The sequence below is a fragment of the Dicentrarchus labrax genome, unplaced genomic scaffold, assembly GCF_905237075.1.
Source record: "Dicentrarchus labrax unplaced genomic scaffold, dlabrax2021, whole genome shotgun sequence".
NCBI classification, from domain to species: domain Eukaryota; kingdom Metazoa; phylum Chordata; class Actinopteri; family Moronidae; genus Dicentrarchus; species Dicentrarchus labrax.
Genome location: NW_026136717.1, coordinates 13,276,697 through 13,420,875, shown reverse-complemented (window position 1 = coordinate 13,420,875; position 144,179 = coordinate 13,276,697).

Here is a 144,179-nt window from a genome sequence, read left to right as displayed (position 1 = left end):
AATTAAGCTGATTAAAAAGCGTCTGCAGTCGAAAAGCACCTCCCCCCTGCGAAGTCTTAATATTATACACAGTTTGAATTAAATTAAAAGAATATGTGCTCTATTATACTGGCAATATTTTTTTTTTGGCCGTGTTAAAGTAGGCGCCTGGTAAGAACATTTCATTTGCCTTATGTAATTGCATTAGGTTTTAAACGTCAACTGCATAGGTTGTTGATTAAAAAAACTAAAATCGTGGCAGTTAATTATCTATTATTTAACAATCCTTGAAGATTAATAGTTCTCTGAATCAAATGAAATGTGCTGCCCTGACATCCACACACGTATGTATGATATTAGGTAAAATAATGCACACAATATACTAGGCCTATAACGTAATGTAAATTGGGGTCTTGTGTGGTTAAATTTGGTAAAAAAAAAGGCTATTCAAGCATCAATCTTAAGCTTGATTTAATTAACATTAATAATTGTAAGTTATTTCACTAAACAATAAAATTATTTGCTTAGCATTTACTAAATCTACCACCTTTGAGTGTGTCACTTTAACAACCACATGACTTTAAAACTTAGTCTTGGCATAAATTAGACACAATCTCAGGGAGCTGAGTCTCAGTGGAAATGTTTTCTGCCACGCAGTTCATATTTCATAGCACACCCGCTAGCATTAATTGCATTCGCATACCCAGATATTCAGATGCAAACTGCTTTTAATACAAATTACTTCAGACAGCAAGTAATGACTTTTCCCTCTTTCTCAACAGTTGCAGCCTCGCACATCTTTCATATTAAGGGCTCATGAGAATACACCCACGGCCTTCTAATCAGAGCTCGTTCCCCACGTCTTTCACTCACACTGGTGTTTCTCCAAATGTCACTCGTCTCCATACAGGTTGAGGTCGCGTCAAGGTTCATCCCCATTTTCCATCTAAAAGATTATCTGTGAAATTAAATCCAGATCCTTATCAATATTCCTAAACTATAAACATCATTGCAGATTGACCACCTTAAGACAGCACATATCAATAATTGAGCAGCCATAGGAGGTGCAGACCCATACAGCCTGTCTATGGTCCCTTTTCCCTCTTTTTTTTATTTGATCTCCATCAACCTAAAAACCCCTTTAGAGGAGCATCAAGCGCCACTCTGGCACGGACATGCTCTCTCCTTTTCACCCACAGGTTAGTCCGGCTATTTGATATTCTATTGGAGTGTGGCAGTGGCCTGGCCTTCCTCACCTGGCTCCCCCTTTGTTCTCCTCCTCCAAACTAGCCGTGTCTATTAAGGTCAGTTGAGCGAGTAGTTCAGACCCCCTTTTCTCATTGCTCATTTAGCCCAAATGAATTAAGAGGGGGAAAAAACTGAATCTAAGCTGCTTTACCTTATACCCAAGTGCATGAACTAAAAAAAGCAGAAAGATAAAATAAATGTATCTCCTCCTGAAGACTAATGGGTGATCTAAATAAAGTTTTAATTGGTACAGAAACCACCTGGAGTACAAGTATTTACATTTTTTAACAGTCTGAGAACTTATTTCCATGATAGGATAACTTTTTGACGATAAACAAATGAGTGACAAATTACAGGAACATAACAAATGCAAGAGCTTCTATATAGGACACAAGGGATCACAGAGTGATTTGATGACTATACAAATTATGTGAATCATTCACAGTCACCAGTCACAAGTGAATACTTATGGGAGATTTTGAAGTTCTACTGTTCTTCACCACCATCATCAAAACATAAAATGAGGGAAAAACTGTCTGGAAGAATGATTTATGTTTCCTTTACTTTGTCTCTTGTCTGTATGTGAAAATGTGCTGCAGCAACTTCGCAGCGGCTGAAAATCTTGTTTTTGCTGAGCTCTAGTGGTTTAACTGCTCACCTTGCTGCAGCTGTAGAGGTGGACTGTGCCAGTACACAGTGACATCACTGTTGGTTGTGGTTACAGGTGCAACAGACAGGGCAAGGAAACATTGTTTTTTTAGCCTGATATTAAGTTATTCTTCAAATATTCAGTCATAGTCAGCAGGTGAGTACTTCTTGCAGGTTGAGCAGCGTCTAGAAACTAAGAAAAACTTTCATTCGAATGCGTTTAAAGCAATGATCATATAGAAGTTGTTTCCAAGTTTTTGTAATTCAGTCATTTAAATGTTGCAATAAAACAAACAAACACAACAGTGATACATAACCTAGATGTCTAAAAACCTTGGGATCCACAGATTGGTATCGGGGCTCATACCGAGATTATTAAGCGGATCAGGTATTAGCCGGAGTCATTATATTTTCCTTATGTCCGTCTTGGGAATTTCTTCAAACTTGGCACAAATGTCCTCTTAAACTTGAGGCTGAACTAATTAGATTTTGGTGGTCAAAGGTCACTGTGACTCGCAAAACACGTTTTTGGCCATAACTCACGATGACGATATTTCACAATTTAATTAAATTGAATTGGTGACTTTCGAAGTTCGCTGTGACCTCAAAACAACCTTGACAAACACGTTTTTTGGTCGCAACTGAAGAGTTGATGCGGTAATTGTGACAAAGATTTCACGCAGATGTTTAATAGCATACAATGAGTAGTGATGCCATTTTTTTACCCAACAGGTCAAAGGTCAACTCTTGGAAAAACACTTTTTTTGGATCTTATACAACACCAAAACTCAGACACAGAAATATTATGACTATATTTTACATTTGGCCGGACACTGGATTATTGACACTGTTGATTCAAAGCTCAAAGGTCATTGCAACCTCAAAATAGCTTTTTAGCCATAATTTAAGAAACGAAGAAGAAAAAGAATGCAAATTAAACCCAAGACCATGCTTAAGACATTTATATAACTCTGAAAGAAAATCAGTCCGAGACAAGATATGTCAGAAGCAAATGTGACTTTTATTCTGTGCTTCCTGTTTACAGAGAAGTCCCCTGTGATTTTCTACTTACTTTAAGTTGACAGGTTAATGCCTCTTTATGTTTCTTCAATTTCTAAATCCCAAAAATGTGCTCGCAAAAGAGGCCCACAGAACTATAGCATAACGAGTTGATCATGAATTTTTACTCTATTAAGTCCTTTTAAGATTCTCCTAGCTCTGCGAAATGTCTTACATGAAAGACTGTGATGCAGCGGGAGGTCCGTTTTCCTGATGGCAGGGAGTGTTTAAAGAGGGAGAGGTCACTGGCAGTGCAGCGCCAGCCTTTCCTTCTTAATGACGCCTCAAAGTGAGAGCCCATCATTCCCCCTAATTATTGTTGATTGCATTCATTATGTCATGTCCTGATATCTTGGAGGCGCTGTTGGTGGTTTCAGCTAAATGGCAGCTACGGGTTAGCTTGTTTCTCAGAGCTAATTGGACGTCAGCTTTGAGAGGCAAACAGAGAAAGAAGAAAGTCTCTCTCCTCAGCAGACTGTCCATTGTCAAATGTATTTTTTATGAGCTGGCAGACCCCTCATGGAGCAGACTAAGGCCCAGGGTTGTGATGCTAGCGAGATGTCAAGCACCTCTTCCCAGAAAACCCCCAAGCTCTATTTTAATGAAATTAACAAGCCTTTCCTAAAGAGTCTTATTAAAAGAATCTGCTGCATTGACATCTGACACAGCAGTGGACCACATCCCTTAAATAAAGTTTGTAAGGAGCAGCAGGAACTTCATGGCAAACTTAATGGAAATTAAGAGAAGAAACGGACATCTTCATTATTATAGCATCCACTGTACAGCAGGTTATGCTCTTCCAGAGCATCTCCATTTATTACTCTCCAACTGTATGAAAAGAATAAGAATAAAACAGGCATTGGATGTATCTAAAGGCACCAAAGGGAAATATTTTGTCTGCGGGTTACATTTCCCCTGAAAAGAGAAAGAGAAAAGATTAGAAAAGCACTCCGGGAGCAATTCTAAATCTCACAGATCAGCAGTGAGGGGACAGCCAAGCTGGCAACAGAGATATGGAGGCACAATGGTGAATCACTCCCACGTGTCCCCCAACAATGCAAGAGAGGGCCAGTGACTCAGAAACTGATTCACCTATATGCCTACTTGGTACATATGTGCTCCCACACTCCACCACCATCCTTCAAAAGCACTTTGAACACATGTGGCCTATATGCAATATGTTAGCTTAGCTGGCTGTTCTCCAAATCTAGTAAAAAAAAAACATAGAAAGATAATCACTGTTCACTGCATTTACTGATGAGTGGAATGTCTGCGAATATTACACGTCTGAGTACTCAATTACACCTCACTACTGTTCCTTATGTCCTGTTTAAAAGTGTGTGATATTTCATTATCATTCACAGAGCTCACTTTCTTAAGGTGAGGCAGAGAAATTCTTGCCTATTTTTCCTGCTTTGGTTTCCCTCATCAGCTTACTTCTCCAATGAAATCTCCTCTCTGTCCCCTTAATGCAGCTTTTTGCTTGTGTCTGCACGTAAAAGAGCTCAGGGCTCTTCTCTGCATTACCGAGATTGAAGAGAGACTGAGAGGGAAAGAGAGGCAGAGGGGGGAAGAAGTGATCCATTTCTCAGCTGCTTCTCTATCAGCAAACCCACACAAACCCTTCTGACGTGTGTATGCACTTTCCCACTAACCGAGCACGCTGCCATAAATTGCGTGACAAAATGCCTTATAACAGATTTTGTATGTCCTCTAGTATGTATGAAGGATGCATGCAACTTGGGAGAACTGCATGTGTAAACCCCAGATTTGTCTTACAAAGCTATGAATGAATGAATGAATGAATGAATGAATGAATGAATGAATTAGAAGAGCACACAGCACCACAGCAAGCAAATACTTCTCAGCAGCTAAGCTATAGCCACATTTAAGCATATGATGTAGCTTAGTTAAATAGAACGTCATTAGCAGAGCTTATAAAGAGATATTCTTTCTTTAAAGGCATATTAGACATGTTGGAAATGTGCTTATTTGCTTTCTTGCAGACAGTAAGAGATTTACAGTCTCATGTCTGTAAGAAAAGGAGGCCATTAGCTTAGCTTAGCATAAACACTGGAAGGAGGAGTGCCTCTAAAGTTCACTAATTACTCCGTTACTACACATTTCATCCATACACACACTGTGTGTGAAAGCAGAGACAAGCTTTCCTCACCAATGGAAAACCTCCAAAAACATTTTTAATATTTAATTCATGTATTTTGGGGAGAATCTGGTTAAAATAAATTAAAAAATTAATTGATTCCCTTAAGTGCGATTATGTAACATTTGCTAATGATTACAGTTTAACAGTTGATGCTAAAACATTGTATAGCACAGCGCAATTATATAAGAGACGCAAATACACCATAAGCTACGGTAAGTGTGGTTTAAATACAGCTATAAATGTTGACAAAACATCCACAATAACGAGCTGAACGTGTCTTATTTTCTTGCATACAATTTCAAAACAAAGAACCACATAATCGCTCCTTTTCTTGCAATATGAGCAGTCTCTTCTAGACTTGAAAACTTATGATGGTAAAAACATCTCTATATTCTCTACAACCTATAGTGTACTGAAGAGGTACAACTGCTTTTCTACCAGCTTAAAAAATAATGCTCCAAAACCCAAACCTGTGTGAGTCACTCCCAGTAGCATTAAATATTGACTGAGTTGAATGCTCACAGTTTCACTGTATTCTAAACTCGATGGCTCTTCCCACGGGTGACAAGAGCCAGACTGGTCATACACACACACACACACACACACACACACACACACACACACACACACACACACACACACACACACACACACACACACACACACATATACACACACAAACCTCAGGCTCTTTTCAAACACACATGCACACAACAACACAGATGGATTCAAGCACCTATACAAACTAACATACATGCTGCATCCCGACACACACCTCATCAGCGACACCTGAGCAGCGAAGAAATTGCTGCCAAAAATGAGCGACACTGAAAACTGCCCAGTGTTAGAAAAACCAACAGACAAATGCAGCACACTGTTCCGGTGCGCTCACAGTATCTCACTGTGTTATATATACTCTGCCACTGGACTGTGTGATACTCAGTGAGGGGGCCAATTTGAGGGAGATGGGTACTGACGATGGCACTCGTAGCCACATGGCACCTGTCAGTGCCTGTGCTGACATGTGGGACTGAGGTGCACCTCCTCCCGGGCCAAACCCTCGGATAGAGAGAGAGATATATGGCAGGTAGCCTCTAAAAGTCTGCCACTTGGCAACACTGCATCATTAACAGGCCCTGCTGAAGGCCTGAGCTTGGCCCGCTTCCAGGAGAAGAGAGGGAGCGAGAGTTCAGCAGCTCTGTTCCCCCCCCCCCCATGTCCCTCCATATATCCTCCTCTAGAGTACTATGCAAAGTCAGCACTATCCAACCATCTACCTTTAACACATCAAATGCGTGCCCGCCAGCCTCTTTTTCAAACTGAGTTAAAAAAAAAAGAACAACAGGAGAAGTGAAGAGAAGGTGGCAGAGTGTAACCATTAGGATAGCCACCTGGTGGCTGATGCTGCTGCTCTCATTTGTCCCCATTCTCTCCCCATATTTCTCCAATTGCACAGACACAAGCCAAAAACTCAAGTTCAATTCCCCATCCTGAGTTTAGATCAAGTGGCTTGCTCCTAATACAATCCAGTTTACTGTAAAATACCAATTACCGGTAAAAAAAAAAATCAATTTAAAGTTAAAGTTGCATTATTAGAGCAGTAAGTGGTGTCTTTATGAGAATGCAAGCTTAGCAGAACTTAACAAGCGAGGCAGCTAAGCGAAGGACATCAAAGTGGCCTACCTCGAGGAGTAGCGCAAGTGGGCAAAAATCACTTATCATAATTGTCATCCCCCCACACCCCCACCCAAGGCCCCGATTCACAAGAAAGGAAAAGCAGCAGTCTTGATTTTAAACCACATTGAAATGCTGCATCCATGAGATTGCAGTCAATTAAGGGTCCTCAGCAAAAAATAGACGAATGAAAAGCGGTTAGCTGTGTGATGGTGCACGTGATCATCAAAAAGGTGAACTTGTTGCCTTGATGAGATGCAGCCAACAGGGAGATACAAATAGGAAGGGACATAAAGAGAGGGGGGAAGGTGTTTGTGGTGCTGGGGGTCATCTCATGAACCGTGGCCTTTACCGCCACAGATTTATGGCATCTTTACATTCACAGCTGGAGGGAAAAGATGCGTTGGGTGGGTTTGATGTGTTTTATGAGCCGCGCAGGCCGCCCAGTCAGTAACCATTATAGGAATGTTAGAGAGTAATCCATGAAGTGGACACCTCCCATAAATGATTTCCTGACAACATAGCTGGTTGCTCTTCAGCCATGCTTGTGACATGCTAGAAACCTCATACATTTCAATATTAGTCTCAGCTTGTGAATAAAAGTGAGCGTACTAGCTGTGCTTGCTTTTGACCTTCTAGTGTACAGTTATCAACTATGAAGGGGGCCTCCAGGGAACATTTCTACTGGCCACAGGGAAAAAAATTGAGTTGCAGTGGTCATCTGAAATGTTCACTCTACTCTTTCTTTCCTCAAGGCTGCTCCATCAACTCATCTTATAGGCGGCATTGGAGTTCAAAGTGCGTGTGTTGTTTCTCAAGGGGAGACTTTACTCTCCAGCCTCAAAGGCAAGCAAAGTGCATAAGAGTTATTAGAAGAGGGAGCAACAATAAGCTCATCAGCCAAAGGCTGTTGCCTGTGAAATAGACATCAGAGGTTATTCCGGCTGAGAGGATGTTTTTAATACTAAATGAGGTGGTATTTGAATGTGCGCATACAATGGACATACATGTTTAATGATTTAGGAGGGATATAGGTTATAAGTCGGAAACGTTTCAGTTCATCTATATTGAGTCCTCAGCATTAATCATTAAAGACCAGAATGTGCTAAAAGGGACTTTCCACATTCCTTCAGCTCTATGGAGGTGTGTTTGTAGGAAAATAAAAAAAGAAGGTAAAAAGATGTGTTTCAGTCATCAGATAGTCCAGGTAGACAGGGTATACTTGTCTTTGCATGACCTGTGGTGGACCCAATGGGAAACTAGCATCTTAACCAGCACAAAGCTCTACCTCTGCATTGTTTCTGTAGATATTTTTCTTAAATTCACACCATTTATTTTGTCACAAATAAGCAACAGAATGGCTGAAGCAGCAACATAACTTTGTCCCCATTGTCTGCAGTGATGATGCAGCAAAGAGAAAAGAACATATTGTTAGTGGCTTCGGGACAAAGTCGAGATGAAGTTGCTTAACCTCATACTCTGATGTATGAGGTTTATGGTTGTGCAAATTCTACTGCATAGTGTACATGACTCAAACATCCTCTATGAAACATCCACTCCACTGGCACACTTCTCTGGAATACAGAGTAACCTGTAGCTCATTTCTACAAAAAGCAAGTAAAGTATAGAGTCAGTGAGCCAATCAGTAGTTCAGTAGTATAGTAAAACTCCAAAGCCAGTTGGGAGAAGAGCAAAGACATCTTTTCCATTGGGAAAAGCCAGTCAGTGTTGATCTTTGCTTATTTTTCAATGAAGGAATACTGCCAGCAATTCCTCAAAGGACGCTCATTGGTCTGGTCCTACTGTGGTCGGACACAAGCGCAAAGCTGGAGGCCTGGCAAGATATATTCTTTGTGATCTCACGAGTCCAGCTGCCTCACAAGGTTATCAAGGACTAGGATTAAATAATAAATAGAGGTTTTCCTTACTGTAGATGAAAGAAAGCTGAATGTTAGTCTGAGTAATTAAAAAATATGTCTTCTGCTGCCTGTGACAATGTAATGTAACAATGTACCTATAATGTACCCATTAGGTGGTAGAAATTCATTCATAGTATGTTTTATACAACTGTTGATCTCACCTAGAATATTTTCAACTATATAGGAACCAGTCGGAACCCATTTTTCTGCGTCAACCCCAAATATGAATCTGTCTTGTGTGACATTGACACTAACTCATAACTTTTGATAAAAACAAACCCTTACAATGTTTTACTGGCTAGACGTTAAAGGGTTCTTACACTTTGTATGCCTGCCACTAATGTGAGTGATATAACAAGCTACAACAGTGCAACAATCTTCACACCCCGTGCCTGTTATTTCACATTGCGTTACAGAAAACATGCCCAAAAGTGCTAGCCTCAGCAAAAACTTGGCGTTTCACTCCCGCCCCTCGTTTAAGTTTGGCTGCTGTGCTTGGCTTCTTCCCTCGACTGTCCACAGGCATTGATCACAGCGTATTTTGGTCTTGCTAACACAGCTTCGGCCATGTGTTAAGGCTAACAAGGTGAAAAAATGATAATAAGCAAACCCAAAGAAGTGCTCTTTTGCTCTTCTCCGACCTTACTGCACTGTTAGTATTCCTTCAATCCAAATCATCCCATACATTACTCCTGCTGGAATAGACGGGCACTAAGTGGAAGGGATGTTGGTTATCTATGACCCTGCACTGCCTGACCCTGCACTGGAAAGCTCTTGAAAGGCTTTTGAGTCTTTTTATGTGTGTACTTAATAACATGAATCATCACAGGCTGAGGGCAGAGGTAGAAATAGCAAACACAAAAATGGCAGGTGAACAACCATATTCAGTTCTGCAGCATATGGTAACCAGCGTCCACACTTGTCTTTTTCTCTTGTATTTGTTACTTGAAACTCTCTATGAAGGGCTTTTGGCATGTCAGCAAAAGCTGTTGGAAAAGCAAATAGTCATTATCTCCTACCCGGGCAACTTTGAGCAGCTTGTTGCCTAGCATGAGACCGTCTGTTGATGATGTAAGCCTATGTACTTCACAAGCACCTTCAAAAACATATTATTTTATCACTTGATGTCAAGCTTGATGTCTCAGTTTTAGTACTCAGAATAAAGTTGTATCTGAAAAAATCATCTACAAGGACACTCTGGGACATGACCAAATAATAAAAAAATAATTTCCTCAAGCAATAAGATAAGATATGAGTTTATAATGCTACAGTATAACAATCTTGAAATCATGTGTATCTTTGTATCACAGTGATGTAAAGTAAGTACATTTATTCAACTACTACTGTCATTTCATTTCATTTCTACTCCACAGTTACTCAGTAGTTACTTTACAAACAAGTAAAACAAAGTATGTAATAAACAACCAACATTTGTGTATGTGAATGACTACTGTAAGTCCCTTACCCTTGTCATTTTTTTTTAGATGTCTATGAGTTGCTAGCAGTTCCACCAAAGAGTGATTTTCCCTCTTAACTTCTCAGGTAATTTTCATTTAACACTAGCCGGTGTAACCTTTGCTGAACACTGTCACAATGACAGGATAAAGGTATGTGCTCAAAGTTAGAAGTAGCACAAAGTGACAACATCAAATGTCAGTTACACATTAGCTACCAAGGTTACATTTTTCAAACAAAGGGAATACAATTTCTATAGCTGAACTATTTTTCCTTCTTTCCTACTCCAATAATGATTTCAAAACTCAATTTATCTTGCAACCCCTTGGAAGGGGCCCAACCCCTAGGTTGGGAACCACTGAACCACTTAACAACTTAACAGTGTATAAAGTTAAACTAGTTCCACCTTCACCAGCTACACCAGCAAAATATGCTGATGCATGGGTATCATCAATTGTATAATATGATATAGAATAATAGGGGGGGAATTTTCTCCAGAACAAGTACTTTTGATACTTAAATTACATTTTGTTTCTGTACGTTTGGGTTAGGAGGGGCTGCATCTCAATTTTTCATACTACATCCTTGCAGCATGTCAGAAAAACAAAATAGGATGCCTTTGTACCGACTGCCATCAGGGCAAATTGCACTGATTAGTGACTCTATTTACTCTTAGTTTTAATTACACTAATATCAAGAGGGAGAATTTTTTAGGATGGGAATAAACAAAGGTTGTAAACGCACAAAATTGCATCATTAAAATGTCATATTCCACAGAGTAAAACTGGGATCTAATTCATTTAATCAGAAAATTACTCTGATTGAATAGATAGAGAAGGGAGGAAAGGAAAAAATAACTTTGAACTAAAGGTCACATATCAACAGATCAAAACTCAAGGGCCTTTTTCAGTGATTGGGCCATTTGTAATGGATTTTGAAAAAAACTGGCCTATATCTATGGGGTGCCGTATATCTCGCCTGGTTGCACTGTCACATGACATTCGAAGGCCTGAAAGTGACAAATATTTACAAGTTTAATTTAAGACAGCATCATGCCCTCCATGACAGGGAAATTTTGAGGAATAGGTTCTATGCTTGCATGGACACTGGGGACATGACAATCCATGATTAGAAATTGATTTTTTCTTTAACCCCAGGTTCAATTATCAGGGTTTATGTTTGATGGGACCATAATGGTGCCTATCTGCAAATACAGCCTGTCGCGCCTCATGCCATTTTGTTTTCTTTTCCATCAGGTTTGATCGAGCTGTAATTGATTCACTAATTGCCTTTAATTATAAAGCAAATGACTTCTTTCTACCATGCAAGTTGGGTTATCTGTTTTGGTGGCTATCAAAGGAGAAGTTAATAAGCTGGATGATAGGGTTAATAATTGCAATCAGCGCTGTAATTCTCATTAGATCCAAATACGCATAAAGAAATTAAATTACTTCATGAGCATATATAATTGCTTTGTATAAGATCTTCTGCACTATTGATAACAATTACATGAAATTGTTTTGCAGAATAAAACCTAAATCAATAATTTATTGCCTTAAATGTCACCAGGGACATTTTTATTTCTTGAAGTAAAGAATATTTTTGCTTTTCTCTCTTTCCCTTTGTTTGTTCAGTGGTAGAGGTTACGTGGGAGCAGCTGCCACTAAGCTATTTGCAGCTTATTGAGGGAAATGAATCACAGGACAGACATTTTCCAGCACACTATTTCTAAAACAAAAGTTCCCCACTTATCGGGCGGCCGAGGAAAAAGCATGCTGAGATTTCTGCTGCTGCTGCGGTTGCTGTTGAGTTAAACACACCGCTTGCTTTGCCACCCCTGATAAATAAAACATTGAAGTGCTTCGGGAGAAAGGGGGCTGCCTCCCTGCCTACATCACACTTTCCCTGAATGCACTATGGACACTGTGTCTCTGCTTTGACACCACACAAACATAGTCACACACACTGGTTTTTACCCTTCGGCACTCTCACTAGCCCTCCACCCCACTTTCACATTCCTCCACATTCACTCAATATTCATGCTTATACTGAAACATTCGCTTGTAATCTCCCCAGAGTGTGCACAGCCTTACAGGACACCCAGCACAAGAACTGGAGTCACTATGCACATGCATTTACATGCATGCCTGTGCACACAAATACAAAGCTGAGATTGAAAACAGAGATAATTTTTCTGCATTAGTCCCTCGTTTTAATGTTTGATTAATCCTCTCAAACATTTATTGGTTTTCTTCTGGATAATATCATTAATAGATGTTTGAGGTACAAAGCATAAAAAAAAAAACGGGAGAGACTGTTGCACTTCCTAACCCATGGACTAAAACGTGACCATTTCTAAACACCTAATACGCCACTCTGTCAGCAGCAGCAGGCTCTTAGACTCACAACCGTGTTCTATACAGAAAAGTCGCTGAGTGCTTTCTGCACAGTCAAACATCATACATTCATAGATAAGAACCGCATGCATAATTGAAACCACACACTGAATGGCATGACACGAGAGAGAAAAAATATATATCAATGCGGCAATGTCTGGGCACCTCCTTTTACTGCCTCAAAAATAAACAAGAGAATGAACAAAATGGAGGCCCAGAAAAGTCCTATGAAAATTTAATGGATGGATATTATTTAGCTGCGCCTGACTGAATGGCTGTTGTCAGGTTCAAAATATGTTTTTCTTTTTTTCTTAGGGTGAAGACCACATTGTAGCATGTGAGCTGAATACAACTGAAGGGTTTCTGCTGTAGGGATTTGTTCAAGAGTCAAACACTGTAATGGTGATGAACTACAGATGTAAGACAGAGAGCCAAAAGTCAACTGTCTGGTGAAATACAAAATGCTGAAAGATAATTTTGACAAGTCAATATGCTATGAAAGCTGGTGTGAGGAAAATGACTATTGTGAAGGTTGTGTTTGAGGGAGTTTTTGCCTATGCTTATTTTACAGCCAATATAAAGAGCATGTAGGCTATTTGGAAGTCAGTGTATGCTTCTCTATGATTACCATTACCTGACAGTATCTGAACTGTTGTGATGTGATGAACTGAGCAAACCCTTCAATTACTTGCCAATTGTAGAGATTGACACATATGGCAGCAAAGTTATCATGGGTACTATCACACACAAGGAAACATCAAACCTTTCCCGAGCAATGCATTTTATGTTACTCCTAAATAAATTGTTCAAGATTCTGGAAAATATGCTTAATCACTTTCTTGCTGAGAGGTAGAAGAGAAGATTGTTACCAATCTTATGTTTTGCAGTAAATATGTAGCTGGAGCCAGGAGCTGGTTATCTTAACTTAGCTTAGCATAAAGACTACAAACAAGTGGAAACAAATAGCCTTTCAGAATTAGCACCTCTAAACCCACTAATTAACACATTGCACCTTAGTTGTTTAACCCAGAAGTGTTACAACCACAATTCACAGTTTTATGGGTTGTTACCTGCCGGACTATTTCTTGGGCGGGATGAACAACTTAGTCTCCCCTGGTTGCCTGGCAACTGCTCCAGCACTTTGTTTTTTGTACAAATGAAACCAACAAGACATAGGGTGTTAATTAGTGAGCTTTAGAGGTGCTGGTAGGTGGATTTTATTTTATTTGGACAGAGCCAAGCTAGCTGTTTTTCAGGCTTTATGCTATGTTAAGCTAACCAGCCACATATTCACTCAGATGGGAGCATTGCATCACCCTTACCATATAACTCTTGGCATGAAAACACATTAGCATCCCAAAATGTGTTACCATTCCAAGTTTGCAATTGCCAATGACTTCAGTTGGAAGTCACAAAAGTGTCAGATACTACAGTCAGTAATAGCTGACACCAGTGATACAAAAATAATCTTGAAACTATCAAGCCAAAATTAATATGAGGCATTGAAATTCTCAGATAGAATAATTGATTGACACTCAAGAAATCTTTTGCGGCATCAGTAGTGAAGTTCAGCTTGCCCCTGATCTGCTCTGACAGCTTCTCTGTTTGTTCCTTTGCAATATTAATGAAAATGTAATTGCTGTGGTGAATTCACGTCCACAAGCAAACAGTATTCTAGAGATTGTATAATCCTCTTTATATTTGCCACCACTTTCTTTTTGTTCTGCCACTTCCACGGATTTGTCTCTCCTCAGTGGCAGGTTGTTTGCACCTTAAGATGGCTGCCATCTGTTCAGTAACCACTGAGGACATCCTCCTGCTTACCAACATAGCTGACAGGATATAATGATGGATTACATTATTAAAGAATATAAAGAGAGAATATTTCACTCTTCACCTTTTTCAAACAGTATGGTAATGCTTATTTCAACTGTTCTAGCAGATTTTATTCTTTTGTGCTTTGGAGTGAACGCTAAAGCTCAGTTTTTGAGAGCAGTTCATCACTGATCAAACAATAATGAAAACAGATTGCATGATTATAAGTGAACTTTGCTTAAGAACAAAGCCATTATCTAGCCCTAAAGCTGCACTAATAAATACATTACTATTACTTTACTGAAATATGAAAGGAATCACTGGTAGGGGTGAACCCACAGCTCCCTTCAGATCTATGGTGCATTTTAGTATCTTTTAGCACACTGTTTTGGCTTTATAGCCTATGTGCTGTTTTGGTTCAAGCTCACCAATTTCATCTTTTTCTCCCTTCTCTAACAGACTGGCTGTCAGCCAAAAAGCTCTGACAAACCCACAGTACTGTGGCCCAAAACATCTATTAATAAGCGTTTAAGATGTAAATGTAATGTAATGCAAATGTACCAATACTGTAGCTACCAAGTGAAGTCTGTGTCATTGGTTTCAAGTCTCAAATCTAAATGTACATACAAAACAAGTCAGCCCAGAATAAATAAGAGTCAAGTTTGGGTTAGTATCTCAAACAAAACAATATATCAATCTATGCATAAAATATGCATCCATTCATTTGGTTCCTCCTGTGTTTTATTGATGGCTCTGCTGTGCTGATTGAGGAGGAAAGGCATCTGGAGCCTATGTATAAGGCTAATTGATGGCCAGAGTTGCTCCATTTTGCAGCTGGGGTAAAATAAACCACCAGCCCTTGACAGTAATGCATGTTAAATGCTGTGCAGGGTGAGTATTGCGTTCAGTGTAATACCATCATAAATATAACCGATGAAAATGATTACATACAAGAGTGAGCGAATGGTGACTTTAGAATGCAGAGCTTAAAAAATAGAAATGACATAACGCAAGAGAGAAAAATAGTAGTCTGAAAATGAGTCAGCTGCCAGAAAATGCTGTCCCTTCTCTTTTTCTATTTCTCAACTTTACCTTGCTGAGGATGTATTGTGAGGAAGCACGGCTAATCCACTGAGAGGATGTCTTGGACTATTCCGGGACAAAAAAGGCTGCTTCAGCAAATAGCAAAGTACAGGAGCAATGACAAGCCCTCCCTCCCTCGCACTTTACATACAAATAGCTGTCAAAATAAAATTGCCTATTTTGAATAAGAATATGCCTGGGACGAAAACACAAATATATGAAAGGACAAAGCAGCCCACTGGAACAGACAGAGAAAGCATGAAATAAGATATTAATCTGCTCTAAATTGAAAGACATTGTGTTATGACTTTGCAAATAAAGTAAACTCATGTCACTTTCATCACTTTTTTAATATAAATGTTATTATTAGTTTTGATATTCTGTTGGGTGCCTCCCATCCCGGAACATAATGCTATTTTTCACTGAGAGAGGTTACCTTGGGGTCTTGAAAGAGGTCAACAGAAGGTTGGCCTTTTGAAAAAGCAAGATAAACATGACTACTTTTTGCTATAAAAGACCATGGTAGTCTGATGATATCAAGTGCTCATAAGGTAATTATGTTTACTATTGTAAACACATAAAAAAAAACCTTTTATAAAGGTCAGAACATTCGCATCTGATTTTATAGAGAGCTTTGTTGTCAGCGTTTGTAGAAAGATCCTAACTGTATCAAACATACTTTACACATTACATGAAGTCCAATACAACAACCTAGCCATAACATCTATCTTTACGAAGCTCATTATCATTAGTTAGAATGTTATAAATGTGTAAATTGAATTATGTTTGTTATTGAGGTCATAGCATTGTACAACATTATATTGAGAGGTGTTTCTCCTTTTTTATGTTTCCCATTTACTGTACATAGGGGGCACATTACAGGCATCATACAAGTAGACTTCATGGCAGACCAGCTATATTGGATTTTAATTGTGTTGAGTTAGTAGTTTGTTCACAAAATGATAAAGTATACTATAATACGGCATGATAACTACTACTATAACATCTGTGGCACGTTTTTTCATTTTTAGTAAAAGTATTTAATTTGAAATTGAGTTGCAGTTTAATTAACATTCATCTTTACACTCTTATTACATAATGCAAAAGTAGTTTGCTCTAACTTCTTGTATTCTACTTGCTAACATAGAGTGCTGATAAACATGCATTGTGTGTGCTTTATAGTAATATTGTGTAGTATTAAGTACAGCATAGATTGTTCATCTTAAGGTATAGGTGTGGAAAAATATATTACAAAAAAGTTCGGAGACATAAATTGCAGTGATACTGCGGTCCAACAAAGATGGAATCAGAGCTGTGATCCCATTTGTGGCCATCAGTATAAATCTAGAAGCTAAATTTGATCAGAGCAAAGCCCAGGAGGTCAAAGGTCAAATTGCTGTAGAACCTCTATAAGCTGTCACTTAATTTGGTTTTTGAAGTGTCATAATCACTGACCATTAGATTGTTAACGTCATCACATAATCTGAGATATATGAGGCGAGAATGACCAAGGCATTATGTTTGTGATATTCATTTTGATTTTAAGCAACAGCCATATAGATAGGATAATCAAGAAAAATGAGACAATTATCCATCAAGGGCATTACACAAGGCAGGAGCCAATTTATCCCTGACGAGAAGGCTCTGAATGGGCTTGATAAATCATCAAGAGAGGGGATATCATTTGGCCTCACAGTGAAAAAACTGTAGCGCAAGCATATTTCAAACCATTAAGGGCTAAAGTTAGCTCTCACCCCCCCTCCCGCCAATCTATCAAAGGGTGTGCAGTCTTTAGTGTGAGCCTAACAGCGGGCTCGGCTGTGTGCCTGTGAGGTGCCCTAAAGAACAAATGTTTCATTTTCATTAGTTACCAGGTAGTGTGTGCCTCGGGGCCAGGACAGGCTTTCTCAATGTCTGAGTGTAAATCTCTCCTGGGAAGATAAGGGATGGAGAAAAGTTTTCAACCACTTTTCAGTTTGAATACGGCTGGAAGTGTCACAGGAGAAATACTGAATATCATAAGAGGATCTTCATCTCACTTTAAGTTCTTTTCTTGCATTAGTATTGCTAATATGGCATGGCTTCCTTCTGCAATGATTATCACCCTGTCTCTTAGTTTATATATAGTATATGTGATGGTAAATATGAACTAATGACCATCCTTAGGTTCAATGACCTTGTGTTTCTTTGAACAGCTTGTTAACTTGCTCACATCTATTTTCATCCATCCTGTTCACTCTACGCTTGTGAAGTACAGATAATAATTTTAATTAAATCACATATTGCCAAAATCAGCAATTTGCACCTGTTGTGCGTGTTGTTGCATTATTAGCAACTTGAAAGTTGAAGAAAATAAACACTTCAGCTATGTGTCATGTGAAAAGCCTAGCTGGCCATTTCATTCCATCAGCTAAAACAACTTTAAGTTAAGGTGTGCAGGTATTTTTTCACATTTTGGGGTACGATTTGGGGATTCTGATGATGAGTAGAGCTCAAATGATTAGCTGCTTGATTGAGTATTTGATCAACAGAAAATTATTTGTCAGTAAGAGCCCTTCAATGTATTTACATTGATTAATTACCTCTCCACTATATACAGCAGTTTTCATTGTTTGTGGTTGAGTCCGCCATTCACATGCTGGATTCAAACTGCCTTCACATGCATGAAGGATTGAGGGAAATTATGCATGCATGTAATGCAGTGGTACAGCTTGTCATTTTATCTCATTGATATCAGCTTCACTGTTTACTGCTGCTGATGCTTCGCATCAAAAGCATTCATTCAACTAGACAACATAACATGACATGTAGCAGATGTTGCCAAATCAACCAGGACTAAAATCTTTTTTTAAGCAAAACATGCAAAAAAAGCACACAAAGCAAGCTTCACATTATATCAACGAAACGATTAATTGACAATTAATAACTGGCAGACTAAAGGGGAACTCCAACAATTTTAGACATCAAATGCTGTTTACAGGTCAGTTGGAGATGAAGACTAATGCTGTGTCTCAATTTGAATACTTCCATACTTACACTAACTATTTTGAGTACATAAGTGCGTTCACACTGGCGCGGCAAATGTTGCAATCGTCATTTCCGGTAAGTGTGAAACAGCCGTGGGGTGAGGATGTATTAGCCGCTACTACAGTAGCATAACATACCTGAATCTCCAACCGAAATGTTGACAGTTGAGTTATTGAGCATTGTGGGTTATGTAGGCGCCTGATTTTGACAAGGAAGAGAAATGTGTAGATTTAAAGAGCTGGTATGTCTGTTTTGCTGACAATGTTACAGGAGTGCAGTATCAGTGGAGTACTCCTTTAATCGTCAATAAAAAAAAATTTGTTGCAACCCTACTCTGAAGTTGAAGATGAATCAATATGCAGAAAAACCTCTCCTTTGATTAGGGGCACTTTGTTTTCTGTCATCATATCGCAAGACTGGGTTACTGGTAGACAGGACAGGCACCAGGAAGTATAAGCAATTAAACTGGAATATTCACATCTGACACATCGATGCTATTTAATTCTGTATTTGAGAAATGTATTTAATTGCCAAAAGATTTATTCATTACACAGCTTATTAGCTTGTCTACTTTCATGTAACACAAGTAAAGTAAGTAAGTAAGTACTTACACCTTGGTTGGCTATGTAATCCCAAGTCAATCACCCCTGACCGGTTTCCTCTCACTCCTCTTCAGTCTTTTATCTGAACCTGTCCGCAGGGCACCCGTCACCACATGCTCTTGCTTCAGGGCAAAATTTAGATGAAACAAATGGAAGGAATTTAGACAAATGCACAGATGAGACAAACAACTCCTAACTGCCTGAGGGCTCGGTATTTTTTTTTTTTTTTTTGTTACTGTAATTCCCTTCCAAGAAGTAATAACTTTATCTCAGGGAGGCTTATGAAGAAGAGAACCTCTGATGGTGGATTCTGACAGGTCTGGTAGAACGGGGCTTTATGTGTCCCTTTCATTTTCACAGTGCTTGTCCTTGCAAGTGCCACTTGATTTGTTGTCCTGCAAATGTGCCATGTGGGCGGCATTCAGGCAGATCCCCAGTATCTGCCTGAGTGTCAATCTTCCCCTGAGATTTCTTGGAACTATTCGAGGCTATTGTGAATTCAACACCCTGAAGGTTCACAGAATTCTATTCATTCAAGATATGTAGGCCACCACAGTTGTATGTTTACTTTGAATAGAATATATGATATCATATGATAATATGATAACCTCTCTGGCCATTAGTTATTTTATTATATTGTAAATTTAAAAGCTTTATACATTTTCATGAAAACACATAAAATAAACAGAAGGTAGCATTCACACAATAAAAGCATCATGCTGAGAAGCTTATACTTATGTATTTGTTTATGAAATTGCCGGTTTTGGTCAAGCTGAACAATCAGAATGGCCTCTGGTGTCAAAGCAAGCCTGTACTTAAGCCTGTTGACAAATTACAATATAGCAAAACTATTGATTGGGTTTTCTAACAAACAAGTGAACCTGAAATGACAGGTGTGAGTAGACAATTTACGAAATCCAAATCAAGTGACAGCTCTGCAATCATGCCACTCTTGACTCAGTCATGCATTAGAGGGCTCCAGTGGCACATGAAAATGAAAAATCTCAAAGAGCAAAAAACTATATTGTCATCTAATTGTTGCACTCTATAAACTGATATATAACTCAGTGAAGCTCACTGCCATATTGACACACTTTCAATGATTATTGGATGTCTGTTATTGGACTTTCTAAACACTCTTGTGATATTGGAAATGGATAAAGTCAACACAATGCAAAGAAAGCAGGTTTTACACAGGAGGAGCAATTTATACATCCTTTGCCAAGTTCTTGTTAAGTTTGCCATGGAAACATCACAAATTTGTAAATTACACAAAATTATAACTCTTAAAGGCCCTCAAAACCATTTTTCCTTGATCAGCTTTTTTCTAAGAGTGAGAACATGGCTCTGCTTGAACACAAAGTTAAAACAGTTTTGGTTATTTCAGGAGACATTTCTGTATTTGTGTTTTCTTCTTACTGATTTTAAGTGGGCTCTGTTGGAAAACACTTGTTTCTGTGCACCAATCAGGATTTAGCATAATTTGAATCAACATCTTAGGACAGTTGTGGGGTTTGCTGACTTAAGGCATTAATATTTTCTTTATCCATATTATCTGGCCTTGATGAAAATGTTATGTATTCTTTGTAATATGCACAAATTACAGTGTGCAGATTAGTCAGCTCATGTCTTACAAATGTTGTCCAGTACATGCATGCATAGTTTCCTGTGAATCCCTTGGGCATGTGCAAGCCATGTGAGAATGGCGGACCCTGTCACTAACAATTCAAACTGCCATGTAGAGAGGTAACTAATGAGTGCAAATACATTTATTGACTACAACAGAATTACAATCCATGAAATTGGGTTTGATATGATGAAAATATTAAGGATTAAAACTTAAAAGTTGACAATAATTTCAGTCTAAGTGCATTTATTCAACTTCTTTCATCCAATATGCCCACTTCTTTTTTCTACTTAAATATTCCACTGAAGCTATCCGAACTTAATACTGTGGATGAAAGTGCATGTTTCAGAGCTAAAAAGTTACTTAATGCTTGATAAATTTGTATCTATAATATGATGTATAATATGATTTGACTGGTCAAGCAGCATGGAACTAGCATGAATGGACCCCATAGAGCTTCCCTGGCTTATCTCATGCATCTGTAAGAGAGCTGTGTGTGAATCCTCCCTCATCTTCTCTTGTAGTTATTATACATTTGCTCAGATGTTATGACTTGTAGGCGAGACTCTTTCACACAGTTATGCAAATGTGCAAATTTTTAGTTGGAAACATGGATAATATATATAAGATTAAGAGCTTTTTATGCAGAGTGAGATCAATCTGAAACCTCAGCATGAGATGAAATTACACAAATCCACAGCAATTAAGTCACTAAGCCTCACTCGTCTAGGATCTAATTAGGTATGCTAAGAATTACAATTTTTGACCAATGTTTTCAAGCACACTTGTGAACACAGACACATTTCTGTACACCCTTGCATGTGTGTGTGCACAGCAGTGTGAAAAGCCTCTGAGTTGTAGTGGTCATTTTCTCCTTGATAGGAGCCAAAGAGAACAGCTGTCAATGAGACTGACCCAAATGATAGATAGCCTACTCTGCAGGGGCCAGCAAGGCCATTTGAACACGGGGACATTCACTTAGGAAACCCCCCCAGTTCTCCTGTAGAATTTATATCCTCCATCCTCTCCCAAATCAAAAGCCGTCTGTGTCAGTGTCATTTTCGCTACAAGCCTATAGCAGGAACCGCAAGAGGTGCAAAGCAACTTCTCTCTCGAAAACAAATAAGCAGCACAGCACAACAGAACCTCCCTATGGGGAAGCCTTGAAATGGATTATCTGTCTTTAAACACCCACACTCCTTCCTCTATTTCTCTCTTCTCTTCTCGACATCTCCTGTTCTGTGATCCAAATTATAAATCTCAACTGGAGGGTGAAAGATAAAAGTTCCCACAGGAAAACGGCTTTTATGTAAAGAAGAGAGAGCAGTATGTGGTTGTAGATGCAATAGGGGAAGACACAGAGCTGACTGTTTAACTACTAAACCACACTCCAGTTTTCCCCTCACACATAGAATTAAAGTAAATACTCAGGTTTGGCTCTCCTTTAGTGCACATTTACGTATTATTACCTTTAGTCAACTGTCTCTTCCCTTGCACAGTTACAAAGACAGCTGCCTCCACTGGCAATAGGTAATCTAAAGGGATACCCATAATTGTAGCAAGTTGCAATTGACTGACAAATGTGGCCTAACATACTGTAGATCCTTCAGTTTAAACCTGCTGCACAGCTGTCTGACTATATAGTACATTCAAAATGCCATCAGAGCCACCATGTGTTACTTTCTATCTGTATAATGGTAGATTTCATGGTGAATACTGACCCACTTTTTCTTTGTGCTTCTTTATTCTTGGAAAATACACACTAGGAAACCGCACTTCCGACTCTACCTATTATTGGCTCCTCATAATGGATGAATTTCGGGGAACATTTCTCCACAGGCACAGATTGGCTTCCATGGCAACAGGCGAAGACTCACATGCACCAAAGCCTGGCCTTGTTAACCTCAGTGCTGCACCTGACAAGGAAACACATTACTACAGTCATAACATGATGTCCACACTTATGTTTTACTCACTACATTAAATTATTCTACTGTGAAAGACACTTTCCAATTCTTGTCCAAATACTAGGAATACTTATTTTTTTTGGAACTTCAATTCTTTTCACTTTTTGTATGAGGGAATAAAACCTATAATAATACCACAGCGATTGTATATATTTTTCCATTTTAAAAAAAGGATATAACTGCTTTTGACCTACTCCATTTTCCTACCCCCTTTATAACATTAAGCAATTGGAGGGAGCATTGTGCTGCTGAGTTGGGTCCAGTTTTGGTGATGGCAATCCTGTACCCTCAGCACCCATGTGTTACGGCACGATTTGAATCACAGCATGGACTAACGTATGAAATCACGTATGGATTGTCACAGATGGTACGAAGGAACGGCTATCAAGGTCGGCCCCCCCAAATGGTTAACTTCCCATGTGGCCTGTGGAATTAAAGTATTTTTAGTGCTTTCCCACACAAATATTGCACCAAGCAAATTACAGTACCGACATTGCCAGTTGGAACAAGAAATTCACTCCCACCGGAGATTGTAGGCGGCGCTCTCGGTGCAAAACATGCATGTTTTACTTTGTATCTCTGTGCATGTGACAAATAAAGAACCTTAAACATTATTATTTACATTTCTTTATAAGCAAATATGCAAATCAAAAGCATACATCAAGGATTTGTATATACTGTATATTGTTCGCAGTTTGGTTGGGTTTACGAAAAGACTTTGTTTAAATGAACTATGTTACATTACATGCACCAGTCCTGGACACTAATCGTTTGACACCAGTCACAGACTTAAGGCACATGATGCAAGCCACAGATGATGACACAAATCATATGAAGCATGTAACGTAACTTATGTAACTTAAAATCACTAATTTACTTTTAATTTCGCATGGGACATGAACCCCAGCCTCCTGAGTGAAAGTCCTGTGTTTGCTTGAGCCTTTCATCCATTCCACCACTTCCAGGTGTGGACTTTTTTGCTCTTTGTACTACATGATGGGTTTACATTGAAGTCTGGTGTGTCTCACACAGATGCTAAAGGGTACCCTGTTCTTTGTATGCAGTGCTGAGGGGTGTGCCCAAGTGTCAGTATTTGACGACCTAGGCATGAGAGCGGTCAGGGAACATAGGACACTGGGAACATAGATATGCTCCCGTTAAAGCTTGTCTGATCAATTGATGTTTTTTCCCAGCCTTGACAAGAAGATAATGATCCTTATTCAAAACCTGTTTCTCTTTCACCACATTTTTAGTGCCTCATACCCAGCCTTGGCCAGCGACACCAGTTGTTTTATTTTCCTCTCATAGTGTCACTTCTCTTGTTTAAAAATCTGTTTATGCTTGTGTGTTTCCTTCCCGACCTCTATTAACACTTGGCAAGAACACCTTCACTATTCATAACGCCTGTCTGAAATAGTGACTAAAAAAAAAAAAAAAAAAATTTTTTTTTTTTTTTGCACCAGCTAAAAAAATTTTTTTTTTTATAAAAAAAAAAAAAATTAAAAAAAAAAAAAAAAAAAAAAAAATTTAAAAAGGGTTAAAAAAAAATTTTAAAAAGGGAGTTTTTTTTCATTTTTTTTTCCCCCCAAAAAAATTCTTTTTTCGGGGAAAAAAAGAAAAAAACCCCAGATGACCTAGCTTAATTGGCTTCATTGGACACCAGTGTAGATTTTGTATACACTTAGACATGAGTGATTTAATGTTGATAAGACCACAGGAATGACTCCATATTGAAATGTCTTATTTGAATGCCAACCTGCAGTGCAATTAGGAAACAAATATATGTTCTGAGAACATTTCAGAAATGTCATGATTGATTAATGTACTCTGATTTTATATCTGAATTTTCAGAGTTTCTATCAAGCTTAGTCCTTAAATCAGATAAAGTAATTATTGTAGGTGATTTTAATATTCATGTGGATGTTGACAATGACAGCCTTAGTAATGCATTTATATCATTAATAGACTCAATTGGCTTCTGTCAGAGTGTAAATAAACCAACTCATTGTTTTAATCACACTCTTGACCTTGTTTTATCATATGGCATTGATATTGAACATTTAATAGTCTTCCCACATAATCCTTTCCTATCTGACCATTATTTAGTAACTTTGAATTCATACTATTAGATTATAAGCCATTAGGCAAAACTTCCCACAGCAGATGTCTATCTGACAGTGCTGTAGCTAAATTTAAGGAGGAGATTCCTTCAGTGTTTAATTCAATGCCATGTCTGAATTTAACAGAGTCCTATAACAACTTTAGTCCCTCTGAAATTGATAATCTTGTCGATAGTGCTACAGGCTCACTACGATCAACATTAGACTCTATCGCTCCTATAAAAAAATTATTAAAACATAGAGACTAGCACCTGGTATAACCACCAAACCCGCCAGTTAAAGCAAATAGCTAGGAAATCTGAAAGGAAATGGCGCTCTTCCAAATTATCAGAATATCGCCAAATTGGCAAGATGATCTTAAGATTTATAGAAAGGCCCTCCGTAATGCCAAGGAGCCTATTACTCAGCACTAATAGAAAAAAAAGAACAACCCTAGGTTCCTCTTCAGCACTGTAGCCAGGCTGACAGAGAGTCACAGCCTATCGAGCCACATATCCCCATAAACTTAAGTAGCAATGACTTCATGAGCTTCTTCTATAATAAAATTATTACTATTAGAAAAAAATTAATCACCAACTGCCATCAACAGTTATCAGTGGCTCTCCAAGTTCAGGGACTTCGTCAATGTAAACTTAGATGTATATTTAGACTGTTTTCTGCTATCGATCTTCATCAGTTAACTTCAATCATTTCTTCATCGAAGCCATCAACCTGTCTGTTAGACCCGATCCCAACTAGGCTGCTTAAAAAGTTGTTCCCTTAATTGGCACTTACTGGATATGATTAATCTTTCTTTATTATCAGGATAGTACCACAGTCCTTTAAAGTAGCTGTAATTAAACCCCTTCTTAAAAAGTCTACTCTGACCCAGGGGTTTTAGCCAACTATAGACCGATTTCTAACCTCCCGTTCCTCCTAAGATTCTGGAGAAAGTAGTCGCCAAAGAGTTGTGTGACTTTCTACATAACAATAGTTTATTTGAGGATTTTCAGTCAGGATTTAGAGTTCATCATAGCACAGAGACAGCTCTGGTTAAAGTTAATAAGACCTCGACTGCTTCTGACAATGGACTTGTCTCTGTACTTGTATTATTAGATCTTAGTGCTGCATTTGACACCATTGACCATGATATTCTTTACAGAGACTTGAGCATCAAATTGGCATTAAAGGAACTGCCCTAACCTGGTTTAAATCATACTTATCAGATCGTACTCAGTTTGTACATGTTAACGATGAATCCCCCATAAATACTAAAGTTAGTCATGGAGTTCCACAAGGTTCTGTACTTGGACCAATACTATTTACTTTATATATGCTCCCTTTAGGCAACATTATTAGGAATCACTCCATTAACTTCACTGTTATGCAGATGATACGCAGTTATATCTATCAATCAAACCCAATGAAATTAATCAATTATCTAAATTACAAACATGTCTTAAGGACATAAAATCCTGGATGACCTGCAATTTTCTGATGTTAAACTCAGAAAAAACGAAATTCTTGTTCTTGGCCCCAAAAACCTTAGAGACCATTGTCTAAAGATATAGTCACTCTAGATGGCATTAACTTGGCCTCTAGCACCACTGTCAGGAATCTTGGAGTTCTCTTTGATCAGGATTTGTCATTTAACTCCCACATAAAGCAGACCTCTAGGACTGCCTTCTTCATTACGTAATATTAGAAAAATAGACACATACTATCACAGACAGAGCAGAAAAACTAATCCATGCATTTGTTACTTCAAGGCTGGATTACTGCAACCTTTATTATCAGGTTGCCCCAATAAGTCCATTAAAACGCTCCAATTAATTCAGAACGCTGCAGCACGAGTACTGACAGGAACTAGAAAAAGAGATCACATCTCTCCTGTACTAGCTACTCTGCATTGGCACCCTATAAAATGTAGAATTGAATTTAAAATACTCCCCTCACCTATAAAGCTCTTCATGGTCAGGCCCTTCATATCTTAAAGAGCCATAGTAACCTATTACCCCACTAGAACACTACGTTCTCTGAATGCTGGGCTACTTGTGGTTCCTATAGTCTCTAAAAGTAGAACAGGAGCCAGAGCCTCAGTTACCAAGCTCCTCTCCTGTGGAACCGGCTCCAGTTGTGGTTCGGGAGGCAGACACCCTCACCACTTTCAAGAGTAGGCTTAAGACATTCCTCTTGATAAAGCTTATAGTTAGGCTGGATCAGGTGAGTCCTGAACCATCCCTTAGTTATGCTGCTATAGGCCTAGACTATCGGGGATTTCCCATGGTGCACTGACTACTCTCTTCCTCTCTCTTTCTGCACTCATTCATGTCCCTTTAATGCATGTTACTAACTCCACTTCTTCCCCGGAGTTCTTGTGCTTTCTCGTCTCGCAGGTTCTCATGGATCCTGGTGGAGCCTCCTGCCATGGTCCTGCTTGACTGCCATTGCCAATACTGTTGTTGCTGTGCACCTGTCTGTCTGTCTGTCGCTCTCTCTCTCTCTCTCTCTCTCTCTCCCACCCCAACTGGTCGAGACAGACACCACCCACCTAGAGCCGGAGGATCTGTCCTAGGTTTCTGCCTTTTAACAGGCAGTTTTTTTTTTCCCTTGTCGCCAAGTGCTTGCTCATGGTGGTACTGTTGGGTCTCTGTAATTAATGTTAAAGAGTTCGGTCTAGACCTGCTCTATTTGAAAAGTGTCCTGAGATAACTTCTGTTATGAATTGGCGCTATACAAATAAAATTGAATTGAATTGAATTGAATTGAATTAATCCTATTGATGTTTTAAAAATGAAAACATCACACGCTGTTCGAGACATAAAACAGCAGTTACAAGACATTTGATCATGTGTTTTATGTTTGTTGCATACCAAGAACATGTATAATAAAGATGTTATTTATAACCTTCATAATATTACTTGGATGTAGTCTGTGGGCTCAGGAGTCCAGGGCCATCCCATTATGTTTATTCTATGCCAGCATAAACCTCTCCTCCTCATGCTTTCGTAACTCTGTGGGAGTTGATTAATGAAGCAGATTTCCAGCTATCAAGCTGGGTGCAAACTGTTCAATTATGCATCTTGGAATCTCCTTATTTCATGTTTTAGTAGCTTCGCTAGCTCTGTGGGACTGATGTGTGTGGGAGGCCTAGCCAGAGACAAGCCTCAGTAGCATGAGCTATATTTGTCTGAGTGATGACCTTTGCCATGGCGACAAATTAAAGTGGAGTGATTGGTGCAGTACTGTCAATTTGCTCTTTCATGAGGTCTTTGCTGGGGTTGTCACAGCGATCCTGGCAGGACTCAATTCACATTCTGAGTTAATCAAAATGCATGACTGGGGCAGGCAAGGAGGCAGCAGGCTCATGCTGTAAACAGTAAAGAAGCCGTTTACAACCTGACGCAGACATCTGTCCTCATCAGGCACAGCTGCTCTGAGACTGCCTTATGATTGTTTGGTTGCGTTTGCAGACACTCGTGCCACTTCCATATTTTATATTGGAGTATGCAATTTGTTATACAGCAGTCTCTTTAGCTGGTATAATTCTTGGTGGATAAAAAGCCTTGGGTGATGTGCTGCCGGGTTTTGACAAAACAAAACATTCACATCTCAGCAGGTGAAAGTTAAGATTATTATACCACTTGTAAGCACTGAAATTTCAAGTTTTTGTTCAACACTACTCTTAAATCTTCTCGATTCAAACTTCAAACAAAATAACCATGAGGAGCCTCAAAGACCTGTTTCTGTTTAGTCAGTCTAGCTATTTGGCTCTGACATGAGGGGCCTTCATCTGTAAAAAATGTGATGTCTAAACCTGCTGAGATGAAATGTAATACATCTCTTAACCAAATAATGTTACATCTGAATTGGAGATGCATTTCATGACAGGAAGCTTGGAGAGTTTAGGTAGTGTATCTCTATTTTAAGTCACATGGTTAAGGCTTTAGGGTTGTCAAAATTGTCTGGTTGGTCAATTAGCTAGTCCAGTACTTTAGTTCAGGCTGAAATATCACGACAAATACTGAATGGATTAACATGTAATTTGGTTAAGATATTAAAGAAAATGACTGATAAAAGCATTTAATCAATTGTTGGATTATCATTTTAAACACAACATCTTGGTCATTGCAGCTAATATACATTGGTAAAACAAGGATCTTTAAACTATGACATTTATGTATTTTACTTCTTTATAGAAAGCATTAGCTTTGTTATAACATGCAGACATGCAAACACAGACTTGCTCATAAAATTAAACTCCTGGCAAATGTACAAATGAATAATTAAGGAATTACTGCGCTTTGGCAGCTACTGTGAATTGTTGGTGGAACAACAATAAGACAGTTTCTACCCATAATAAAAAAAAACTTTACAAAGGGTAAAGGGAAAACTCTACAATGAAAACAAATCCATCTAGTTATTTAATCACATACTCAGTCATTAGATTTCAAAATTTACAAAACCATATCATATATGCATGTCTGAACAATAACAGCATGTTACTACATACAAGCACTTAGTCAAAATCTAAATGCATCAAATATATATTGTTGCCTTGCTGACTTATGTGACATATATTAATATATATATATATACATATGCAGCCCTAAATTATATCCTTTCTTAATGAAGGTTAGAATATTTAGCTTTTGTTGGAAATATTTTAAAGAGATTGAACTTTCAACGATCATTTTGGAGGATATAGTTTCTGTTGCAGTATATTGCATTGAATTGCAATATACTGTGAAGTACCAGACAAAATATTTGGATACTTAATTGATAAATTGGCAAATGAGTGCAGATTAAATCACATGTTGACAAAAACAAAAAAAGATAAGATATAGATCATTTTGCAGTGCACAACAACCACTTTTCTGTGTTTGTGGTTGGTGATGATTCCCCTGTGAGCAATGTAACAGGTGGGTGGATGGACAAAACAAAAGATCAAATCAATAGTTTCAGCCACCGCTTAATTGCACAGTGGGAGCCAAAGGTTTTTTATTACGGGCTCCGGTCAAACTTTTAATATACCTCGAGCCTCTGGAGTATGGTGTTCACACCTGGCTTTGTCTAAGAAACAAAGGCTTTCCCTCCACTTTTTATACACTCTGTCTTCCAGTCAACCTTAGCAACTTGCCGTTTTCAGGAGAATAGTTCACAAACAGGAGAGAATGTAATGAAGTCACAGTATCTGAATTAAGCCGCTTATGAGATTAGGGTATTCAACCCACCTTCTCTGGTGTGGAAATTATTAGAAAACAAAAGGTTTACCAAGCAGAGAGATTTAAACTGAACTGGAGATTTTCCTCCTCACTTCAAACTTAATGCCATTGAAATGTGTGTGCTGCAAATTAGTAATGCAGTCTCACTTTTAATCAAATGTGGGACTCGGGGAAAAGGAATGCACCTCTGAAATTACTTGAGGTTGAGTCTCCCCCCTGTAAGCTTGACATTTTAGTGTTATGGTTATATGCGATTTTGAGCCTTGGATAATTTGACAAAAACAATCAATAATGAGAATATCATGGTTTTGAGGATGCTTAGTGAGGCAATGCCAATTTCCAAGTGAAGCACAAGAATGTAATGTGCTCCAAATATGACACAAATGATCCTGGATCTATGATCAAAGATTACACCCAGTGAATGCACCATCATAAGTCTCATACAACTCACACAGCTATCATGATGAGGAATTTGAAGCGTGACCCATCAATTTTATTAATCAGGCTTCCGCTGACATATTAATATACTCTCATTAGCTTAACAAAACAGTCAAAGGGCAAGCTTTGGAGATGTACCTGAGCTTGATAAAATACATCTCTGTTTGTGTAAGCAGCTTGTTCCTTCAGACGGATACATGTATTCAGATTGTTACATGTCTGAAGAGTTATATGTAAATAATGCATGAGTGTAAAGCACGAGTGGTGGAATGTGTGATAAACCATGCAGCATCTCAAAAACCTGTGTCCTGGGATTTTTTTTCTCCCTGCAAAACATTCAGAGTGTAACAAGAGCAGTGCCAAAAATATAATTCATCCCAGCAGTTTTGCTCCCGAGGACAACCCTACAATGAGTCTACAGCCGCGCTAGATTCTCGATCTATGAACCTGGATTTGGTGGTGCTTTGAGCCAAATGCTAAACACAAAATACAGTTACCAATGGTATCACCAAAGTTATTCTAATTTATGCTGCGGAGGACATGAATGTCTGTTCTTTTATGTGAAATGTCAACCACTGGATGGATTTACATTAAATGGGGTACAAATGTCAATGTGGCACTAGATGGAAAGTAAGGGGGCGGGGGGGTTAACAAGGATTCATCCTCTGGGCACCATGAATATCTGTACCAAATTCCATGGCAATCCACCCGCTCGTATGGCTGAAAAAACCTTTAAGTGAAGATTTATACAGCAAAATGACAACTTGGAAGCTACAAGGCTTTCCACTAGCTAGATGTAAATAACCTTGACTGGTTGGGTGAATCATACAAAGGAAGAATTTGATGTAAACAGCTTGACACCATGGATCTATCCTGGGGAAAAAAAGTCATCCTGAAGCAACAGAAGCAATAGAAGTCAGAATATTATATGCTGCATTTAAATTAACAATAACTCATCCCACGTCTGTCTATCATATTAATTGAATTTTGATTATGAATCCGAGTCCCCATTAATTATTAGTAAGGAATTACTATTATCATCTTCAGAATTTTGTATGGTTAGCTACTTTTCTTCTCTCAGCTTGAGAGAAGCTCCAGCTCCATCCTAACTTTAAATTGCTAGATTAACTACTATTTACTTTCTTGAGGCTCTTCATACATTAGAAATACCATTAGGCACCCTATGAAGTAGTTACTGAATCCCTCCAAGTGATATTTTGCTAGTGGTGTGTAGCCTGACAGATAGCTTACAGGTTCCCCCAAAAAACACCCAGGTCTCAGGAGGCACAGGTCTGTCGATTTTTGATGTTTTTGGAGCATTTAACCTTTAGTTAATGTTTAGCATGATGTTAACATGAAATCGCATTGACGTGCTAATGCAATTAGTGTCATAACGTTTTTTAAGTATGTATTTCCAAAGCCAGATAATGACTCACCTTGATGAAGTTCTCAATGAGTATTTCCACCATTGCAGATTATAGAATCACTTAAAGTAGATTAAGTATTTAAGGTAAGTCAGTCAAATAATATTAGTTTGTTCTCAGACATTGAGGATTGAAAGGTACAAACTCTCCCTCAAAGCAGCACAACAGAGATCATCATTGTAGTACACAGTATTAATATGTTACGGGCATTTTGTGCAAAAGGAAAGTAAAAATATTACTTTCCCCTTTAGCTTTGCAAGCTGAAACAAGCTCACTTGTAACTGCTCTCATCTAGCCCACACACTCTACCAAGAGAAATATCTTTTTAAGTTTTGAAAAAAAAAAAAAACACATAAAGCTATTGCTCCATATAAACTTGCTTTACATAACTTCTGTTTGGTGTCTGATTTGGATTTGTTTCATGCCAGCCGCTTGCTGGATAATGTTAGATCCAGAGGTCCTCACTGTCCAGCCTCTTTCCCCTTCAGCAAACAGATGTGTGGGCAAGCCACAAACAAGCTCCCGAAGCTTTGTGCGGTCCATAAATAACCTGTTTGTCTTAATCCATCAAGTTTGTGGATGTAGAAACCGGTAGCCTTTGTAGCATGTGGGGGCTGAGCATTAGCTGGATGTCTGCAGTATCATGATGTATAAGCTTGTTCTTTGAACAGGGGTCTGGTCCACTACAGGGCTATTATGCCAGGCTAGTGCCACCAATCCATCACGCTTAAGCACTGTACAGCCTATTTCACTTGGCAGCAAGCCACCGTCACCCTCTGTTCGCCTATTTCCATACTCAAATCTATGGATGTGACTTATTCATAAGGTTGAGATGTTTGGAGAAATGGTCAGGAGCTCACAGGATACATAGGATTTTTAACATGACAGTGGGAGAAGCTCTTTCCTGCATTCATATTTGCACACAAGGGTATGTACAATGGTGGAAGAAGTACTATTACAGCAATGCAAAAATACTAAATCAAAAGGTTTGAATTATAAAGCACACTGGAAAATATCCCCTGTGCCTGATATATTATTATATGATTTTTAATACTGATGCATCAATGCATAAAGGTTGTAGGTGGTCGAGGTGAAACTAGTTTTATCTACTGTGTACTCTTAGGTAGTATAGTTCAGTTATTTCTAACAGTATGGAATGGAAATAAAGTAAAAGTATCTCAATATTATACTAATTGAGTGAATTGAGTGCATTTCCTAGTAAAAGCACTGAAAACTAGACACATATTTCAACTAAATATGGCACAAAAAAGGGCACATCTGGCTCCAAGCAGCACCAAAACTGCTCGAAGGTGTGTTTTTTGGCCCACTTTTGGTTACGGAGACACAAGACAAAAAACAGACGACATGCTGCCCTCGTCCCAAAAAAGTCCCCCTTAGCAGTCATTTTACACTCTGAGCAGGAGTGTTATTTTTCCACTTTCTAATTATATCCTTTTATCAGGCCACCCTGTGATTGGTTTTAGGTGATAAGCAGGGAGTCAGAATGAAAAAAACAAGCAATCGTAATGTTGAGAATTAGAGGGAGAAAACTGCTTTTTTGTTATCTCACCAGGGAGTAAAATGGGAAGCAGAAGTCGATTTTGAAATGTTGCGTGAGCATTGCTGCAAGGTGACAAGGTGTGGCATGGCAATCAGCTACTTGCTTTGTCTTCCAGGAACTTGTATTTTTCATTAATCTTTGCAAATATTTTCAGTGCAGTGTTTTTTTTTTCATCTGGTGGAACTTTGTTGAAACAGAGGTTGTCTACTTTTAAAAAACTCCTTTTTTTTTGCCATGAAAAGACTTTTCATGGCAATCGCTTCGCTGATTATCCCGCTGAAAGATCAAGAAGAGCAGGTTTCAGAGGGGTGTCTCTGTGTTAGCAACCACTCCCACGGGGCCACATTTATGCATAACTGCTCTTTTTGTGGAAATTTGGTGGGGCTAGGTGGAAGGATGTGAGCACAGGTGCATTATTCAAGCAATTCCCTTACACTTAGACATCACTCAGGGTCACATTAGCATTGCTAATAAGTGATGGTTTAAAGGGATGTTGCAAGCCCTCTATGTCTTAATGATTCAAGGGAAAATGTTAAAAAGTAGGTTCTTTCTCAACTTTTACTTTAACATAACTTTTACATTGTCTGCGTGGTGCATGTGGCATCAGTTTTTTTTATAAAATATATAAAGAAGGCAGGAAAATTCTAATTATAAAGTATATTGTGTTCAGTGTAATCTTCATAAACAACGTGGCATAGTGGGGAAAGAGCGATGGAGAAAGAATAAGAGAGGGATGGCTCTCTCAGAGGCCTGCTGAAACTCTGGAGCCCTTACAGTCTATTTGTTTTCAAATCTTCTCAAAAAGAAACTCCAGATGCTCAGTCTGAGAACAGAATGAAACTAAAAACAGCAGACGCTTGGTTTCTTTTCTTTTTTTTTCTTCCTGCTCTGAAATAGTTGCAAATGGCTTTTCGGTGCCAAGTCACATTGTTAGAATGCTGATGGATGCCAACTGCTTTGGAAATTGGCGAGGAAATAGCTAAGACAAACATCTGAAGCAGTGTCTGTAACAGGGGTGTTTGTATATCAAAGATGCACCATATAAGTATAATGAGAATGAAATAGATATTAAAATGTAATCCCTCAACTTGTATTCATACAGGTTTGTTGTTGCATGGCTGCTATCCACTTTGTACTGTTTTACCTTGTTATCCAGACTCAGAAACTAGCAGAGTGTGGAGAGACACACACACACACACACATACTGCCTGCAGGTTTCCTATATAAAATCCAATAAATTCACTTTTTCAGACATTATATATGGTCTCACAGGGTGTTCTCCTGCATTCTCATATAACCCTATTAAAATTGTATCTTCTAAATCCAACTATAGCAGCTGATGCACAAGCCAGTAGTCTTATATTAATCAGCTTGGGTTACGGTTTGCTATTGCAACTGATCCATGGCAGTCAGGAGTGTTCAGCTGTCTTTGGTACAACTGTGACCTAGACTACAGTCTTTGTCAGAACTAAAGCACACATTTGTAAATGAAGCAACATAGATACATACAACACGTTCTCATTCCCAACGCGTCAAACTGCAGCTTGGTCAGTGGCCCTATGCTTCAAGAAGTGTAGGTACCCTTCTAGTGTCACTTTTGGACACGCAGGGATGTTTGATTGATATGAGACCGTGGCACTGTCAAGTAAGCAACAACACATTTACCCACGTCCGAGTTGGACTGAATTAGGAAAATAAGTAAGCAACGTCTGGTTACACTTTCAAAATAAAGCCAGAAGAGAAACGTTTCATATTTTATGAACAATTGTAATACTACCACTAAAGACACTTGTGGTTTCTTCCTATTTCATAAATACAAATCATGTTGCAACATTATTAGGACAAAAATGTTAAGTTAGTTAGTTATGTTACTTGCACAATTAGACATCGGCACTGTCAAATCAGCAACAACACATATAGCTCCTCCAGTTACAGGCATGAGGCAAGAGGTCTTGATTAAAATACAGGGCTTTATTGCTGGTCAACCCGTGAGAACTAGGTTAAAGAAAGAAAAAATAAATTAATAAAAATAATGCTTTAAGCATGTCTCATATATCTTGTGCTATAACCAAGCATATATACAGCTAGACGCTTTACAGTTAGGGTAACCTCATTGCTGCTTATCACAAAGAGTACATGAGTTAACTTATGTAATTATGACAACAACAGTGGAAACGGCATACTCTTTCGCGGCCAAGTTTTCAAAGTTTTTGAACTTTTGAAGGTTTTTTAGTGCTCGGGTGAAACATTCGGGCGGAACAAATAATTAACATACAGCTAGACAGAATTATTTATTTGTCTAGCTGTAAACATACAGTTAGACCGGATTCATTATTTGTTCCGCCCGAGTGTGTCACCCGTTTTGCCTGTAGGGCCACTGACCAAGCTGCAGTTTTTGACGCGTTGGGAATGAGAACATGTTGCATAGCATAGCATGGATGCATATTAAAAAATGTTTTCCCCTGCTTTTATTGTGAAGTTCTGAAGTCACTTTAGACCTAGCATTGCACTCCTATGACCTTACATGTAAGTGACAAAAACACCCAAGGCAGTAAAATGACCGTTGTGCAGTGTACAGTCATATAAAACAGTGCTGAGTCTTAAACATAGTGATTTCACAAAATGAGTGTGTTGGATAAATTTTGGTCACTTTTCTTGGACTGTTTAGTGTGTCTAGTGCTAAGAGGGGAAAATACTTGTGAACTAATTCATCATTGATTGTACTTAATATTAATACAAAAACAACACAGATTTCTGCCCTGAAGCAACATCTCAATTGTTGTTACATTTTTTCATGTTGTTAATTGTGGTGTCCTGGTATGTGCCTTGTGAAGAACCTGTCAAAAAATTCAAACAATGAATCAAATAACAGTTAAATTGACCGAAAACATCCAATTACATTAATAAACATGGAAGAAGTGGCATTATTAGTGTAATTAAAAACATATCACATGTCTAAATTAGCTCATGGAAATTACATGACTCGTGTAATTGCGCTATTGTCATAACTATTCTGCTCTATTATTGCCACTACCTTTGTTTTATCTTCAACCAAATGCATCAGCACATACAACCTAACATGAATCCCTAAAGAAAAAGAAGCCTGTCTTGCACACGCCACTGACCTATTGTAAACTAAATATGTAGCTCTCTTCTAACATAATGGTAGGCGTTAGTAAACCAGCAACAAAAGACCTTTTGAAACACTCTAAAGAACAAGTCTGTTTAACATTTAATTGTAGAAAAGAAAATGTACAGTGAATGTTTGGAACATTTTAGTCTGAAAATAACTGAGGGAAAATGAGGGCTATTACAGCACCATGAAAGGAAAAAAAAAAAAAACCTAGTATGAATGCCCAAGGACAGGTTATGGTGTCCCTGCTATCTGGTAGATTGATAGCTGTAAAATCCTGGATCTTTTTACCACACAATCATCGTGGGACCTCGTTTACACAAACAAATCTGAAAACAGCATCTGAGAATATACTAATGGCTCATGCTTGCAGGGCCCACACAGGTCAAATCGATGGGATGCTTTGGCTTTGAATATTCTTCTAATGTATTGCCAAGGGTTTTCCCATGTCACCCAATTTACAAGTTGGGAGATTTGTATATACGCCGATAAGCCAGAGCTCAAACTTTAGATTTTCTTGCTCTTGCTCATCCTAAACTGTTACTGTTTAGAACATTGAAAGCTAATAAAATATATTTTTTTCATGTGGGGCAAATACCAGCTGACATATTATTGACAAATCTGTTGGCATGTTCGCTGTATTTGAATCCTAGATTGGCAGCCGTGCACAATCTGTACATACCCAGAACTCATATTCCCATACCTGTGAGCTCAAATATATTTAAACAGATGTCTCTGGAGACTTAAACTGTGTAATTTGCATGTATTAGGCTCCAACGGAGCTTCTGCCTTTCACTTTGAATTCCACTATAACTACTTACTACAGTGTCAACAGTCAAAGTTGATCATAGTACAGTTATTAAAGCTAGTACAAGTAGAATTTGAAAGGTAAGAAAGATTGGAGAGGTGATGAGAATAAAACTGCAGAATGGAAATGTATTAAACATATTTTCTTTCATAGAAGCCTCACAATATATTCTGGAGTGGTCATTTGACCATTGCAAAAAGCAGTCTTTAAACTGCAGTCAGTAATCTATGTGAGAGAGAATTTATTTCTCAGACATCAGTATGAACCTTTCCTACGCCTGACTAAACAAACATCACTCGCTGAGCTATCATTAATCTTTGCTTTTGATTTTCACACCGGAAAAACATTGGGGTGTTTCTTTTTAACTATCAGTCAAAATCGCATAATGAAAAAATGCGAGGTGAAAGATAGGCTACGCAGTTGCAGAATCGTGTGTCATTTTAACACCTACAGTGGTTTAAATAATTGATAGCAAGGTTTTTCCGGTGGTGATTTTAAAAAATATGACTTCATTAAAAATATATTGAAGCTGCTGTAGGTGACTTTTCACCGCTAGGGAGCAGAGGGAGTCCAAAACAAACTCAGAGCAGCACCCCTTGATATATCATTTATCAAGTTTATGGCTCACATGTTACCAGACAACTGCCTTACCCATTTAGCAGAAACAGAACAACACAGGACAACTCCTGAGAAAAATATCTGGATCTTTGGCTTGTTAAATATATGATGGTGTTCACCAGCTACTTATTTTATTTATGGTTGGGCAGGTAGCACACAGACAGCTTCTACTGTAACTCTGTATCAGTTTTATATGGGGGACAGGGGACTGTGAGACCCATTGTGACCCCGCTGTATGCATGGAATGAACTGAAAGATCAATACAGACTGTTGATTCTCAGTGGGATCAATAGTACAATTATGCATTAAATCATAGCAAGTAATTGTGAAAGGAGCTCTTGGGTTTGCTTGATGGACAGAAGTCTACCACAGGACTATGACAATTAGCTGCAGGAGTTTGTTGCTTGTTTCCGTTCTTCAAAAAAGTATAATTCTTTAAAATATACTCATTCTACCTCCAGAATCTATGAATACTGGATGCAAATTTTGTTCATTTCTAAAGTATTCCTGCTGAACCCAAGATGTCTCCTACTTTGTTGTAAAGTCCATTCTAAGTATATGTGTACTGGTGGCTTAAAAAAAAAAGTTTTATAATTGAACAAATTCCCAAAAAAGTGAGCACAGAGAAACTTGTTTCAGCAGATTTAAGCTTTTAATTAACTTTATACTATCTATACTACTATCTATAAAGCCATTGGTGGGATGCTACATCCATGTTTGTGACCTTCTTTGGCTTGAAATAAACAGAATAAGAACTAGTCAGATAGCATTATTAGCTATTGTGACTGAACCGAGACAAGAGCACCATCTACAGCACTCAAACTTCATCAGCGGTAAAGGAAAAATAATTAATCAGATTAATCCCTCAGAGTAATGTGTTAAAAAGGAGGGCACTGCTTTCCAGAAATAAAAGATGGTCCAAGATGAAAAGTGTAGAAAGACACGGAGGCTGCTCTTTTTTTTTTTTTTTTTTTTACCGAAGTAGTAGGTCTTATTATTGTTTATTAGTCACTCAATGTCCAAGAATTCTCCAAATGAAACAACAAAATGCACTGTTTTCTGAATGCCCATATTGGCAGAAAAACATGATTTGTGTGTGCCTTTCAAATCCCCGACTGATAAACTGTACTGTTTTATGATGTGATGACGATGTGTTTCATAAAAATCAGTGAATAAAGTTATAAAGTGATTTTGCACATTAATAAGTGTGGCCCGGTCATAGATATGCCTTCTCTCTCAAACCTACATATGAAAGAAACACTTAAACATCAATTTTGATTTCCCAGGGACTTTTTCCCTACATGGATTGTGTCACTCTATCCTAACATCAGCAGACTTCCTCATCTGCTCCCGTAATTCCTACAGCCACTAGAGGGCCTAAACATTAGGAGGCAGTCTCAAATGTTTGGAAATTCACATTGGTCCAGAACTGGCATTAAGTTAACTAATCTTTTAAAGACAGTGTCAGTGTTTCTCTATTGTAAAACATCAGGTTGGCATTTTAGAGCTGATTAGATTAATTTGCTTGAGTTGGTGGTTTAGAAGACTAAAAGTATTTTCTTGTTGTTACTAACAAACCCTAACCCTAACATATGTGTGTTTTAACTGAATGCATGAATGTACACTGATTTATAAAATCTTTGTTATATTTACAGAGGCAGCAGCTCTGTTGACACTGTTGCTAGTTATTTGTTATTGAGAGTTTAGGAGCTGCTGTCAATCCACTGACATTAGTATAGAATTAAATACACGGTAGATGGATTTTTAATGCGGTGCTAAAAACTAAAAGTGTTGACAGTATAATAAAAAGCATGAATCTGACACATTATCACACTTATAATTAATATAATTAAATGTGTTTGTTAGAGTGCTTCACTCTCAACAGTCAATTATTTTGAAGTTACTCCTTACATATGCAGCAAATGTAAATACAGGCTTCCATAAAGCTGGGCTTTAAATATTACATGCATTGCTATCATTAAAAAATGTATCAGTAGTAAGTAAGTGGTTTTGACTGTTCCTGCCATCAGTGTTGCCCACCCCCAGTCCTTCCTGCAAGAGGAAAAATTGCTGATGAAATATTCATAGAAATGTTAAGGATTCAACTTATGAAGTAATTTTCTATACTTCATTTCGAGTGTGTCTTGAATTTCTAGATGCTTTGAAGTGAGTGCTTTTTCTATTTGTATGTGTTGAGAGAGTGACGGAGTGCACACATGCACACATGGTACTTGAGGGTCTCTCAACAGCCCCATTCGCTCCTTGGTGTCACTCATTTCCCTTGCTCTGCGAGTTTCCTCATCCCTCGTGGACCCTCGAGGATCCAAAAAACCTGTGGTTTATGTACACTTCATATCTCAGCTGCAATCGTCTGAGGGGGACCTGGACTGTTATCCCAGCAGAGAACAACACATCATTTTCTCCTGTCAAGCCTTCTGTTAGGCCTCATCACAGAGAGCAAGCACTCAGGATCCATGATATTATTAGTCTCCCAGGGAAGCTTGTTCATTCAATTTTCCCCACAACATTGCACAGTAGCAAGGTCCTTCAGCGTAGAGCAAAAAAAGTGAGAAATAGGAGATAGTGGCGAGGCACAGCTTGTGTTAAGCTGGTCTCCGTGTTGAGAGGTATATCTTGGAAAACAAGGTGATCAAATATCCAGCAAACTGTATGGAATGTTTCCCCCACCACCCATTCTTTACAGAGTCTCATATCTAGCGATTTCTAAGGGTTTGGTTATGGGATACTTGTACTTTCAGTGGTTGGCTGGAACCACTGTGTGATCAATGGAAGCCCTCAAGTCTTGCATACAATGCTGTGACACTGTCAGGGAGATTTTCCAGGTTGATACAAATATTTGCACCTCAATAGAAGCAGGAAATGCTGCTTGCAAACAACTTCAATGAAAAGCGACTGGATTTTTATTTTTTTTATTTTTTAAAAACATACACTGGGTCCAATCTGAGGCATCTGGAACGTTGAGAAAAAAGGGGCCTCTGCTGTATTTTCAACAGGGCTGCACAGTTCAATCCCACTCTCACTTTCAAAGCCCAAGGCTTAATCCCCTCACCGGTGAAGGCGTTTGTTTGAGGATCGCCCTCACTGCTGGCGCCCGCCTCTCCGTCCTTGCTATGCCCTCCAAAGGCGTACTGGCAGATCTACACTCAGGATTCCTCTTTAAAAAAGCCTTCTCTCCCAAGCCTACATTTCCCCTCACCCCCATCTTCTAATTTATTCCTCTTGAACACTTGGAATATGGTTTTGTTTTGTTGACGGTTGGCAAGTGGCATCCCATGAAACATCTTGCAATTTGCACTGAAAGTCCACTGAGGTAACTATGGTCTAAATGTCAGCAGTCAGCACAAACAAAGAATTATATCAACTTAGTTTGCCCACTTTATTAATAAAAAGTGGTAATATAGTTTACAGTGTTTTTTCAAAGATGCAGAACCATGGAAATGATATTGCTATTTTACATTATGGGGGGCGGTAAATAGGTTTGCTTTGATGAACTTTTGGCCTTTACAAAAAACTCTATGCTATTATTAAAGGCCACAGTCCAATAAGGAATGATGGTACAGTCACAACGGTGAGAGATTATTCGTTAGAAGCTAAATGGAAGTAAATTATATTGACCTTTAACTGTTAAGAAGCAACAGAGGGGATCAGGAAAATGGAAAAATGTTGACGTATTTATGGTTTCTCTTCATACAGAATAACCCATCTGACCCTATTGAAATAATATTGTGACAAGTTAATCATAGAATAATTAAGGTTTAAAAACATAGTAAATTCAGTGGTATAGTCTGTCATAAGGTCTAAAAGATCACAGTGCCATGATTAACAATTCATAGGTAGCCTAAAACTATACTATTCCTTTAAAAGCACTAGAGAGAGAGATTTCTTATTTAATTCTTCCTTGTTTCATTTCAGCTGTGATCATACTATGAGTGATGTGAATGATTTTTGTTTTTTCAGGTATGTTTTCAGTATTTTACGCTATTAAAGCTGTCGTAGTGATTTGCTAACATGCTTGCAGTGACAAGTTCTGTCAAGTGTAGCAAAGTGAGTGCTACACTGCATTTTTTGCCTTCTGTAGACTGACAGGTACATGTTTACTGATTTTTTGACTGCATATTAGCCCACATTTTATGCATTTTGGTGTGTTTTTTTAAAAAAATACTCTGAGCCATATCTTGGTACTTGCCAGAAACAGTTGAGAATGATGTCTCAGTAATACTGTGTTGTATATCAAATAGAGAATGTACTCTCCACTAAGATCCACATACTGTATGTGTATTTGTAAATGTATATGTTTTTCAGGGGCTATAGCACATAGTTAGGGTATATTGCAGACTCGTGCTGGTATGTTGAATTCCTGTTTCCTTGATCACAAGGCACTTGTTTCAGGGGCATCATCGGTGACCTCATTACTAGCGCTTGGACAAGTGTGGGCAGTTATAAATCTCATCTGAGCTGTCCACCAATCCCAACTGGCGGATGCGATTGTTATCCTTTGAGAAATTTCCCTGATGCCTAACGAGGCATTTAAGCTGCTGCGGTCGCCTTGGAAAGAAAGTAGGGCTCAGAAAGAGGAATAATGTCCTCATTCAAATTTGACACACTTGAAGTAAAATGCTGACCATTTTGAAGTCAAAAAAGTGGAAAGTGGGCGAGGGAGACACAGTCTTACAAATGATTTTCACTCCTCTTCAGCAGTTTCGGACCAAAAGAGTATTAGACAGGGGACTTTTCTATTAGATTTAAGCCTAGCTTCTCACCAGCTTGCCGAGAGAAATCCCCCAATGGTCTGCGGAATCAAGGAAAATAATCTCAATCCTTGCATCATTTTTCATCACATTCCACTGCTAAGAGCAGTCATCCATTCTCTTTTTATTTTTTTTAAACCATGCATATGAAATAAGAAACAATCCAAATGTAAATTAAACTATCAGCATGTACATCTCTCCTCATGACTTATTATGATTCAAAAGACACAAATTTCAAACTGCAAACGCAGCTTTTTTTTGAATACTTTTGCTTTTCTATATTTAGTTGACCACTTTCTCAAGTTTTTGAAAATAAGCAGTAAAGGCAAAGTAAACATTTTTTGTGTGTCGACAGCCCAGATAATATGAGTTTCTAATTCTTGGAAATCTTGGCTGAATCACGCACATACACACACACACATACTCACACACACACACACACACTATAGGGGATAGAGCAGGAGAGGAAGGAGGAGAGCTGCCAGTGATTGATCGCTGAGCTGTCGAGCGGAGCTGCGGAAGGGGGATTGGAAAAGCTCAGATTTGAGAATATGCCAATAACTCATTTCCAAAGAAATAAACATCAGTTGCATTTACAGCAAATCAGAGATGCACCCAAAAGGAAAACATGTTCATTTTTATCTACAAATGCCTGACAACTCCTACATTGCACAAGGCAATCAAGTCATAAAATAACTATTTCTGGCTTGATATCAGGATAATACAAATGTAATGATTCTAATAGGCCATATATGGCTCCTGTATAGCAACACTGAACAGTAATAGTAGCTTGTACTTACAAGAGTGATTTCGACTTGGCAGCTTCATGTGACAATAAGGGAAGCCTCTGGGGTTGTAATATTTATTTATATTCAAGCAGGAAGCACTCTCCTGCGGGTATACATTATTTTTTTGACACCTGAGGGCTTTCAGCAGAAACATGTAAATACCAGGACCTCTTTCCTCCGGGACAGGAAGCTGCAACAGATATGGCTAACGTGGTACTCTAGTAAGTATAGTGCCAACATATTTAGAAAGTAGAAAGTTTAGATGTTTACATTTAGAGAAATAATTTGATATTTTGAGGAAATACATTTATTTGCTATCTTACTGAGGGTTGTTGTAGATGAGAACAGATAGCACTCATGTCTGTACGGTAAATAAATGGCCAGCAGCCAGTAATACAAATTTCTTTAAGGGAAAGTTTGTTATTTTGGGAATTTTGTTTTTTGAATTTGAAATTACTTGCTAGCCAAAAGCAAGGTGATCTATGCCATACTTTTGTCTGTATGGAATATAGAAGTTACAGCTAGCAGCAGGTTGGCTTAGCTCAAAGACTAGAAACAGCTAGAGGAAACAACAATCTCTCTCAAAGCTCTCAAAATTCACCTAACAGGACCTCTAAAACTTACTTCTTTTTGTTTGTTTCAGCCACACAAAAAACAGAAGTATTAAAACAACGATTTTGTGGGGTATGATGTGCCAGTCTATTTTTTGTAGACTGGGTAGAGTGGGCGCCTAACCTCCTTGAAAGCATAAATGGTCATTTTAAAAAAACAAAAAGTATAAATTAGTGAAGGAAAGATTTGCTGGTATGGGAATTGTGTTTCTTTTGGACGGAGCCAGAGTAGCTGTTTCCCCCGTTTCCAGTCTTGATGCTAAGCTAAGCTGACAGGCGGTTGGCTGTAAATTCATATTTGCCATTTGGAGATGAGAGTCAATCTTTTCATCTAACTCTCAGCCAAAAAAAAAAAAATAAATAAAAACCTCCTTCTTCCTTTCTTACTATTCCTTTATTTTCTGGGTTGGTATTCATGCAGTTTAACCTTAAAAAAAAAAAAAAAAAAAATTTTTTTTATTTAAATTTTTTTTTATTAGTGTTTTTTAGAAAAAAAAAAAATTTTTAAAAAAAAAATTTTTATTAAATTAAAAAAAAAAAATTTAAAATAATAAAAAAAGGGTTGAGGGGGGGAGAAAATTTTTTATTTTTATTTATTTTTTTTAAAAAAAAAAAAAAAAAAAAAAAGGTTAAAAAAAGGGGGGTTTATTTTATAAAAAAAAAAAAAAAAAATAAAAAAAAAAAAAAAAAAAAAAATTTATTTTTATTTTTATAAATAATTAAAAAAAAAAAAAAATAAAAAAAAAAAAAAAATTTTTTTTTTTAAAAATTTTTTTTTTTTTTTTTTTTTTTAAAAATTAATTTTTATTGTAGGGGAAAGTCCCAAAATTTGCCCCAAAAAAAGGACACCAGGGACCGAGCAGGCGCACGCCCCCCGTCTCACGAACAACAGGCCGCGACACCAAAGGCACACCTGAGGTCCTCGAGCATCAGAGGGCGAGTCACCAGCGGGCCCCTGCCAGAGGCCCTGGAGTTCGAGTGTTGTGTTTACCAGGATGAGAGAGGATGCTAGCTGTGCCTTGCAGTCCCGCTTGTAGAGGAGCCATGCATGACCACAGCGAGGAGAGGTGTGCCAGAAGATGTACATGTACCAGTACCAGCGACGGGATTTGATGGGGAACTATATTGGCTGTAAATAGTCCAACAAATCCATACCTCCCATGTACTTGTTGTAGGCACCAACAATGAAGGCCTTTCAACTCAATGTAGGTTCTGGTGGCTTTGTCCCAGCGTGAATCTCTGCACAGGTTCAGTTCAAGCAAGGATGTGTGACGGCCCTGTTGTCATACCATTGACAGCACAGATGTTGTGATTCCCCTCCACTCTGACGTCATAGCTTCATCTCCCCTTTTTCTTCAAGCTCTTCTCGTCTTCAAGGTTACAGTAGGGTAGGCGCACCTGCCTGGCTGTTCCCACGTAATGAATTCCCGATCAAGGAGTTTCACTAATAATGGAACACAGGTGAAGTAGTTGTCTGCACACATTTTGTAGTTCTGACCTTCTGGATGTGTGGAAGCAAGCTCATCACAACATCCCTACAATCCAAGTTCAGATTGGCTCGCATTCCGTGACATTGCCTTGGTAGACGCACACATCATGCCAGAGATTCCAGTTCTCACCCACACTTTGAATCCCCATGGGTTTGGCTTGCCTTGCATATATTGCTTGATGCTGCTGAATTTCCCCTTGATAGGATACTTTCATACTGCCTGACAGCTTGTTATGCTCTCTACTTATCATGCTAAAAGAAATATGCATCCCAATCACCAGCCATTTAGTCAAACAATACTGCCTGACATAACAATACTGCGTTTTGTGCTCTCTAATTATCATACTAAAGGAAAACATGCATACCCCCACTTATATCCACACCCCACATCAGGAACATTTTCACCTTCCCAGAACTGTATTGTCTGTTGATATCCTCTTTGTGGACAAAGTCATGGAATTTAGGTCAGTCTGGCAAATTAACTACATTTTTTAGAGATAAAACTTTTAAATCAGTCAAATTTGACCAGAACACAACACAAGGTTAGAATGTATACTGTCCATGTAAAAGAAAATACTTGTTAGAGGCAGTGGTGTAGTGGAGGGAATGCAACCTGTTTGGGCCCACTGCAACAAGCCTGCTATTTTGACTACCACACTCACCCAGTGTTGTAGAATCAACAAATATATAACAAGCTCTAAATGAAATTTGATGAATCTATTCCACAATAACTACATATGTACATGCTCTGGACATTGTAATAACAACCAAAAAAATGTAAAAGACATTTTACTTACTAGAATCTGATGAATTTAGTCCAATGAAACAAAGAGATGTTGTCCAAAGAAACCTTGAGAAGTTGAGTGAGTTCATGGCCATAAGGCGGGACTTATAAACAAATGTACCATCCAATAGCATTGTGAGACTGAACAATAGGACCCAATGACTATGTAAATGTGAAAACATAAGATAAAATATAACAGATTGTTTTTAGAATGGCTAAAGGCAACGTTGTAATTTTACAACAAGGGGTGTTACAGGGTTAACTGTAACAACGTGAGATACATGCCAAAGCTTTGAAAGTTGGTAACTGGGTTTCCTATTCCCTATTTTATTTATCCCTATATTTTCCTTCTTTTCTTTTCTGATGATCCCACTGACTTTTGGGCTGTTTGTCTTTCCGCAATCTGAGAATCAGAGCTAGTGCTCAGTGAAGCAGCTCAGTGTCTGCCCAGTATCAGAGGCAACCATGTGGCTCTGAGAAACCTTTTCTCACACAACAACAGTTTTGTTTATGCTTGGGTAGAGACTTGACACCATACTGTAAAATGGGATTATGCAATCATACAGGTAGTGAGGAATGTTTTGCCATCTGCTAACCTCTGCTGCAAACAAATCAAACTCTTTTGGACAGTAAATGACAAAAGTTCTAATTGCTGTTTGAGCAAACTGAATTTTGTACCAAGAAAACAATTCTCTTTTTACTCTACAGAATATATTAGGTTGATCTTTTTAAGTGTTTATATGACACTGTCTTTGAAAAAGGTTTTTGACAACCCTTGTTCAAGGCCATTTTGGCAGAAAGTTTCTGTTGCGCCACTGTTGCCTTCCCATGATGACACATTATAAAGTGCAGCTTCATTAGAATTTGCACAGAGAAGCAGAAACCAACCAGGACTTCTACACTGTAATACTACCTGCCTCAGGTTTTTAATATCTGTTAATTTTTGGTAATTTGAAGAAACATAACATGACATAAAGTAGGACCTAGTGAATTTTGTACTTCAGTGGTACAAACTCCCAAACAAATTAAAAGTAAATACCAATAATCAACTTACATACTGTGAACCTGGGCTTTTTGGGTCCCAGGGACATGTGGGGCTTTAACTTTATGGTTAACCAGTGATGTATGTAAAACTATAGTTACAGACCCTGGTATTGTGTAAGGGGAAATGACCCAGTATTTCACTGTGACAAGCAATCTGAATGGGCAAACATGGGTTGAAATTAGGATTTTTAAAGCCCCATTGATACAGCAAAACTGTTACTAGTACTTGAGAGAAAAATCTGATTGACAATTGTCAAGATAATAACATTTTGGTTGATAGTGCTTTTTTAAAAAAAACAAACACTTAAACACAACTGAAACTTTCTGGCAATGATTTTGTACATTTGGTTTGGTTTAAATTTAGAAAATTTGGTCCATAAAGATGTATTTTACTATTGTGAAAACATTCACATCCTTGGGTAATCTGTTAGCCCGTAGCCACACTCAGCAGTGATGTCACTATGTACTAACACACCCTTCTACATCACTGAAGGTCATCAGAGTTTGAGCCTCTGTTGAATTGGATATTAAGAGTTTTAATTCAGTAATTGAAGAGATATGCACTGGGGCTGGGTATTGAAGAAAATTATATTTCAGAAGTCAACATAAATAACCACAACACATATTCTTCTAACACATTTACTTAAGAAAAATAAATATTTCTGCAAATGCAAGGGTATCATTATGATGAGTCAGTATCAGCCAATATTTACCATCACAGGGATTGTATGTGACAGAGGTATTACAAAGCTGAAACCTGGCAACAAGACAGAGACAAACAAATTCTGTTTACGACTTTGCAAGAGGTCATATTTACAGCAAGCAAATAACACTGATAATATTTACGTCGTGGAAATGTGTGCCATATTTACAGTAACTGTAGATGAAACATCTGCTGTGGCACTGAGATTGTGTTTGTCTCTCGCAGTGAAAGACTCCCATAGAGCAGGAAGTCTGCTCCTGGCTGCATGTGAGCCATCGCTATAGTGAAAAACAGAGATATGTATTACAGTATGATAATTCTCTTCCACAGCATTTTATATTCAGTAAGACACAGGCTAGGATAACACAATAATACTGACATTAGTCAGTTTACATTCTGAATTTATTTAATTATATGAAAGTGGAAATAGATTGCATTTGACTTGAAAGTTCTGAGTTCTGAGCCTTAATTCCTCAGAGGAAATAAATATCTGTATTTTTATCCGTTTCATTTCTCTTTAAAGGCCCTTTCCATTTCCCTGTGGAGGAAGAACAAAACTTGTCAAATATGATTTGTTGATGTGTTCCTTCATTTCATCCTTTAAACCTTCACAGCTTATATATCTTCGAGCCTTCAGACAGGTTTATCTGAATTGACAACATGGCGAGGGTTTCCAAATATAAAGACCTTTCATAGTCTGTAAACACACATGACAATGCAACTTGTTGAGTGTTGGCATGTATGCCTTCACAAGATGATTACTCAAGTAATTTCCTGGCTTTGATTATGTTTGGAGTTCAACAGAGTACATAACAAGTGCATGGGGTAATGGAAATGTCAGGATCACCAAGCAATGAAGGGCACAGATACTGTATATTTGATTCAGACCAGTTTACTCAGATGGCTTTGTTACTGTATCTCCTTCACTCCCACACAACATCGCTGCATAAACCCGATAGTCCTCTGAGTCAGAGTTGATGTAAACAACAAGAGAGCTTCATGTCCAGCCAGAGACTAGCAGGAGAATGGATATCAACCCAGCGACATGTGATTAGCATAGACAGCACAGAGGGATTAGGCTATGATCTGTGGCGTCTCAGAAAAGGCAAAGCAAAAATGTGTTGCCGTAATTCACAAGCATCTCAAGCCCTCAGATTTGTTTTTCATGTGATTCCAACCAGCAAATCCCGATCAGACAGTTATCCTGATAGGAGAAAAACATCCCGGCTTCACATTTAAATATCTGCGGTCCCAACTTTTATCAATGACAGACAGACAACGGCATGTCAGGCAAGCATCATTTGGTATTATGTTCTCCTCCGCTCCATATCTGTGAAGGCTCTGTCGCCAAACAAACAACAGGTCTCTCAATTTCTTTCACATTTTTTTTTTTGGACTGCTTTTTTTATATATATATTTTAATTTCATGTTGCTGCCCTCTGACAGGAAGTCATTTTTTAGGAGGGAGATGTAGTGTCTATATGCCTGAGTGTATTTTTAAAGGCGCAGGAAAGGCTGACATTATACCTGCTCCTGCTGCGCTAGCTGAAGGGGAATCCCCAGTGGCACCTTGTCGAGCAGCCATGTCAATTGTTTGTTTGCATACTGAATAGCTCCGGGCGCTATGTTTTTCTAGCTCAGAGAATAAGCAGCTGATCATTACCCGTGGACCATCAGGAAATCTGTATGCCAACCAGGAAAATTCACTGGGATCGACAATCATGTAACTGTCATTAAAGGTAAAGAAATACATCTGCTGAATATAGAAATGAGATGGCACAGAAAGGATGAAATTAAAAGGACACACAGAGCGCCACATCCTTCAAATGACACATATGAAGGTGAACTAGGGAAAGAAGGGACACTACATCTTATAGAGAGTTTATTGTAACCACAATACTAGAGAAAACAGGTTACTGAGCTTACTTAGAAATACTATTGGCCTTGATCTCAACTGAAAAAAAGGTGGCTACAAAGATGAAAAGCAAGTTGTCATAGAGCTTTCACTTTATTGTTGCTGCTGATAAGGTCAAAGATTGTGAAACCTCAACATGAAAGTAATTCCTGTCCTTTAATATGATAATAATCTGTTTTCAATTAGTGTTTACCCTGAAGCTTAAGAGCTATAACTTTCCAAAAGGGTTGAAAAGGATGATAAGTGTGAGTTGTAAAGTGAATATTAGCTTGGAAAGTTAGCAGTGAGGACTTGGTAGCAAATGCGAGTCATCAATCGCTACTTTTCCCTTTCTGCTTCTAATTGAAAGGGCTTTTGAAAATTGGTGATAGTGTGAAAAAAGACAGACCAGATATGCAGCGGACAAATGTAGTGACAGACTTTCCACATTAGCCCTGTCTTGTGCTTGAGAGAAGTCTGAATTGAGCTCTTTGTGAATTTAATCAAAACTTTAATATGACCCTTCTCCATTTTATGCCGAACCAAGGAAGACAAATATTAATATCTGTCCAACTACTCCACATTTTCTTGTAGTAAACAGTCTCAGTTCATACTACACAATAAGACGTGTCATAATAGTGCCTCCAACAAGGTCTTTATTTGCATTGGGTTACAAATACTGACCTCTATTTTCTTATTTGCACTTGCAGTAAATTGAATCTCATGGGTTGCCTGACTGCATCTAGGCCACTCGTAGTGACTTTGAGGAACAGCAGAGTGCATTTGATTGATTCCCTCGTGACAAGAAATATTAGCCTGCTATGACATTGGTAGCAAAACTGGGCCTTAGTATGTTAACTAAATATACATACTTACAAATAAACCGGCTACATACTGACACTTATGAAATATCTAACAAAATTCTGTTACGTTCAAGCACATGCTAAGACCCAGATAAAACTGTAAGCTCCCATAAATTGTGTCACGTGTGTATGATACATGACAACCTGTCTTTCCTTTTGTAGCAGCATGTTGTAAATATACCCCGTGGATGCTGTAAGTAAACCAATTTACATGTCTTGCACAGCTCTTGCATTTTTTGCACAGCAGGGAGAGTGCTATATGGTTGGTCCACTGGGCTGCAAGCTACCTTCTCCCTTGGGATAAATCCTAGTGCATCTCGTCTCAAAACGCTACTTAGATAGGCCCTGTGGGACGTGAGCCTCAGAGGGGCCCTGTCTGCAGGAGGAAACACCCGCTTCTCTTTTTGCTTGGCTGCATTTGAGTGGGAAGCAAAATGACAACCTGGATCCAATGTTACTCTTACAGGATATGTTTTTTTTATGACCAAATTTGAATGTTTGTAAGTATAATATGAGTTCAGTTTGGTTTAGCTTTGAGTTTTGGCATGAAAAATAGTTTGATGTGATATATTTAATTTTGTTTTATCCTAAAACAACCTCCAAAGAGCACATCAAATGTAGATTTTTGCCTATGTTATGATGATGAATAATAAGAGTTAATTCACTCAGGTGGTAGCAGGTGGTTAGCTTAGCTTAAAGACACAAAAAGGAAAAATAGCAAGACATCTCTTTCCTTCTGTGTCCAGCCTTTATGCTAAGCTAAGCAAAGCTAACTGACTGCTGGCTCCGGCTACATATTAACCACACTTGAGAGTGGTATCAGTCTTCTCATCTTACTCCTGGCATGAAAGCAAATAAAACTAATTTCCAAAATGTCAAACTATTCCTTTAATTGTTTCTCAAGGGCACTCCAATTTTGCATATCCCAAAAATACATTAGTGATCAAATAGATAATTAAACATGCAATAACTGCTTTTTTTTGGTCACTTAGGAGCAACAAGCTGTGAACACAACATTGGCATATTGCCTTTCAAGTTGACACTTGCTAGCCAGAACTTGTCTATTTGAGTCCAAGACACATGGAGAGACAAACATAAGCACCCATTTGCCCAATTAACTCTCCTTTTAGCTCCATTTTCTGTCTCCAAAATACTACATATATTCAACAGCTAGTTGCTAGCTTTGTCCCATCCCCGATTTGCTGCTGGGTGGGCAGGTAGCATCCATTTTTTTTTTGCTTTCTTTGCCAGTAGAGACACCTTAAAGCTCAGAGTGATAATTCTCCGTGGGCTCATCAGTATAAGCGACCCCTCTTCCAGACACATAGTCATTTGATCAATTGCTATTATAAAAATATTGATCACAGCCACTTTAATGTTATAAACACTTAACAAATACTTTTAAAATTGGATGTTAGGATAGTGCATAAAATATTAACAATAAATAAAATAACGTGGCTTTCAAAGTTCCCCTGCTCCTCCCTTTTAATGTAGCTCTTTTCTCCTTTTAATGCCGACAACGTAGTTGCAATTATTCAAAGCATCAACTTTCTCCCCTTGCCTACTGATGCTCAGCACTCCTCTCTGCAGTTCAGTTGCTTGATACCTCCCAAGATAATTTGATGGGAAATTTATTTCATTTACACATCATACCACACTGGCTGTAATTAATTGTTCTGCTGTTCGGCGTACAATAGTTCACTGACTCTTTTGTGTGACTACAGGCTTGTTACCGTTCCGTGATATGTGGCGCCATGCTGAAACTGGTAACAGATGCTGCTGTCACCTAAAATGTCCACCTACATGACTCCAAAACAAAGAATCCCTTGAATTAATAAACAGCAGACTGTATTAACACATTCTATTCTTCCTGACAGGGAGCCTCTTCAGTGAAATATTTGATTTTTCCTCTGATTATATAAGGGCGGTTAGTGCATAATATAGCAGTTTCATGTGTTTAGCATTTGGCATTTCTTGGAATATTGGCCCATATATATTAAGCCATAATGCAGTAAAACCTGATCTCAAATGGGCATATTCTCAAAGAGCATTTTATCTTTTTCATCTACTAGAAACACATACAATACAAACCCCCAGAAAACTCTGCTCCAGATCTCAATTATTTTCAGTCGGGGCGTAACACTTTTCTTTTGCCACTGCATTTAATAAGTTACATTTTTATTCATATCTTGCACCGCACTGTAGCTGCACTGTAATTTTCATTCAACCATTAGTTTTTTTTTTTATTGTAGCTTAGCTTATTTTATATTTCATTTTATTTTGTGTTACTTTAAAAAAGAAAATCACATTCACATACCCACATCTTTTTATATTGCCTTGTTTTTCATATTTTTCTTAATGCCTTACTGTCTTATGTAAAGCACTTTGCCTTGCCACTGAAAAGTGCTATACAAATAAATGTACTTCATCCTCAAGAATAATCTCATTTTCTAGAAGAACTATTGGAATTATAATAACTTTAACAATTATTCATGTTTCAACATATTAAGATTTTAGGTTTAGCTGAGAAGTGTAATATTTAATACATTTTGTGAATTTTGCATTTTAAAAAATGCCTAAAAAGCCTAGTCATGAATCTTAAACATAGAAAATGCTGAAGGTCTTTATTCAGCCGCAATGCATAACTGAATGATTGGACACTACGAGCTTCATGTAGGTCAACTGTGTTGCTGAAGCTGTGGATGTGTTGCTATGTTCTATGTTACATGTAGGTTATAAAATGTTTCTTCTTCTTTTAACCGGCCAACAATAATTTTAGGTGTGTCATGTGGGGGGAAAAAAATATTTTTTGCCAAGCAGCTAATCCAACTAATCCATTAATTGAGTGATGCACTTTAATAAGGTTGGAGCACTCGTAAGAGACCAATTAAAGAAAAGAATGGTCAAAATCAAACCAGCAGAGCCAGAGATATTCTGATGTTTTGTCTGGATCAAACCACAAAAATGTTTGATCCTACATGTCCCATAATGCCCCATGATAGTATTTTTCAATTTTAAAAAACAAACAGGACTCTTAGCGACAAGTAAACTGAATTTCATGTGTAAAACATACATGTTAACACATAGCATACGTGTGAAGCGTTATTCTAAGGGTTGGAAGTTGTTTGCTACAGGCGACGCCTGAAGCCGACAGGGTCTTCACCTTGAATGCAGTGTTTGGTAGGTGGTAACACATCACAATTTGCAGCTATAATGAATCTAATTCCTTCGCCCTTCATACTCCACAGCTCCCTTTAGTTGAGTCTCTGAATACTTTACCAGTTTATTGACTGATGCAGCTTTGCCAGAGAAATTCACTTCCTCCTGCTGATAAACATGCCCTACAACTGTTCTTCTTCTTTATGGAATCAGCTGAAGGATGCCTAATAGCAAGCCCTAAGCCTTCCTGTAGTTGGTGCAACTGTCAGTGTGCCAGTCGGTGTTGGGATTGTTACGAAACAAAATTGAATTAAACTATCCATTGCTTGTGATTTATTTAGTTTTTTTATTTTTTATTTTGTGTTGTACACTTATTTCTTGGTGGCACAATTGGGTTTCTTGAGACTTTCAGCCTTTGAGGAACCATACAATTTGGTCGGATGTTTCCTCATCTTTGATTCGAATAAAAAGTAAAGAAATTGCATTCGGATTATTTATTATTTTCAGTACAAAGCACATGTTTACAGTTGTCTTTAAACTGCTTTTATGCAAGCTAGTGCTATGCATTACAATATAAGTTGAACAAGACATGGCTGCCATGATATTGCATGGACGACAGAAATATGTACCATATGGACCAAGAAATATAAATAAAGAAATAAATAAATAAAAAGTAAAGCTGGCAAGATAAGCGCTATGATTCAGAGGTGATGAAAAAGCAAACAAAGCAAACCCAACAAACAGCCTTTGAAACAGTGGAAGATAGCTGAAGTTAGCTCAGTGAGAAGACATGAAAAGATGAAATCACAGTTAGTATCATGTGTTCAAAAGTTGTATCAAGAAGAAGAATTCAGTATACAAAAGAAAGATTAGGCTATGAATAAAAATACACTGATTGGAAGAGACAACAATTGCCTCATAAAAACACTGTTGTTATAGCAATTCAGTCTGTAGCAGAATTACAGTTTCTAAAACCGAAAAGATTTTTCCAGGTAACAAAAACTAGATTCCTTCTTTTCTCTGCTCTCCCCTCTTGTATTTCACTTCATAACTCATCACTGTATTGTGCGGTTTGTCTGAACTTAAGACATCATGAGAACAAAAGTTGCAGCGCCCTTGGGCAGACACGTAAAGGGACTTTGTCACTGCCAGCGCTGAGCTGCAGATTCATTGTTCATTGAAGCAAATCTGACAAAAAGAGTGGAGGTCAAGAGAAAGACAAGCTGATGTGGGAATGGAGCATTATATAAGGTCTGTTAAAAACTTAATATGACTGAAGTGACACAAATTATTAAGAGGGCCATCTCACCAACGTAGGCAAAGTTCACAACAGGGTTTTGGTCCCCTGCCATTATGGACTGTCATCGGAGCAAGGATGACGAGAAGGGACGTTTCTAATTAGCCCTTGTCAGCCAAATGACATTCTAATCACGTGTTTCTGGTAATTACTTCACTTTTACGATCTCTCTTCTCATCTTAGCCTACGATAGCGCTTGCCACTAAAACAAATCTCTGTAAATGTATTGGAGCTTACTGGCTAAAGTGGTAGAAGGAGAGGATGTTAAAAAAAATGGAGGGAAAAGCTGCCTCGATCCTCCACTTTCAAGCCCTGAGGCGCCCTAATGTGAAAAAAAAATCTTCTCATTTTATCATCTCCAGTGCATAAAATTGAGAGGTGTGTGGTGTATTTACGTGGGCTAACAGAGTCTTGACACTGGCAAGTCTGTACTTATCTGTTTGCACACCTTTTAGGTGGCTTTGGTTGATAGCCCTGCCTTCCTGAACTTCTACCAACTGAGCTGGTTATATGTGAAATTAAAAAGGGAAATTATTAAACAGCCGGCTGAAGCTAAACACGGTTCCTGGACACAGGGCCTGGAGAGTGATTCATTTTCATCCCGCCTTTGCCTGCAAAATTGATTCAAGCATTTACGTGTGTTCACATATTTCAGAGAGAGTATCTATATATTTAGCAGGTAGGGGAAAAGAGGGGCGCTTAAATAGAGAGAACGAGACGGGGAGGTTGGTTGAACCAAATAGAAATGTACATTATGAAAGGCCGACCGAAGTCAGTTAATAAAATTGAGAGGAAATTACTTGTTTTTCCCAGCTAATGATTCATAACTTTTTCTCACTTTGAGAGACACTTTATCTGGCTGCTCTGGAGGGTTAGATAACTTGCACTTGTGGCAGAGAATATTCTGTATGCTTGTCTTCGTATAAAAAAGCCCTTGAATTTCCATTCTGCTTCTGCGCAGACCTGCTGTGCCCTGTGCCGGAAAACAACTCCCCAACAGTCTCTAAAACCTCTCCCTGCGGGGAATCATTAGTTGAGACACATGTGACATCATTTGAATCTGTGACCTTGCAAGCCTTACGGGACCACTGGATCGGTAGACACATCATTGAATAATACACAGCTCTTTTGCTGTGTGAAGCACAAGGGACAGCGAGGGGGAAGCGGCAGAGCATTATGCTAAAATATGTACCATTTCCACTGTGGTCCGCTGGGCCTCGGCGACTGTTGTTTGTGCCGCGATGGCTGTCTTGGCTTCTTGGTTCGCTCCATCTCCAACTCAGGCCTCATTATGTGTGACAGTGCTCTGAGAAAGCAGGTAGAGGGTGGAATGAAAGGAAAGGGAGGGAGGAGGCTCACTGTACAGAGATAGGCCTTCTCCTCCTCCTGATATCATGGATGAATCAATTGATGCTGTTTTGTGCACTTTTTCTGCTGACCCAGCAAGAAAGGGGCGGGGGGGATATTCGGCCAGTTGCCTATGGCATGGCAGCTAGAGTTTGAGTTTAGCTCACTCTGTCACTATTATACCTCACATCCCCATGCTTCTTGCTACTGCAAGCACACTCGCACAGGAACATTTGTGCATACACACACATTCACATGCACTGTCCCCGTCCTCTAAAATGCATTTGTCGCCTGTGGTGTTATGGCATTGGACTGTCTGCTAGATATTAGGGTTGTGGGGGTAAATCTAGATGATGGATGATTTCTGTTGGGCTGTCAAAACCAGCGCTTGATAAAAGAACAACACAGGACAGACGCACAAGACAAACGGATGGTGGAGGGAAAGCAAAGCTCACATCAATATCTGCTCTTGCCGAATTCATACCACCGGAGCAATTTGAAGCGGTACCTATATGTGGCATCATGAGGCTTCCACTTATATCACAGTGTCAGATGCCTTAAAACCAGCCAATACATTAAGCACACAACTCACAGCTGCACTTGCAAGGTAAACATTATTATAGGTCCTCAATCAAAGGTTTTTCCCTGCATGCTGTGTCAACTCACCAGGCGTCTTCAGCTGACTGCGGGCAGAACAAACGCGCTGCTGTCTTGTCTGTAAGAGGAATAAATATTGATATGCTCCAGTGGCCTAGTATGTTAATTAAATACATGCTTATTGAAATTCAATGACAGCTGGAATTTCACGGTGAGCAGGGGATCTTGCTTCTCCCCAAGAGTGTAAAACATAATTGGTTGACAGCAAAAAGTAACACACAATTAGTTAGGGAGGTTTAATTAATATTATTCAGGCAATGTCCTCAGTTTAGATGCGTCCTACAGCGTGCTGCCTGTCTGTTGTACAGATGCAGCAGATGTGGCGCTGGGAGCTTAAGGCGATTGGTTGACACGTACAAAAGGGGTCCGTGGTTGGAGCTGTAACCCTCAGTGGAAACAGATGAAAAAAAAACAAACAAAAAAAAACATTACCCTATGGCATACTCGGAAATATCTATGCTTAAAAATGTCATGTAGAGTTTTTCTCTAATCACTCTGGTGGCGCCTCTCTCTTCTTCTTTAGTTCTGTAGAAATTGTTATCAGCAATTACTGTGTGTAAAATAGTTTGACATGAAAAGTATAAAAATGTGCTAATTTTTGATATATTGTTTAGATATTATGATTATTTTGTTTGGCTGTTCACAGTGGCGTTTAAATGACCTCACATGAATTCTGAGACTTTAGACTGAGGTTGCATGGTAAAAAAAACAAACCTGTATCTGACTCAAATCAGAATTGTGATTGGTGTCATGAACTCTGAACTGTGTAATGTTCACCATGTTCACTGTCTTGGTTTAGCATGCTAACATTTACTACTTAGCACTAAACACAAAGTGCTGCTGGGGCTGATGGGTATGTCTTGCAGGTGTATAGCCACCAAACTATTGGACAAATTACAGTTTTGACCTGTGGGTGGTGCTAGCATAACGATTCATCAGAGTATCTTTTTTGGCAAACCAATAACTGGTGAGCCATTTAACTTGAAACTAAAGATGTTTGGAGATGGCACTAGGGGGAAAGTCAGATGATCACAAGACAGTAGGATTCATCCTAGAGACACAGTGTGCCTCTATGATCTTTTTGCTCTTCCACGACTACACACTACTCCTTGTCACGCTGATCATGAGGGTGGCACTATAGAGCATATAGGCTACAATATCGTGTAGAATTGAGACATTTATAGTACATAGTGTAGGCAATGTTATAGATCCAAGACAAGACAGGAAAAAAACGGCACGAATGAGAGAAAAGGTGCAATTACAAATCAGTCTGCTACTTCAGCACCAAGGACAGCACCATGGATTTATCAATAGACAGCTCAGTTAGGTTACTGATATTTTAGAGCCAGAGTCATAGATTCTAAATTGCACAAACCTCAATCAGATAAAGGATCAATAAGTCAGGCAGACTAGACTAACATTATTCAACCAAAAAACAACCCCTCTGCCCCTGCACTCACTTTGCTAATATCGAGGATGGAGAGAGAGGATGCTAGGTTAACATGGGGACTGCATTTTTATTCATTTTGCTCACAAGGGGGATCGCATCCCCCCCTCAAATTGCCTAACATGAATTTATGTACAAATGCTAAGCAAATGCAATGCTACAAACTACACAGTACCGTATACAGTGATACTGGGAAATATGCAAAAAATACTGACTAAACAGCCAGTGATAAGGAGTGACCAACATCTCTGATAAGCTAACATTATACACACACACACACACACACACACACACACACACACACACACACACAATAGGTCTCAATAGAAAGAAATGGCTATGCTGATGAGACTGGATATTTGGCACAGGTGTCACAAAAGCTTCAGTTCAAGAACATTTTCATTAGTGCAGCTACTACTTCAACATTTATCCCACAGTCAGCCAGTTGAAGAACCTAAAACCCATACACTTAATTCATGTTCACCTCCTCCTCTCACCACGGCTGTCTTCTCTTTCTTCCCACAGTGGCGTTGACACCTGGAGTCCTTTGTGAGTCATGTATCACACTCACTTAAATGGCCTCGCACGGCTTACGGACAACAATCCGCTTTGTTTTGGGCTATTGTGCGAAACATTAAAAAGCAATTTGCTGGCAGACCTATCGAGCAGACCTGCAATCGGTCCCCCAACATCACTCCCCTGGTGGATTGTTATTGTCATTGAGTGGTTGGGGGTGAGACCTCTGACAGTAGGCGGTTGGGAAATTTCAGACTTTATTGAGCTGGGCTTCACAAAAGGCAAATGAAAGGGAGCTTGAAGTGAGGATTACTGGGATAATGTAGATAAATATAGTGTGCGAACACCACAGGCACTGAGTATTTATTAATGTACACAATCACATATAAGACAAAGGGCTATAAACAATGAAAAGACCTGTCAGACAATTATGAGTTAAATGGTGTTATTGCTCTGCATTTCCAGTGTCCTATCAGATGTTGGGCTTTACTTGGTCAAACCTGCCAAATCAAGACTAAAGACCTGAGCCCATTTCAGTATGATCAGGATAATGGAGTCAGGTCTGTATCTGGAAGCCAAAACCCCAGTCTTAATGACTGTGGACACAATAGTGATTGGTGCAAAGTCTTAACATCCAACACTTGAGATTCAGCACCAAACAACATCGTATTCACAGTTACATACAGACAGGCAGCAAAACAGAAGTCAGGCATTTCATCCTCACATTCACACCTACTGTATAGGGCAATTTACACTTCGATTCCCTATTTCAAATGTTGTGTTTTACAGAGCTCATATGAATATGGTACACACTAAAAAACTACTTGGTTAAAAAAAGGACCTGATGTAGAACAGAAGCAATACGGAGTTGTCAATTACCAATTGGTTGTTTTATCCCAGAGTTATTTACATATTACTATATATTATTGTTGCTTTACTGGATCTAAACAACTTTAGTGTTGGGTGGTTTTCTACACATGGGTACTGAAGTAATTTTTGGGTGAGTTTGAGTGTGTATAGTAGGGCTGGGTATTGTTAAGAATCTTACGATTCGATTCGATTTTGATTCTTTAGGTCACAATTCGATTTGATTTCGATTCAATGCTGATTTAAATGCTTCGACATCGATTCAGTAATAAGTAGAATTACACAAATAATTAATTAGAGTACCTGTTGATAATTTTAAAAGCTTCGGGACGGCGACTTCTGTCATGTGTTTGCGTGTTGGTATGGCGTATCATGGTTCGAGTGTGTATACCATCTTCTTAAAACCCCCGTTTTCCACGACACTGTACAGTCGTAGGACCTTACATATGAAGACGGCCACAGACTCTGTTATCTTCTGTACGCGGGCAGAGTTTGGCGGCAGTTTGCAAAGGAAGGATCTGTCGAGTTGAGTCTGTTTTGAATCCACAGGTTTAGCCGCGGGTTGCTGCAGAGCATCTGCATGGTGTCGGCTTAAGTGGTTGCGCAAATTTGTTGTGTGATTGCAGTATTTTAGTACTGCCTGGCACAGCTTACACACACTCACTTTTGTCTATTTCCTGTGTTCCGGGTTTACACTGGAATCCAAAATGACTCCAAACGTCTGCTTTTAACGTTGAAGGCGCTGGTTTAACACTGCTGCTACCTGCTTCGGTTGCCATGTTGTTGTTGTGTGGTCGAGTGCGGCCTCTGTCCGTACAACGCAAATCACACAAAGGTGTTGCTCACCGCGCCCCCACTGGCCAGGGGCTTAAATCGATTCAGAGGATTTAATGAATCGATATTGAATTGGGAAAAAATATATTGCAATGCATTGATGAATCGATATTTTACCCACCCCTAGTGTATAGGGTACAATAAAGCTTTGAATTGAATTTACATCCAGCAAATAATCATACAGTACATATACAGCAACGTATCAACACATACTGTATTCCAGTCTCCCACCCACTCCTCAGGCTTCCAAGGACACACTCCAACAGCATCCCAGTCCAAAGGGAATTCAGCACATCCTGTGTGGGTTGACCCAATACAATATCAGATTCTGCTTTTGGCCCGCCTCAGCTGCTTTCAACACACACATCTCCACTCATTGTTTATTTCCCCATACGAAAGAGATCAAACAAACATGACCTGCACTCTGTCATGCCTTCATATCACACCTACACCCCACATATTAAATCAAACAAAATGTGAAATGGGACATTTCAGTTGCTGGACTTTAAACCACTCATCTCTACTACTGGAGTAACAAATAGCAGATTAGTGGAATGCTGGATGACTGCGCCGTGCATATTTGTGTTTGAAGGAATGTGCTCAACAGGGTTTATTTAGATTTAGGCTCTCTCTTCATTAATTGGGCCTTGTTGCAGATGAATGCTCACCCTAGGCAGGCGCAATGATCTTCCAATGACAATATTCATTCTTCTGTCCAGGCACTGATGAATGATCTAGAATGTCTCCTACATGGATTAGCTGCAGCATATGGAACAATAGCAGCAAAACCTTTAAGAAATCTCCCACTATAACATGTTCTGGATTGGTGACAATAAACTTCCCGCTTACCTTTCCCCAAACAGCAGTTGTCTTTGCGACTGTAACTGCAAGCAAGGCTGTCAAGCTTTGAATTTCTCCAGATGTTGCAGCATCAATAACAGGCTGTATTGAGAGGGGTATTCTATTAATAAAGAGTTTGCAGGGTGGTTTAACCTTTTCAAAACAAAAAATGCAAGAGCAGAACTGTTATGAATTTGTCTTAATCTGCTCTAACATGAGCTGCGAAATAACTGTGACATCGTGACGTCATCCATTGGTTTGTGGAGTACTGTGAAGTCTTAAATTTGGCATTATAGCTGTTGCATGTTGTATTTTTGGCGCCAGCAGTGAAGACATACTGCAACATATTTTGTTTGATCTGAGTTTTGTTAGCCTCTTTTTTTAAGTAGGAAAACTGACTAACCTTTTTGTATTACAGATAAACAGTACACTAAAATATGTTTCTGAAAAGATTTGATGCAGGAATTAGGCAATACAGTAACAGAATCTTGATTCATATTCGATCAGCACTGCCTATTTGACTGGTTGACTCACTGACAATGACTTGTAAATCACATGGTAGCCAAACCCTGAAGCAAATCTTGCTTTATCATCTATTTCACTCTAAAGTGGATCATAATTTACAAAATGAACATCATGCTCTATGGAAGAAGACTTGAAAGTAGTGATTGAGACCATGAACTCATTAGTTAAATGTTTATATTGATAAGTAACGTAATTTTTCCATAAGGCTCAACACTATGGGCTTTTTTTGCATCCCATGGAGCTACCCCCTACTAGCCATGAGAGAGAATGCAGGTTTAAGACACTTCCGCTTCATTTCACACACCCGGAAGCTCTGTCTACTAATTATATACTGTCAGTGATTTAACCCAGAGTTTCCTTTAAGACCCATGGAGATTAAATTCTTTGTCTTGCTATGCAGGTCCTTACTTGGATCATCAACTGGTGAAGATTCTGATGTTTTGCCTGAGACATGAGGCTTTAGTCTCTCATATACTCTTCTACATTGCTCATGTTATAATACAACTAGGCTTAAAACATGAAATGGAGCCATAGAGCTAACATTAGCTTAAATCTCTAGCTAGCTACAGCTGATCAAATCAGCAATGACAACCAAAAGGTTGCTGGAAAGGAATGAGAAGCCATTGTTTGAAAGATTACTAGAAATCACCAGTGGTGAATTTGCCCGCCATTATATTTGTAAACTTCACAGTTATGATCCTGATGGCACTTGGCATGCCTGCAGTCTCGCTGTTAAGCAAGAAACCTTTCCAAAATGAATTCAATTGTCACATGCTGTAGTCACATATGAAGAAAATAGTCTAATCTGCCAGATATAAAGGCCTTGCTGTTATAATCATCATGTCAGAAGCATTTTTTTCTTCTCTAATAAAATACAACCATGTGAGATCCGTGACCAATGATTTGATGTCTTCATATTATGATTAATTTCACATCTGGTCACAGGAGTGATTATATTATTGATGTAGTCACTGTCAATTTGCTATGGATATAATAGTAACAGTGGTTCTTGGCAAATGATTACATTATTAGCCATAGAAGGAACAATGAAAGTGTTTGCAAAGACTGCCTGATCATTTGTTGGTACATGTGTGATTTCCTGTGTCAAACTTAATCTTTATGTTCTTTTTTCCCCTCCACTGGACTGCATTATGGATTATTTACAGCATTCTTGTCTTGTACTATTATTACACTAATTTAAAGAGGGAACCAGGGAGATGATATAGTTGAAGGGGAATAAATTGATGAAAACACTAATACACTGTTGTTATTTTAACACAAAATGTCACCAATAGTTAGATACATATAATTGATCTGAACCCTTCTTATTGGTTTAGAAACCTCAAAAGCAGTGCCTTTATACCTTGTATTATTTAGAAAACCCGCTTTATCAGAATTGCTGTAACAACAAAAGATGCAACATAATTTTTCCAACTGTTTTAAGTTAGCAGAAGACAGAGACGATGTTGCTACAGGCAAGGACCCCACAGCTCAGACTACAGCAATTACCACACATTTTCTCTAGCTTGGCACTTTATGCCTTGGACAGAGTCATCACAGAGCCAAGACAGAATAAATTAAGACAAACTTTGAGCCTTGCTTTTCCCAGCACAGATGATAATTTTCCAGGCAATTAAGATGAGCTGCGCTTTAGAAGGTAGGGTCAGTGCATGCTCATAGGAAACTAGTGTGATAAAACCAGCACAGCGCTGTTGTGGGCAATGTAAAATGCTGCTTGTCAGCTGTCCTACAAGCTTGGGTAATTGACCCAGCTTTGAGACAGATCACTGATATCAAAGAGTCATTAAGTTCGTTAAAATTAGCTTCCCTAATGAAATGTTTCCTAAATGCTGCATTTAAAAAAAAGGATCTGATATATCAAAGCCACTGTTACTGTGAGGCATATTTTTTTGTCTAACCAAGCCAAGTGGTCAATTTAACAAGAATATTGTTAAAGTGCTACATTGAAAGCATCTACTTATAATCACACTGCCAATTATGGTTAAAGTGTAGTGACATGAGCTATACCAGTAGAGCTGTGTATTAGAATTCTCCTACTTGGCAATACTTTAAAGTGTGACTATGTTAAAAAAGAAATAAGACATTATTTCTCTTACAAATAAAAAGTCAAATGTATAGCCAATAAAACACATCATTGAGGTTTTGTTGCTACCTTACTTGGTCTGATGCCGAATCTAGCAAGCTAAAGGTGCCTAATGTTGGCAAACTATAAAGTTGCTGTGTGACTGGCATTACTGAGTCAGTTTTCCTGACTTTATGACTCTTCTCTACTTCTGTTACTGTTGCACTATACAGCATATATCACACATATGTCACAGATTAACTAAAGTTGATATCATTAAAGCAAATGACTCAAGAAAATGTTTGGAAATGTCTACCCATAACTGCCACCTGGGGCCATAGTGGCCTTTGTTTACAGGGTCTCGCTTGAAACACTGTTACTGTACAGTAACTGCACAAATAATCTATTTTCTTGCAATACTAACAGACGTAACCTCACACCATGTTATGAAAATCTGTTTAAAGTTAAATAAAGCTTTAGGGAGATATGCACTAAGCACAGGAAGCATTACCACTGCAGCTGGAGAGTCTGCTTTAGCTGGTTAATTGGTAGCACACAGGCTGTGCTGCGAACATTAAATAGGTTTGATGTAGGTGGGTAACAGTGTCATTATTATCATCATTAATTAGGTTCACAGCTTTCAAACTGGACCCTTTTAATATGTTGTTTCCCATCATTTATAATCATGCTCCAGTTTAAAAAAAAACTAAGCACTCAACAGCAGCTTCTCACTAGGCTTCAATAGAGTTTGGTGGGGCAATATTTAGGCTTTCAAACTAGAAAAATAACATTTTTAAAAATGGGAAAGTCATAGTGTTGTCAAGCAAGTCTATTGCATATACTAGTAAAAATAATAGCTTTCTATGAGGTGTATTTGACTATGTTGCTAAACAAAACCTAACAACCATAATGAGTTTAGTGAGTTTAATGTTTTTAAAAGCAGATTTATCCTGGTTTATGAAGGTCTAAACAACTGCTTAATGTCTAACATGGTGGTCAATTTCTCACAACTAAAGCTTTTCTAATTAAAGAAACATTTTATGAGGGTTGAAAAACGTGAACCCATTTTTTTGATAACTTCTCCACATCTGTCTCCAAACTGATGGACCATGCTCCGTTAGAAATTGAACATGGATGACTCAAAACATTAAACAGTGTCCATTGTCAGCCTCATTTGTGCACTTGAAAGATGGTTCCTTTGTAACAGAAATGGATCAGAAATAAATGGAACATTCATTTCATGTGTGGATGTGATGCATGAAACAAAGAACCCGCCAATATGTATCAAAGGAAACATAAAAGTGTAACAACCTTTGCTGGAGCTGGCTCCTGCAAACAGTCACCATCTGTGTGAAGGAATCCTGTATTGGCAAACTCCGGAGCAACAGCAGAGCCTACATAGCTGTCTCTTACCCACAGTCCAGAAATCACACTTTGTAAGTTTACCGTCTTGTGTTTAATAAAGATTGTGCAGCCCCCCCACGGGTGTATGTGTGTGTACATTCCTGCTGAGCCGAGGCAGAGCTTTGTAAGAAACAAAACAACAGGGAAATGCATTTTGGCATCAGTTACAGTGACAACAGACAATGATTTACAGGGTTTTTTACTAATAGATAAATGTCACACTAATCACATTATATTAAACAATTTCTGAACTTGAAGTTTGACTTTTGGATGAGTTGCAGTAGTCAAAGAAATATTTAGTTAGACCCATAGGGATGTGTTGTTTTTAGCCCCCAGCAGCAGGGGTCTAGGAATGGCAATGTTGGTCTGTCGATCTGTTGGCTGGTTGGTCCACTGCTTTTGTCCAGCCTGAAATATCTCAAAAAACTACTGGATGGATTGCCATTGCATTTTGTGTAGCCATTCATGGTCTCCAAAGTAAGAAGGCCACTGACTATGGTGACCTCCTTTTCCTCTACTGTCATCTGGTTGATAATTTTGATTTTGACTAAAATTTCTCGACTGTTGAATGGATTGCACCATTCAATGGGTTACAGACATTCATGTCCTTACAGACTGAATTGTAATAACTTTGGTGATCTCCTTGTCCAATAGTTTTTTATCAAATACCTGCACAATTGATCACATTCTAATCACCTTGTAATTTAGCAAATGCTAACCTAGTACACTAAGATGCTGAACGTCGTAAACATACCATCTAAACATCAGCATGTTAGCATGGTGACTTTAGCATTTAGCTCAAAGCAGGACTGTGCATAAGTTCACTCTCACATAGCCACTACCATGGCTGTAGTCTTGTTTCTATGGCGGTAAAAGCTTGAATAAGACCACATTTCAGTTATGAGTTATTCATATCATGCATGCTTTACAAAGATCTCTAAAATTATGTAATCTTTAAAGTAAAGTTAAAAATCACCTAAATTGGAGTTGCATATGATAGCAATAGCAATAACCTCTCTTACTTAATCAAAAGGTTTTTGTGAGCCCTAACATGAATACCACCAGGGCACCTTGGTTTTACTTTAGTTATCAAAGGGCCTCTGCACCAAAACACAAAGCCCATTCATTAAACTCATGCACATATTTTAAAAATCTAAGCAATCTTTGAATTTGTCCTCTCAGTGATGTCATCTGGAGGACACCGTTATTGTTAAATACAACAAAATAAAAAGAGAGGGAGACAGAAACTGCTGAGCGTAAATTAGCTTTGATGGTGTGAAAATACAATTTCCAAAATTGTTGGCACTTTTTCATATTTAACAGCGCTTTTCAATATTTCAAATCAAAACTAAAATCTATACAACGGAAGTGTTGAGCATTGTCCTTTGTGGCCCAGATGAATAAAATTTCAATAATATTCTCCCAAAACTATCAACAGTCTGTACTCTTTTCAGTATTCCTGAAGGTTATCGAGAGTTCAGAAGCACACAGATTCAAATTAAAACCTCCTACACAGACTTTCATTTTGCACAGGAGCATGCTGAGATGTTCCAATTTGGCAGTGTCACTTTTGAACGAGACACCCAAGGATGGGCTCATACATATATCGCGCATACAGCACAGAGTTTTCTAAACATAGCGTTGTTAAGTCGAAAACAAACTGTAAAATGTTGCTTTCTCCTTGGGGAGTTCCTGATATAATAGACTATTGTTTTCTACAGTACAGATTATCCCAGATGAGAAAAGACAGCTGCATGCTACCATTATCTTAGAATCTGCACCCCCTTTGGCTTGTAGTCATAACCCAACGCATTTCACTCATCTTCCATGTTAAATAATTTAGCAGCAGAAACCACATTAATGGGGGCGATCCATCTCTGGTAGATGAGAGGTGGAGAGTGGTTATTTATGTACAATACCAACTGGGGAATTAAGCATTGTGTTTCAAATGAATATGAGTTTACAGGAGAGAAATATGGGGATTTGTACTGGGTTGGCCTTTGGGTTTGTTAACAGTGAAAGAACATAGTGTAAACACAGGAACTTATATGAGCAGAATGTGATATTTAAGTTTGTCCCTGGCCTTTGGGGAAAATGGACACATAGTTTGATCAGTTAGCTCACATGGAAAGTATATAGAGTTTATATTAGCTCTTGTCACTCCCTACAAGCATCCACAGAGCTTTGTACAGAGAAGAGTGATGATAATAGGCCCCTTTAAAACCACATGAAATGCACAGCTCATGCCAGCTATTGCATGGAACTACTAACCTTTGTGGCCATTTCCCAACAAAGCAGCTCTGCCAGTCAGTAGATATAATATCTATTGAAGTGAAATAGTTAACTCTAAACCCAGAAATCCACATGATATGCAACAGCAGGCTTAGACAAATCAGCTATATACTGTAGCAGATACTTATTAACTTAGACACATTACACTCTCAAAAATTCATGACTTGGAGCAGACTATTCTTGTGAAATGTTCTGTAGCATTGATAAGCAGGGATTCACAATTAACACTGATCCTGCACAAAGATGGATGACAGCAGCATAACGGCAGAAATTAGCATCCAGCAAATGTCATGATGTTGCCCACATGCAGAGCAATAAAACAGCCAGCAGCCTCAGCATCCTCATAGCTGTCTGATATTACCTAAGCACACAAACCAGCAAGAGTTTGCAGCTGTCTTACATTTATTTACTGCAGAGTTAGCAATCAGCAGAGGAGTGGGAAGGGCATCAGAAACTTAAATAGGCGCTTGATATATACAGTAGCGGCAAGTCAATTTGTCCACCTGAGATGCACAAACACATACTAATTTGTTTTTATTTTATTACAATAACATGAATTATTGGATTTAAAAGTTTTGAGAAAGGAGACAGACACATACATCTAGCAAGAAAGAACCCTGCAGTTCTGGACCAATCTGTATGCAACTTGTATCCATGTGCATGCAGCTTTCCTCTCCATGGTGTCGGGTCCAGTCCAGAGGATTAAATACTGTAGAGAAACTGAGAGGCAGCAAGCTCTCAACATAAGTTTACACCTTCTTTAACATATTACAAAATGTAAACCTGTCATGCATCACTGTCTTTAGCTATAGCGCACTCTGGGTGTGGTCTGCATTCTTTGATACCAATTTAGCAGACCAGGAGTTAACATTTGTCAGTCTACTCCCAACAACACTCCCAAGTACACTTAGAAATGCCCTACCGAGACATTGAGGAGGCACCCTTATTAGACTCTTCATCTGTAATTAACCTAAGATCCATCCTCTCCCCATCATCATGCTAATGAGCAATCTAATACTGTTGAGTAATTTGTAATGTGCACAGGCTATCAATCATAGAGCATGGATAGTGTCTGGGTCCAATCATAGATGTTCCAGTGATGGTCCATTAGCGTACGGTTGGTCCTTGAAAGGATCTCTCTTTGTTTACCATTTAACACGGCATTTACAACCACCAAATGGCCATTATTTTTTCTGTACCACAACATTTTTCTGCTTATTTTGATTATTAAAAAGTGATTTTAAACTCAAATTGGTCACCCCCAACTAATTTTGGAATCAGGCCAGATTTCTGCCGTATGAAATTTTGGTTGGCTGTCCTCCAGTTTGATATACAACATGGCTGCTGCCAAAAGATCAATGGTCGCGGTTGTCTTGTTAGAATAAAATTTATTGTTAATAGAAAGAACCGACCAGGGTTTTCGTGCATACGTCCAGCATACATTCAGCAACATTGTGGCCAGTTAAATGTTCCGGCTGCACAGAAAAGCTAATTTAAATGTGTCGTGTGAGTCAAAGGACCAATGTGTTGGATTTAGTGCCATATATCGGTGAAGTTGCAGATGGCAACTCCCTTACTTCACGCTCCCCTTCCAAGCACGGAGAAGAAACTATGGTGGCCACAACAGTTATTCATATTATCTGCCATTTCTGCTAATAGATCCTCCTAAATGTATTTAACCATTGGACCTTTTACACAATGTACAAGATTAAAAACAACATTAGCCTTTTTTTTTTACATTATTTTGAGTGGCTTTTGCATTCTCACCTAACTTTTATGATTTGAAATTGTGGTCCCATAATCTGAGCTCTCCTCACCATTGGGCCCCATTTACCTCACTCTGGGCTGAACAGCGCCCCCTGGCAGCAGGAAACACAACAACATTTTTGATGTGTTCGAACATTATATCTGTGGGAAAATCTGTTTCAACTAATACACCCATTTTACCAAATCTGGGTTTTTATTAGTCAGGTCCTGTCGATTTAATATGCATTTAACGTTGCAGAATAGCAAATCTTTGATTTTTGACTGCATTAGCTCCTCTATCATTCAGCAGCAGCACACACTCAAGCTGGAGCTACATTACAGTAATTGATATTTGTATCCTGAGACAGTTAAGTAAAACAACCTCTCTGGCTCAAGGCAGGAGGATTTCCCTGAAATGTAAATGGAGCTCGAAGAAGGTTGGGAGTGATTTAAGAGTCAGTGACATCCACACTGTTGTGCTAAGTCAGTGAAAGTGCTGAGTGCAGGGCGCCGGGTCTGTCTCCCTCTCTCACACTTTCTCTTTCGCTCTCTCCATCACTGTCTCTCTTTTTCTATCCCGCCCTCTCCATTTCCCTCTTAAGGCAGCTGCCATAACTCAGACTCTATCTTAATCCTTTCTGAGTACACAAACACACACATGCACACACACAGCCACAAGCACACACATGCACACATGCACACAGGAAATCACAAAAGGCATTTGCTAGAAGTATGATCCTGTTAATGGTCTCTTGGACTTAAAGGTGGGAAGTTCAGACCTGGAGCTAAGCAAAGACCAAGTGGGATGTTATGTAGGCAGACAGAGTTATTAGAAGGGCAATTGGTTTCACTACTGTATTAATCACTGTAGCACAATGTTTCAAGAACCACAATTTCAGCCATCGCTTGATACAGACAGGATGTGATGTGATTGCATACAATGTGGAATGTAGCTACACATCAGCTCAAAAAACCTGAGAAGGAAGAAAGGAAATAATTTGGAGTTTTTTAAAATGTGTGCGTTCTTGCAGAGAGATAGATGAGAAGGTTGATACCACTCTCATGTCTGTGCCTTGATCATGGAGATGGAGCCAGGAGGCTAATAGCTTATGTGGCCTGGTCACATATAGACCGTACAAAAAAAAAAATTTTTTTTGGGGTTTTTTTTTCCCCGACTGAGCTTAATAAAGAACAGCATTAATATTGTTTCTTGAGGATTTAGGACAGATATAACAAAACGGAATGATAACTTTTCCCTATTCCTTGTCTGGCAACAAGCATCTGCTTTAACAGTTCTCCTTAGCAGTTGATGAACAATGGTGTATGTAGACTACCCCAGCTACAGTTACCAGGCTCAAACTCATACAGCTTCATTTACTTCATTAAACTGAACTTCAGACATTAGCTAACTCTAGACAACAGTAGTGGCACCTCTTTTAAATAAAGAAAATAAAACATTTGTTAAGCCACGTAACTCATAGTCACTTCAACATAAAATACTTCAATTGCATGAGAAATATAAAAATACATTCAATACAAAATATTCTCTCCATTTACACATTCTTACAATTCAGAAACAATTTAGTAGTACAATTAACTCACTTTCACTCCAGTGTGCAGCCTGTGTTCCAAGACACACACCTGGAATTCAACACGCATATATCTCCCCTCTAAATTAGGCAGAAAACATACAAATGGACATAGCTTATTTAATCAGTCAGCATACATTGAAATGAGATAATTCTGTTTATACATGTGCTTTATCATTACTCACGCTAACCCCGCTGTTCAGTGTGCCCTCAGCGTGGCGGAGATACGCACACAAACTCATTTACAGATCTACAGAAATCGTCAGGAATACAAAATCATCATTAATCAGCCTTAAGTCTTCTAAATTAATCGTTATCTCATCTGCTGACCCTTATAACCATTTTCATATTTTACCGAAATTTATAGGGATATTTATCTGAAACATAAACAAAGATACACACCACGGCAGTCAGTCACCTCCTGGTACTGCCACTTCCTTGTTTCTGGTGTCTCGGCAAAACTATGCTCCACACGCGATTTCCCTTTTCCGCTGCCCATAGCGTAACAATGCCCCTTGAGGAAAAAGAACGCTACTACAGTACTAATCCCACAAGCAAATTACAAAGCACTTGTTAAGGAGAAAACCCCTGTGTAACCCATGTTCACCTGGCTACACTTAGCTTAGCCAACACCTTGGTTAGATTCCCTTGCATAACGTCTTCCTTAATGTACGAGAAACCTGTTTTACATGACTACCATACATTGTTCTTATTCAGTGTGATTTCATTTCACTTTTTTTCTCCAGACTGCTCCATCTGTGAACATGACACAATCAAAATACTGGAATACTGTTAAGTGGTTTATTTAAATAGCATACAGAACACATATGCATCCAGTGTTTTAAAGGTTCATGCAAACAACTTTACCCAGATTAAACCCCACATTGGAGTGTTTTCCACTGACAGGGTTAGTTTGTACAAAATTGAAATTGAGCTATGGGTTGTGTTGCAGCAGGCAGCATGCACAGTCCCTGGTTGGTGCTTATTCTTGATGCTACAAGTGTGATTCTGCAGTTTATAGGAATGTTACTTTCCTTTTTTTTAAAAAAAAAACTCTTTTATGTTTGCTTCTTATTATCAGGGGTTTCTCTCAGAGCTGGCACGCCAATGAGAGATAAATGAGGTGATTTAGCATAGCAGACAGAGGTAATAATGGTGTCGTTTGAAAGCCATAGCTTTCACATCCATGTATGGTAAGATGTGAACATAGTAATAAAAAGGATAAAAATAGATGATGTCTCATATTTGATGAGGGGAGGGTGGTTGGGGAGATGACACTAGCCAACTACTGTAGAGGGAATTTCAGCTCTTGTTAACCTAAAATATGCTGAATGCTTCATTCTTCAAACAAACTCACTCCTTTGATCATTTTGAGGTCCTTGGAAGTACAGAGCAACAATAGTAAACATGCTAATTTATTCCAAAGAAAGGTTGTAGCATGTATTTACAATTAAATGTGAATTACCACAGGGAATTCCAGCTCACGCTAACACACAGTTCTATTCCTCTCTCAGATAAAATTATAATGTCCTCTGTGGCGGTTAAACAGAACCCAGCCAAATCTGAAATAAGCTTGCGTTCCTGTAATGGAACAAACAGACAAAGAGCCCCATTGGTTTGCCTTTGTGGCCTTATCTGGCCTTGGCCAGCTCAAGGCGCATCATGGGACACTGTGCGTGAGAGAGATCCAGTGTATCACATCTCAGTGACTGTGGGGAGTCACTATCACACCAGATCTTCAGGTCATTTACCAGGGTGGGTGGTTTCATTAGTCTTCTTTGCAACAATACTTGCTGATTGCCATCTTGTTTCACAGTGATTTATAATTCTAGCCCCTTGGAGTTTGCAGAAATACCTAAAGCAACTGCTCAAATAAGATAAGAAGGGTTCTTTATGTATGGTGTTGTCTGTGGTGTACATCAGAAAGAGAAAGAGGGAGAGAGAGAGAGAAAGAGAGAGAAGCCTCAGGGTGACGTGGTGCTTTATTTTTTGCAAGCATTTAGTTTTTGCCGGAGAGGCAAGAATGCACGAGGCTGTTGTTTCTAACTTCTGGAACAAACATTGGCTGCAAATGAATGAGACAGTTGTCAGGTTCAATTTGGTTAACACATGACGTTATGCCACCTTTAGAGGATTGCAGAGCATCTGTGAGAATAAAGCAAATCCACAGACAAAAGGGTGGAATCGTGGCAGTTTTGTCATTTCAGAGGGAAAGATTCTGTCTTTTTATCATCGCGCCATTTACATAAAACTGTACAACCCCTCAAATAACAAGAAGCGCAGATACGAAGAGAGGAGGAAAGAAAGACAGAATCATACAGGGAACATAAATAGACTGTAGAACAGAACAATTAGGAGGACAGAAATAGGTAACATCTTTACAGAGGTGTGATGGTGTTAATTGGATACAGCAAAAATGATGTTTAATCACTGAGCAGACCTTTTCTACAGAGAAATTTTGTATCAATAACCAATTTTCATCTTTGACGCAGTTCAGTTTGCTTGCAAAAATAGAACATACAGAAGTTCAAAAGACAAGACAAATCAATCTTTACTGTAAGGTTGTTTTAATAACTTATTTTAAATTAGATATGCATTTAACTTCCAGCTGCTCTACCTTTACACCATGACAGTCGCTGAGAGCACAGAGCCATGAATTATGCACAGGAATTTTATTACTGCTGCAAAACAGCTAATGGGCCATGCATTTGCTCATATTAACGCTGGCACTACCCAGTGCTTGTGTGCGTATGTGTGCAAGTGCTCATACTACCCATTTAATTCAGTTCTATTCAACGTCAGATAAAGGTCCATAGAAAATAAAACAGCCTTCCCATAACTACATATCAAAGTACAATGGAAATTATATTAACGAAAACAAAAAAACAGGCACACATGCAGTCCATGGACATGCATAACTTATTGGGAACTCAGATTTTGGTTTCATTTTAATGAGAATTTCTTAAATTTCCCTCAAGTTCTGCACCAGTGAACAAATGTTTCAACTTGCAACAAATTAACTGATAACACACAAAAACTAATTGTTGGACTAGATTGAACTTTATTTCATTTATTATTCCTCTTATTAGTATTGGTAAGGCAGTGTTCTATGTGTGTGTGCGTCTATGTGTACGAGTGGACCCATTCAACTCAATTCAATTTCACTTTCATTTAAAACATGGTCTATTGTAGAAGATAAAACAGCCCGTACATACACTAAAGATCGCATACAGAATCATAGAGGGTCACATTAACTATAAACAACAAAACAAAACAAACATGCAAACACATATGGTTTATGGACATCCATAACTTAATGGAAACTCACTATTTAGTTTCATTTTACTGAGAATACTTCCAATTGCACTCAAGCATTGTACCAAACGCAACTAATTAACTGATGCTTTAGAAAAAACATGCAAAAACATCTATCTACACTGGATGTAACTTGATTCAACCATAGTCATTCAATCATTGCTGTTAACTTGTGTATTCTTATGACGCCGTTGTACATGTTCATACCATGATGGGCAAGAAAATCGTGAGGTAATCACAAGACCACGTGGAGCCTCATTATTGCCCTTGGATCTGCCTTGGGGGCACTAATTCTCTTCCCATTCATTCACTGTCAGACCTCTCAAAGGAGATTAGCAAAAGGCCCATCAATACCCCATCACATGCCACTCCCACATCCGTACGTTTCCGGCTGGGTTACACTGCCAGCCCTATTAACTTAGCCACATGTCTCGCCGTGTTAGCTCACTATCTCTACGTGAGCGGCTCGGCTCATTATGGTTATGTAGGCCAGTGCATCTCTCAGTCCCCCCCCCAATCAGAGGGGACAGGGCAGGAATTATTATGGCCCTCAGCTGTGAGCAGGGTCTGTCTGGATGAACAGTGTAGCCTGGGGCACCTCTTTGGAGAGGGCTTCACGTCTGCCTTGGCCTTTGCTGATGACTGAAGAATGGACCGAGCATAATGTGTACTGCGATTGAAGTGGGCGCTTAACTTATATATTAAGAATGTGGTATGGTCAGACTTTGGCCCCAAGACATGAAATTATCCTTTGATGAAAAACAAAGGGCATGAATCCCCAGACATCAGCGACTTCATATACAACAGTAACCTAATGGGTGTTTTTCATGTCACACATACTCCAATGCATGCATGAATGCAGTAATAGAAAAAAAAAAGGTTGGATGTTAAACAAGGTGCAATCAGTGTGGAGGCTGAATTGAGGAGTCTCTCAGTCTGAGGAAAAAAGAAGCGGCTCTGTAGTCAGTTGCCTATACAAACAGAATAGAGCATGTCTGTTTTATTGGAACAACCTTAAAGGAGAACTCCACTGATTTTACACATCAAAGTCTGTTTACAGGTCTTGGGGAATACGACTGCATATGTGATTGAGGCCCTTTGTGGCTCCAGAGGGAGCTGGCAAAATCTGATAAACTGCCTCAAGTGACGTAGATCTAAATTGACGCAGCGCCGGTTGGAGCTGAAGTTTGAAAATGAAAAAGTATTGGGATGGGGGAAGTAGCCTAAGTTCACCCGACCTCTGTAGCCTGCGCCTCATCTCTGCTTGAGGCTAGCAGCCCGAGGCTACATTAGCTGATGCAAGAAAAACATGGTTGCATAAAAAATAAAACTATCCATCGTAGTCTGACAATGTAATAGGAATACAACGCTAAATCTGAGAACTTTTTTAAATGTAATTTTGCAATGTGAGCTTCTTTTAACCCCTTTTTATTGACTTTGTCATTAGTTCAGACTTTGAACGTCAACACAACTGCGTTATTTCTGGAAATTATTAAATCAAATGCCACTGGCACTGTCAACTGGGTGCAACATGCTAACAAGCAGTTGGATGTAAACACAAAGAGGCTACAGCCACGGGGGCTCTGCAAGGCTGTACGTAGGGACTACAGTGCTTTGAGCTAAATTCTAACCCCATCATGCTAATATACTCACAATTACAAATGTATACACACAGCTGTTTTTCAGGTATCAGATGTCATGTTCACAATCTCAGTTTTAATGTGTTGGCATGGTAATATCTGTGAATAAACTAAACTGTAAGTACAGCTGAGGGATGGGAATGTCATTGGTTTTGCAAGTATTACATCATAAACAAAATGATTGCACAAATTGAAATGTTGACCCGATTTTGGCACTGGATGAAATGTCAGGGGATCACCAAAATCATTACCACGGAGGACATAAATGCGTTTACCAAATTTTATGGCAATCCATTTAATAGTTCATTCACGGATCAAAATGGTGGACCAATTTACTGACATTGCCATCCATGCCATACTGCTAGCATGGCTTTTAAGAAGCTATGTGTTGCACTTTAAAGGCCTACTATTGTTGAAAGACTTGCAATAATTAGTGTGAACAAGTGAGACCACATTACAATTACAATACAATTGTGGTTTAAACACGACACTTAAACACAACGCTTTAATATTTTAGCTCTCTGGTTTCTTGCTTTTTGGAATATCCTGGTGATAATAATGCAAGTAGCCTTGGCATGTTGTGTACAACATTCCTGCATAATAGGGGACTCAGGTACCTCATGTTGACACACTGTCGGTGCTCCTCATTGATGCAGACCTTGCTTCATTAGTTAGATTCTCTAACTGCGAGGGGGTGCAAGGTCAACTTTATTTCCTGGCTCCCTCAAGAATATGAACCCTGTGCTTTTTCAGAACACAAGAAGCAGCTAAATACGACTGGAAATATGCAACCCTATATGGTTTTGTTTTCAACAGGAGTAAATGTTTGCCTGAGGAAAATTCTCAGTGTAAATTTAACGTTATGTGTGAGACTAATACCATAAGAGAAGTACTTTGTCCTTGCTTTAACCTCTTACCATTGACTTATGTCATGGTTGGAGTTCATGGATCATTAAGTTATTAAAGAATACTTTGCTACCAGCCCACTTCAGATTGGATTTTCAGCTTAACGGATCCTTTTTGTTCAATCTACCTAAGCTTCTAACTGAACCTGACAGCCATTCGGCATGAGAGGCAGGATCTGTCCACAGTTTAAGTTTAAAAGAAAACAGCCGACCCTATTTCACTGTACATTAAACCAATTAGAGGGTGGGGAGGGAGAAGGGGGAAAGATTTAGCCAAATGCTTGTCAGCAGCACGTTTTAGGATGGTTCACACATACTTAATTTTTTTGGAGTGAAAACTAAGAGAATCTGAGTGTTACATGCTGATACTAGAGGCCGCCTACAGTTTGGCGCCGGGAAAATTCATTGAAAGAACGCAGACAGTTGCAAAATAATGATGTTCATGAATAATGATAGAGGGGGTCTCAGAGGCTTCACACACATTTTAGTGCCAGGCAGCTAGAAACTGGCAGGATGAAGCTTATCGGGCGAATGCCACAAGATTCATGGGGGAAAATACTGCAAATCCTGCTTGGCGGGAAAACAGTCGTGCGTGCGTGTGTTCATGCGACTGAGTGTGAACGTGGGCCTCCCCAACAGCATGTCCTGAGGGTTTATGGATACGTCGCGTATGTGCGAGCTTTGGCACACCAACAATATACAGTCGTGTGTGAATGAACAAGAGAGACGAAAAAAAAAAACGGGGGGGTAAGAGGAAAATACTAACTAATCCTCTTGATGCTTTGGCATCACAAGGTAGAGGACGATCACAGCCACAGGGTTTTCCGACCCTGGACGAGGGCACTGCAAAAGTCCCAGACCAGCCTCAGCACCCAGGGTGATGCATGGAAAGGGCATCTCCGTAGAGCACACTAGAGGCCGAGCAAATCAAAAACAAGCATAGATAGAGGGCACAGAGGAAGAAGGAGAAAAACAATAAACAAGTCGACTCAGTTATATTCCACAAGGAGATAGCTAAGGTCATTCCACCTTTGCTCAATCACTTAGGAAAGGTCTATTGCAGGAGATTGGGTTATTAACCCCCGTGGACACACTGACAAGCACCACTTCAATGGGATCATCAAAGCAATGCAAATCCAAACAGCATGTTGTGCTTTGTTGAATACACACTGGATGGCTGAAGAGCAATTTCCGCTTGACCCCAACTTGAACTCCATTTATTTCATGTAGCAATTTCGGCTGATAAGGGCTATATTGAAGGTTGTTTCTATCTGAGTAGTGAAGATGAATTTCAAGCGTTCAAGTTTCATCTCCACTGACTATCTGGAAGAAAAGATATTTTGCAAAAGTACACATGCAGGAATTCTAAACATATATATATCTCAGTGTCCCAGATTTCATGAAACCTGCATGGGAGGGAAGAACAGAAAACGAGAAAAGAAAAGAAAAGAAAAGGGAACTGAGCAGACACCAGGGATCATATTTCTTATTCCTCTGTTTTCTCCCCCTCTGTCTCAGGAAGGATTCTGTGGGTCTGAATTATTAATTCTCTCTCTGCATTCGATTTGTAGTGCTTGTCACTTTTATCAAATTATGTGCAGGATCTCTCATTCTTCTGGGCACATTCTTTTTAATTCAATATCTGCATTTCACCTTGGTTGAAATTCAACATCTTTGGCAACTGTTACATATTCTAAATTTGATTCATACTTTAAATTAAAATAAAAAATTCTGACATATTTGAAGGTTATTTCAACAACATTACCTTAAAAGCTTTCTAATGACAACATTTTACATGTTTATTATTTGATCATTTTATTGAGTAGCTTAAAGCTGCATTCATTAATTTACTGGCCACATGGGCCTGGAAGCTGCAGGGCTAGCGGAGCCCGGAGGGAACACAACATTAACCTTTTACCACCTTATAAAGTGGCCAACAGTAGCCTATGTGACATCTAGCAGACGGATAAAAACATCAGCCTTTATTAGGAGTGTTTCTGGCCATCCCACAAATGTAAGTTTTTTAGGTCTGTGTTTGTCTCCACCAACTCCTGAGGGAACTATCTGGCCAGTGGCTAGTTAGTTACTTGACAACTTTGTTTTTTTGTTTTTTTTTTGGTGGCAAGCTGGTAGCTTACAGTCGGTTTAGTACACAATTTTGTTGAGAAAAAGTTGCCAGCTGCCACTGGTAACAAGAAAGATTAATGAGGGTGAATCAAACATTAAAGTTGCAAACTGTGAAACCAAAACAATGAGCTGATAGACACTAAAATGCACTGAAGAGCTGAGGGGAACTGCTGTCTGGTGAAAATTCAGACACCGTTAATATTACTCATAGTCAAATGATCTCACAATGGCTGTAAAATGATTCATTAGTGTAGCTATACGTCTTAAATTTAGGAAAGAATAAGTGCTTCTACTGATGATATATTTAGAAGAAGATATATTTAGAAATATCAAATGCTAAACTTCTTCTAAACTTTCTTTACAAATGTATGATGCTTTTGCAATGGAATGCTTTGCAATGCTTTATCTGATGATTACATAATAACTGTCAGCGCAGTATTTTTCGAGAGCTATAACCCTGGGGAAGCCTGACCTCAGATGCATGCCTTGTCACAGGCGAGACCACTTATTTTGCAATAATGTCAAGTGGTAAAATGACTCACCGTCTATCTGTCTTTTGTATCAAATTGTCTCGGCTGAGGACAGAGTGACGGCACTTGACCCCCGTCACCTCCCAGTTATTACATGTTTTGAAAGTGATGGTAGTGAAGTCAATCTCCTATTTTCTCACTCTATCTTTGGTCGACACCTCCTAAAGGCAGACGGTTGGTTTTTGTTGAGAAAGGAGTCAAACAGTTCACACATAAAATGCCCTGAGGTGGTTTACTACTACTGCCACCACATCCACCAGCAGGAGATAGTTTTGTCCAGCGCTATTTACTGCTTAATCACATCTCATTGCTTTAATGACCACAATTGTTAATAATCACGCTGTAAATTGCTCATTAATCTCCTCTGCAACCTCCGCCATCTCTGCACTACAACAACATTCTGCTGTGTTGGCATCCCATAAGTACTTCATTTGATCGAGTGAGGGATGGTCACGTTTTTCGATTCAAATCCTCCTTGCTGACTGTAGATATTTGGATAGAAAGAAGAGAATCCATTCAGCGCTCCAGTTAATGCATCTTAGGGTTTGAGACAGAACAGACGGATTGAGACATTCCCTGCCTGTACTTCGGGTTGTCTGTTCACAATGTGTGCTTTCAGTTTTCCCCTATTATGAATATTGAAACGCATTTTCGAATTGCCTCTGCGGCCCCTTCCACCCTCTCATATAGGCTCAAGAGAGGAAGGCATACTTAGAGACCTGAAATACTTTTAGCACTAATGTGCTGTTCAGTGAACCGTCACAGTGTCAAGATTGACACCATTTTTTACGCATCCCCCCATTAGTGTCACTCAGCCTCCATCGTGGCACATTAAAATAAACTAATGATGTTTCTTCACCAAATGTCTAATGGAGTATTAGCAGAGAGAGCGGCTGCTCTGTACTTACTGCACTTTCACCTAAAAAGTGGCACAAAAGAAATTCCTTACTGTGTCAGAAATGTAATACAGTTGTGTTGTATGCAAATGCTGGTGGTAAAATGATTTTTGGCAGAGGAAGTCATCTGCTTCATGCCTCAGGAGCAAGACAAAATCATTGAAATGACACAAAGTAAAAAAAAACAACTTCCACTTTCTTCAACCTCTGTTCCCCGCGTTGACCATGGTTGCTTTATTTAGGCTGTGTAGCGATGCAAGGGAGGCGGATCAGTGTCAGTGAGGCGGGCATGAGGCTTAGTTCCAGCCTAGGGCCGTCCCTGCTGCTCTAGTGGCCTGCATAGAAAGCTACAGAGGACCCTTTTGCATGGACAGCCATCTCCCAAACCCTCTCCGGACACCACTCTGGAACTACTGAAGGGGAAATTGAAATATGCTGCCTTTCCGCAAGGTCGGGCTTAGGCAGGACTGACACCTGCTGCTGGCCATGTTCAACATGGCATCCAGAGGCTTTGTAAGCCCGGTCTCACTTCTTTATTGTGTAGAGAGCATGGCATTGTCACATTTTACTTATGTTGGATTCGCTGACCTACACCTCTGGAACCAGGCAATGGTATGTAGCAAAATAGTATTGATTGGTATCTATTATTCTGTTGGATTGACTTAAGCTCATTCACTCATGAACCTCTAGGGGACATTCTTATAAAGGCATGCAGAGAAAATAAGCCGGGGATGATGTAGATGACAGTGTACTCAATACAGAGCAAACAGAGGTTCAGAAATGACTACTTAATAGTTTTGTGCAACTCACACTCTTTCTGTTCTCAAGAGATGCTATACGTTACACTGTATTCAATGCCATAATGATGCAGGAGCATGTTCTGACCTGCAACAGTGCAAAGGATGATGTGGATTGAACACAAGGTTCAGAGATGATACAGCTTCTACAAGGTTGGGAAATGTGTTTACTTCAACATTTATTCAAACATTTTTTTATGAGAATTGTTCACACAGACACATAAGCAAAGGGCCTCAAAGTCTTTCTTTTTACTCTCCTAGAATTAGAAACATATATACTTATTTCTCAGTCAAGACAGTAATTACTGTACCTGTCCTTGTCTTACTTGATACACAACTAAAAATGTTCTTGTCCCATTCAACATAGTCAACCTCTGTTGAATGGGACAAGAACATTTCTTAGAATCTGTAACTGGATGGACTGGATTTGGGGCGGCAGTAGGGGCAGTAGGGACTTGGCTTGGGAACCGGAAAGTCGCTGGTTCAAATCCCAGTGACCACAATATGGAGTGTGGACTGGTAGCTGGAGAGGTGCCAGTTTCACCTCCTGTGCACTGCTGAGGTGCCCTTGAGCAAGGCAACCTAACCAGAAAAAACTGCTCACGTGGTGAGCCAATCTCTCTCCCTGTTGCATGTCCGCAAGTGCATGAAGTGTGTATTTCAGCCTGTGTGTGTAAGAATAAAAAAGACTGAAAAGAAGAATTTCCCCAATGCGGGATTAATAAAGTGTGATTCTTTTGTGACCATTTCAACGTGGGCATGTTTCAGGAGCCAAATGCCTTTTAAAGTTTGTGGCTGATTCTGACTTGGACACAGCTTATATTTTATAGTGATGTTTTTATTGTTATGTAAATATATAAGTATCCCTACTGTACTTATAGTGTTGCACTTTATTATGTATTTCCCTTCTGCATGCACACATGTTCTGGCGGGGGAAAATTAAATTAAATTTGTGGATAAAATTATGTATTTGGATTATATAGTACCCTTCGCCTTATCATTTAGTCATGTGCCTGAATAACAGGCTTCCATTTCACTTATCAAATGAAATGGTTGCTCAATGCGGCAAGCCATTACCATGGAAACCAAAGAGGTTTTAAGGCGGGGATACTGTATGGAAGGAACGTATGAAAGTACATTACATATGGCTTAATAAAAGTTCACACGGTGCATTTTTGACCAGGAAAGGCTCTTTTAATGAGAAAACAAGCTTCAGCCAGTGTACTCGCCAGGGCCTTCCATGTTATGAATAGCTTGGTCGCCTATACATTACAGCAAGAAATTCAACATGTCTGCCAGGGGTACTTGGGGAAATCACATTCCTTGGTGTGTGGGAGTGTTGCTTTTTATTACCTGCCTCAGAGCTTCAAATCCAATTCCATCTCCTCACTTCTCCCTGGGCCTTCCTCTGTCAGTGTGGAGAGAACATTGGATAGGCGATGATGCAGTCTTATGGATGGAACGGGCTATAGCCTGCAGGTGACTTTAAATTAACACCCTTCATTAAGAGCATCCATCACATGGGATCCATAGGGAATCACCACGGAACACCCATGACACGTAAAGAGCCCACAGAAAATGGCACTAATGCTGAATACATGCACATCAGTCCTCGCTGAAACAGTCCACCTGTCTGACAAAAATGTCCTCAATAGATTATTCTGGGTATAGGTAGAAGATGTCATGAGTTCTTGTTTCTCTGCTGGTTTCCAGCTCTGGCTGGCGGTAAAACAAGGCAGATTTTGCATCCGCAGGGTTAGAAGAAAGTCTGAATCTTACTGTGACAATTCTGTGCTGGAATGGGGAATGCCTGGGCATAAATTCAGAAGAGCCGTCTTTGTTTTTTTCATACAGCACAGCTGCATCCTTTATGAGGTAGAGAATGCCTAACCAGCCATCCAAGGCAGAAGACAGGCCAGGCATCCAGGGTGACAGCAAAGGGTGCTTCGTTTACATTCAGGGGGACTTAGACAATATTCCCCTGACCAACTTATCCTGCTGAAACAGTGGCCACACTTGGCCGACAGAGCTGTGATTTTGCAGCGGCCTGGAAGCTGCGGGGCTAGCGAGGCTTTAGCAAGGGGGAAGAGGCAAGAAATCTGGGCTGCCGAGCACACCACTGGGCCGGGATCCCTGAGTTGAATTTCTGAAAGGCTCATTATTCTGGATTGGGGAGAAAGTGGCATTGAGGGGTGGAAGGGGTGAACAGGAGCTCAAGGCAAAGTGTCCATCAGAGCTGCTGTGGTGCGTTTAGACACATCACCACTGGGACAAATGGAGATCAGGGGTTGGAGTGATATCATATGACTCACAAGAGTCAGTACCACCCTGTTTCACTGTACAGATGGCACCGTTGTCACACACAAGGTAAAACTGAAGCCCTGTAGACTAACTTGTTTTTGTTTTCTTTTTCTGTCCGCCTGTCCCGCTCAACCAATGTGAAATAATAAATCAAGTTTTAATTACAAAAGGTATAAAAAAAAACTTTACAAAAGCATAGATGCAAAAAATTAATAAAATAAAGACTATCATTGATCATGCACCTGCGACATGATTATGTTAGATTCAAATTAATACATGAAAGAATTTCAGTTATTCCCTTTTTATGACAAAGAGTCCAGTCTTAGTGCCGTGGAATACATTACTATCTCAGCTTACCGCACTTATAACTGACATCTCACCAATCTACATTCAAGAGCTTCAAAAGGGAATAAAATTATGAGGAAATTACAAGGCAAGTGAGTTTTGGTCCCACACGGGGAATTAAAACTTATTATCTGTGACAACCTGTCAGCCAGTGAGAACTCAAACATGAGCACAAAGCTCTGTGAGCCGCAGAAGGGAGTAGAAAAAAAAGAATGATAAAAGAAAAGGGGAAGGAAAAGAGAAAGGGGCAGTTAGAGACATCATTTTTGCACAGAAAAAAGCACCTCCCGGTAGGCTGAACAGTAAATGTTTTCGACGACTGTGATTTGACAAGCTTGATCTAAATGTACAGTATGGTCACACGATTTTTAAGATCTTGCGTTTGTTTCGTGTTTGGAGTGAACTGATCCTGTTTAAATGATACACTGAGAGCTTAGATGCACTTCTTTCGGGAGATTAACTAACGGGGATACACACCGATAAGCCCCAGGGAGCACAATTATGACTTACACTCATTCAACCATATTCCATACTATTGCTATTAAAGGGAGAGTTTAATGATAAAGCAAAACAAATCATACATCACCTGCCTTTAAACAAGATCAAGCATAGCCCATCGCAGTCACTTTAACCAGTTCAAGGGAATTACAATACACTCTGGAGTTGACAGTCAGATGCAATTAGTGGGACTGATGGCAAATTAGACTAAATGATCATGCTATCTGATTTAATGGGCCTGGAGTGGCGCACGCTTACACGTCCATAGTCATGATGTCATCAACATGAATCCCAAGGGGGTGAACATTTTACTTTAATGTCCCCCAAGGAAATCCACTCCGATTCGGTCCACCCACCCCTAAAATCCCACCTGGGAATGCCCAGAGAGCTGCATGAAAGCACTGCAAAGCTTAGAGAAACTTCAGAAAGAAACTGCTTCTTAGAAGTTGGCCTGAACATCCAAGCATTACCAAGTTTAGGCAACTTCAGAAAAGCCTTAAAGCTTGGCTACTTCTCAGAGTTTTTTTTCCCCCTCTTAAAGAAAACAAAAACAGTTTTGTGTGCCGTAGTTTTTGACCAGCTGCGTGCTTTGCCACAGCTACCCGCCGAATATGTGAGCAGAATTAGTACAATGAGCTCCAGCAACCACAAGCCACCCTGTTAAATAATACAGAGGCATGGAGGAGGAGGGAGGAGGATGAGGAGAATTTTGGTTGCTCATTCCTCGGCTTTGTGTCATCCTGCTGACATCTGCTACATTTGCATGGCAGCTGGAGATCCTTGGATTAAGCGCTTACAAGAGTATTGCCATATCTCATTTAACAACATAATCATCTTATGAGGAAAGCGATGTTTCATCCCTGGTGCTTTACAAAGCTTGGCATGCAGTTTCCCCTGACTCTCTCCCTTTCTGCCTCTCATCTTCGTCCCTCCTTTCGTTCCTTGTCTCCATCTTCCTCTCTGCCTGTTCCCTTCAAACTGTTCCTCTTTTGCTGTGATGCCTTGTAACGTGCAGTCTTGGCTAGGCTTGTTGAACAGGACATAGTGTATCTGTGTGTGGACCAGTGTAGATCACATTATTTAGCAGACAGCTCTTTTTTTTTTCTTCTCCAAGGCTATCTGGTCCTCGAAAGCTCAATCAACATTTCACCAACATCTCTGAAACAACCAAGAAAAAAGTGTCACAGAGTCACATAAAAAAAAAAAAGTTCCAAGGATGCCTGTGCTTTAACACTGCCTCTCGTGGCCAAAAAAGAGGAAAGTTAGATACACTTGAACCGAGAAAGACAGTGTCTTTGGGGTTCTATTTAACTCTATTTAACACAGGCACTCAACATAACTGTATTTGTGATATAGTAAAATTAAATCTTCTGAAAGGAGAGAAGGCCTGAGCCAAGAGAGTACACATCTTTAAAATACATCTTAAAACCCATTTGCTTTCTTAGGTTTGAATTTCAGTTTCCCTGTAGTACAACCCCAACGTTGACAATTCTCTTCTGATAAATACATTTTATACTTTTTTATGTCAATAACAACATAGGTAAACTACAGTATAACACTTGCCAGGCACTATGACATATCACAAACATTACATGTTATTGACAGCAAGTTTTGTCAAAATGGAGACATTCTTGTTTTTGAGTTAAATGTCTGCACAACCAATAGATGGATTGTCAAGCCAAAGCTTTCACTTGGATGTTGGATTGTGAATTTTTTTTTTTAACTATTGGATTGATTTCCATTAAATGTGTTGCATACATGCATGTTCCCCGCAGAATTAATTGTAATAACTTTGGTGGTCCGATACTTTCACTTATGAACAAATGTATGCATGCTAACACGCTAAACTAAGATGGCGAGCATGGTAAGTATTACTCGCCAAACATCGGCATGTCAGCATTGTTGGCGTGCTGACGTTAGCATTTAGCTCAAAGCACCACCGTGCCTTACATAGCAGCTAGCAGCTGTGGTTTTGACATTGCCTTCTCTGTCTCTTTAATCCTTCTCTTTCACTTCTTTTCCCCTCAATGTGTAACTTTCTGTATTAAAAAGTGCTAGGCCTACATTAGTAAAGCTTTACTAGCTTGCTTCAAAAATGTCACCACACAGTAAGCTTGGTTAGCAGCAGCATGAATAAGGGGAGAACCTTATGTATAATGGAAAGTCCTGACAAGAGTTTGTTCTTACATCAGTAATGGTTTGCATGGTTCCACAATCACGGTTCTTTACTGTGACCTTTGTGGGCTTGAGATTTTGCTCCCTTGCTTCAGACAGGGAGATAAATGGGTCTGTGTCCACTCAGGTTACCTACACAAGTCCAATTATTTTGTCTTGGCTTTCCAATCTGGTTTGCCTTTTTTGCTTTTCCTTGAGCGTGTGATCAAATCTGTGCCTGCTCCTGGAATCTTGGCTCAGGCCATCTCTCCTTTCCACACCATGTTTATTTCATAAAGAAATCTAACATATCAGAATCATCAGATGAGTGCGTGATATGAGATAGCAGCACGGTGCAAGAATGTGCTGATGCTGTCAAGCCCCTTTATATTCTCTCCAGTTGGACTGGTAAGCAATTCATATTTTGCTTTTAACAGTGAGTCACAGTCATGATCGTCTTGTAGGAGAATTCCATTATGACCTCTCCTGTTTAGGGTACCATTGGAAGGGTGAGAGGCCGGTCACCAAGACTTGAGCCAGGTCACCATGACCTAGAACAGAGCCAGGTCATTATGACCTGGAACAGAGCCGGGAACAGGATATGTAGGAAAGTTAGGAGTGAAAGAGCCAGAACATCAAAACTTGGAATAGAGCCGGGAACATCAGCCAGATGTCGGGAAATAGTGAGCATCACCACACACACACACACAATCATACACATAGTGTTGATGCCAAAAAGCATGTCCTTATGTGGCCAAAGTACAACATGAGATATGATCCTTTCCTGGTAAGTTAGGTTAGGTTCAAAGAGTTCTGGAAGACAGGATGAGACCGGTATGCCCATACACACACACAGCCAGGTTTTTGTATAAAAGGCATGTTACGATCTGTAATCGTTGGTTAATATCTCTGACTGCGTTGGTGGTAAGATCTGTCTGAAATAAAGAGATTCCTCATCTGACATCTGTGTCTCGGACATCTGATTCTGTTTTGATTCACCTCTTTCTGCCACAACAGTCTCTACAAGGCAGGACACATTTTCTTGACAGAGAAGGCCCCCCTTTTTCCTCTTATGGACAATAAGTGTGAAGATATTGGACACTGTACATGCAAAACTACGATTCAAATCCTATGAAGCAATATTTAATGGCTTTGTGTGTATTTTAGAGCTGATGTAGACTGCCACTGCCTATATTACTAAAATATTTTCTTTTGAGATCAAAGTTTTGTGCATACGTGTACATCAAAGACATGTGCTGTAGCCTACAGTAGTCTTTTATGTTGCCTCCAGGTAATATACCTATTTGGGGTTTTTTACACCCACATTAGAGCTATCTGTTATGCAGTGTAAGCTCTGAGACTATTATCGTGGAGAAAAATGGTGTTATGAACAACGTTGGTTGGAAATGATTTTTAATGAGACTTTAACTATAAGTTTTTGTAGCAAAAAACTCAACAGAAGGATAAAAGATAACATTTAAAGTAAGAGTTTGATACCTGCATGAGCCAAACTAGCTGTTTCTGCCAGTTTTCAGTCTTAATATTAAGCTAAGACAGCTGGCTTCATATTTAACAGACAGATATAAGAGTTATATTTTCCATCTCCATTTTGACAAGAAAAGCGAATAAGATTCCAAAATGTCAAACTGTTGTTTATTCAGTACAAAGTCAGCTTAATGTTTGTGCCACTCATATGCATATTCAAATTAACAGCTGACTGAAATAACTTTTGCTTGTGTTCTGTTTGGACCAAGGGTGAGCATGTAACGCTTTGTAAGACACGGACTAACAAAAACTACACCACCCTTTGAATTTAATTTAGATTTCTCATTCTGCGCCTTTTTCCACACGTTGTAAATTTTTTTGTAAGATATTCAGCAGCACTTTTCTCAAAAGTGTGACAAACCCAGCTGTCTTCACATCATCAGAAATAAATGCTAATGTATTGACTTCTGAAGCACTGAGCATTTATGAAAGCACATTTGAGCAAAACATCTTCAAAAGTATGATCCAAGTATAAAACATTTATTAAACAAACGGTGACTTGAACAACTCCCTAATGATTCCCCCTATAGAGAAACAGATGTATACCCAGGGGTCCATCATTTGGCAGGATTGAATCTTTACCTGCCTCATGCTTTCAAGATCATTTTTGCAGGTCGCAGAAGCAAACCCACACAGGACACCACAAAGCAATAACTGCAAGGACAAGGTAATATTAGCCTTTATATGAATTGTATACAAAGAAGGGCATTCGCCACAGGGCAAATTTATTCTACTCTACGAGACCTATTTCATGTCCAGATTCATTTGGGGACATAGTAAGTCACAATGTCTACTTGTTCAGCACAGTTTTTACTCATTTGTCGAACAATTTCTCTTGACGTGACTCAGCTGAGGTATCTCAGAGAGCTATCAAAGCAATCTTAGCCTCCTCATAAAGGTGGGAGGATTTGGTTTACTGTGCGCTCCTTCATAAGCAGCTTTGTTTGTGCCTTAATATATCCTCCCTTCTGTCTGTGTGGTGTACAAGGGAAAAGGAACTCGGCACCGACATGGCTTCTTAACAACTTTATACTCAGTTGTAGAGGTTTTGTGTTGTACGGACCGATGTGAGACTAAATGTGTGTGTATCGGTTACTGACATGAACTCTTTTATTGGCTTATGTGGAACTAATGGTGGAAAGGAACTAAGTACATTTACTAAAGTACTACTTAAGTACAAAATTGAGGTACATGCACACAGTCTTTTCTTTTCATGCCACTTTATACTCCACTACATTTCAGAGGGGAATATTGTACTGTTTACTTCACAACAATTGTATGACAGCTTTAGTGACTAGTTACTTTACAAATCACGATTTTTGCATACAAACACATTTTCCTGATTATCCTCACATACCATCTTACATTTACTTAAATAACATTTTAAATGCTGGAATTTCACTTGCTTACTTGAAGGTCCACCTCCTCTCAAACATAATTTTACCCTTGTTCCTACAGTTGGATGTTTGAGCTTGTAAAAACAAGTGTAATGTAAAAACATGAACTGAGAATAGACTTTACAGTGAAGTGGGAGGCATATTTTGCTTGGAAATAGACATATTCATATTTGCAGGAGAAAAAACATATCAGACATGCATTATTGTTCCAAGCAGACTATTTGTACAGTATATGTCTTAATACAAGTCTGCAGGGGATCTCTAAGTAAAGGATCATCACGTGACCTAAGTGTGGCAAAGATTAGAGTATAGTCTAAAGAAATATGCACAACTTAGTGTAACAAATGTTTTTGTTCTGCTCTCCTCCCTCATGCAACCCCTTTAGCCTTAACTGTTGCAGGCTAAAGACGTAGTCTACAGTGATATGTGAAAACAAAAGGATAACAGGTTAAAGTCAGCTGTGTGTCAAGTAAGGATTCTCTTGTGCATTATTCAAGTCAATCCTGCACAGTTTGTGTACTCACTGTTCAGAATTAACAAAATATTCCTATAACCAGTACATTTTGCTTATTATTCTATTTCTTATATGAGTGATGTAGTGAGGTAAGCATTCTGCATGTACATGCACAACCACATTTCTTTCTACTGTGGTGCAGTATGGCTCTAAAGCAGCAGAACCTGATATATCCTGATAAAACATAAACTAAAAAGCATAACTTGAAGTGAAACCTGTCTTCCTATTTGATCACTTAAACCATGGCCGATTTCTCCTATTAGATATGCAAGCACAACAAATAAATAAATAAAGTGTTTGGGTTGAAAGAGAGAGAATTAACTCCCTGGCTTATTCATGAGCTATATGCTTATGCTGTACGATAGCTGCAGCTAAGCATATGGTGGAGTTAATTGAAATGGGTTGAGACGAACAGGTGGTCAGTTTGCCATGAGGATGAGGTGAAAGGGAGGGGAGAGATATACTGTATAAGGGCTTCACAGGGTTTTTCTTTACCAGCAGATTGAGACAGAAACAGGTCTTAAATGATCAAATTGTGATTTATAAATTATGTCTTTAATTAGGGCCAGCCTGTCATAGTTGAAATGTGGGAGTCTGAGAGAATAAAGTCCAACCAGGGGAATTGCTGTGATTATTTTAATATATCTCTATGTGCATTATTCCAGTCAATAAATAAATAAATAAATCATGTTTCCCTGTTAAAGCATGCATCACAAAACTATTCCTGGCACTGCTTAATTGACACACCTGAATGACTCGAGCATTTCCTGATCCTCAGTCTAAATTACTGAGTGGGTTGATGGATTTCGTGGCCCGGTTGCATGCATTGAGGAGAGCGTGGTCGTGATTTGCTAATAAGTAAACTCATTTCCACACATGTATAAGATTTTCCATCAAATGGAGACTCATCTCAAGTATTAGCTGCTTCATTCTTTCTCCTTTTCACACTCCCTACCAACCTCCTCAATCCCCCAACCCTCCCGCCCTGCTTACACGCAGACATCCTCTTTTTCTTTCTTCCAATATCTCCCTGTGAGCAACCATGGGGATGGGATATAGCCCGGGGGCACAGATTTCCCTGAGCAAGCAGCCTGCGATTGCACACTAGCCTAATAAACCTGAAAGTATATATTTTATCTCTCCCTATCTGCTCCCCTCCTACCTTACAAATCTGAATATATATATATGTGTGTGTGTGGCTAAGACTAACATGCATTATATCTCTGGCCCACCATTACAACTAGATTTTGTGTAAGGGAAAAGCAACCCTCAAATGTGCTATTTTTTTAACTTTGTGTTAGTGCTCTACTTAGACTAAAGGTGAATCTTGTTGTTGTTTTTTATTATATTTTCTTTGATTCATTCCTTTCTGCCTTGATAATAAGATTAATCTTTTGTTTACACTGAATGACGAAGTGGATAACACTGAGAAAATAATGATAAAAAGCAGGAGAGTAACTGTTTGCTTTTCTATTCATTTACAAAAGCTGCATGTTTCATTACCTCTGACTGTATATTTTACACAAAGCAACAGTTGGGCAGGACATATGGCAGGAAAAACGTGGGCACTGTTGTGTGGCACTGCTTCATTGTACACAGATGTTTGACTAGAGTGGGGAAAACATCACAGAAAAGGAATTCAGTATTAATTAAAATTTCCTAGACTTCCTAGATTGACATTAACATAAAATACTGTGTAATTATTATTTCATCATTTGAAAATGGAATTTATTTTTTTAAATGCAGTGCATCCACTGGTGCTTGTAAGGAGGTTGTATCATTTGTCCGTTTCATTCAATTAGAGTGTTTATCCTTTAAATGGCTCTGTTCATCAACTTATTGGTTCTTATGAATTGCCTTGTTCCTGATACAAGCTCTAAATAACATGGACACACATGGTAACACTCAAAAGTATCGATGAATCTTTAAATTAAACTGCTATCGCCAAAGTGTATGTGGGAGATCCAGAGTAAAGGAGGAAATCAGGTGACGGTATTATACAGCTAGAAAGTCTGGATAGGCAGGATGTTGGTGTGGATGGATGGGTCAACCAAGTGTCGGACTTTAACACATGGGACCGCTAATTTATTTCCATTTCAAAATGCAAGTCAACAATGTTTTTGTTTTTTTAAACCTGACCACGATCATTCCATAACCTTAACCATGTGGGTATTATGTAACCATAACGCCAAAGGCACTTATTCAAACCGTGATCATTCCCCAAACTTAACCGAGTTGTTACCTAACAAGCCTAAACCTAAAAAATGATGCACTGCCAATTGTTATACTGCAATTATAAGTTCTAGTTTACTTTAAACTGATATGCTGCCATCATGTTAACTTTATTGTTTACATTATGTGGGCAAATGTCTTCATAAATACAACAGCTTAAGCAATCAGTTATTACTTTTAAGTGGGAGAAGTTTAGGGACATTGTGCTTTGGAAGTAACATTAGCTAGCTGCTTATGCTAGAGTTATCGTTTCAGGTAAACCGTCCCTGCTAGGAACTTTACCGACTTATGTTACTGACAAATGAGTAGCATGGTTTCAGGTGCCAACGGCATATTTGGTATGATAAAGCTGCTTGTTTTGACGTCTCCAAATGCGATGTAAATTGTAGTTTTTAACAAATAGGAACCTTTTTTCTGTGGGAAAACAGAAAACCAGGGATAGTGCATGTTGCAAACACAGAGACACACAAGAGAGAGAACATAAGAAAACGAAAAATAAAAAGAAACAGTCGAGAAAAGAGACTTTATAGGTGAGACGGGGCAAACAAGTCAGTGAGTCAGAACACCTTCAACTAAAAAAAACCCTACACTACAATCCTGGCACAGGCCAACAGTCCAACTGCCATTTTGCCTGTGCTACTGGCTTAGGCTGCACACAACTGACATTTCCCTAAATGGCTACAAACAGGTGGCAGACAGGATGTTGGACCATGTTTTACTTCCTATACAGCTCTAATTTCCTGCGTGTATAGCACAACTGAAAATGTTTAACCAACAAGCATAATTCGGTAACAACACCTCTCCAAGTGGCAGCAGTCACAACAACCCCTCTGAGCGAGTGTCTTAAATAAAACGTGAGGAATTATGTGCTGGGCGCCGTGCATCAATCATATTGATTCTCCAGGCCTCATCATCTTATATAAAGTCCTTAGTATAATAATGTTGTCAGTGGATTTGGCGCGAGGTGTCTTCACACTGCCAGTGTCAGTTCATTTAGATGCTCCCTCGGAGCCCTGGCAGCTATCATTGCTCATAACCACTGTGTCACTCAAAGACAGGGGCAGAAACGCCGCATCCTGCCCTTCGGAGGTGCTAACATAATGAAAGAAAGACGCCACAGCTCCATGAGAGGGTGTGTTAAATGTTGTTTCCACTAATACCAGATGTGTGACTTGGGCAGGGGGGAGACTGTAATGGAGGTAAACTACTTTTGACAGTCTTGACTGTCAGTTTGCTTTCATGGTAAAGTACATTCGCAGAGACACGAGCACTCCCCAACAGCAAGTGACTGCTCGCCCCTGGATCCCTCACTTGTCAAATGTTATTTTGAGATAAGCATGTGGGATCTGTGTTTTGATAGCAGAGCCTCAAATGTCACCTTGTGTTGATCGTCACGAGAGAACTTCAGGATAGTAGCAACAATTGTGTATCACGGAATAAAAAACGTCAAAACTCTCTCTCTCGTCAAAATTCTAAAATTCGCTGTCAAAATTGGAATTAAGACTTTGTGTTGCTGCAACAGTTAGGATCTCTAACAAAGAAAATGTCCGGCATAGCGCAAATTCCCCATTCTGAACATGAATTTTATTTCACTGCCAGGCGCACACAATGTCAGACAGCGTTCGTTCTTCCCTCATCATGCATTCATGAGATGTATTTATGGACTGACAGTCAGGAAATAGGACACAGGAAAACATGTGCAGCCAGTGCATTGTGGTGTCTAGAAAAAGATTCAGACAGTTCCAGGAAGTGTTCATCATCACAGTTACCATGGAAAAGTCCTGTCAAGCTCTGCATCGCTACAGAAACACAGTGTATGTTTGGAGGGGAAAAGGGAATGATTTAAGCCTATGATTTAAATATATAAAACAAGTTAATTATGAATACACTGACAGTTTTTCTTCATCTGTCATAAAATCAGAAGTGTGAATGAATGGAGCAACACATGTTACAACTCTAAGAGGAAATGTATTCACAAGCTTTACATTTCTCACATGTGCAAAATGCAAAACCTTTTCTTTTCAACTTCAAGGTGATTCCTTAAATTTCTTTTCTGATGTTGGGGCCTTGAAAAGCGGTTCATTATAAGGATTGTGAATGGAAACAAACCTGAATGATACATGCATATTCATCTGAGCACAAATAAAAGATGTATGTCAAGTGTATGATCAGGGATAGTTCACTGTATGCTGATTTGTTTGTTTCTCGTCCTGTGAAACCAAAAAGAGGTTGGGGGGGGGGTAAAATCCATCATTAAAGTCACCGACTCCCCCTTATCTGTTTTCATTTCACAGTAGTTCTAAACTATCTGCACCCTTGAGGGATTTTAACATTTCATGGGCAAGTAAAAAGAAAGAACAGAATATTATACCAGGTTTTGTTTCATTTCAAAAAAGAATGTCCTTTTTATTAATACCAATGTCCTTCTCAGTCCCTTAATAAAAAACCAGGCACAAAAGTTACAGGTTCAACAGTTTTTCCTTTGCATGATTATGTTCTGGCTCCCCCGTCCCTCCCCCCATGTTCCACAACCCAATTAGTCTTGCGCAGAACTGTGCAATGTTGCTGAAAAGCCCTGAGCAGTACGGTGGCTCTGAATGCCCAAGGTGTGTTATTATCTTGTATTAGTGCACCACCTGCCTTGCCATAATGATTAGCTAATTGGCTCAGTGCGTGTCTGGAAATAATAAAGAAAGGAGACATTTTACTCTGATTAAGGAAGAACATCAAGTGAGTAAGACCACCGACATCTACACAAAGTACTCTATTCAGACCGGAGTGTTAAGGAGCATTAGTATGTGGCATTAAGGTAATGCTTTGTTCTCTTTTATCTGGCATATTTTACAAACTTTAATTCCCACACAGTGGATGGAATAGTGAATTGTACTTTTTCTGTAACTTAACTTAGTTAACATACAGGGGAAATATATAATGCAGTGAAGCAAAAATCAAACACTGGTTGGCTCTCATCGGTGCTAAATTAGACAAAGTATGTCTCATAGTCTGTATATTTGAAAATGGATGTAGTCTCTGTGGCGTTAATCATAGGTTGTGAAGCCATGTTGGCAGTTCTGACTCCACTGGCCAATTCAAAAATGGGCAAAAATGTGGAGCATGGGTGGAGCTGAGGTGGGCTAAATGAATCCTGGTTACTGAAAACATCCACCTGTGAGAGCACCCAGCTGTCACTTAAAGCAGCCCTGCCATTAATTATGCATAACTTTAAGCCATGATATAATTTCATATCAATATCACCATACATATATCAATATCACCCATAAAGTTGTCATGAATTGGGAAATTGGCTATAGAGATGGAAATCCTTTTTTGTACTAGGCTACATGTTTATTTCTGCTGTAAAGTTGGGCATTTTAATATGGGGCCTTAAGGAGATTGACTCCCTTTTGGAGCCAGCCACAAGTGGCCATTTGAGGAACTGCAGTTTTTTGTCAGTCATGAACGTTGGTGCTTGGTTTGTAAATGCAAATTTAAAGAGGAATATGTTTTAAGTTGTAACACAGTTTACTGTGATAAAGCTGCACTACTCCATATTTTTTTAATAACAGGACCAATGAATATGTGCAATGAGAAAGGGGTTACCTGTTGTGATTACCTCACAGAGAATTATCAACCAACTTTGCAACTATATGGAGTGCTTTAAAAATTGTGCTCAAAACTTTATTGTTTTGGTTTAAGTTCCCAACACTCTCATTAATTTACAGCTTGTTCTGCTGCCCCTTCGTGAGGAAAAAAGAAAGGAATGAAGTAAAGCTGCCTTAAAAATGCAAAAAAGTGCTTTAGTCTAAAGGGATAAAACTTAATAATGTTGATACTGGAAAGGATAGCTGCTCACATGTCTGGCTGCCTTATTTGATTGCTTTAGGGAATGATGGTGCACCTTGTAAATAGGTTTAAAATTCACTGTACACAGGGGACAGTATCTGTTGGACTGCCAATAAAGACAGTAAGCTTTATTAAATTATCTGACAGGACCTTATTCCTGCAACTCAAACGATACCACCAATGCCAAATTGTAAAATGTAAAAAGTTATGATTATGAGAACCATAAAAAATGGGCTAAACTAAGAAAAACAAAAAGAAGTTACACCAGAGTAATACAATTAAAGTATATTGTACCACCTGCAAAAATGAATCAAACGTCATAAAGTGTGAATTATGGGTTGACTACATTTTGACTCTGAATGATGTCCCTATACAGTGTCTAGACTGTACCCTTGAACATATTTTTGAATTTATGGGTCTAATTTACATAGATCATCTGAATCTTTTTCACAACCATGACCTCCAAATTGCAGACAAAACTTCCAAAGCTAATTACTGATGCGAGTTCCCGCTTTTTAACTTTATATGCCGGTAAACTACAGACTGGTCTATTTAGCGTACCACTTCAGTGTTGGTCAGATCTTTCACTGTCTCTATCACATACCACATTTGAAGCATATACTTCACGCTGCATGAAGGGGGGAAAAAATACCTGAGGACTGTGTAGAAATGAGTTATACTTGCACACAGATTTCCTCCTCAGACAGAAGGGAAATGTTTCTAGATTACCCTGACAGTATTCCGGCAATTTTCACATGGCAGGGATGAGCTCTGGTTCTGCAATTTAAAAAAACATGCAGAGTTACACACTCTCTTTTTGCACTGACAAAGAAAACTGTCACTAAAGAGTCTGATATTTATTCAAATCATATGTATGTTCTGTAATATATCACAGTTGGAGCAACCCAATGAAATTTGAATAGACTTTCTATAACAATTAAAAGGGTTTCCCCTCCTCTTTATGAATGTTAATGATACATTTTCTATTATTTTAATGAAAAAAGTATTAGAAATTGTGTCCAGAGGGTTAAATAGGGTTCAATGCAGATATAAAATAATGAGAAAAAAGGGAAGGCCTATTGATTATTTAGTTAACTTAGAGCTCCCTCACTCATAGACAGCACTGCCTACAGTATACTGCCTATGCTACAGATAATGCACATCTCCTGCACATTACATAATTTATCCCCTATGTTTCACTCTTCTATTCAATACATCTATTCATCAGTCAGCATGAATTATTTTATCAGGATCCACATATTCAGACATGCAGATGTTCTATCATTAATTTCCAGTACAATGTGTTGTACTTAACTGCTGCTGTACATAATTGGAGTGGGATGCTTGATTTTTCAGTTTACTTTTTCTACATTTAGAGGCATAATCAGGGGAGATCAGGGAACTAGGATATGTCCAAGGATTTCGTAAGCACCCCTCCTAAACAGTGCTGGGGGGCTGCCTGGCGTCTGCTCAGTCCCAGACCGCTCTCAGCTAGCATACTTGGGTTGGGGAGGTTGTCACTGGGATAAATAGTAAGGCGAAGATGGCTAATTGTAGAGGTTGCTCTGGGGAGTCCCCAGGCAGAGGAGATAACGTGAGCGCTCCACAGGGGCCTTATCAATGAGTAATGACCTTGGCTGTCTTCCTTCAGACACGCACGTACACAAAGACACATGGCCATGCACAGGCTCCCCAGATAGAGAGTGACATCATCCCAGGCTAACCAAATGGTTAAGTGGGTGCAGGTTTGGTGGTAGGGAGTTGGTTTCATTTTAAAGGTGCATTGGGAGGCCGAGGAGAGTGGTAGTTAAATTGTCCATTAGCACAGTTTGAAGATGGACTCTTGGGCTTTGGGAAGCTTGGTTCAGCATTGTGGGGGGAAACATTTTTCCTAAAAGCTTTTTGGATTTTTGTTTTTTCTGCTCCTTCCCTCCAAAAGGTCATGGGTGGTTGGATGGGTTAAGTCACAACTGAACTTAAATAATGAATTAGTGAATAAAGAGAAGCATTATAACAACAATAACCCCCATACATTTCATGAATCAGTGCAACACTCAGTAAAATCTTGTAAATGGCAGTATGTACTAATAACTTCCATTGGAGACAGTTTACATGATTAGTGCTGTTTGTTCCATTTTGTCTGTGGTTAAGAGTAAAGTGTTGCAACTGCATGAGCAATCTTAAAAGATGGGAGATGTTGTCAGGAGACACATAGTGTTTCTCTGTTGTTGTTGTTGTTGTTGTTGTTGTTGTTAATTTGCCCTTATTTCTTCCATTACTCATATGCCGATGTGTAACATTCAACAAGAAGTTTGTTTTACAACAATTAAAAACATGCAAGTGTGTACATTAAAACAATAAAATGAGCATTATTTTATCTGGCTGAGTTGTTCAGGCACTTAGTTAAAGAAGTAAGTAACAAGTGCAGCGGCATTTTATTTGTGCCACAGTTGAAAATTAATGTATCACTAATGGACTACAAGCAATATCTTGTAATGGTATAATTATACATAATATGTAATACAAATAAATGGAGAAAATTCAGAGTAAACAAATGAACGAGCTAAAATAGGGGAAAGAAAAGCATTTTGCAGTGAAGTGCCATGAGCACAGTACAGAGCTACTGTAAGATAATGAGAGCAAATAACAAGAGTTCCTGTTCCATCACTGCAGCATCAACTCCCCCATCACCACCACACTTTCCATCACTGTCATCCCCCCATATTTCACCACTGAATTCATCTGGATATTACAAATGTCCATTAGAGTATAGTATTCAGTCAAAAAACAGTCGATAGAAAGTGTTTAAAGTCAATATGAAATGAAATATACCTTTTTAACCCTTTTAGATGAACCCTTTTAGTATAACATATCGTATACTTCTTTTACAATGTATGCCAAAAAATACAGACAATTCTCTGATATCCTCTGACTGCACTGCTGTAAGGTAGCTGCCTTCAGCATACAAGAGAACTGGGCTCAGCAACCTCCCAATGAACACGTATGGACCGGGACTGAAAACAGCCTCCAAGACAGACGGAGACAAGAAAACCCCCTTGGCATTGTATTCCCCGTCGTCAAACTGGCCTCCATCGGTATCAGATACTGTGTTTAGTCCCGGTCTGGCCATGCCATTCACTGGGAGCTCCCATTATGGCAGAGTCGGCTAATAGGACCATTATAGCAGCATGGCAGGGGGGTGTAACAGACATTCAGCACTATCGACTACTGTGACAAGTCTCTCCCTAAGCTGTCTGATTTTACCCGTTAATAACAGCACAGTAAAATATAAATTAACCATTCAAAATTATATTTAAACTGGACTCATTATGAGTTTATTTTTATCTCATTATTGGCATTTTTATTTAAAAATACCCCCTTTCAAAGTCTGTCTTACAATGAGTGACTTGACTTCGGACTTAACTAAGTGTGCCTTAACTAAGACTCGCCTTTACTGGACATAACCTGTGACTTGACCAAGAAAAAAATGACTTGGGACTTGCTTGAGACTTGGACCAGATGACTTGAGTCAACTGTCTGGTTCACACCACTTCTTAAAGTCGTGCCACGTTCTGAACAATGACAAACTACAAGACAACCCACTAATGTTCTGTTTGCTCATCGTTACATTATTAGTACCTGTGTGTTATGCTGATATTCACATATTCACTGTCATTCTAATTCCACACACATTATCATTTAAATTTGAAGCGAATAAATCTTCCCTAGCTGAATGTGTTGAAGTTGAGCAGATTTTGTAGAGAGCTGGAAGGTAGAAGTGGAAAGTGAAGAGAAAAAAAAAGAAATTATTCAGTTGAAGCTATGAAACCTTTTTTTAAAAAAATGTTTAATGCAATCACTGACAAAGCTGCTGGCCGCTGATCCACCCACAAAGGTTTTAAAATCCCACGCAGAAGCACAAACTGATAGTCAAACCACAACACAGCCCATATCAGTGATTAATAATTTACCCTTTAATAGCATAGACAACTTACTACAGCCAAATAAAAAAGGGTGGGGGTTTGGGGAAGGGGCTCTGCATGTTTATACTTCCAGTATTGTTGCAAGGCCGCCTTGGCAGTCTTTCTCCTAACCCAGTTTCCAACAGAGTGTGTTTCACCTTGGAGCAAGCGGAGAGACACTATTCAAATGGGGATAAAGTAGGCTGACAGTCGCTTTCCCCCCGCAGATATGTCCTGCTTCAAAACCTAAACATCTCTCCTTGCTCCCGGAGAATAAATAAAGAAATAAATCGACGACAAGCAGAAGAAGGAGAAATACTAGCGCTGCTGCATCCTCCCGAGGATAACAAGAATAATGCCTTCATTTGCTGCAGGGCCTCCACTCTGCACCAAGTATAGACACGGCTTTTATGGCTGTAGTATTTCTGATTGGCATCCTAGGACAGCCATTTGAATTATTTAATAGAGCTCCCATTCCCTTAGTGGAGCGAGAAAAAGAAATATGTTTGTGTTTGCGTGTGTGTGTTTGTGTTATTGGGAGTTTCTACCATGCCTCACTCTTTATTGTCTTTGCTTTGGCATTCTCTCAGGCTTAACTTAAGTCAAGTGAGGCTATTGTTTTAGCAAACAGCTTGAATGTCACTTTTTTTTCCTGCAGAACAGTAACAAAAAAGCGCTTGAAACGTCTCAAGAAAAACCCAGGCAATGATTGGGCAAAGCATCTATAACCGCCTTTTAATATTTTTGATGATAAAATGTGAAATCAATCAAACACTGAACACACTTCATCCATTGTTTTTTTCCCCACAGGTGCCCAGGGGTGAATCAGTCAATCCGAGATCACAATGTAGAACACAGAGAGGATATTAAAGGGATCTGGGCCTTGGGCTTTCACAAACCCGATCCATTTCCTGCCGCGGAAGAGACCTTTAGAGAGAAAGAGGGAGATGAGTTAGTCTCTGTGGTGTAGCTATCTCTCCCCAGAGCCTTGTGTGGGAATGTGCAGGTGTTACAAGATCTCCAGCCCCCCCCCCCCCCCATCAACATTCTTCAACTCACTTGCTTCCTACTTTCTGCTTTTCCCTGTCTCTCCCTGACAGCATGTATCGGAGATTCTGAAAGACTTTAAATGAAATTAGATAAACCACAGCAAGTCAGCAAATCATATCCATTCCTGATAAATGGGATGCATTGTGACCCAGCAAGACAACATGATAATCTCTTTTAGGGATAGTCGGTGCATCGGGGAGGTAGCCCGAATGTGACTCAAATATAAAAGCACCTTGCTATCTGAAGGACTGTTCAGATATGACCATCAACAGCTGGACACGACCTGTTTGACCAGGCCCTGTCTCAACCCTGCCACCATCGCCTCTTCTCCCCCCACCATCTCCACATCCTGTCTTTATCAGGACTGATCGCCTCAAGCCTGTCTGACCTTGGCAAGCAGATAAAACAGCAGACAGATAAGAAAGAGAGGGGCCGGGGAAAGAACAGGGAGGGAAGGGAGAGCAAAGAGGAGCAGCTTGCTATGAGATGCATTTTTCCTAAACTCTGGCTGTTTGAGAACCCCAATTTACATTGCCAGGGAAATCCTCTGGGAGGCTTTATGATAGATGAATAAGACTACTCTACCAAGGGGAGGAGATGAAGTCTGGGATGACCCGCTTTTGCAAATTTGGCCCCAGGGAGAAGGAAGAGGAAGCCGGGAAACTTAAGCTTTTGCAGAGTGGATATCGCTGTTGAGCCCTGAAGCAACATTAGAGTGCTAAATTTATCATTGTGTCATATTTGGGATTATGAATTAGGCTTAATGGATGCAATGTGCCCTGTCAGCGGGTTACTCCTTGAGTAAAACAGTTTATTTAAACCATTATTGCTTGATGCTGTATCCATACAAAAACATTCAAAAGAAATCAATTACTATTTAAACCATTATAAGTTTATTAAAATGTTCTTATATTGTGTCAGGTTTGCGATTGTTTTACTACATTACAATGTTAATTTTGTAACAACTAAAAGTATTTGTTGATGACCTGTTATTCATGACAGAAATGTGCCAAAATAAAAACGAAATAAAATCCTTTGAAAATGGGAACTACAGCAAAATACAGTATATTATGTGTTCTGGTCACTGAATAAACAGAAACTGAAAAAAACGTGTCCTGCAATGTGCAAGTAGATTTAGCTATTACCTGTTGCACTACCACACAACAACTTTGCATGTCTGTAATGTTAGCCGATAATGGTCCAGGTTAGTGTAAGTAAAGAAATACCAGATGGATACTACATGCATTTGCAGTATCATAGAAAATTAGACAAGCAGCAACAACAAAATAAGTGAGATAAACCAAGAAAACATGCAGGCCTGCTTACTTTTATTTAAAACAGTAAGCTAATTCTAACACAATATTATGAAGGGCTGTGAATACGCATGCAATGTTAAGCTAATGTTACTTTGAGTTGGCTATCTTGTTTCTATCAGTAGGAATGAGTCATCAGACCACTGTTCACACATCACAACTTCTATCTCGTTTTCAGGACTCCTGAAGTCGTTGTGGAATGCACACCACATGACTGATCAGAGACAGGAATTCACACCTTCCAATCAGGAGGATCCCCGATGAGAGAGGAAACACACTCGAGGTGAAGCAGGAAATGATGCGATACCACGTGTGATACAATGCATTCAATAAAGAGACATGCGGGGGGAAAATGTATATAGCAGCATGCTCGTATTGTGGCAAATACTGAAAAACCCTGCATGTATGCCAATGATATAGAAACTATATTACTGAGGCCTCTCCAAACAAGTAGAGACAGGATAAGACTGGGTTCAGAGAGCTACTGCTGATGAAAATTTCATTGACTAAAATAAAAAATCTAATTACTAAAATGTTCATCAGATGCCAAAATGCAAGCTACACTTTTGCGATGACTTTCAGTGCCTGAAAGGCAATTGATGGATTGGGTGTGATTTTAGGTTTTAAGATAGAAAGCATTAAACAAATGTTGCTTTCTGTATTACTAAGACATATCAAGTCAGCAGTAGGAATTATTAAAAAATGAGGAAATGTAAATCAAACAGATTCATAACAGTTTTATTCCACTCTTAACTTGTGTATTGATCATTTTAAAAAACAGATTACTCTCACTCTTACAAAGTGACAGGTGGGAATAAAATAAAACTCACTATCGAATGCGACGCTAATGGCCATTTTGAAGACTATGAAAAAGTAATTTCTTCTCTTGTGGATATTCAATGTGCTACAATAAACTCGAATTAAACTCAATTGATTTTAGTCCTATATAGATTGGCGTGATGTCAAAGAAACATGTTATTGTGACACAGGTAGACAAACTAAACGCAATTGTGACACAAAGAATCCAAACCTTTGATTATGACCATGGATTATTAGCGGCAGCACAGGGACAGTTTGTTCAGGGTAGACGCTAATAACCAAACTGTGTGTGTCTTCATGTCCCCTCTTGGACACAGACTAATGAGAAGTGACCCTTAATTGTGTTGTTCTGTTAAGGTGGCACGCCGTCAGCGAAGACAGACAGAGTGAAGGAGGGGCTTCTCTGTTTATTCACAAAACCAATCAAAACTGACTGATTGAAAGAAAATCTGTTGTTAGAATGCATGTGAACTTAACGCTCTCGGCATTCGAACTGCATGGTGTATGGTGGGATCATGTATTGTTGTACGATTTTGTGTACAATAATGGCGATCAAAATGTCACAAGTGCGTCATGTATATCAAACAAACACAACAAGACTAAAGCTCACAGTTCACTCATGGACGAGAATTCTTCTTTATGTACAGCCACAAAAGGTTAGCAGGTTTGCCCCGTGTTGTCCAGGGGGCTGAATTAGCTTTAAACAGTCTCACTGTGTTGGTGCTGTAATTGCACCACTCTAGGAAGTGTTGCCCCATGGCTATACCATTCCACGCCTCCATTTCCTCCAATCATGACAGCTGTATCTCAGCTCTGATTGGGCGGTTGCTGTGAGGAGTCCCTGACCTTTCAGATGGAGCCCATGTGGCCCGATTCGGTTGGCTGGTTTACATTCTGTCAAACATGAATCTGTGAGGAACAGAAAACTGCATCCCTTCCAGAAAATGTCAAACAGCAGTGGCAGGTCTTTGCTGGCACTTTACTGTGATATTATTTTGAAGAATCTTGGCAGAGGTTGACACATGTCTTTCGGTTGACCGGCAGGACTCTGATTTGCATTCAAAGTGCTTGTTCAAATAAACAACATTTGATGTGGTTCATAAAGATCAGACACTTTCAAAAAGTTGAGAGAACAAAGTGTGTTGTCGTTGCAGCAAAAGTAAAGTAAGAGCACAAGGGCCAGAGAGAGCATGTATCTTTGAAGCTACGCTAACTCCCAACAGAGGGAGGGGATGTTGCACAGGACACCCCAATGCCAGCAAAAGCTCCAATTAGTAAGTTAATTACTCTTGTATTAATACTTTATTTGTGATTCATGGAACTGACTACAGGCTTGACACTTGCATTTCATTAGTTTTGATTTGTGGAGATGAGACTCTTGCCTCAGACAAACCAGCCTAATAGAAAAGTTGTGAGAATGTGCATCTTTTACAAACTTATGTTACAAAATGAAGTTCAGATTGGGCTTTACCAAAGAGGAATGCAATTATTTTGACCTATATGTATGTAAAAGAGGTTATGTGGGAGCATATGCATGTGTGCATTTCCTATAATAGAGCTGCTTTAAGATATGGCATTGCTGTGCAGCAGCCATATCTCTGAATCTTGTAGTAAGTAGTTTTTGCCACACTAGCGGCAGGACTGTACGGATTGGCAATGTCAGTCTGATGGTTGGTCTGCCAGTCCATCTGGATTGAAATATCTCAACAGCTATTGGATGGATTGCCAGGACATTTAGAACAGGTTTTCAAAGTGTGCAGAGGATAAAGCGACCGAGTTTGGTGATTTCCTGACTTTGCCTGTCACCATGAGGTTGACATTTGTGGTTTGGAATGAATTGTCTCATGGATTGTCATGATATTTTGTATTCCCATTCACACCCCTCTCAAGAGGAATTGGGTTATCTTCAGGTCAAAAAATGTTCATTGCCTCATGGCCATATACGTGCCAAACTCATGATGTTCAGCCTAACGTTGTGTTTAGTGCTAATTAGCAGAGGTGTGGACTTGAGTTTGGAATTGACTCAGGACTTGGCTGTCTTGACTTGGGAATTAGTCCAAAGACTTGATACTTACTTGCAAAACAATGACTAGGTTCCACCTCTGCTAGTTAGCAATGGTTAGCATGCTCCCAGCATAAACTAAGATGGTGAACATGGTAATCAGTACACCGGGTAAAGAAAAGCATGTTTGCATTGGCATTAAGCTCAAAGCAGCTCTTTGTACTACAACCTCACAGAGCGGCACACTCTTGTTTCAGTGTAAATAAAGCGTGTGCAATGTTGTATTAGGGTTTTTATGGGGTCTCTGCTTTTCATTGGGGTTAGTTAATACATTACATTTTAAAAACACACCATCATTTTGTCCTCACATCACACTGTGGCAGGTCACAGAACACTCAATTGTTTTGTCCACCACTGCTGTAATCTATGTAGAATTGTAAACACTGAGAGAGAGGCACCTGACAGTAGAAATATAGAATATATTATGTAACCTTAAAGTATGACTTTATTGTGTAAAAAAATCAATGGCACATTCAAGAATATCGGTGATGGAAGTGAGAGACTGATGGGTTTTTGTTCTGTTGCATATACATAAACAGCCACATAGCTGTTACCCCAGTGTTTCCATGTGCATTATGGATACCCTTTGCGATCTGCATTCCTTTGGAGCGTTGGTTGTGCACGTCCTCAGAAATGTTAAGTGGTAGACTGAACAAACAGCCGCCACAGTTTTGAAGAAGAAATACAAGTTTTTCTCCAGTGTTGCTTTTTCTGCTGCGAGTCTAACAATAGCAATGCAGTGACCTCAACAAGTGTTGCCATGATTACCGTACTTATGTTTATGTTGAAGAAGATATTCTGGTGTCAGCCAGGCATGAATTTGCTCTAATCTCTCCCAAGTGGATACACTTTTTAATCTTCCAGGTATAAACAAAGTACAGAAGTAAGAATGTGAGAAAAAAAAATGCAGCTTTCATTGCAGCTGCTTGTCTTAATGATCCCCTCCAGACATGTATTAACACATACAGTACATACAAACAGTCTGCTTGGAACAATAATGCGTCTGCTGTGTTTTTTTTCCTGCAAAAACAATATAATGTCCACAATAAAATCCTAAAAAACACATTTACTCCTTCTACCTCATTTAAAATTCCTTGATTCATTTCTAAAGATGTCTCTTACTTCAATGTAAAGTCCATTCTCAGCACAGATAAACTCACTTTCAGCAGATACATGTGAAACCATCCTTCCAGTGTCAAACTCTGTGCATACATCATTTGGCACAATGAAATCAACCATCCAACTGTAGGGACAATAAGAAAACCATATTTTTGAGTGGAGGGGCATTAGAAGGGTCCCTACCACTGCAGTACTCCTCCGTCTCCATGTGGTGTGTGTACTTGCATCCGAAACTCCATGTTCAGCGCGCGTGCCTGAGCATGCGTGATCGTCAAAGCTCCAGTCTGTCAGCTGTTAACCACAGATGCCCACCTGTGCAGGTATTACAGCCCATCAACACACTCTGACAAACAAACACACGTACAAACATACCCAGGTGCAGTGTGCGATGGATTAAAGCACTGGGGATGGCATTCCAAAACCCTGCATGAGGATCCTTGTTACATGCCCTATTGGCCGGCATCCAAAAAATGTTAAGTAACAAAAAAACATTAATTAAGCGACATAATTAGCATTCTCTGTGCTGAAGTGACATTTCCGGTCCCTACCTGCAGAGCAAGGGTCTGGGCTCTATCCTCCACCAGAGGTGTCATGTTGATCCCTCTCCTGCCTCCACTAATGTCAGCATAAATAACTCGACATGATGTCATCTCCTTAGCTTATGTGCAGCAGGAGGCGCTGGGAACCGCCTGTGCCTGTTGATACAGCGATTAATCTGCCCCGGGTTGTAATGCCGAGGGTGGGCCCCGGCTGAATGAGTGGGGTCCTGTCTGATGAGAGACAAGGTGATAATTGCCTTTGTGTTGCGGAGGAGAAAGGGCAGGGGCAGTCAAGGGCACCGCCACGGCCAACTATGGTAAATCTGTCACCGCACGCCTTACGAGGTAAAGCCGATTGCTGCAAACACAGGCTGTGTTTGGCCTCTCTGTTTGGTAGGCGGGTGGTTAATGGGGTGGGCTCTGTGGTTTTAGCCCGTGTCTGTGTGTGTCAGTGGACAACGTTCCTGCGTCTGCATGCATGGACAGCTTTGCTTGTTTGTGTTTACATTTGCTTTGGCCATGTTATCTTGTCTGCAGGATAAACTAAATGTGTTTCTCTTGTAAACACCATTTCATTTTCTTTTTCTTATTACAGATGTGCATCAGTTGACTCAGGGCTGTTAGATGCTCATCAATTGTCTGGTGGCCATAACACATTGTAAGACAGGGATTTTTCTTTAGTGGCTTTTGATAACCCTAAAAGTTTAAAAATGGGTCAAATGTTTGATTGATTTTGTTCTAGAACTTCAACATGAAGTGGCAAAATGTTTTTATTGTGCTTATAGTGTAATCTATTTATTTATCTATTATTTTCTCTATAATGTCGAAAAAAAATCATATACCAATCAATACCAAGTTTTACAAGAGATACATTTTGGCAGCTGAGGATTACACTTTTTATTTTAAATAGCATACTGATGTATATGGCTGTCTGTGTATGTACACTATGGGTACCGATGGCCCTAAAAGCCATTGTACTTTAACTCTAGGTAGCAACTTGAAACGTTTAGTAAAATTGTACTTTGTATAATATGTGCCTAGTGAATGACTTAAAGGAGACAGTCTCTGTCCTCACTTCCTGCTGATATTTTCAGATCTTGTCCTCATCGTTTCATCGTAGCTATTATTTTCCTGGAAGATCCCATGTCACAAGAAATCTCAAGGACACATTCCACTCGTATAATTCAGCTCCGGCATTTCTCAAGAGCCCTTGAGACACGCATTCAGAGTGGTTCCCAAAAGCCTTCCACCTGTTGTTCACATATTCCTTTACTATTAGTCAGCTGTACATTATTTTGTCCTGTAGTTATAGCACCAGCTATCAACAGCTGTGCTAATCATTTATAGTAATTCTATTCACATAATGTTTATATTACATCCATGGCCTTATGCAAACACACTGATAAGTTATCCAAATGCTTACTGTAAAGTGCTCCATTACCCTCTGGTAGTTAACATTTAGGATTCATTTTGGACTTTAGTGACAAGCGCCACATGATCCATTTAGTACCTGTTCTGGAGTTTTCAGTTGTATCACATGATCTTCCTCGGCAGATTGAGTTTACCCATTTTTTTTAATGGAATTGTAGTTGTTATAATTGGCCCTTCAATGGAATAGTTCATCAATTTGGGAAAACGCACTTATTCACTTTCTTGTCGAGAGTTAGATGACACACTCATTTGATTTTTGGGATTTGGAAGCAACAGCCAGGAGACAGCTTAGCACAGAGATTCAGAACAGGAAAGAAAATCCCCCTACCAGCACCTCTGTAGCACACTAATTAAGATGTCATATCTTTTTTTAGGGGTTTATGTACCAGACTATTTTTTGGCTAGGCAACCTCACAGTGACAACAGGATTCCATGTGAAGGCCGAAAAATCTGTTCCTATTTAGCATACACACATGAGAATGGAGAAATTACAATTGTTATTATCATTATAATTTAGTTTTAATTGTTGTTGTTTACTACATGATGGAAATGCCGCGACAGGAAGATTGGTTAGAAGAGCATCGGTACATTTTGTGAACGTTACAGCTTTTTGAGTAATATGGTAACAAGGTTAAAAATCTGCCTTATAATCATATACAGTTAAAGGAAATGATTTGATAGAAAATGGCAAAAGGCAGTTTATAATCTGACAAGCCTGTGTCCTCACTTATGTTTGTTGATTGACTGATTAAACCACGGTCCTGACCCCTATTGTACCTGCTTGAACCTGTCTAAATGAAGTTGAATTTTAATGAGCATTTCCATGGAAGAGCGTTGTAATACCATACAGGCAGCAATTGACAGCTTTTGTGCTCGAGGAGTTTTATTAGGTCTAAACACAAGAGGCAAATCTGAATATGTCATGTATTAACCTGTCAAGGGACCGAGCTTGTGTGTCAGCCAATAGAAAAAAAGTCTTGTCGTGTTAATCTATTGCTGACTGTCCCCAGTCAAACAAGCCACTTCTGACATTTGCCTTTGTCCAATTATTTGCATCTGTGGCAGTGAGCCCTAAAAGCAAGATATAGAAGCAGAGGAATGATGGCCTTTGCTTCCTTTCTTTTTATGTCCTTTGTTTCCCAGTATGTCACAGGCTGCAAAAATATAGATACTTTGTGCAGCTGCACATTTTCTCTGTGATTTGAATAAAGAATAAACAACAGCAACAACTTTGGGACACATTAAGCTTCTCTATTTTTCTGAACCGCAGTTATTCTGTTATGGCAGTGCTTTCATTAGCCACCAGGGATGTTGACTGTATCTTTACTGGTTGGTATAAATACTAATCAAATCATTACAATACAACAGGGCACCTTTCATGCATCTCTCCTTAAGCCCCCTTTTCCCATGTAGGCAAGTAATGTGACACTGTATTGGTTCTGATCAAACTGCTGATGCCTAAATGGGATGTGTGTTTGCACAAAGGGTATGAATGTGCTTGTTTGTATATATTAGAGAGAGCTAGTGCATGTGTGTGTGTGTGTGTGTGTGTGTGTGTGTGTGTGTGTGTGTGTGTGTGTGTGTGTGTGTGTGTGTGAGAGAAAGAGATGAGTTGCTTTGCATGTTGGCTGTGCTAGTCAGGAATTGATCGGCCACATGCATTAGCAGATTGCCTATTGATGAGGGGCGAGATTTATAATGCTCTGATTGATGGTAGCAATCTAGGAGTATAAATAAATGAATATGTGCCTGCCCTGGGTGGTGATGGCAGTAAAGGCTTGATTTGCAAGCTCATCCCCAATCGCAAATGTCACATTTAGTACGCCCTCATCGCCAGGCACTAGTGACAGATAATGTATACAGTGAAGTCAGATGTCAGGCAGACTGAAACGACAACAAGTCGAGGTGCTCTTCATTCATTTTTACAGATAAGCTAAGAGAAAAACGTGAATGCATTTAGAATGGAATCTGCCTTTATATTATGGTTTATAGTTTGACCTTAAGTTAAGCAAAAAAAATGTGAATCTATTTAACAAGCAAAGGGTTTAAGCAAACCCTTTAAAAAGCAATGAGAAAAGTCCCTTTTTATTTTTACAATTATATTTTTATTATGTGACATGCATTTGTGAACATGTGTGTTTCTACCTATATCTCATATGTTCTTATGCTTATGGTGAAATGCATTTTCAGTTTGACAGTAATGTTGCACAGTGACATTATTTTAGCTGTAAGTGTAGTCTTGGTACATAAATATAAAAAGGGTGGACTTGACAGTTGAATTACTTCCTTTTGTGATGATAATTTGATTACACTTTGTGCTCAGGTATATTAAAGCAGCAACTTTCATTTTGTGTTCCAGCCCCCTGTGGACAAAAGTGTTTCCACCGTGTCGTTTCATTGATTTCAAGAGGAATCTGACTGAAAATGAATAACAAGTTAAAAACTTCTTGTTGTAAATTAGGTGTCAAAAAGGTGTATTTAAACTTTAAAAGTTATATGAGACACATTTATTAAAAGTGCAGTATTTTAAGTATATTTTCCACATATGCTCAAGTAAAAAAAACTAGTATATTTATTTCTAGTAGTGTTTTTGTCACATTATTGTACAATTAGTTTAGAACTGTGGCTTGCATTGCATGTATAGTTCTGTCATTAAAATGATTTTGTATGTGGCAGAATTACTGGAGGGCTGAGTGTGAAATACCCTCATCAACCCCTATAGGCACACAACTAAAATGAACATTTAACATAATCAAATTCTATCAAATATATACAATAATAAACTAGGGGCTATTTTGGTGATGATGATCTTTTTCAGTGAGTCACATTTCTTGTCTAAAACGTTAAAGACAACTGTACCAATCAAAATGCTGCATGATGAAAAGGACTAGGCTAATGGAGAGAAGAATTGAGACCAACTACTGCAGGTATAAAAATAAAACTGCTCTCTGGGACACGCAAAAAGGAAGGTGACACAATTATGATGTTCCTTTTTAAGGGTGTTGAGTTATTGAAAGTCTGGTCCCTGTGTTTTTCAGGCATTACTTGGTCCACAAAATAACTAATATAATAAATAATCATTATAATTATAATGATTATGAATTGCTATGATGTAGAATAAATAATAATAAACATTTATAATCATAATTTAACTCTGTTACAGTACATCAGGTCAATCATCTGAGACACATGTGCATCTCTTTATTAAAATATTGAAAGAGCAGTAGTGGGAGCAGGAGGTCCAGATGAGAACCGGAGGGGTATGGAAGACAAACAATATTTAATGATTGTTCATAAAGCTGTGTCCAATACGTCCCAGTGCTTTTTTCTACATGCAGGATTTGTGTGGAATACCCTCAGCTGTGTAGACTACCAGGTTATAACTGGCTTGATGATGGTTTGTGAAACAGCACAGAGGTTTGTATTGTTATTTTGAACTCTTCCCTTTTGCTGGTCACAAGATTAAATCATGTGTTTCCAAGATAAGACGTGATAAAACAGAAACACCTGCCACCTGAAGATGAATGGAGGAATGCTGAAAATTGGAAACGCTCTCAAGCAGTTGCCAACGGCAGAGCAAAACTCCCCCCATTTGTTGATTCTTTACTGCAGACTCTGTCATTCTTATCATAATTGATGGCTTATGTGACTCTAAATGTGTATCGATTGGAGAAACAATGATCAATGAGATATCAGTATGATCAGGGTGCAGTTATTGACCCTATTCACAAACACACACACATACATATATATATAGATACATATATATATATATTATATAAAGTAATAAAGTATTTCTGACATTACTTCTTAATTTGAACTAATGTGAACTTGTATTAAAAATTGCAGACAAACACATTTTTAAATTTGAGGAAAATAAAAAAATTTTAATCATGTATTTTAACAGTAAAAACGGTATTCCTTTTTTCAATACCATTTAGAGGAATGTCATTTGGTTTGACCTCGGTACCAATCATGAGATGACTACAGTATATCAGGTCCCCCTCGCCTGATAGACTTCTCTATCTGAGACATAGAGACACTCCACAGATGCCCTAGAATTTAACCTTAACAGTTAAATCATTTACTGAGGGGGAAATCCTGTGATAGCGCGGCTTGTCTGACCTCCACTCTCCCTGCTCCCAAACCAAACTCCCCCCCCTCGCGCCATCTGCCCCCACTGGCTCCCCCCAACCTCTGACCTCCACCCCTCCCAGCCATGCTAAGGGAATCTAATCACACTTATTTGAGATGGCAGAACCTGATACGAACTTCCTCCTGCAACGAGAATAAAAGTGATACGATTTTATCCACTGGCTGCGTGCCAGGAATTCAAACCAGTGCCTGAGTACATTATTTATCTGCTTAGAGAGACCCTTTTGCCCTTGGTGATTTTCACCCATCTCCAATTTTCCTTTTTGGTTTTGATGGGAAGATAGTTACCTGAGGTTAAGTGATGGTTAAGTAGGCTAGCTGTCCTCTATCCCAAGGGGACAGGATTTTCTTTTCTTCTGGAATTGCAGTGTTATCAAGGTAACAGATTAACTTCAGGTGTTGCATATTTCTTTCTACAAATTTAGAGACCCTTCATTGAAAATAGTACCAATTAACACTTTCTTCATGTGCCTGAAAAATGAATGTGCTGTCCACTGGGATACTAAACTGCATGGCAGTGATAATATTAATTCCAACACCTTGCACACCTGATGTCCTCCTTTACCCCTTGTTATTTTTTATTCTATTTTAATATCCTAAATCGCCTAGTTACTTGCAACATTCGGGCTACACAAGCAATGGTTTTGACCATTTTGGCATTTTTGACCCTGAAGGTCAAAAGAAAAAGGGCAATGTGACTGAGAATAGTTACTTGGATTAAGTTCCATTATACTTCCACATGTAACTAAACTATAGCACATGCATGAGAGATCTAAGACACTTCATCTGCTTGTGATGCCTTTCCTACCATTGATAGAGTCACAGGCAAAAACATAATCGAGGTATTTGTGTTTGTAGGGAGTGCGAAAGTAGTTCATCTATGTACTGAGTGATTCTGCATGCATATCTACTGTTTAACTATGCCGACACACCACAAGCATCATTGAAATGTGCACACCACACAGCTCTTTGAGGGACTGGGCCTCCTCCTGGGATTGGGCCTCCTCCTGGACAGAATAAATAAATGTTTCTCCACAGCCTGTGGTCTGCATGCTGAGCAGCCGGTCAAGCTCTCCTTCCTGCTTCTGTGAAGTAAACAAATACTGCGCTGATTCACCTGCCACTGTTGCATATTCCCAGTGCACCCCAGGCTTAGTAAAGTATAGAGGAGAAACATAAGGCCATTTGATCAAAACCATGTCAGCCATGTCTGAACAAGCATTGCCCTGCCCTGTATTTTTTTCATAAACCAGCCCCTGGGTTTACCATGCTTCATCCCTCTGGTGAACCGCTCTTCATCGGGAGCCACCAGAGTAATAACAATGCTCATAAATGATTTGGACTCTTGAAATGAGACCGAAAAGTATTGCTCCTCCATGAGATCACTTGTTTGTCTCACTTTTAATTGGGTTGGTGATAATTATGTGTGTCCACTTATATGAATCAATTACAGACACTTAGCATTGTAATCAATTCTATTTTAGTGTTAGCTGGGCTTTGCATGATTAATTATATAATTAAGCACTTTACTGGATTTATGTGGTATTGCTTTTTTTCCTTTGCATTATTTATTTATATACTGTTGTAGTAAGCACCATGGGTCAACATTAGTTGTCAGTCTGTTGCCGGGCAGAGTTGTTCTAGAGAATCTCAGCTGTTGCATTGTGGTGGAATATATTCTCAATCTCTATATTAGTCTACAGAAATGTGTTTCTGGCTATCTAAGCACAACCAGGGGCGCCTTGGTAGCCAAATGGTTACCACATATTCCATATAACAACATCGTCTCTGGTTCAGTTCCAGCCACACCTCCTGCCCCACGGCTATCTGTCCTTTGAACGCGCAAATCAACTTTATATCAGAACCTCTGGTGGAGTGCAAACAAGCTGGCTGTCAAATAGTTAAAGGAACAGAGCATTGCTGAGATAAGTGACTGTAATGGAAACTGAAATATCTTACACTGCTCATTAGACTACTGGTAAAAGGTATCATTATATCACCCAACATGTTGACTATTTACTACATGTTGACATATTTATTCATTTAGTGGTTTAGGTGTATTAGCAATTCAACTTGTCAGCAGTATTTCTGGTGGAGAGACAGTTCAGTCAGCCTCCATGTATAAATTGTAATTCTAAACCATAAATTCTCCCTAATTACTTAAAAATTCCCAAGTTGCATTATTTGATTTGAAGAAGTTGAAGCACCGAAAGAAAGACCATCACTGCTATGATAAAATGAATCTATTTATAAATCGCGAGATAAAAGGTTCTAATTATTCACATGTAATTAACATGCGGTAGCGGACATCAATAAACATTTCAATGAGCAAGTGACTTCCTGTTGCACTGCCTCCGAAAACTTCTAATTACACATCGATTAAAGCAAGTTACCAATCACACTTAATATGACATGTTTCACTGTTCTAATACCGTTTGGTAAGGGGGAACAGATGGTCTTAAATTGCCTTTTAATCTGAAAATAGACCTCTGAATCTGAAAAAGGAACATCCGTTGTCTTAGTGTTGTCGACAGCATTACAGTGTGCGTTATGCGGATCAGTGGGAAGATGAAGCAGGATGTAATTTTGAAACTCTGTTGAGTGCTTGTGCACACAGTCATGTCGGGCACATGAGATACAGCTTAAGAGAAAAAGAAAAAAAAGAAAAATAACTATAAAGAGAATGGGATGGCATGAGGGCACGAGAGAAATCGGAGGAAAAGGTAAAAAAAAAAAGAATCAATGCATGACTTATAATTTGGCTGCCGGGCAAAATTCACAAGTTGCAAATTGCTGCTGCCTGTGTTTCGGAGCTTTTTGCTTCACTTAGCTTTCAGCATCTTCTCCCTTGGCTGCCTTCTCAGGTACTCCGGCCCTCATTTGAGCTCCAATCCTCTTTAGATATTGACCTATGCATCCATCCATGCTGAAGCCCAGATGATCCCTCACACCAATCAGATGTGCAAGGACTGACTGAAGGGAGAAAGGGAAGGATGACGAGGAGGAGGGAGAAAACGAAGGAAGCCGAGCAACAAAAGGGAAAATGAAGTATGAAAACCAAGAGCGAAGTAGGAGACAAATGAATCAATATTGCTTGTAAACTGTACAGTTACTCTGTTTTCAGGATTCATCACATTCCATTCCAGGAAGCGCAAAAAAATGGCCATCTGACCCTCGCTGCTTCTTTGTATATTTTTGGTGCTGCAGGCATCAAGGCAATACCCGAACTATTGATTGTGTTACACTTAGAGCTATTGATCGGGGTTCAAACTTAAGGGGGTGAGATGGACGGAGTGGGAGAGAGGTTGAGGCACTACGTTGAGGGTGGCGGGCTCGCCTGGCTTTGTGGTCATTGCACCATTTAAGGAAGAGGATCAGTTTCACAGAGACAGATCACAGACGACTCCACTTCCGATATGGTGAGGAGAGGAAATTGATTGGCTTACAAATGCAGACAATGTCAAAAGTTGTTCACACTGTCTCAGATGTTTCCTGTGAGTGTATAGACTTGTCTTGCCTTTTAGCTGTCTTCACAATATATATTATGAGAGGATTTTTTTTTTTTTTGCCAACTTCTCTATAAACACTAGACTAATGTTGGTTGATCTGTGTACTTACATTATCCTGTTCAAACCCAGAGAAATCTGTCATTTTATTCAGGTAACAGTGCATTTCATCGGTTGCCTGTCAAAGGCGTCATATCCCCTTTGCCTATGTGTTGTGGTTGTCTGCCAGAAGCTGTCATAAATTGACTTTTTATCCAGTTTCAAGACACATGTTTACAATACACTTGTTAGATCTTGGTTCTTTTTCACAATATATTTTAACCGGATGGAGGATTTTAGTCATTGGATGTGTGGATCTTAAGTTATCAGAGAGACAAGCTGAGTTAACGGCAGCGGCAGCTCGGCTGGCAGGCCCTCTGGAATGTCCTTTGTCTGTCAAACAGCATTGTAGAAACACACATTTTTAAGATGAAACTGCTGTATTTAGTGTTTTTTTAATTGGGCCTAATCTCACCCAGCAGGGGTTAAAAGAAGTTTAATTTATATCGCCTGAATTGACTACCTAACCTATCTATTGTATTGTGGGTTTTTTTTTTCTTTCTGTGCATTGGCCTCCATGTCTGCAAGCAGCTAACAGCATTTAAACTAATGGGCTACATGCTAATAATAGCGAGCTGCAGTAACATACGTCTGCTTGGTTCATTTTTAAAGATACAGTTAAAAAAAGAAAATTAACAGTCTTACATGTTTGCAGCCCGCTAATGATGCTTGTCAGATGCAGAAAAAAAAAGCCAGTGGCTAACAGCTATTAAACTGGCTCATTAGCCATTAACAAGCCAGTAGTAGTAAAATATTTTTTGATGATCCTCTAAATATAACACTTATTATACTCCTGGTCTAATCCTGGTGGTGTGGTTGGGGGTGTAGCTGCACTAATGTCTCCGTCTAATGAATCTATAGAAGAAACTGTATGCTGTCTTTCCTCTGGGATATGTATTGCATAAAATCATCCAATGTTAAGTCACGCACCACACCAAATCCACCAGAAAGATTTTACATTTTCAGTTGCATTCATTCCATTTTTTTCATTATTAAACATCCACCCACACTTTTGTATTCAATAGCATGGGAGAAACAGACACGATAATTGTCTGGAGGCTAATTTGACTAATTTCTACTAATTTATACACCAGTATGCAGAAAGAAAGACACCCGATTAACAACCAACTTTTGCCCCTCATCAAAACCTGCAGGCACAGCATCTGTAGGCCTTAAATAATTATTTGAATTCCACAACAGAATTATTTAAAGTTTCTGATGGTTTTGTGTGTGTGTGTGTTTGTGTGTGTGTGTGTAATTTTCATCATCAAACTACCAAAAATGCTAATTTTACAAAGCTAGTCACTAAGCTACTTGGTTATGGCCACAGTTCAGCCACATTTATCACATGACTTTATGACTGCAAGCAATTGCTTAAACATTAGTGCACCACCTCCCATAATATCTGCAAAGTAGTGGATCTGTCAAGTGATAAAGCGCCAAGCATTTGTGTCATCAGGTTATCATCACTGCCTCCATGTATTCATTAATTTCTAAGTTTGCCAACTGTGTTTAATGTAGTGACGTAAGTAATGTAGAATTTCATAGAAAGCGTCCATCATGAAGGTGTGACAACTGGTAACTTGCAGGTCTTTGATGTGATGTAATGTATTTCCCAGCATACAATATGCTGATCTGAACCTGTGTAATGACTGTAATTAGTGCCACTGGTTCACTAGCATGAATCATCATGTGATGTTAAAAATCGTATTTTCTATCATTCACAGAAATTGTTAAAGGCTTTTGTGTGTGCCACGTCGTCACCTCGGCTGTATTGCCTCTGTAGTAATGTCTGAGCCAGCACATCTGACCTTGACCACAGCTGGACCATTGTTTAATTAAATTCAATCTCTCTGATACTTCTTCTCAGCTCTGGGAAATTAGAGATAACTGCATGAAAATGTGGATATTTTTTCTTTTTTTTCCCATGCAGTGTCTGTCAGATATCTTGGGTTCTTTTCTCTTCTGCCTCTGTTCGTTGTGTTCTGCCTCTTTATCTGTTATCTCTTATTACCCTCTGTGACTGAACATCCATAAAAGGTTGAAAAGAAAGCTGTCAACAGTAAACGTTATGTAAGTCTGCCGCAGATGTATTAACAAAATTTATGGAACCTGGGAAAATTCATAAACTATTCATGTAATAGCAACACTTTTTAACAAATGATAGAGATGTCTGCCTGATATGGGGTGATAGATTCCTGTAAACTGGTCCCCATTACTGTATAATACAGTATGTGAGCTAGACAGGCTGAAAACTTTTCCCCCCACTAAGGTAAATTTGTGCTATTTAAGATTGCCTGATAGGTACAATGCCATATTTGAAGCGGCAAAAAAAGGAGACCTTGGTTAACAATGGAAGCCACCTTGCCCTAGCATGGTGACACAATGCTACTCACATTTTGAGTGTGTTACTGGCAATGATGCCAGCCTGTGGCAAGACTGCTAAAGCTGTTAATTATTGATGAACTCACATGTAAGTCAATAATGCAGACAACCACAAAGGCTTGTGGGAAACAAACACATGAACAAACAGTGATAGAAATGAACACAGACACACATTAGGTTGGATTTTGCTCTTGGAGCAGTCTCTTTTATGAGTCTCCAGCGTGCAGAAACGTTTATTTGTGATTTATTGTAATGGTTTCCTCAGTGGTTTATGGCTGTTTATGTCTGTGCAACCCAAGAATGAAGTCATCAATTGTACATTACTGACATTACAATTAAAATTAGGCATTTGAGGCATGTGCGCACACTCACACAGACGCATGCAGATCATCACCGCAGTGGTTGAAGAGTGAGTCAGCCTCCCTTCATCCACAACCACAGTGCGGGTTCTTTTAAGCAGTTGTGATGGGCAGCTCATTTACGTCACAGAAAGAACAAGGGGATGAACAAGTACATCTACAGGGCTCTGCAGCCAAGCCACATGCAACTTGACAAAACCATTTCCACCAGCGCACACAGACACACACACACACACACACACACACAAAGCACACTCCACGTTTAATGACCCCATCCTTTCAACGAAATGGTGCTATTCTCAATTGCATGCTCTGAACTGGCATCTGTAAATTAAGTAAATTACAAATGATTGCGTGCTCTTTCCTGGCATACCACTACCGAGAGTGCAATCAAGTCAACAATTTCCCAATCTTGTCTATGTGCCAAAAGCCAGGAAGGTAAAACAAGCCTGGGATTCTCATGGCAACACTCTTGCTTGTGAGTGTGGTTGTGTTTTACGAAAGTGTAGAAGGATAATCTTACTTGCCAGGGAGTAATGTAGAGAGACGAGGCTATGGGTGCTTGGATCACTGTTTATTTACTGCTGTTTACAGTATGTATTCCTTCCTGTGGCTTTGGATTTATGTTGCCAGTAAAGCCCACAATGTCAATCAAAGTCAGTTTAAACAGTCAGCAGGCATTTCTGTCACAGCGACTTTCCCTTTTTCTTCTTCTCACTGTCTCTTTAGGTCAGGACGGCTTTGCAACCTGGACATTAAAATGTGTAGGAAAAACACAGGCGACAACACGCCCCAACGCTTCCTCACGCTGTCATTAGAAACAACAGCATCGTTGCCATTCCCTCGCTATCGCATCCTGTCACTTCCTCCGCAAACAGCATTTGCGAGGGGGATCCTGCACAACCATACGCCCAGGTGAAAGCATAGAGCCCAAGCACATTTTTTTCTCATCTTATCGCCGCCTGTTTAACTCATGCACTGTGCTGTTATTTACAGGCTTCCACATTTATCCCCACACTGCGTGACACATCCCAAGTCCCTCCCCTCCCACCCCCTGCTGATTTCGCTCCTGTCCCTTCTTATCTGGCTTCTATCCAAAGGCATCGGTTGGGGACAGGATTATATTGAGAGTTGTTATTAATTGCATCTTCTTCTTCCTCCTCTTCCACCTCCACTGTGCCTCTTGCACTGTCTGCTGGGCGCCTTTCTTGTGAGATACAGGAGGCTTGTGAGAAGCAACAACTAGTGAGAGATAGAGGCTCTAATAATCATTATAAACAGAAATGTCAGAAACCTCTGCTTTTGCAAAGCCTGTATGTAATTCTCTCTTGCCTCAAACAAGACAAGCATCATTAAAAAATGCAATTTTATTTTTTATTTGTGTGTGATCCAGTGGTTAGTTAATAACAGGGACATAGGCAAGAAATACTTTTAGGAGGGGCCCAAGAGAGGATGTGAATCTGAATTAAGGAAAAACTTGAAGCAGTTCATTTTTCTCATTTTTATAATTTCTTTATAATTTTTTTCTTTTTTCCGACCCTTATAGAAAGCAAGAAAATCCCCTAACACTGCAGTAACTGAGCTCAATCCCAAACACATATAAAAGCACACACATACAAACAAACAGTGAGTCTAGCCTTTGCCTTTTTCATCCTGAAAATATTTCTTTAGCTTCTAAATATTATAGATTTAGTTGTTTTCTTTATCTCGTCTTCTTTGTCCTTGCACCTAAATCAATAGTTTGACATTTTGAGAAACACTCTTGCTTGCCGAGCTTTAGATGAGAAGATCGATACCACTCTCATGTCTGTCCATTAAATGTAAGGCAACAACCGGTTAGCTTAGCTTAGCACAAAGACTGGAAACAAAGGGAAACAGCTAGCCTGCCTCTGTCTCAAGGTAACAAAATCTGCCTACCAGCAACTCTAAAGCTCACTAAATAACACATCTTCAGCTACTGTAGTATTTAGTGTAGTATTTAAATCAGAAAATGCTCAGCTTTAATGCCAACATCGCCAACAGTTCTTCTTAGCTTAATTCAAAGTGCTTCTTAGCTCACAGTAGCATATGTATATGTACATATATATATATATGTACATATACATATATATATATATACACACACACATCAGTCCTGGAAGCAAATTTACGAATCCTACTATGGCCACGCCAAGTCCCGCCCTATGCCTACCTCTGATTGGCTTACACCTACACGTCGTCCTCTACGCGCTTTAACACGTCCCCTCGAGCACCGCCGACGTTCACGGCGCAGTTTGAAATGTGTGTCACTTGACTACAACGCTACGCGGGGAGAAGAAACTACAAGAAACTAAAAGAAACTAGCTCAAGTTCAAGAAAGGAGATGCTAATATTGCTAATAAAAATGAAACAACCATAAACGACGTATATTAACATCGTTTGTAGCAACCGTAGCCTTTACCACCGTAGCTTATTAGCCGCTAGCAGGATTACTGACAGGAAACTACCCACCAGCCTGTGTATTTTACTCTTATTAGAGATATTAATAGGTTCATCTTCTAAAGTTACAAAAGTAGTCAATCAACACTAATGGCAGGCGTGTGTGAAAGACGACATTTTGACTCCTGTTTTGTTTAATGTATGCATGTATTCAACATAACTTAACCCAATAGCTACAATACAGGCTATGTATTGGAAAGGTAGGAATTCTGTCATCAATATTATGGTCATTCTGAGAGTGGTTATTAGGCTACTGATAGTCTGTTCAAGCATTATGGCATAGATTATATTACATTTAGTGCTAAAAGCATGATTGAAGTAATAATGAAGTAAAAAGAATAAGAAACGTATATTCCTTGGTAGTGTTTCGGCCTAGTGTTTTGGCATACCAGCACACGCGAGAGCGTAACGTACTTCCTCATTGAGCTCAGCCAATCAGAGGTAGGCATAGGGCGGGACTTGGCGTGGCCATAGTAGGATTCGTAAATTTGCGTCCTGGAACCTGCTTCTGCTGAGGCATCATAGATATATATACTGACTAGATGTCGCCTTGACTACTGCTGTTCATTGGAACGAATGCGTAATAGAGACGCCATATTGCAGCGGGGTCCACCCCCCTTTAATGCATTAGTGTCAATCTAGGCAAAGATCTAACAAAAATAAAATCACCATAAATCGTCAAAATCTATTTTTTTTTTGGTTGTTCCAACGACAGACATGTATTTATGATGGAGTCCAGAGAAAATTTAAGCTTTTGATATTAATATAATCTACTTCAAAATGTAATGCCTAGTACTAGTAGGCGTAGGTTTATTATTCTTCCACTTAATAGTATGTGTATTTGCTTTTACACCTGTATTGTACTCATATCTAATGACAATCACAAAAAAATCCGACCTAAAGGCTTCACAGCTCAATATTTCATGCAGTACCTTTTTGACGGTCGTGCTTTTATTTTGAAAACGTCACCGAACCAACCATAGAAATATATATATACTGAAACATGAGACTGAAACAATATCATTTCATCACCAGAAATATACTTTCGTAACATTCAATATCATAAAACACATTATCACCCGTGAAATATTATCCCTTGCTGTTTGGTTTTTTCATTTCTTTTGTTCGAACATCCATAAGCAGCACAAAGGTCCGGCATCTTTAGAGCTGATCTGAATGCGGGAAAACTAATTTGGCGCTTCAGAACCCCGCTCCAAGATGGCGGCGGTTTTGATGTATGCTTAGAAGGCCAAGGCGACATCTAGTCAGTATAAATACCTATGCTGAGGCATTAGCAACTTTCAGCCATCCTGATCCACCCTTTTGAGTCGAAGCACCTGTGCTGCTTTGTGTATTATCATGTTATCATCTACATTTTTCAGCGGCTTTGATGTTATCCAGCTTATTTCTTCGCCTTTTATTTTCCGGGCGGCCTTTTAAGCCCATAAATCACGCTCTAGAGTGCGTAACAGAAGTTGAACGCCCCGCAAAAGATTCCCTCCACAAGTACCAGGAAGGTATAATAGGTAATAGTGCCTTAATGGTGTCCACAAGTGACAATTGCAGAGTGATAGTACATGCCAAAATATAGTTTAACAGTAGCAAAAGTAGAGGAGAGTCTGTATTAATGTACTTTCCTTATCTAAAGTTTCAAGTAGTCTGAAGTTTGCTAACATTAGCCACCCAAAGGCTACTGGTTATCCCAGATCAAATAGGGCAGTAGCAAGAAACCCCTGTGTATGCTGAATAAATAAACTGTGTGTTCTATTGCTTGTGAATGTGACTTTTCCTTTGTAAAAAGAAATATGTGTTAGTTCTACCCTCGAAAGTTACAGTCCTGCTTCAATTACATTATTTTCTTCTTTCTCATTACAGCTTTTTTTTTTTTTTTTACAGAGACTACAACACATAAAAAAAACACTAGCCAGTATTGCATGTATGTCAATAATACTCATAACAATGATTGTAATATACAGTATGAGGATAGACAGACAATTCCTGGACTACCCCTGTACAGTAACAGCATTTCATCATAGCAAAGCAATAAACTAACTTTTATATCTTTATTTAAAGATCAATCAGTCAAATTTTGACAACAGCGGAGGGGGAAGTTTATTTCCAGGTAATATTTCTTGGAGAAGATAGCGGAAATGAAAGGCAGAAGGGAATAAATACAATCAAAACGCAATAACCTGACCCTCTAATGGAGCCTGAGAGGGCACCGAAATAAATACAGACATATGTGTGTTTGTCTGACAGCTAGACAAATTAATAACACATGATACAGCCACCACAGGTTAACCATTTCACCGCGGATAGCACCGCATCAGGTGAGTGAAAATATATGGAATATATGAAATCAAATTTGTGTATTGTTCCATCAGGTATATATGATTTTAATACTTTACGGCACATAGATTAAGCTTCTATTGCTGGGAGACCAACAGACAAAATTTGATATAGGCTCTCTATACTCTATAGACAGTGACCCTCTTTTTAATGACTGTTCCTTCCATGTATGTTGTGTGTTTCGTTTCATAACTCTGCATATTGAAAAGATGGAAGCAAACTTGAGAAATGAGTCACGAAAGAGCAAAGCAAGATTCCTTTTTTTTTTTCACCCATGCTAGAACCTATTCTCATTGTGAACCACCACCACCGCTGTCTTTTCACTTGCACCTCGTGTGTGTGTGTCACAGTCTGGAAGCTCTGTCCTAACAGATGGAGGGAGAGAGAGTGAAAGAGAGAGACAGACAGAAAGAGAGGGAGGGAGGGAGGGATGGGAAAGAGGCCTGCTGGGTTAATTCTCCTCAAACCGATCCTGTTCCTGTTCTGTCAGGGAGCGCTTCGTCTATCCAAACCCCTCTCCCTGGACCTCGCACCTGCTCCAAGGCATGGCAATGAGCCTCCACACACGCACGCACACACACACACACACACACACACACACACACACACACACACACACACACACACACAAAACACACACACACACACACACACACACACACAAGATGACAGAGACTGGTCCATGAAAAGAAGGAAAGAAAGGGGAGAAGTGTGGTGGATATAGAACAAAATGGAGATGCAGAGAGAGAAAAAACAAGAAGAAAGAAAAGAATCTTTGAGCTGGGGGAATGTGGGACGGAAAACTTGAGAGCGACGGCGGAGTGAGTCGAGCGTCAGAAAGGAGGGAACGCTGGGGGGAAAAAAAGGCAGACGGAGGTGATCTGGGGGAAGAAAATGAGTGATACCAAGGTTGTTAGGGGAGTGAAAGAGGGAGAAACCCGAACCGATGAAAAAAAAAAAAAGAGGAAGAGGCGATAAACAAGAGACGATGTGTCAGACAGTAAGTGTGGAAGTGGAAGCGAGGAAGATAGATGGAAAGATACAGCGAAGAGATTAGGACAGGCTATTCAGCTGCACGATACTCCATATGAATTTTAATAAAGCTATTTATTCCACATGTGGACAAGCAAAGAGCCATGCAGACACAGAAGCTATTAGAGTGTTACGTCGCCACTGGCTGCATGGAACGTGTTAACAGGATATACAGTGTTTTAATAGGCCTCTAGAGAATCCATCTACTTAACACCAAGAGGTCAAACTTGTAGTTGGAGTGTAGGCCCACAAGTCAGCTGAAAGGGATGAAGGCCGGCCTGCCCTTCATCACTCTACACTTTATGTAATGCAAGGCCATTTCTGTTGTCACTCTTATTTGAACAAACGCCCCCCGCTTTGGCATTCGGAAAGGTCACAAGCTGTTGATATAAAGATGTGTCGGCTGTCTGAGCGATACCCAGCAGTTCATCTGAAGCACAGGTGTCAGTCTCCGAAACAGGCTCTAATGTTCATGCTGAGCGCATTGTTTCAAGTCTTATCTCCAAACTTGTTGCCGCCTGTCAAAGGTGTTGCCTCAGAGGAGCAGAGAAATCATATCTTCAAACGGCACTGACACCACACCTCGTATTGATGGATTACATCGCCACGGGTTCAAAATGACAATGGCATCTGGCAACGATATAGTTGGGAGCTTGAAACTAAATGGAATCCAAATCAAAAGTGAGAAAGACTCTCATAGGAAAATTTTGTGATCGTGACAGTTTTTTTTATCGACTTTTGTGCATATGCAAACATTTTAATATTCTTCCTGCCTCTTCTGATATTATGATATTTATGATAATTTAACAAACAATTGACAGAGTCATAGATAATGCAGGCTGCACTATGGACTATAGTTTTAGTTACACAAAGATAAGTAAAAAAAAACCTTAATAAAAAATAGGGGATATAATCAGCAGGTAACAAAATTTAGCCTTTTGTCCAACAATGCTATTGTTGGACAAATGAATTTACATGGATATCACCACATCTCAGAATTTACTGAAGTGATACTTGGGCCTAAAAACCAAGACTGGATTACCAAGTAGGCGACCGTCTCAGGGCGCAAAATGTCAAACATCAATCCTACACACTGGTTTTAAAGGACTAGTGTGTAGGATTAAGTGGCATCTAGCAGGGAAATTGCAGATTGCAACTAACTGAACACCACTCGCGTCTGTATTTGACGACCTGGGAACGAGCATGGGCTGTGAAGTGTGGCTGCAGAACGTGAAAGTGTCCCATCGACAGCTAGTGTTTGGTTTTCTGGGGTGCCAGAAGCTAAATCTGGCAACAACAAAAACCCTCTGTACTGTATTTCCTGTCGTCAAACTATCCTCCGTTGGCATTGGATGCTGCATTTGGTCCTGGGCTGGCCATAATTTGAGTGATTTTTGTGAGTTTTTTTTATGGTCATTAATGAATTCTATTTAAATCATTTGCGATCACTTGACATTCTGCAAATAAAAGAGCGTGTTGTCGTGGTCAGCCCAGATACAAGTATCGACTTGAACCCAACTAGTTCCTGCTGCACTTACCCAAACTGTGCTTCTCTTTGAAAAAATAAATAAATAAATCTGGCATCTTTCTAATTAATTTACCTGCTACACTGTTATTCATCTCAGTCCATTAACTTTTGCAGGGTAGAATTTGTTAAATAATGGCTCTCTTTTAGTGACGTGACTGTTGAAAAGCAGCCAGCTGCAAACACTGCAGCAGCAGGACTTCAAACAGAATAACAACATCAAGGTTATTTCAAAATCCAACTTGTGTCAACGTAGTGAATGACAAATACTGACTGTAAAGCATTAGAAATGACTAAGAATAGCAAACTAATGCAAAAATACCCAAGCTTTTATACCTGCTGTGTAATGAAAACAAGAAGTTGCTCCTTCAATAGCATATATTTGCACATCATTTTAATGCAAAAAACTAAAGTTTTAAGAACCTGACATTTTCCCCCATTTATGTGGCCAACATGCTGCACTGTATTTCCCGCTGCTTATTAGCTGTGGCCTATGCATGCCACTGCTTTCCAGCTGTGACAAGAGATATTGAATTCACACAGAAAATTGGGGAGGTATGCAGAAACAATAATGAGTGTAAGGGACACCCCAGAGAGCCAGGCTGTGACACATAGCAGAACGCTAAAAAAAACCTCAGGAATTATACTGTACTGATAGACACTCCGCAATGCAAACCACCTGTTCATAATCCCCAGTGATTCCCTGCACACATTGTATACAACCGTGACTGTCCTGGGGGTGTAAAGTAACAAAGTATTGTAGTTTTAAAGTTCCTGTACTTTGACTATTTCCATATTGGGAGGCTTTATACTTTTTTTCCACACTGATCCGAAAGTTTGCTGCATAAGTACTTAAATTACCATGCACTGTTAAGATTTTAAGCTATCCAGCTACAAGCTAACTACCAACTAACATGTTATCAGCAACACCTGTGCTCGAGAAAAGCACAGGCAAATCCCAAATGTCACCGTTGATGTTTTCATGCTCAAAAGAGCCTCAACAGGAGGTACAAATATTTGTTTACAATCAAAAAACCTGGAAGTGATTTTCATATGTATTATTAATGTTTTTCATTTAAATTGGAAGAAAAAAATACATTTTGGAGATGAAGGAATGTCCCTTTCGCTTCCAAGCGTCTGCAGATTGTGGGACATTATGCAGGTTTGACTGACAGGTGAGCCAGCAGGGGGACGTTTCAAGGCAAGATACGTGTCTGATAATTTTTTATTTTAACCTGTAAATGCAGCTTAAAATAATAAAAAAAACAATTTGATTGGCATTTTGGACACTTATTGTTATTCATCATTATTTTGCGCCACCGCTGACAGCTGTACTGTCTCATTTTTACATCTATAAAATATGACAGATTTCATTGTGGGGTTGTTAGTGGAAAATACTGTGCATGTCATGGACTTATTTATTGAACTGTGTGAATTTTTGAAAGCACTCAGAACACACAATTTAGACGGACAAATAGATAACAGACAGTAAAAAAGAAAAAATATATAAATATATATTTGTGTACAAAATGATTAATCGCCCACCGCCTGCTCAGAGCATTGTGTTCCGTAATATTTTGATAACTTTATTTGATGAAGGCACACCCCTATAAACCTCTCTAAAATGACACAAACCCCTTTATTCATGTCCTGCTTGTCTTTCCACTTTTATTCTACATTTTTCAACCAGCTGACATGTAATCAATACCAGCAAGAGAGAATAAAAATTGATGAGTAATTCCTACCAGCATTTGTCATCCACAGTAGCAAGCAGCCTATACTGATGGCCTTTTACTATACACCGACGAGTCTCTTTTCAACCATCTGAAGACAGCAGGTATCTGTTCCCTCTGCAGTCTCTAATTGGAGTGATGTTGATCCCTGTCAAGGCACAATTATGCATGTTTGACTGACAGGTGAGCCAGCAGGGGGACAGTTCAAGGCAAAGTACGCCTCTGATAAGCTCTGGTTCAATTTTTTGCACAACGTTTGCCAAATAACAGAAACCTTACGTGTACATTAAACAGGCCTTAGAAATAATTACTCTACACAGTGTCTACCAAAAATCAACAGGTGTGTTGGAGACAAGCCCATTGAAAACAGTTCACAGTCCCATGAAAATTCATAGCTCTTCTCTCTCTGCTATTAACTCCCACAGGAGAGTCTGTTCCTGCCATCCTCCATCCAAAACACTTGGGGCAAAGACTGTGTGTGTGATTGTTTTAAGAGTCTGGCCAAAGTGACGACTTGAGCTCAGCATTTCTAATTACAATACAGATTGTTCGGGTTATGTATTTAGCAGTACAGACCCATAAACAAAACAGTGTTATTTGAAGAAATCTAGATTTATTTGTGAATCATCTCCAGAAATTGCACATAAAACAGTAAAATCTAATTGAATTACACTTACTCGATTCCATTTTTATTTTAGTCATGACTGCGCGGTGGTTATTGTTTGAACTGAGATGGCACATAAAACCATGCACAATTACACACAAAGAACACAGTGATAATATGATCTTAAACATCTTCCAGAAACACGCTTTCAACTTATAAAGAGTAATGCACATTCATATGTATTTATATTTGAAATTCTGTACATACCAGACAACAATGCGTTTCCTCTGAGTAAACCTCTCCACCAGGATTCCCAAACTGACACGCTAACAAATGTGACTGCCCATGATTGTCATAGCCTCTAACACGCCCACCAATGTATGAACATGTATTCTTCTTGGCACCCTGCAATGCACTGGACATGGCACACTTGACCACAATCTGCGCCACACTGCAGGATTCCCAACAACAGACATAATAATAAGTGTACTATGTCTAAATAAGACTTGGTCTCTGTCACCCTCACAAAAAAAGAAAAAGAAAATCTGAATGGCATCTTGGTTCCTCTACATTCTCCCCATCTGTACTTCAGATTTATGAACTTGTCAAGGGTTTGTGATACTCATTTCTCTTCCTAACCCCCTTTCTTCAGCTGATTAATCTCTCTCTTTGTACATGTGTTGGGCTAGTTTAGGAAAGTTATTTTTCCTCCTCCTTGATGGCAGCCATGAGGAATATGGTCTGATATTGCCATGCTTGTCAATCAGATAGTCAGAAAGGTGTGTGTGTGTGTGCATGTGCTTAGAACTGTGACAGATTAAACAGGCTCGAGTTTGTTACTTAGACAGCCATTGTGTGTATGTGTGCATATCTGTGGGTGCACATGTGTACGTGTGTGCATCAGGTGGTGGCATACAGCAGAAGGGCGGGGGCTGAAGCTTACAGTATCTGTGACAGATGAAGTCGAAGAGTGGAAAGAAGGGAAGGTGTTTGCCTGGGGAGATGCTACACTTCCTTGGGTGGGTGGGACCGAGGGGAGCATGTAGGTAGTCGTGACAGATGATATTAATTCACTTAGGTACCCGTGCATAGTGGCAGTGTCACACACTATGGCAAAATTTGACATATAAGCAGTGAAGGTGCTATAGATTTCTGGAAATTCAGCTGTTCTCTCTCCCTTTTTCCTGCAAGTGTGTTTTTACTGAGTGTGTCGAGACACTGTTGGTGTTTGTTTTACAGTAGGAAAGTCCAGAGATTAGTCTAAATACCCATATGGTGTAATACTTTAGATGACACACTTTAGATGGTGCATTCATATACAGTATTTACATTGTATTCATATACAGAGAGAGCAACATGCAAAAAATGATTATTCTTTTTATTACCATTATTATTGTAATGTAAATGTAATAATTTCCTGGTATTTTTGACACTATTGTGTTGTCAACTAGCTCTATTTGTAATTGTAATTACATTGAATATTTAACTCTTGTGTTTTGTTGCCCTCATTGTTGCCCCACAACAATAATAAATACAAAATCAAGGTTTTTTTGCTCCTTTTAAATATATCTTCTCGTCTCTTTTGACCGTTTTTAAACCCAATATGTGGGCAGCTATTTAATGGAAACCCTTCCCTTTGACACAAGCTGAGCTTGCAAATTTGATGATGGTGATAAAATACAGAAATTATCATAAAACATTGTTATTACTGTGAACAGGGGAATAGTTAATGTTATATGTTAAATAGGCTATGTGTGAACGCATATATATTCCATTTGTTTGCCAAAATGCCATTCACAGACAAAGAAAGTTACTTATATTTGCGGTCAATTAGACGCCAGAGAGGTCTCACTTCCTAATAGACCCCTTATGAATTATCCAATACAGGAATCCAAATAGACTTTGTTAAGACTTAACAGGGGTTGTGCTGCATAGGAAATACTGTAAACAGCAATTACACATATAGAGCATTATGAAAAGCCATTGTATTAAACCATTTTTTACAGTGGGCATCTCTTGAGACCCCAAACTAAGGTCATGTGTCATTTTCTGCAGTGGACTTCTGAAAACAAGTCACCAGTTCAGACTCACGTTTACAAGTTTTTCTTAGTAATTAAGGAAGAGTCATGACTTGAAGTTGATAAAAACAATGTTAAGTGTGGTTTTTTTTTTTAGCTAAAATATGGAACATTGTTTCCAGGACCCTGAATTTATTTTTCTTCCAATTGTATTTGTATGTTAATTAAATGAGATGAGTTTTTTTGTGTATTGTGTTTATATGGTTACAGTGTGTGTTTGACTTTGTGTGTGGCGGACCCCAGGAAGAATAACCAATGCTTGTGCTGGTGCTAATGAGACCCTAATAAACAAACAAACTTCCCCCTAACCAAACAATAGGGTTAAATACCTTTCACTGCCTGTGTCAGAATAAGTCAGATTTATTGTTTCATCTGTACTCAATCCATGTTTGTTCCCTTCCCTATCTTAGTCAAATTACTGAATGTACTATATTGTGTCTGTGTATGAGTGTGTCTTCATTAAATAAATGAAAACAAAAATACCTGAAAATAGACAAAAATGTCAGATGTTAGAGCTGCAAATTTCAATAAAAAAGGTTTATGTTTACTTCAGATACCTCTAGAGTTTTTACAAACATTAAAATCACCTTCATACACACATATATAATCATTAATTTACTAGGTTAACTTGACCTCTATCTGACATAGAGTTACTATAAATTTCAGGGTCTTGTGTTCAGCTGACAAAAACTTAGTTGCTACCAGCAAAAAGTCTTACTGTCAAACACAAATAAATTGCAGCGAACTCAAATGACTAAACCTGAGCTTGAGAATGTACATTCTGTCCTGCCTTTCAAGATGACAGTTGGAGCTGAATTGTGCACCTCTGAGTCTGAAAGCAGGTAATTTGCATTCGAAAAATGACAGCAACAATGTCTACAAGTGCTCATTAGGAACAAGGCGAATATTGGGCTGTGACATTGCAGAGATCTGTTCTGTGTAATTTGACACTTCACAGGTGTGGACAAAGTGGTGTTGCATTTGTTTTGGCAATGTATATAACCACTCTTTTTTTAACCAGTTATTATACCTCAGATAAAAAATCAATCAGTAAAACAAGCTTTTATATGATTCCTTAAAATAAAAAAAAAGGATTCACTGATACACATCATCCCCCCTCAACAGAAACACAAACTGAGAATATTTTCTAGCATTTATTCAGTGTTATTTTGCTCAGATCTCATCTTCCAGCCTTTGTCTCGAATGTTGTACGCACAACACTGCATCATCTGCCTGGAACCGTGTTCTGGTTGACGCCCACCGCCTCAGCAGCACCTCGATCTCAATCACTAACGAGAGGCCTTTCACCCACGGTGCAACTGCACATTGCTCATTCATCCTAATGAACCAGGATACAAACACACTCTCGCTTAAAATGAAGCAAAAACCTACTCACTGGTCCATTTTTGAATTCCCCCCCGCATTAGCACAACTCTGATTCCGTAAACACTGAAGCACCATTTTCATTTTAGAAGCTTTTCGTGGATGGAGACCGGGAGCAAGAGACCAAATCTATTTTTATTTACAGACGTAATAATATGCATTTGTTCAGAAATTCGTTCCATGCTGGCATTGCAAAAAGAAAACACATTTTCATTTCATTCATTTTCTGTACTGTATCACTGATATTGAATAATTGATTTTGGGATGTCTGCTCTTCTAGACAAGACAGTGGAGAAAGACAGGAAACACAGTAACAAGGGAGATTTTAAAAGGTAAGAAATCCATGATACTGCGAGCACACGCACATTTCGTGGCATTTAAAAATAATGGACATTATTCTGATGGCCAGATGCAATAAATTTGACTCAAATCGATGTATATTATAAGTGCAAGAAATGCATTTTGTCTTATCGAGCAAAATCACAGCCTAGCTGCTCACCTCTGCAATCTTGGACATAGAGACGTTGGTTTTTGCATCTCTCCATCTCCTGAGCCTGACCTGTTTCTCTCTGACAAGCTAGTAGTCACAATGCCAGATCACATAACCAGGCTCATTCTCTGATCACTGACCCGGTGCCGAACATGTCTCTTTTAAAGTCCCTCAAGACACTGGAGACGCAATCAAATATGATCCTCAGGTTGAAAAGTGAGACATTCCGTGGCAGCCGTCAGATGAGTCATGCCTTCCCTTTTGTGCATTTCCATTTACTCTGTCGCTGCCTTTGTGATCCTTGCAGACAAGGTCCCTGCATGCATATCTCTGCATATCTTCACAGTCCCGTTCTCATGGCTGTGGGCGACATGTCACAAGCATTTAGCGTGAGGAATGAGCAGGGTGGCACAAACAGATTGGCAAAATATGAAAATTGGATGACAATTAATGGCTATGTGCTTTTTAAGTGCAGAGGATAATGATTGTGTGCGCACCTAGGCCTCGCTCCCTCCGCCATTAATATTCAGTGTTTGAATAGGCACCTGCCACCACATTCTCACCAGTCTGTGGGCTTTTTTTTATGTCCTCTGTGCACAAAATTGTTAAATAGAGAAGCTGATGAGGTGGAATGTCGAAGTAGATTGCATACGACAGGCCCCGACTTGAGGAGAGAGAAATCATCATTTTCATTGCTTTTCTTCCCTCTTTTTTTTCCTTGACCGGCAAAAACTGATGTGACAATCGGATTTGGAATTGCTGCACATTTCCAAGGAACGAGGATGGGGGGGTGGAGGCGTGGTGGAGGGGCTATGCAGCCACAAAAAAAGAAAAGAGGGGAGGAAAGGAGAATCTATGTTGAAGTCAGTGTGTCCGTCAGTTTTGTGTTTGGGCGTCATTTGAGCACATGTGGAATGATTGTTGCTGTGATTCATCTCCTGAGTAGCGGATAAAAGGAATGAAGAGATACAGTGCCTTGCAGCTGGGTGGAGAACAGGAGAGGAAGATCGGAGCGTGACGGATAGCATGAAGCGCATCGGGCACAACATCTTGAAATCATCTTCAAGGTCGCGCGCCGCCTTCAGATAGAACTTGCTCATGGGTTTGAGCGCATTGTGTACAGTCGTGTAAATTCCTCATGACAGTGTTGCTCTGAGTAGTCAACAAAGTGTCACATTTCAGCTACTTATTTCCATGTGTTGAAGAGCCGTGAAGGAGACAGATGAGGGTTTCTATTTAGTCAAGTTTCCTTTGCACTCTTTTCGCTCCCCCAGTGCCTATTTGCTGTAACACTTGCTGTTGTAACTGCTTTTTTCCTTCCCTCTACAGACATTGAACAGATACAACTGTGCACTTTCCTCTCTTTGCTCTGCATGGTCCCTTCAAGGGAAACCTTTGCCAATTATTTTTGCCAGCTTTGTATCGATACAATTGTTGTTTGAACTACAGGTTGTAATTCTGCAATTTTGTGTGCAAGGACAGTCAGATCGAGGGATTCGTAAGTCCGCAGGTGACGCATAATGAGCGGGTAAGCTCTTGGCGCAGGCAACATGGAGGAAAGCTCATTTGCACATATTGTATCGATACAAATCTTGTTGAAAATAGGCAGTACAGGGAGGAACTGAAACATATCTTGTCCCCCGATGACAACTTTGTGATATGAGACTGTGTCCATATAGCTGAGCTAAGCCCCTGTCCTATTTGCTCTGCTTTCCTTTTCACCTTTCCTTCTTAAATAATAGGTCTCTGGCCTTTATTGCCGGTCACGGACATTGTGAGGCCATAAGACAAGACGGTAACCAAAATTAATGGGGCCCCCGGCCTGGTCTTTCTCCTGGATGACCGCTTAACGGTCTAGAGAGCATGGACAAAGAGTAAAGGACTGCTAATGGGAATTGGACGAGGTAAAGCACACACCTAACCATTCAATTATGGACAGTGAGATGGTATTGACAGATCGTTGTGGATGGATAACAGGAAGATATTTCCTTATAACGCCAATGAATGATGTATTGCAGCTTTAGTCATTTTAAACGTGCGTTTGTGTCAGTTGAATTCCTTTAATAAAGCTCCACATTTGCCTGATAGTTATAAACGGCAAAGCCTATGTGAGCTGATTTCATTTCTTATGTTCGGTGGTTTTTCTCTTTTCTCAACCTCAGGGTGAAAAGTGGTGAACTACTTTTCCTTCGTCTTATCAGCAGCCAGCAATAAAGCTTTCTAGGGGGCACCTATATCAGATCCTTCACGCTTGTCATCATCAAGCCTCTCATCAAGCTTTGCACTCTAGTCGGCTGCCTTTTCCCTTCCCTCCCGACAGCATTTTGTTTTCCTGACGAGAAACACAAAGAGGAACATATTGAATAGAGGAGGGAGGGAGACAGAGGCGTCAGAGACGTCGGTGTACACACATCTCCTGGCTAATAATCCGGCAGAGGAGACAACAGTCATTCATCTGTGTGCCGGTACTGGCAGGTTGACTTTTCTGACTGAAGAGGGGGAATAATTGCGAGGCTCTCGTAACTGATGAATGCAGCTGAGACTGTAGTGCAGAGAGCGTCCCGACTCCCCTTTTTTTTAAAAAGCGGGAGGAGATGAAAAGAGGAAATACACACAAAGGAGCATTTATGTAACAACACAAGGAGTATGTATCAAATAAGCTGTGTTCCACTTAGCATAGCTCCAGAGCCAGACAAGAGGAATCAATAGGCACCAGCAATTTTGCCCTCTTGAGGAGAGGAAGCTATGAGCAAACAAATACGTAAGGTATTCAGTTGCGTCTAACTACAAATTCAAACATCTTCTTCTAAAACGTTCGCCATTCATTGCTGACATTCGGTGTGAATATTTATTTATTTCGTGTTTGCCTCGCGCACTTATACAACTGAAGCTTGAGGATTAGTGGAACTAATCAAAAACTTGTACAGTACAAAGTCCCGAAAAGAAGAAGAAGAAAAAAAAAAGTCTGGCATCAATATTCACTGTCTGCATGATTCTTCAGTTTGATCATGCAGCTCTGACAGAAGTTAGAGAGTATAAAAGCAAGTTTCTTTCGCTTTCTCTTGTCTACAACGCTATCTCCCCGCTCTCCCTCTCTCCTGTCCTCAACGCCTACCGTTCCCTCTTTCCCCCTCTCCTCTCGCAACCTTCATTCTCTTCTTCTTTGCTCTCCCTGTTCGCTCTCTCTCTCTCTCTCTCTCTCTCTCTCTCTCCATCATTCTCATTCACTCTCTCCCCTCTCAAACTTGTGCTGGCGCTTCATTTGCAACACTATCCCCAGGTCAGCGGGGTGGGTGTGGTACAGAATGTGAAGTAATCTCACTTGCTTGATTCTATCAATCCTCTTTTTCACCCGGGTTTTGAACACCTCAATCAAACCTCCCCTCAAGGTCGCCTTTGTAGCATGCTCGGCAGATTAAGTCCCCGTCCGTGTGCAGTGTGTGCTTTGAACTGGAGACATCACCCAGAGAAAGATAAAGAAGAGAGGGAGTGGAGAGAAAGGGAGTGAGAGAGGCAGAGAGAAAGGCACGGCAACTGCTGAGATGGATTTTTTTCTTTTTTTTGTTGCTTTTTATCCTTTGAGGGGATATTCAGCTTTTAGTTCAACATAAGACAAACACTCGAGCCATTGGGGTCAATGTGCACATAGGCTTGATTGACTCATTAATTTTAATATTAAAATGCACAATGGTAACATTTCCTCGCCAAAATCTACTGTAAATGTTCAAATATGGACAATTGTGCCGGTTTATTGATGTCGACCGGCTATTCAAACTTGTGCAACATCGTTTTCGTCAGGGCTCTGGCAATGGTTTAACCCCCCATCCTGTGTGCCATTGTCAACACTTGAGCGTTTCAAACTATTCCATTAAAGCCCAGCCTGTCAGCGGCAGACTACGCTGTATGATGTCGATGATAGCAGCATGGAAGGGACAGCGTTATGAATGGTCTGCTGGACGCAATGTTCAATTTACAGCGGTCTGAGATTTCCATCTATCATCGGCACAATGACGGAGAGCCGGAGAGGGAGAAAAAGGGGAGCAGAAAGAGAGAGGAGTGAAGCTTCTTTCCTCCCCTGTTGTACCTCATGAACTGAATACCAACTGAAACACTGCATGGAGACGAGAGTGGTGTGCGAGTGTGTGCATCGCTCACGCTCTTATCAGAGCTTGTGAATGTTTTCCACATATTTCTTTCATTTCAGTGGTGTTGAATCCTATGTGCTTTTTTTTCTTCTTCTACTCTGCTTCTCATCAATAGGGGAGGTACAGTATCTCCGTCTTTTGACCGCACCCTCATTTTCTTCGCCCCCCTTCCTTCCTCTCTGGCTCCTGCTCTAGCCGAATGCACCTTGCAAACATACATCATTTGGCATCATTGTTATGCTTGAGGCTCAAGAGCATTCATCCTAATATCTGCATGCTATCCAATTTGCAAGAAGAATGAAATAATCTCACCAAGACAAACCAATCATTTATCAAAGTACTCGGCCACGCCAGAGTCATTCCATCCCCCAACCCTCCCCTCCGCCGTCGCTGAGCCTTTAGCTGTCAACCACACCAAGGCAAAAAAAAAAGCACAGGCATGACACTTCCTGTAGCCAGCCGAGCTAACAGCCAACGTCTATCATCATAAAAGATGATGTTATATCCACATACCAAGACATTAATACATTCCACGTTTTTCAGGTCCCGTGGTGCCAGCTTAGTCCATCCTTTGAATTTTATTCCATCTGCACGCTTAAATAAATCTTAATTTAGTGGCGCTAGCTTTTTACTTGCATGCCCCCTCCCCTTTACATACATCATGGACAGCGAGACATATCAGCAATATATTAAATGAAAAATGCTGCCACGACCCCCACACCGCCCTGTCTAATTACATGCACTGAAGATCTGTTGCCTAGAAAAGAGGTTGCCTTAAGCCACAATCCCCAAGAGGTTGTTCCCCACCTCTCATCTTCTCCACAATCCATGTTCCTGCAATTTTCCATTCTTCTCCATGAGGCCTAATTCACTCCATCTGTAGCCTCTGGCTCTAGCCATGTATTGCTATGATTCAATTAATTAGTATGTGGCTCGTCCAGAGAGTTAACGCTTAATGATATGTTAGCCCCGCCACTGTGAGTATCTTAAATTGGTCAAATCCCAATGGGACATGCGGGTTACTCGCAAAAGGGTCACATTATTAGAGAGCAAAAAGGTGTATGGAGGGGAATAAGGTGATGAGAAATACATGTTGGACTTGTGGGACAGTGGGAATGTAGGAATCAATGAAAGCAATCACCATGTACAATTGAATTTGTTGTGAACGGCACAAAAGACGGGAAACAAAAGGATCTATGGATTATTCAGAGGTCAGGTAATCATATACTCACTGTGACTAATGAAAAGAAAAATCATACCTTAAATGGAGTGGGGCAGTAAACTAGGATATGGTGTAGAACACTATAGATTCTAGTATGAAAAACTGCTCTGTCTGTATCAGTGTGCAGTCACTTTTTCTTTAAGAGTATGTATACCTTTGGTTCCTGCCAAGCCCCTCGCTTCCAGCATATTTTTAAAAAGGTGTGAGGTATGGCCTTGGGATTTCATAGTGTGATGATCAGGGGAGTTGTTGGGGAGACACAGGGTTGATGGAAAGCACAATGGCGTATTCATGACTACTCACCTCAGGGGACAGGCTGACTGTAACCAGCTCAGTAGCTAGCATGGATAGTGGCATGCATGCCTGCGGTGCTGGTTGTTAGGGCTAACTAACACTAGTCATAAGCTGGGTAACACTCATGGGTAGTGCTGGCAGTGGTTGGGCCACAAATAAAGGCACAAATAAAGTTCAAAAGGACCACAAAGACAGCAAAGAGAATGCTACTAATTAGTAAAACTGTAGACCCAAAATGTCTATAAATTAACAAAACAGTTCTAACTTTGACTGAATATTTTGCATTCACGAAAGACCCCATTGCAGGAAGATGCTGGTTAGGAAAATCTGTTTTCAAAGCCTTTAAAATCGGAACTTGCTTATTGTGAAATTTGAAAATAAGAGCGGGATCGTGATCATTCAAAGTCATAGGCCACGCCCTCACCAATATATTGTTATACTGAGCTTGAAGTCCCTATGTTCTTTTTGTTCATACAGTTTTTTGTTTGAGCTTCACTGTGCAGAATGCTATATGTGCAGAGTTGGACACTGGAAAGGATGTTTTCACATTCATCTTCTGAAAGTAGAAAGTTTCTCTGTGCTTACTGAAAATCGGATTTTAGGGGGTGGGGCCTACAAGCATAATTTGTGACATCACAAAAAAAGTCAACCCTGGTCCAGTATGAAACTTCTACAAGTGTGATGTAGAAACTTGAAGCCACCAGTGTACATACAGTGAGAATGGACTTCACAGTGAAGTCGGAGACATATTATGTCCAGCAGGAAAACACAATTTTTGTGGAATTTTTAATGAGGTAGAAGGAGTAGATGGGTTTTTGAGGCTTTTAATGTGGAAATTATACTTGTTTTGGGAAAAAAAACACATTATTGTTCTAAACAGTGCCTAATACTTCAGATGTCTTAATACATCTCTGAAGGGGATCTTTAACTGATTTAATGGTGTGAAATTCTTCTTTTAGGTCTAAAGGTCATTGATCAGATTGTCATTTTAAGTCATATGCCATTCATAGCACCACAAGGCTTGGTCTCTTGACATTAAAGTATCAGCTAACTGCCTGACCTGTCATGTTTTGTTCTTGTATCCCACGCGCCTCTGACACATCCCTCACGCCATCCATCATTTAGTGAAAAGAAATGATTTGACTAATGAATAACCAGCATAATCAATTGATCACTCATAGTCATCTCAATGGGAACTCAAGGTTAATTTTGCATGTCTATTAACATTTTAAGAAAATGATTGAGCACTTTGACACAGCCTCATAGAATATATTCAAAGCTGCACATTGCCTCATGAGGATACCCTCTGAAGAAAATGTGTCTTGCATGTTGTGAATTTACTGTTTTTCATGTTGCATGTGCATGTGCATGTGATGCATCACATTTAATCCAAAGTAATCTTTGTGAACAACAGCAGATTGTGCAAATAATTATATGCAACACCACCTGCTAAATCCAAGCAGAACAAAAGACATTCCTGTAATGAATGCAATCATTTGTGCATCCAAATGAATTGGACAAAAATAGTGGTAAATTGTACCATAAACAGCAGTTTGTTGCCTCACTTTGTAGGCTCTCCCCCACCTCTCAGAAGCACAACTATAAGCAGCCCATCTCAGTGCTGGTTGATGGCTTCTGCCAACAGAAGGTAGGGATCGCTTTTCCTGCGATTAGTTTCATTTACGCCGTTTTTCTTTGCGTGGTAAATTGTTGCCGGTGAATGGGGGCGGAAAGACGCCCGGTTGGCGGAAGCTAATTTTCCACTTGAGGAAACTGTCTGCAAAATAATAATCTACGGTTTGTTATGTGAAAATGATGATCTCCCTCAACCCTGCCGGGAGCTGGGTAATGGCACAGCACTGGGGAGGCCTTCACGCCATAACTGCACTTTTCCACAACTGGCTTGTTAGCCGGAGAGCCCGAGCCTGTCAACATGCAGGCAGGCAGGCAGGCAGGATGAGACTGCAGCATCTGCCACAGGCTGGCATGGGGATGTTTTAAGGGTGGCACTGCATGCTGAGCAACATATTTTATCAGTGGAGAAATGTGGATGTCCTTTTGTGTGTCTGTGTCTTCATTTGGGTTTGGAATGCAGTTTCTTGGACATCTTCTATTTGACATTCTGTACATTTACTGTTGTTATCTATGCATGCAACAGTTGTCAATTGTATATATTTCTTTTTCATAATCTTATGTGTTTTATAGGTGGTATGTATCATTACATTTCTCTGTGTCCAATGGTGGAATGTAAATAAGCACAATTACTACAGATCTGAAGTATATTTGAGTGTTTTAATGTCATGCTGTTTTATCCTTCTACTCCATTACAATTCAGAGGAAACATTTTCACCCCAGTGTTAAAAGCGGCTGGCTGGCTATGCATTTTTTATTTTCTTTCACATTAACTATTATGAAAAATATTCATATCTCAAGGTGGGTGGCAGTGACAGGGTGACCCTGTACAAAATATATGACAAGTTTATAAAACATAATATAATGTTAGAACTTAAACTACCCAGCTAGTTAGAATTACTACTGTTCCTTAACTAGCTACAACAGTGTAATGCTTTTTACACATTAACAAATCTGACATGATAATGACATTATATAATATATAATAGTATATATTGCATCACATTTTGCTAAAAATACATATGTACCTTTATTGAAGAACCCTTTTCAATGCCGAACTTTTACTTGTGATGGCATTTTTTTCAGTTTTTACAGGTGTTTTCAGTCATTCTGGAGAAATCTTAGTTGACAGTTTTGGTTGTGAAATACTTCTTCCACCACTGTCTGAATAAATGTGTTAAAAATCTGATATCCAAAAACCTACAACTACTACTCCTGATGCTGCCAATTGAGCACAAATGTAAAACAAACTTTTGAACGCTATTAAAAGGAAAAAAAATTGTTTTAAAGGTGTTGCTTCAAAATGTAAACAATTTCCAGAAAAAGATCATGGTTTACTATAAATAACTTCCATTGTCAGATCGGCTCTGTCAGCCATTAAACTTATTGCACTGTTCAGTCTTCTTCAGTCTGGCTGTGACTTGGTGTCGTACCAGTAAAAAATAAAAGGTCATTCTTCACTGAAGAGTTATGCAAGTGGCCTTTAGAGGAGCTTCATTTGGTATGGGGTGTGTGTTCCTATAGGGGAGATCTAGTAAAAACAGCACATGGGCTGCCCGACGTAAGCAGGGCTTCTTGTATTCAGCTCAAGTGTGGCGAGGGCAACAATCGACTAATCCTCTTTCTTCCCCTGAAGTTTGTCTGTTGATTCAAATCCTCTGAGCTGAACTTTAAGCATCCAAGAGGAGATAAGATGTTAGAGATACGGCGGTGTGAGACTCAAAGTCAAGGAAACAAGTTACAGGATCTTGCTCTGTTTATTTCTTTATTTTGTGGTATATGTAAACTTTTCTCCTTTGGTATAAAAGGCATTTCATTTATCTTTGAAACCTTGATGTTGAGTAGGATTTATGATCTAATCATATTCAATTAAGAACAGTCATTATATGATTCTTCCTAGGTGCCTGCTTTGTTTCCTCTCATCTCTCTCAAGTTTATAGTCAATAAATCCACTAGCCTGCTGTGTTAGGGTGTTAGTGTGCTGCCAGACAGGCACAGATGTATACAGATGCCCAAACCCGACACACATGGCATCAAAAAGAGGAACTAATTAACCACAACGTAAATAGTTGGATAGGAGATATACATTTTATCTTGACTGTTTTTTTCCCCCAGAAAAATACACCTTATTAGCTGGTGCATCTAGCTATTCATAAGGCCGAGAATTATCCGGCATATAATTTTTCCTCATTTAGTATTGAGTCCATGAGTGCCTCCCTTCTGCCGAAAATTAATTACTTGAGCTGACTTAATGTGGAGCTATTGAATAAGACAAAGAGCAGAGGTTTTCCACTCACTCTGTTTTTGACACTTGATATGGAGTTTATAAGTGAATTACAACAAAAACGCAGAGGAGAAAGAAACAGAAAACATTGTAATTTAACCTGATTATCCAATTGAGGATTTAATTATAGTACATCATATCAGTGTAATTTGTATTTCTCAGAGTATTGATGACCCACTTAAAAATCCCATTGATTTCGCTTTGTATTTGGCTTTTATCAGCTTTGCTTTTGCTGGCCTGTTCAGCAATTTAAAAGTGGGTTAAAGGGTCGTGGCTTTTAAACCTCGGGCTATTAGGTTTGCCCCTATAAACACCCTTGTGCACTTTCGCACTTGTGCACATACACACATGCTGATCAACTCCAAGTGCCCTGCCTGGTTTTTACGGGAGCATGGGCCAACTTTATCATTTCCCTGTTCAATAATCCATCAACATTTACATTCCATTAATCATGCCGCTGTCTGAGTTGGAGTAGCACTCCAGGAAGGGCCCCCTGGGCAGTGCACCAGCCCTCCCTCATTAGCCATAACACACACACACACACACACACACACACACACACACAACACCAGCACTCACGTGACTTACAGCTCAGGACCATATTGACTTCAACAACTCGATCAATGTGCTAAAATGGACCAAATGATGTGCAATAGTGTATTTGTCAGCAATGAGGGTATGCATGCGTGAACGTGCATGCGCGCACCATTCAGTGTTTTCACACAAAGTCCCTGGTTCAGTGAAAGAAGAAAGATAATAGGATGCAAAAGGGGTTGGACGCGTGAACAAAATAAAAGACAGTGAGAGGTGGTGCTTAAAGGCTTGAATTGAAAACAGTTTACATGGGACTACTAGCTCAGCAACCATGTCTGCACCACCGCAGGGTCTTAGGCTCCCATCTATCTACCTGGACCCCACACACACACACACACACACACACACACACACACACACACACACAAACATGCATCCACATAGGCCTGAAGAGCTGTGAAATTGGACTGTCACTAGGCTGCAGTGGCGTAGCAGTAGGGGGTGCTAGTGAGCTGGTGAGGCACAATAAAACCCCTACTGGGCTCTGTGTGAAGCTCTGGGAGGTTTTTTCTGTTGCACACACACACACAGAAAACATACTGTATGCACCAAACACTCTCACACAAGGACTTTTAAATATCCCCATCACACTCCCTCCCTCCCTGTCTCCCACTCCCACACACACATATCGCAGCAGATAAACATGCACACAAATGACTCGCTTTTGCTAATCTCCTACGTATTAGTCCATAGAATAAGATTTCTATGAGATTAATTCCCTGCTGTCACACAGATGAGACATAGCTTGGTGCTCTGAAAGTACAGTGCATGACAAAACTGTATGTTCAGTGGAAGACGTAGGAATGGATGACAGATCACACATGCATTACTTTTGCTGTCACCACAGACTCCCCAGTGATGACTGTACGGTGAGTCATTTCATTCAAAATGTTCAGTCGCATAACTGCACGATGTTCATAGGCCTCTCATTCACTTCAAAAATCCATAAATCCACTGGCAGATATCTGTTGTTCTCTGAAG